This window comes from Ptychodera flava, chromosome 14, assembly GCF_041260155.1.
Source record: "Ptychodera flava strain L36383 chromosome 14, AS_Pfla_20210202, whole genome shotgun sequence".
Lineage (NCBI taxonomy): Eukaryota > Metazoa > Hemichordata > Enteropneusta > Ptychoderidae > Ptychodera > Ptychodera flava.
In genome coordinates this window covers 12,266,846-12,406,671 of record NC_091941.1, presented here as the reverse complement: position 1 = coordinate 12,406,671, position 139,826 = coordinate 12,266,846, and the positions used below count along the sequence as shown (strand labels likewise).

The 139,826-nt window shown below is 38.5% G+C and overlaps 10 protein-coding genes across 16 annotated transcripts; 7 read left to right on the top strand and 3 right to left on the bottom strand.

The window, feature by feature from the left end:
* The first annotated feature begins 2,250 nt into the window (after positions 1-2,250).
* Positions 2,251-7,136, top strand: LOC139149388 (acetylcholinesterase-like). 2 transcript variants are annotated; one of them, XM_070721120.1, is made up of 3 exons: positions 2,251-3,841; positions 5,780-5,985; positions 6,588-7,136. In XM_070721120.1, exons 1-3 carry the CDS (start codon positions 2,355-2,357, stop codon positions 6,707-6,709), a joined length of 1,815 nt encoding a protein of 604 aa, XP_070577221.1. In that variant the 5' UTR covers positions 2,251-2,354; the 3' UTR covers positions 6,710-7,136. The 2 variants fall into 2 exon arrangements, 1 of the variants encoding a protein (XP_070577221.1); XR_011556109.1 differs by having other exon boundaries at positions 2,278-4,050.
* A 15,710-nt stretch (positions 7,137-22,846) lies between these two features.
* Positions 22,847-28,401, top strand: LOC139149387 (acetylcholinesterase-like). Of its 2 annotated transcripts, none has more exons than XM_070721119.1 (3): positions 22,847-26,044; positions 26,345-26,553; positions 27,881-28,401. In XM_070721119.1, exons 1-2 carry the CDS (start codon positions 24,495-24,497, stop codon positions 26,538-26,540), a joined length of 1,746 nt encoding a protein of 581 aa, XP_070577220.1. In that variant the 5' UTR covers positions 22,847-24,494; the 3' UTR covers positions 26,541-26,553; positions 27,881-28,401. The 2 variants fall into 2 exon arrangements, with proteins under 2 accessions (XP_070577220.1, XP_070577219.1); XM_070721118.1 differs by lacking the exon at positions 27,881-28,401 and adding an exon at positions 27,073-27,783 and having other exon boundaries at positions 22,849-26,044.
* A 7,330-nt stretch (positions 28,402-35,731) lies between these two features.
* LOC139149386 (cholinesterase-like) lies at positions 35,732-50,035 on the top strand. 2 transcript variants are annotated; one of them, XM_070721115.1, is made up of 3 exons: positions 35,732-38,083; positions 40,512-40,699; positions 46,977-50,035. In XM_070721115.1, exons 1-3 carry the CDS (start codon positions 36,549-36,551, stop codon positions 47,078-47,080), a joined length of 1,827 nt encoding a protein of 608 aa, XP_070577216.1. In that variant the 5' UTR covers positions 35,732-36,548; the 3' UTR covers positions 47,081-50,035. The 2 variants fall into 2 exon arrangements, with proteins under 2 accessions (XP_070577216.1, XP_070577218.1); XM_070721117.1 differs by lacking the exon at positions 46,977-50,035 and adding an exon at positions 40,783-40,953.
* Positions 50,036-51,241: 1,206 nt separating this feature from the next.
* Positions 51,242-63,866, bottom strand: LOC139149385 (uncharacterized). 2 transcript variants are annotated; one of them, XM_070721113.1, is made up of 9 exons: positions 63,827-63,866; positions 59,278-61,163; positions 58,025-58,140; positions 57,512-57,570; positions 55,441-55,726; positions 54,559-54,733; positions 53,193-53,497; positions 52,812-53,054; positions 51,242-52,171 (listed from the first exon to the last, which is right to left on the bottom strand). In XM_070721113.1, the coding sequence occupies exons 2-9, from the start codon at positions 61,124-61,126 to the stop codon at positions 52,064-52,066; spliced, it is 3,141 nt and encodes a 1,046-aa protein (XP_070577214.1). In that variant the 5' UTR covers positions 61,127-61,163; positions 63,827-63,866; the 3' UTR covers positions 51,242-52,063. The 2 variants fall into 2 exon arrangements, with proteins under 2 accessions (XP_070577214.1, XP_070577215.1); XM_070721114.1 differs by lacking the exon at positions 63,827-63,866 and adding an exon at positions 62,325-62,389 and having other exon boundaries at positions 51,940-52,171.
* Positions 63,867-69,607: 5,741 nt separating this feature from the next.
* On the top strand, positions 69,608-77,279 carry LOC139149384 (centrosomal protein kizuna-like). The gene is made up of 5 exons (XM_070721112.1): positions 69,608-69,692; positions 71,602-71,664; positions 72,520-72,679; positions 73,160-73,237; positions 77,095-77,279. Exons 1-5 carry the CDS (start codon positions 69,625-69,627, stop codon positions 77,227-77,229), a joined length of 504 nt encoding a protein of 167 aa, XP_070577213.1. The 5' UTR covers positions 69,608-69,624; the 3' UTR covers positions 77,230-77,279.
* Positions 77,280-77,605: 326 nt separating this feature from the next.
* Positions 77,606-88,024, top strand: LOC139149380 (uncharacterized). Its single transcript, XM_070721110.1, has 9 exons — positions 77,606-77,786; positions 78,170-78,425; positions 78,818-78,973; positions 80,466-80,627; positions 84,036-84,186; positions 84,911-85,066; positions 85,363-85,428; positions 85,903-86,068; positions 87,901-88,024. The coding sequence occupies exons 1-6, from the start codon at positions 77,606-77,608 to the stop codon at positions 85,004-85,006; spliced, it is 1,002 nt and encodes a 333-aa protein (XP_070577211.1). The 3' UTR covers positions 85,007-85,066; positions 85,363-85,428; positions 85,903-86,068; positions 87,901-88,024.
* Positions 88,025-90,820: 2,796 nt separating this feature from the next.
* LOC139149381 (MAP3K12-binding inhibitory protein 1-like) lies at positions 90,821-97,015 on the bottom strand. Its single transcript, XM_070721111.1, has 7 exons — positions 96,901-97,015; positions 95,228-95,350; positions 94,266-94,403; positions 93,604-93,769; positions 92,949-93,125; positions 92,008-92,105; positions 90,821-91,555 (listed from the first exon to the last, which is right to left on the bottom strand). The coding sequence occupies exons 1-7, from the start codon at positions 96,958-96,960 to the stop codon at positions 91,403-91,405; spliced, it is 915 nt and encodes a 304-aa protein (XP_070577212.1). The 5' UTR covers positions 96,961-97,015; the 3' UTR covers positions 90,821-91,402.
* Positions 97,016-97,470: 455 nt separating this feature from the next.
* On the top strand, positions 97,471-100,012 carry LOC139149379 (protein starmaker-like). Its single transcript, XM_070721109.1, has 2 exons — positions 97,471-97,741; positions 98,405-100,012. Exons 1-2 carry the CDS (start codon positions 97,682-97,684, stop codon positions 99,512-99,514), a joined length of 1,170 nt encoding a protein of 389 aa, XP_070577210.1. The 5' UTR covers positions 97,471-97,681; the 3' UTR covers positions 99,515-100,012.
* Positions 100,013-101,220: 1,208 nt separating this feature from the next.
* Positions 101,221-119,308, bottom strand: LOC139149377 (uncharacterized). Of its 2 annotated transcripts, XR_011556108.1 has the most exons (30): positions 118,989-119,308; positions 118,223-118,327; positions 117,484-117,548; positions 116,899-117,020; positions 115,922-116,079; positions 115,361-115,450; positions 115,114-115,177; positions 114,788-114,854; positions 114,527-114,593; positions 114,126-114,153; positions 113,683-113,809; positions 113,049-113,204; positions 112,497-112,611; positions 111,932-111,988; positions 111,364-111,388; positions 111,050-111,146; positions 109,214-109,283; positions 108,761-108,948; positions 108,528-108,579; positions 108,124-108,171; positions 107,592-107,653; positions 107,149-107,235; positions 105,449-105,734; positions 104,880-104,987; positions 104,552-104,627; positions 104,311-104,427; positions 103,744-103,971; positions 103,301-103,470; positions 102,471-102,739; positions 101,221-101,939 (listed from the first exon to the last, which is right to left on the bottom strand). XR_011556108.1 is itself a non-coding variant. In XM_070721106.1 (29 exons), the coding sequence occupies exons 1-29, from the start codon at positions 119,070-119,072 to the stop codon at positions 102,605-102,607; spliced, it is 3,054 nt and encodes a 1,017-aa protein (XP_070577207.1). In that variant the 5' UTR covers positions 119,073-119,308; the 3' UTR covers positions 102,051-102,604. The 2 variants fall into 2 exon arrangements, 1 of the variants encoding a protein (XP_070577207.1); XM_070721106.1 differs by lacking the exon at positions 101,221-101,939 and having other exon boundaries at positions 102,051-102,739.
* Positions 119,309-119,380: 72 nt separating this feature from the next.
* On the top strand, positions 119,381-139,560 carry LOC139149378 (dihydroxyacetone phosphate acyltransferase-like). 2 transcript variants are annotated; one of them, XM_070721107.1, is made up of 15 exons: positions 119,381-120,000; positions 120,920-121,164; positions 121,712-121,888; positions 122,422-122,551; positions 123,299-123,502; positions 124,175-124,326; positions 127,303-127,433; positions 127,920-128,140; positions 133,111-133,386; positions 133,713-133,792; positions 134,110-134,250; positions 135,828-135,945; positions 136,317-136,410; positions 136,852-136,913; positions 138,370-139,560. In XM_070721107.1, exons 2-15 carry the CDS (start codon positions 120,979-120,981, stop codon positions 138,453-138,455), a joined length of 2,058 nt encoding a protein of 685 aa, XP_070577208.1. In that variant the 5' UTR covers positions 119,381-120,000; positions 120,920-120,978; the 3' UTR covers positions 138,456-139,560. The 2 variants fall into 2 exon arrangements, with proteins under 2 accessions (XP_070577208.1, XP_070577209.1); XM_070721108.1 differs by having other exon boundaries at positions 119,545-119,683.
* Positions 139,561-139,826: the final 266 nt, after the last annotated feature.

Genomic DNA, 139,826 nt, shown 5'->3' with positions numbered 1-139,826 from the left:
ATTGATTTGTTACCTCGATTGGAATTTCCCAACTCGTACCCTGTCATATCATAGAAATTATATGAATCAATAAGTGGCCTTGTTTTCATCAGATTTGGGACAAAACCAGCCTAGACTTTGTAATAACCTAATAACCATTCCTCCATCTGTTTTGCGCTATTGTACACCATTGCCATTCTATCCCATCAACGCTTTCCGGAGAGTTCATTCTCAACATGCAAATGTAACTGTGTGACCAAAATCTTCCCAGTTGACAGAAAGAATTTCATGAAACCCGTATATTCACTAGGAGAGGGTATTGCACCGAAATTTGCAAGTTGTGGCGCGAAAAATTCTTCTATATTTTGTATGACGAGTAACTCAGAAAATGTAAAGGTCAACTACTATACCGATCATCCTCATTCCGGGGACAATGTCCCTATCACATTTTTATATATTGAGAATGGAAGACGGTACAGGCTTAACTTGGAACATTTGGTTCCAATACTGAGTTCGTATTGCTCGGGGTCTGAACATTTCTCTGAGCTTTGTTCTTGTATTTCACGCCTGTATCCTTTCTGAAATGCCAATCTGTTGAACTAGAAACTTTGGCCGACATCGTGGCCAAAGTTTCAAACTAATATGATATCCGTGTAAATCTTATTGATACAATAAGATTTACACGGATATCATATTAGTTTCTAACTTCACAGCACCAATGATTGACCATGTATGGCGAGAACACGTTGTCCAAACCCTGCAAACGACATGAAACCTAGTGTAAAGAGGTCAAAGCGTGGTACAATAGAGATATCCATTTTACGAAAGTTGAAGTATATGCACAGTTTGGGGTTATTTTACATAAACTTGAGTACTTTTTTGTGAGCAGCAGCAACATGAGATCCACATAAAAAGCGAGAGAGTGACAAAGGTCGCAGCTTTCAATATTGCCTTCTTTCGGAAAACCACGATCAGCGTTTTATCTTTTTATCCATTGTTCTTTTCGGTCCATAGCAAATGGGTGAGTTATTAAAGCTGTGACTATATACTGCTATGAGCACAATGCATCGTGGCTTTTCGTGAACAAAAAACAGGTTAGTTTGCATATGAAAAAGAGAATGAGTTGCCAGGGATCACAAGACTTGGCCAGTTGTGCCCACACTGCACGCCTCATACAATATGACCCCCCCCCCCTTCGTTCGAAACACACGGACTTCGAAATCTCGTTATAGCGCCATCTTGCCTTGATAGTATTGTCACGTGCAATGGCTCTAAAATTGGAAATGCTTCCATGCTGTGAAAATTTTTAGAAAAAAGTGTGAACGAGACCTGAGAAGAGTGCATCGAAACCCAATTAGTATAGACGAGTGAGTTTAAATATGGAACATAGGCATCACTATTCGAAACCCTGTGTCAATAACGGCCCCACTACGTTCCTAATTTGTTTCGATGGAAATTTCCTCTTACTTGTGTACAGCGATGGTTGTTACTGATATAAAAGTGAGGTATAACTTTTGAGATAAAAAGAATTGGTAAAATTTTGTGATCAATCTTGTATATTCGTCTCCTCACAGTATCGTGAAGCTTTTGCCTCTGAGGTAAGAGATTCCAGGGGGCTATAGAGTCCTAACATGACATGTTTGGCAACTGGTACTCTTTGAATTAAATCTTGTACATAAATTTCAAACTTTTGGAGCTTTCTAAACCTTCGTTTGGTGACAGGTACGTGTCTCGCCGACTCACGTACGAAGAGTAGAAAGCGAAGAATTTATACAGACTTAGTTCATTTAAGGTTACCCGTGAAATAATATGGCGGCCAGTGTTTACGTAGAAAGAAACGTAATACGTATGCGAGATGGGATTGATCGCAGTTGTATAAGATGTATAGCTAAGGCAAGGCATTACCCGGTGTCAATGTCGTGTTGGCCGTTATTTATTACTGTTATAATTTTCCATTTAATTAAGCGGTAATCATTCATTCAATGTGGGTATTCCTAACACGGGGTTTTGCCTAGGGCGGCGGTTTTTCCACCAAATGTGCAGCAATATCAATTTTAGTGGGTAGTCGCTGAAAGTAAAGTTGGTGTCGGAACGGCAAGTGCTTGGTCTGTCTGTTTCGTTGGTACCATCGACCAAAATGATAAAACAGTTCTGATTGCTTGACCGCTCGTTGTAAGGAAAGATCCATGACCACTGCCAATGGTGCGATCCAAGGATTCGAGTACTAACAGTGCGTCAATAGATTCGGCATATATTAAGCATATTCTTTTCAGCATTGGTCATTTCGTCACAGGGTTAACAACCAATTGTTATAAGTGGTTGGAAAACACTGGACGGGTCGGATTCTAGGCGTGTCTGGCTAACCACCCACAGTAATGGAGTTTACTTCGTTATTCCTTGCGTTATGGGGTTTCCTTGGCTTGAGTATTGGCCACGAGTGGCCAATCATACAGAGAACGAAATTTGGTGATATTCGTGGAAAGAGGAAAGTTTTACGGGCGATTGGTCATCAGGTTGACGCTTTCCTAGGTATCCCCTATGCCGAGAGACCTGTGAGGTTCAAACGTGCGCAGCTGTGGAGAGAATCATGGGATGGCGTTAGAGATGCAACGGAGTTCAGTAACAACTGCTGGCAACCGCCTTTAAGTGATGACTTCCCCGGTCTGATCTGGCAGTTTGCCACGGAAAATCTAAGCGAAGACTGCCTCTATCTGAATATCTGGACGCCGTATCCTCGACAGAACGATTCCGCGGCGGTCATGGTATGGATACACGGGGGCACCTTCGTCTGGGGGAGCGCCAACGTGCACGAGTATGAGGGTCAGATTTTGGCTGCGACCCAGCAAGTTGTCGTGGTCACCATTAACTATCGACTTGGTCCTTTCGGCTTTTTGTCCCTAGGTATCCCCGAAGTTCCCGGTAATCTTGGGTTACTCGACCAAGTCATAGCCTTGCAGTGGATAAGGGAGAACATCGAGTATTTCGGTGGAAATCCCGAACTGGTCACCATCTTCGGATCTAGTGCTGGGGGCGCTGCCGTTGGCTATCATTTATTGTCACCTCAGAGCCGTAGCCTTTTCCGAAGGGCTATTTTGCAAAGTGGCTCTCCCAATACATCAGCGCTAAGGCCTCTTAGCAATGAACTTCGTGACGAATTAACTACACCATATCTTAAGAGTATAGGGTGCTTACCTGACGAGGATGCTAAAGATAGCGTTGTACGTTGTTTGAGGGAGATGCCGGCTTACAACCTCACATTTGACCCCAACTTCTTTGCAGTTCACTTCCCGGTAGTCGATGGAACTTTCTTACAGAGTGACGTCGATACGATGTTAGCGAAAAGCGATTTCAAGGACACCGAAATCATGTTAGGAAATGTCGCAAATGAATGGTTTATTAATCTTGTCTTAAGCCGGGTCACCGGTTTTTCGACCTTGACGGAAAGTCTAATCGACAATGTAGAGTACTATGAGGCCATACGGGTGTCTCTGGGTGGACTATTGTCCCCGGGAGAATCGCTGACCGACACAGTAAGTTTCCTCTACCGGGATTGGAAGGACCCTGGCAACCGAGTGAAGATGAGAGACGCGGCCGAGGACGCCTTGGGTGATCTCCGTATGAAATGTCCAGTAATAGAATTTGCCAATGTATACTTGTCGGCAAACAAATCGGTCTACTACTACAGCCTGAACCGGCGATCTTCCCTGAATCCTTGGCCACAATGGATGGGCACCGTACATGGCGAGGAGATCATATACATCTTCGGCCACCAGTTTACCGTGGGAAATTCCGAGTACGATGAGGAAGAGGCCGCCTTCAGTGTGAGGATGATGGAGCACTGGGCAAATTTCGCAAAATATGGGTAAGATCCCACCGTACTGTACGTTTCAGGTTTGATCTCTTATCGATACGATTGTAAGTACTTTTCGTTTGACATCCCATAGACTTCACACCCGACTGTGCCTCGACTCGACATGTCTGGAAGAAACTGCGGTGTTTATGATAATTGACGGTGAAGTTAATATCGTTGTTGACGATGACGATGAGTCGAAACGACGATTACGATGAAAGGTAGGTGATGACGATGACGACAACAACGACGACGACGACGATGATGATGATATTGCTTGATGGTGATGTCGACGATGTACTGGTTGTTGTTGTTGTTGTTGTTGTTGTTGTTGTTGTTGTTGCGGAAATGATGATGATTACGATAACGACGGCGACGACAACTACGATGGTGGTGGTGATGATGATGATGGTGGTGGTGGTGGTGGTGAAGATAATGATATTTATGTTGACGATGTAACAGTTGTTGTTGTTGTTGTTGTTGTTGTTGCTGCTGCTGCTGCTGTTGTGGCTGTGTTGATAGCACTCGTGGTGATGACGGTGACGATGAAAATGATAATAGGCCGAACAAAAAAAAATTGTACTGTTCCGATAACCCCGCGACCTACCCTATTTTTTACGTGCCGACCCTAAACTTTTTAGAGCTACGAGACACGGAAGTAAAAAAAAAGAAAGGAAAACCCCGTAAAATCTTGGCATTTGATTTTTGCTTGAACGAGGATATCTTTTGTGTTTTGATATTCCTTTTATATGTATGATACATTTTTCTGGAAATGTTGTGGCCAGTGTTTGACCGCTCTGAACCGCTGAAAAATGTATAATAAAAAATAAAAATATTTTGGAAAAAAAATCTTTGCCGACCTACCTACCCTAGTTTTGAAAACCATGTTATCGGAACAGCACAATTTATTTTTTTGGCCTGATATTGAACACAACAACGGTGAGGACGACAATTGCGATTGTTGTAATGATGATAAGGGTGACGGCATGTGTTTCGTTACCTTACGTGCCATTGGAGTAATTGGAATCATATAAACAACCATTTCTGCCTTTTTTTCAACATAGCGAGCAAGACCATTGTCATTATTCGGTGGCGTTTACTATGGTAACAATTTCTTGAATTTACTTTTCAATAAAGACAGTCCAATAATAGCTATTAAAGATAAGATGACATCTTATATACTCACAATGAAATTTACTAAATCTAAAATTTTAAATTTTGCTGCGGTTATTTGGAGTTGAGAAACCTTATACTGGCAAATGTACGAACGTAAATACACTAAACGAAATTCAATACGGTATTCTTAATGTGTTTATATCAGAGGTTGAAAGGTGGCGCTCGTGACAGTGTCAGGGATTTCAGAACTAACGTTCATGCACCACATACACGGTAGTACGAAACTCGGCCACACAGAGTTTACAAACTTTCGACCAAACTGCGCTCAATAAAACTTGAAATCACTCTCTTTCATCACCAAGAACCTAGCTCAGGCTTCAGTTCCCTTCATTAAAAAGACATGGGGTACTTCAATTTTACTGCTACTGAAATTTAGAACGGCAGTCAATCTACGTGTTAACTGTACGGAAAAATAAGATATACGATTTTCATGAAGATGTGTCCGTCCTTGTGAAAACAAAGTTTCTCAACTAAAGTCTAAATAACTCTATGCACTCAGTAAATCAGCAAAGATTTTTAAGGTTGAGAGATTTTGAGGATCTGGCGTATTCTGACTTATTTGATAGGTCACAGTAATGTTTAAACCATTGCTAAGATATTATACAGGATTGCTTCACATGACTGTTTCCCAGGACAGAGTGACTAGTATAGAAAGCGCTGGCCGTAAAGGACTTGTCCTGTACGGATTATGTTGATTAAGCCCAGGAACATATTTGAAGTTTTCCCAAACCGGTAGAAGATCTTGCTCCAATGTGACTTTATTTCGTTCATTAGCAATCCGAACGAGGTTACAGCCGATGGGAACCCCGTCGACTCTTGGCCGAAATATGAGGCCCATGAAAAAAAGTACATCATATTTGACAACACTACTGGCAGCAAACCCACCATTGGAAGTCATCCACGAACCCCGTACTGCGAGTTTTGGCGAGACTTGGTGCCGAAGTTACAGAGGTCAATGTGTGTCGAGAACGATACGAAAGGTAAAGCCGAATCAGCAAGATGATGCTTGATATAACTAGGGATGGAAACTAAATCTTTTGCAGTGGGTGGAGTTAACATAACGGCAGGGGGTAGCCGAAAGTTTGTGAAAACCTCAAAATAAAAAGTTTGATGACCTCTTAAGTTTCCTCGTTATATTGAGGGAAAACTTAAAACATTTCACGCTAAAAGTATTTTTCATCTACTCATAATACGATTGAACCACTTCAGAACTTGTTTTCAACCAATGACCACCGTACTGATAATGACGCTGGGTATTGTGGTCGTGTCCGTAAACACGTCGATACCTCCAACTCGTTCCATATTATTATAATTTTCCGAAATTCTATTCTGATGATTAAGAGTTTCGGAAAGATTACGTTGTCAAATCTAGACGAAAATCTACTCTTTGGTTGTATTTTAAGAATCCGTTTCAATCGTCTGTACTTCCATGTCTCATGGGCAACGCTAGAACACAAAGTCAAATTCAAACCGAGAAGTGATTGAGTAAGACATGTTCGACCTTTGAAATCTTAGAGTCAGAATGACACTCGCCATAAGTGCAAAAACTGATTGCGTAAATTATCGTTTTTATTCTTTTCAGTTCGTGATTGCATGACTGAAACTACAACACGTACAACAAGCAGTTCCAGCATGGTGGTTGCATCGTCTGTACTGGTGACCAGCTTGCTATTCGCATTCCGCTGCCTGGAGTGTTTAGTCTGATTAATTTACCGGGGGCATATGTTAGACTGCTCTGTTTCCCAGCTTTACTCAAAACCAAACCGATATTCTTGTGTCCCAGACGTACCGGTCAAAGATTATCCCCGCTCGATTTCAAAGCATTATTTAAGCCACAACCTACATTACTTGCTTCTTCAGAATAGCAACTTTTGAGATGAATAAGATCTCAGAGTCAGTTTTGTGATATTGCAAAGCAAGGCTTTAAAACAATGAAATAAACGATATAAATTCACCGGCGATTTTATTGTTGGGGAAGGAGGAAAGTTTCAAATTGGAAGCTCGTACTTGTACATGCTAATGAACAAACTTTGATATGTTACTTCAAGTGTAATCAGACGATAAATCATGGATGTGGAAATCCCTCCCACCCAGTTTTTGTGATTATAAATAAAGCATGAGTAAATGTTTACTACCCCTTGTCTGAAGTGACTATGTATATGCGAAGAGTGACTTAACACGGGGATGTACACCGAAATCCGTCAGGGCTATTTGCCTATGAGCGCAGATCTGTACGGTGGAAATGTAGTGATGTCATGTTGTAGCGTAGACCTGCAATCGTGCTTAAATATTGCGAATGCCGAGGCTATGATGCGAAAAAAGCACGTGCACCACAGTAGGTGTACAAGCATAGAGCTTACACCTAGCAGTGTCATAATTTCAAATGTATATCAATCGGAAGGAATTGTTAGTTGGACTCTTCAGACTTTACCAGATCAAACGCAAAAACAAACACCCCCTCCCTCCCTCCCTCCCCCCCTCCCTCTCTCTCTCTCTCTCTCTCTCTCTCTCTCTCTCTCTCTCTCTCTCTCTCTCTCTCTCTCTCTCTCTCTCTCTCTCAGAGCACCTCTTTCGCTCGCTCGCTATCTTTTACAGTTTGTTGAAAGATATCGCCCTCATTCGGACCAGAGATGGAAGTAAGTCTGACCAAACCGTCCGCTCGCACGGCTCGTTAGCCAGACAGAAGCATCCTACTGTCCGGAGCGGAGACCTGGGTAAGCAAGGATGGTCTGACCCCAAACCTTCAAAAATTGAAGAGCATTGCAACTGTGAATAATGCCTGCGCCTCGAGGGAACTTGCCCGGGTCAGCAAGAAAGTTCACAGAACTCTTGAAAGACCTACATACGTGACATAACTCTGAAACAGGAATGATCACTTTAATGATGGTGTGCTGGTCGACTGCTCCCATCTTATACACAATGAGAAGTGACAATTGCTTCACACCCACAGTGAGACAGAACTATTTTCTACTTTTCATTCGACTGTTCTGGTGCACGGAATGCATTCTTTCACTGTTGAATTGCTTTTGTCATCAACGTGGCAACGACTATGCATTTTTGAGATACTAGCAAGGGAGTCTCGATGATTTTACCTATAAATGTCAGAATATCACATGACTTTGCTACGACTGTAAGGGCCGCTTTTGTCGTAATGTTGACATGCACTGTCATGGCCGTGTTATGGTGTAAGTGCAGAGCACACCCATGGGGACTACAAAAATTTGCTTTCAATGGAGAAGACTAGCTCGTTTCATTTGGAAGTATATATGTACCCCCTGAGGGCGCATCAACTTACAATGATGAATCTAATGGTATTGTCCGTTTGGAAAATTATATTACAGAGCTTAAAGCAAGGTATCTCAATCCCGATTTCATACTAGTGGGTGACTTTAACGCTAGAACGGGTAACTTATGTGATTACTCTGTAGATTCATCAGAAGAGAATGAAATACATCATCTTGATTATGAGATTGACGATTTTTGTATGAGCAGAAAGTCTCGAGATAGTATTGTAAATAATTTTGGTCGAACTTTAATTGATTTTTGTTGCCATTCGTACTTACATCTTCTAAATGGACGTTTCCAAAGTGACAGTGATGGTAATTTCACCTGTTGCACAAATAACGGGGCAAGTGTAGTCGATTATATAATAGTTAGCACTTCATTATTTGAATACATAAGTGATTTTACTGTGGGCTCCAATGATTTGTCAGATCATTTTCCGATTTACTGTACATTGTGTGTAAAAGGAGATATTGTAAATGGTAATATGGAAAGTGTTGACTCAATTGATCTAAACACATGGGAAAAGTATAGATGGAAGCAGAATCTTTTGCCTGAATTTACTTGCTATTTATGTGATGATGTCTCACAGAAAGGAGTTGATGATTTTTTGTGTTCAGTTCAACACAATGATATCAACAATGCGGTAGAAATATTGAGTAATGTCCTTCGTAGAGCAGCTAAAAAAATGAAAATTTGCGCAAAATCAGACAGAAAGTCCTATAGAGAAACTACTAAACCCTGGTGGGACGATGAATGTTTTAACTGTAGAAAAAGAAAATTTGAGTATCTCAATAAATTCCGAGCTTCAAACAGTGTGGATGATCTGCAAAATTATATACATTGTAGAAATCAATTTAAGAAAATATGTGATATTAAATGTAAAGAATATAAGATAAAACAGCGTAATATCTTACTAGAGAGTGTGAATGATCCCTGTAACTTTTGGAGTATTGTAAAACGGATTAAGACGGGGAAGGCAATTACTTACAATAACAACATTCCGTCTATGGAATGGTATCTTTATTTTAAAGAATTACTAAATGTTCAGTGTATTTCTGTTGATAGCGACTTTGATTGTAAAATTTTAAGATATTTGGAAAATCACGATTTAAATTGTGAACAGTGTCAAGATGGTACGCCAATCTCTGTAAATGAGGAGATAACTCTTCAAGAAGTTGTTGATTGTATCAGACATCTTAAAAAGAACAAGTCGCCTGGTCCAGATGGACTTGTCCATAAATGTTTGTGCGATTTATTCAACCTCGTTCTGAGAAATGGAGTCTTTCCACAGAGCTGGTGTAAAGGAATAATATATCCGTTACATAAAAAAGGGTCAGTTTCTGAGGTAAATAACTTTAGGGGGATTTCTTTGCTCTCAACAATGAGTAAAGTATTCACCAAAATTATAAATAATAGGCTTGTGAGATGGGCAGATAACTCTGGTATCATTGTCGAAGCGCAAGCTGGTTTTCGCAAACACTATAGTACTATTGACAACATTTTTTCCCTTCAGTCGCTTGTTCAGAAATATCTTTCACAAAAGAAAGGCAGGTTGTACTGTGTATTCATTGACTTTTCAAAAGCTTTCGACAGAGTAAACCATAGTTATCTGTGGCATAGACTTATTTCGTATGGGTTACACGGTAGAGTTTTAACAGTACTACGTTCAATGTACAATAACTTACAATCATGTGTTTTATGTAATGGTGGCTTAACAGACTATTTTGATTGTACTGTAGGCACAAGGCAGGGATGCATGTTGAGCCCCTTTTTATTTTCCTTATTTGTTAATGAATTAGCTTCATATATGGATAGAGATTGTAACAGTGGTATTTTTGTAAATAACGACATTCCTAATATAGGAATGTTGATGTATGCTGATGATGTGACCGATGTGGCCGATTTACCCATAAAATTGCAAAGAAAGCTAAACCATCTTGAACGTTTCTGTAAGCATTGGTGCATGTCCGTCAATCTCGAGAAAACCAAAGTCATCGTTTTTAGAAATGGTGGTATTCTGAAGAGTTATGAACGGTGGAGCTTTAATGGTGCGGAGGTTAAAACAGTAAAACATTACAATTATCTAGGGATTTTATTGTCATCAAGGCTGTCTTGGTCACCTGCCAAACATCAACTAGTCACGAAAGGAAAAAAAGCATTGCATCAAATAAAAGTAGTTATAAAGAAATTGGGTGGTCTCCCTTTACGGGAAGCGTTTAAGCTGTTTGACACTTCAGTTGTACCTGTAATTTGTTATGGGGCTGAAATCTGGGGAAATGAATACTCTCCCCATATAGAAAGGGTTCAGCTTGAATTTTGTCGTTTTTTGATGGGAGTTAATACAAATGTAAACGCTGAAGCACTTTTGGGGGATTGTGGTAGATTCCCCCTGTCATGTATTTATATGAGACGCTGTATTTCTTATTGGTTGAAACTTTCAGAAATGGATAATGCACGTTACCCGAAAGCTTGTTATCTTATGTTAAAAAGATTAGATGAAGTAGGAAGGATAACATGGGTAACAAAGGTAAAAAATCTACTTTACAAATATGGCTTTGGTTCTGTGTGGATTGAACAGCAGGTTGGTGATAAAAAGGCGTTTTTACTTTTGTTTCAAACAAGACTTCAAGACTGCTACAGACAAGAATGGTCAACTGCTGTACATCAATCTCGTAGACTTTGTTCTTATGTGAAATTTAAATCTTTACTAGAACCTGAAATGTATTTATCTTCAATTACTATTATGAAATTTAAATCCGACTTGGCAAAACTTCGTACATCAAACCATAATTTAGCAATTGAAACAGGTCGTCACAGTAAACAAGTCGTTCCAGTTGTGCAAAGACTATGTACTTTCTGTAAGAGTAAATGTATTGAAATTTTGGAGGATGAGTGTCATTTTGTATTGTTCTGCTGCCCTTTGTATCAGCAACACAGAATAGAATTGATACCAGAAAAATTTCGACTGTATCCCACTCACGATAAATTTATTGCTTTGTTATCTTCAAAAAATCATTCTGTTCAGTACAAATTGTCTCTGTATGTGCATAGATCTTTTAAAGTGCGAGAAGAGTTTCTTCTTAAGACTGATACAAATTAGGAATTGTTCACTTGTGATAAATTTTTTTTTCCCCATCTCTCTGTTCAGATGTATACATATTTTGCGACGGGCTGAGGCCCAAGCATTTGAAATAAAATACCAATTAAGACTAGCTCGTTTCATTTGATTTGATGATTTACTATCCTTAGCATTCCATCGATATCTGTAGAGTTACTGCTACACAATTGTCCAGATTCCAGAAAGCACATCAGGCGTGTATAATTTGATGCCTCTGAGCTCCCCTGGACCCTCTTCGTCTCGGTTACCTGATAAACAAAATCCAGTATATACATATGCTACGAAAATGTCGGATTTTCGCAAATCAAATCTTGCTGAGACCGTTGGGGATAAATGTACGAGCAACTTGGTGTCTATTCTCTACCTTTATTAAAAGCTTACAGAAAGTAACTTTTGGCAGTCGCTTATTTTTGAAAACTCTCTTTCTCACCATTCTAACTTACTGATTCGGTGCGGAATTCAATTTCAGCGTTCCACTCCCGTATGTCTATAGTGTATAGTTTTATATTTTGTAGCACGCCCTCTTGAGGCTATGAAATGGCACATACCATCCGTTTAATAGTATACAATGACACCAATATTTTATATTTTATATTACTATCCGCACGTTTTGTCATGGCAACTCATTTTTCTAGAATCTACGGCTTAATGTTAAAAGCTTTAAGTGCCTCGTTATCTCCAGGGGCAACATGGATAAAGAGGTACACCCAGAGCGTCAGTAGTGGTTCGGTATTGAAAGCTGACTGCACGTCGGTCACTTGGTGCAAAAAACTCCCATGAATCCTCAATTTTTACACTTAAAATGGAATCACAACACAGAATCTTTAGTAAAAAGCGTTAGAAACAGCTAAAGAGCATAAAGTTATAATTGTTACTTTTTTAATTTTGCAAAATATAATTTATAGCGATATACGATGAAAAATCTGGTTTGTCCTGACCTGCAGTAGGTGAATTTAAAATGAAGTCAAACGTTAATATCTGTCTATGTAAACTGAAACACGAAGACGATACATATTTTATGACATTTCAATACATTTTCGATATTGAGACAGAAGTAAGTCAATATGCTTGTTGATTGAGATTTTCTGTCGAAGCAAATGCTGATTGTTAATTTTTATTATATTTCCTACGTCGAGAGAGACATTGAAACCCAACCAAACAAACCAACCTACAACGCAAATATTATAATACAGATGTATATTGTAAACGATATCGAGTGTAACCTGCCTGTGAAAAGTTTGCCGCCAGTTAGAGCGACCGCTTATCGGCGTATGCAGTATTTCAGCCGTGTTCAAGAAACCACTGACTTCACCTTGACCTTCATTGACTCTGAAGGTCAGGGGAGTAACGGTGAGTTTTGTCAAAGGTACTCCTTTGAAAAACAGATATGAACTGAAAATGCTCACGTGTTTAATTATATATTGCAGTTATGTGTAAATTTGAACCTTTGCCACATGTTTGCAACTTCATTGAAAGTGTTATGATCAACATAATGAATAATATTCACCACAGATTAATTCTAAATCCAAGTATATATCCCCAATCAGGAAAGTTCATTAAAATATGCAAATTAGGAATTGACTGAAATATTCTCATTAAATATGCAAATTATGAATAGGCTGAAGTAAAAATGTTAAATGACTTTCAATAATGTCGTATCATAGTATCTTTAATGTACAAAGCAGTTCCTCAACTTTGGTCTAGTCAAGACAGATAAATATCCTTAATTAGGAAAAATCATTAAATTTGAAAATACGGAATCGGCTAAAATAAAAAAGTTTCATGACTTTTAATAATGTTGTTTTATAGTATCTTCAATATATGTTGCAAGATTCATCAACTTCGGTCGAATCAATTCAGATATATATCCCTAATTAGTGAAGTTCATTAAATATGGAAATATGGAATTGGCTGAAGTAAAACTGCTTAATAACTTTCAACAATGTTATATCATAGTATCTTCAATGTACATCGCAAGTTTCATCAATTTTGGTAAAGTCCATTCAGATTTATATATCTAATTAGGAAAGTTTATTAAATATGCAAATAAGTATTTGGCTGAAGTAAAACTGCTTAATGACTTTCAACAATGTTATATCATAGTATCTTCAATGTACATAGCAAGTTTCATCAATTTTGGTAAAGTCCATTCAGATTTATATATCTAATTAGGAAAGTTTATTAAATATGCAAATAAGTATTTGGCTGAAGTGAAAATGCTTAATAACTTTCAACAATGTTATATCATAGTATCTTCAATGTACATAGCAAGTTTCATCAATTTTGGTCAAGTCAATTCAAATAAATATCCCTAATTTCAAAAGTTCATTAAATATGCAAATTAAGAGTTTGATGAAATAAAAATGCTTAATGACTTTCAATAATGTTAAATCATAGTATTTTCAATATACAATACCAAGTTTGGTCGATTTTGATCAAGTCAAATCAGATATATATCCCTAATTAGGAAAGTTCATTAAATATGCAAATTAGCCATTATCTTTTATGTCACCCCTTAATATCTTTCACAGCTGATATATCTTGGTAAGATCAACATTTGTAGCAAATCTCATCAAATTGTGTGCAGTCGTTGTCAATATATATCCGTTTTTTCGAAAATCATTAATTATGCAAATGAGCAAAAAGTAAGCAAGCCACACTTAGGGAGCGTTCAGTTATTATGGCCGGGGGTGGGCCGGCAAACTCTTCCTGCGCATCAGTCAAAAAAGTGAACCCCCCTACCCATTGTACCAAAACATTGATGACCCCCCTTTCAAGATGACAAAAATTTCATGACCCCCCCCCCCCCCCCCATATTGCTTGAGTAAATTAGCTGCACACACAAACATCTCAAGGGTATGGAGCGATAGAATCCCCCAAAAAAGAGCTTAGATTTTTCAAATGACCTTCCTTACAAACTCAAAAGGTGTTAATGCTCAGATTTCCCATTCTGACTCGCTATAATTTTGAAATTACCCCTCAAAGGGGTTGGACAGAAATTACTGGTGGATCGCAATATTTTTGCGCAAGCGTGTGTGTACATATTTTGATATTTGGATTTAATTAAAAATCAGCTGTTGATAATGTTGATTCACTATACATGGTATACATATATTTTCTCATACATCTATGAAGAATCTATGTAATACTTTCTCAATGCTGCCGATCTTTTGATCGAGGCAGTTGCGTTCAATGGATTTTCGGATATCACTATTTAACTGCAATAAAGGTCGTCAAGAGGAGTGACTCTCCTTTTCTTGAATGGTTTTGCCATTTCAAAATAATCATATGTTGGCGCCAATCACAACAGCGAAGGATACACTTACAACCCGACTGTAACCTATTTCAATGGTCGAAATTTTGATATCGATAAAAATAGCGAGATTGACAGAAGAGAAATAAACACCGTACATTTCGCTTTTTTATATCCAAAATGATCTATTCAAGTAGAAGTGTTCATTTTATTTCATTCCTTTTATCATTATTTATACATGGAGAGGGTCGGCCGCGGAATGTATTTGAGTAGTGTCAAGTTATTTTCCGAAGCGATCTGCAGTTCGGATTATAATTCACTTGACAACAATAACATTGCAGATTGTGTTGTGTTGCCGAGGTTGATATTTCGTATTTCAACAGACTGCAGGGAGGAGACAACAGAAACGCATCCTTATCTTGAACACAAAATAATGACGATATCATCAAAAGTTACAGCTGTCGGTTCTTTCTTTATTCCTGCTCTTAATCTGTATGGCATTCCTAATACTTGTCACATGACATTCACTAAAACTTCAGGTCTCACATACCAACTTCCGCGGTACATATGTTTCCCTATTAGTCTATATCTATTCCTGGAAACCTGTTGGCAGAAACAATACACCGCAATATTATATTCATTGTTCTGCGGTCGCTACAACTCTCACACATGTGTTTGAATTCAAAGGTGATGAAATTCTTCAACCAAGACCCTTGATTGTATAAGACTTTCATGGGGCAGTTCGTTGTACCCTGAACCACAGAGAAATGGTACAGAGTCAATTAAGACGGTTTCTATACGTGTATCAGTTGAAAATGTTCCCCAGACCATAAAGAACAAGATCTCACTGACGAGATACTGTTTGAGTTTGTCTTCCAGTCGTATATAGCTTCCGCTATCGCATAAGATGACGTAAATGGAACTCTTTTTCCTGGATTACTTTACACCTGCATTGGTCGACAGCTGCTCACTGAGCAATACTCAGGACTCATTCTGCTTTATTTCTCTCTGAGTATAGAATTTGCTCTTCGGATACGTAGTAAGGGGTCATTTCCTTGGAGCGCCCTCTTTCTTTTGTGCTCTGTTTTAGAGTGGTGGGCAGCGTTCGAAATTCACGCTAACCCGCTAGCCCCAGACCAGCTGTTTTCATGCCGGGCCAGTAAGTTGTGAAAGAAGCAGACCCGAGTGTCCTGCTCTAAATAAAGAAGGGGTCAGCAATTTTTAATACTCTTACCCTATTCTGTTAAATTCTCAAGTAATCAAACCGCAAAATTTAGGAAAAAATTGGCAGGTAAAATCTCAAAAGATCGAACGGTGAAATTACTTAGCGAAAGCCTTTACAGCTACGCATTTCTCGCGACTTGCGAGATTGATGGCGCTACTCAACATCTTCCATTGGTTACGCGTTGGGGTCACGTTGGGGTAGGTTCGAGATTTCGTTTAGTCAAAATGGCAGCATTGTTTTGATGAACCTCGCCTCGCGGGTGAATATCAGTAGCGAGAAAGATGTACAGGTATTTGAATATTGAGCCACCTACAGCAGGGCCCCTGTATTTCCCTTCAAGTAAAAATTCCGTATTATGCCCAGGACCAGTTGATTTCCTTTCGGGCCAGTGAATTTTATAAGTTACTGGCCCGCTTGGCCAGTAGCGATTTTGCATGAGTTTCAAACACTGGTGCACAGTCGCGAGTGGAGTGATACGTACCGGCCGCCGCGTACTATGCATACAATAATTGGAAGTTGGGAAACGGAATGGCCGTTTTACGCACCCCTCGCCGAGTTTGGAGGCCGATTTCCCTCACAATAAGCCTCAACTATATACTAAACCAGCATCGATGGCCTCCAATACATCTTAGAATTCATACCTACAAGCCTCTTTGCGTCAAAAACGACCTTCTGTCCGTTTTTGGGTGCGATTTCCGTGTTTTTTGACGTGATGGAACACTTTCATTCTACAGCTGTGGGCGGGGTCAGACCAGCCGCGCTGTGATTGGCTAATTTTTTTCCGATCGACCCCATGATGACCTCTCTTGTTTAGATCGCTCACGGCCCGGTGGTTTCAATCGGGTTCGAACTCACAACGTATGGTATCTTGTCACCTAGCGGAGACATTAAAATTAGGCTATAGAAAGGATTGCTGATAGGCATATTCGAGAAGACTGTTACACCGTTACTCAAAAGCTACAACCACTGCGGGGCGAAACTATGCCCGAGTGTCTCATATTCTGCGAAGCATATTTTTACCTCGGAGCACTTTTGGCCGGTTGCTAGTGACGACAGCGAACACATTGTATCAATTTATTTTCGATAGAATATCGATCGAAATCGTTAATCTGCTGGCGTATCGGCTAATGCGTTCAGGTCACGTCATGAATATGTCCACAATAACCCGTATATATTGACTTACATACCATAGTACCAACGTATCCGTTGGTTTCTTGAACTTAAATTGAATCGTCGACACTCTTTACAGTTTTTGTGATGTGTTTATGTTTCAGCACATTTTGGCGCACATTGGCCAAGTTTTGCGCCATTTTTGGCTGGGAAGGTCATGCGAGTGAGCAACACAACATAGTATCAATTTCCAATAAACAATATCGATCGATAACGTACACCGCTCGATGACAGTGGACACTGCGCCCGTTCGCCTCCGTTCTGTTTTATTTTTTCAAATTTACTGGAATTTTTATTGTTGATATTCGCCCAAATTTGGTCTATATTACAACAAAATGACAGATATTTGGGCTGTACAACTTATGAGACGCATACTGGTTAAAATGCGTCAATTTAAGACCCTTGTTCTGCATATGTACACGCCGTAAGATCGCCAAATTATGGACGGCAACAGTCCGTATATTTCAGTGATCGGAATAAAAAAATGCAAATAAAACATTTTCATGGAGAAATTCATCATTATTCATTCAATTTCATCATTATTCGTTCAAAATTGAGGAATTTGTGTGCAGTCTGTTCGGTGTATTATACGTCATTGTTTTCTATGGGAAATCAAGCCTATTTGCCGCGTTGTAAAATGAAAAATATATCTGAAAAAAAACCCAAAAAACATTAATCTAATTTTTTCATTTCGCTTTAATTCTTAAAGTGTTTGAGATAACACAGCTGATGAAACTTTCGTTTTATTTTTTTGAGTTTCCCTCTTATTTTTATGAAATGACAAGTTAACGATCGTTTGGCTGTTGACTGTGTTTTTCACCTATTGTGTATATGAATAATTAATTATCGCATAGCTATTTTCAGATGCCAAAATGTCATAATTGAAAGGTCAACATATAAGGAATTGAATCTGCAACGCTTTCATCAATATTAAACTGTGCAGGGAAGAAATTTGGCGAAATTTTAAACATAGAGTTGAAGGCGGATTTGACTCTCTGTGCCCGTTATGATGTGTGGTGAAGACACTGAATCATGTACGGTGCTCACTGCGAATGTACTGTGATGTCGAGTTCTGAGACGTGAAGGTACATTTCACCAACTGTTTTTTACTTGAGACTTCCAACTGTGTGGTTAAGTTGCCGCTCATCTGTGTTGATGTATCAACTTCGTTCGGTGTCTCTCGGCTGTCTGTTCTGTACAAGCATTCTAGTGAGTCTGCAGTGTTTTGTTGGTGTTTTTTTCCTACACAGGATGTGTGTGTTTCGCAGTGGGACAAGCGTTGTGACAGGGAGGACGGCGCGCTTGGAATTAAAATCCTGAAATCGGTTCTACATACAAGACAGTGAAACAAAAATTACACATTACTATACATTAAACGCAAACCACCAATCTATTGGCGCGTCGCGGACGATGTGTACGTGTGGAATTGCTTTCCCTTTACTATATTTATACAGGGTCATAGCACTATCGATTCGCCAGTGTCTCGCCATTTATTCCAAACAAAATAACTACAATGATCCTGTTATTCACCATATCGTAATATAAAACAACTTTGGTAGAGCAGGTGTGAAGTAGCCTTCATTTCCTATATGAGTTCGAACCCGATTGAAACCACCGGGCCGTATTTATGCCTCAAACGAGCGATCAAAACAAGAGAGGTCATCATGGGGTCGATCGGAAAAAAATTAGCCAATCACAGCGCGGCTGGTCTGACCCCGCCCACAGCTGTAGAATGAAAGTGTTCGATCACGTCAAAAAACACGGAAATCGCACCCAAAAACGGACAGAAGGTCGTTTTTGACGCAAAGAGGCTTGTAGGTATGAATTCTAAGATGTATTGGAGGCCATCGATGCGGTTTAGTATATAGTTGAGGCTTATTGTGAGGGAAATCGGCCTCCAAACTCGGCGAGGGGTGCGTAAAACGGCCATTCCGTTTCCCAACTTCCAATTATTATATGCATAGTACGCGGCGGCCGGTACGTATCACTCCACTCGCGACTGTGCACTGGTGGTGGTGAAATAATGTAGAACAGTAGGACATCATAAAGTATAAGGTCGTGGGCGATATGGATCAGTAGGGTTGATTGTTACAAATAGGGTTGACACATCACCCCTATTTGTAACAATCAACCCAGTCAGAAAAAATGAGTTTCGACAAGGAAAATAAGAAAATTGCCCCCAAACATACAAATATGCATATTTCATCAAGATTTCAACAAATACGGCAATTTTTTTTAAAAATTAGGTTTTGTTACAAATAGGGTTGATTTTTACAAATAGAGGTGATACAGTCTCTATCGTTCCTCCTAACTTGATCAAACACTCGGGGTCAGATCCCTGTGGTAATCATGAAATGATTTTCCCGTCACGTGACGTATTCTCGCGTATTCTCGCGAATCGTGACAATAGTCTACCCTGGGCAATAATGTCGGAGAAAAGCGTCACTTTTACAGACAACATACAGAAACACGGGAGCATTTTCAGTTCATATCTGTGCTATGAGCTCATAATCCATCTCCCATGAATTTTTAGATCGAGATCGAGAATGCATATTTCTAGGTTAAATTCCAATATCATATTTGTTATACACGTACTCATTTCTAACCACCCTATTCTAGTTAAAGGGATACAGTCGTCGGAACTGCGCCTGTGCGAGTTTCTTGTTTACAAACAATGTATTTCGTGCACGATATCTAGAGGCACCTCATTATCATAGCTGCAACATTTAAATTATACGATGTAGATTATGACAGAAATGTTTTAACTTACATCAATGACCATCGTACCTTGATTACAATATTTACATTGGTCATATGGGTCCCATACGACCTTGAGCGCATTTCCGACGACTGTATCCCTTTCAGTACGTTTCTATAATCATTGCAAACGTATAAAAATATACAGACGAAGCTGGTTTAGCATGGAAAGAAAGTGTTAATAGTTTGTATCATAGACGTCCATGTATATAGAAAATTATATTTTGGGGTGAAAGTTTCACACGAAATTTACTGAATTATTGGTTTGGACATAGACACAACCCTCCATGGGTTGGAGCTCCTGTAATGAAGTAGGCATTATAACTGACATTGCGTAATAAACACCTGTTACCTGGCCATGAGGGCAGTAGCACCCGTTTATTACCCCGACGGGCCGTGCGTTTACCAGAAACACATCGCTGTTCCCTTTGGCCTACGGCCGCATCGAGGAATTGCGATGTGTTTCTGGTAAAGGCATGGCCCCTCGGGGTAATAAACGGGCGATATAGCCCGAATAAAGACCGGGTTATAGGTGTTTTATAACACGTCACACGCTCATGTTGTATCATGTTATGGTTTTAATGTGTTTTTGATATTATGCACCGCAACAATCCATTGTTACAGTAACAAGTTTACCTGGCGATTTCTCCACAGCGGTAACAGTAGTACCACTTTCTTCCAAAAAGTATTCTGAGCATAAACATTCTTTGTTGCACTTGAATCTTTTTTGTCGATGAGCCGTCCAAGTTCCTACGCTGTTGGAATGGAAAACCTTGCTGTTTTAGGGAGAGGCTCGTGGCTCATACCAGGCGCTCATCATCCGCGATTCTTTCAAAGCTGCAGACGACACTACGGTCACGTGACCGGCCACTTTTCCAAATTTGGTCAAAAACTGTTTCCATACGGAAACAGTTTTTCAAAAATCAAAATTTGGTCAACAACTATTTGCCCAAAGGGAAATGCTTTTTCAAAATATCCTCTGACGTTACTTTTGTCTATTCTGTGGGGACTAGACGTATCTATTTTCCCGTCACGTGACGTATTCTCGCGAATCGCAACACGGAATGAGCATGTGGTGTGTTATGAATTGAACTATTGCGCTTTTGCTGTAACTATAGAGGTACCATTTATCGATTGTCTGGTCTTTATGAACATGCTCAGGTGCTACATAAAATATTTTCGCCCCATCTTGCTCAGGCTGTCACGGTTCAACCGTGTACTCAATTACTTAATAATGTGCATATTTCAGGGCGGCTTGATGTGCAAAAAACAATCATTTCGGTCGCCGGAGGTCAAGTGTATCGCATATCCTGAACAGACAAAACTTTAAAGTGATGAAAACTGGCCGTTCCCTTTCAAATTTAATCATCTTCGTAAGAGTTTTGTGGTAAAAAGTAGTAAACTGACTTTATACGAATGTGTTGTCTCGCTGTCTGAATATTGGCTTTCGCGGATGCGGGTCATGGCAGTCGCACAGTTGACCCTCGTTTGCGATTTGCACTCTTTATAGTCTGAGGCGTGTGCTAACTGCCGTGAGTGACAATTCAGCCGCAGTGAAGGTCGTCAGGGGTAGTGACTTGACTCTGAATTGCTTTTTCTTTTCAAAATACTCATCTGTTGGCGCCAAATCTTTTTGAAATCTGCATCATCAGTAAATTTTGACGTGTTTTCTTTTATTTTTCTCTTTGTAAAATTACAGCTTCTCGTACTGCCATCGAAATCATGTTAGAATATCTAGTGTTCAACTGGGGAAAGAGTACATATTTGTGCGATGTCAAATTATTGTCCAAAGTGAATTGGAGTCCGGACTAAAATCAATTTGTCAACAATAATATCGCATATTTTGTTGTGTTGGAAAGGCTAATATTTCGTATTTCAATAGACTAAAGGGAGAAGACGACAGAAAATATCGTTATCTGGATCACAAAATAACGACTCGGACGATATCATCTAATGTTACCGCCGTTGCTCCTTGAACTTTTTCTGCTTTGATCTTTCGTGACGGCATTCTTAATACTTGTCTCATGACTTTCACGTAAACTCCACGTATCAAATACCAACTTCCGCTGTACATGTGTGAGACGAAGTTTTCTCGATTTCTATTCCAAACCCGACGGCAGAAACAATACGCAGTAATACTATGTGCACTAATGCGGTCACTACAACACTAACACATCTGTACTCGCTTACTTGAATCTCATTTGACGCTCGGATGCAACTTTTCCCTTGAAACGTGGCGAAATTATTAAACTAGCTCTGATTGTCGTAGACATTCGTGAGGCCAACGGGTTTTTTGTATAATATTGCGTGTCTGGGCGGTTTCGATTCCCTCTCACATTATTCGGAGTCGCTGACTACAGAGAAATAGAGAATAGAGATGGTATAGAGAATCAGATAAGATGGTCTCTATGCAGTATATTCGTTGAAAATGTTCTCTAGACCACAACAATATCTTTCGCTTTGATATTCGTTAAATCTTTTTCATTTGTTGCTTAATTTTTACACCTGCGTTGGTCTGGTTCCTCGTTGAGTAGGGGACATGCTTTACTTTGTTTCTCTCGAAGTGTTTTGGATGTACAATGTGATCTTGGGATTGTGAACCAAAATGTCGTAGGCATGTATGTAATGCTATACATTAAGAGGTTACTTTCTTGGAGTGTCCTCTTTTGCATGTACTTTATACTGCTAAGTTTTGAGATGTTCGGCATGAGACGTTTGCAAATAGATATAATCCCTCATGTTACATAGAAAGTCTCCTTGAATTAGAATAGAACAATGAACACAATGAACTTTATGGCCGTGGGCTCACAGCCTGGTCTCCACCGTTATGTCAATGAACTTAGGCCTACGACGGTGACCTCGTCGTTTTTGTACTGCAGCCACTCAACCATGATGTCGAACTTTATCCTATCCTTTGCATGCCATGTTATCCTTTACAACATCGCCTAGCATTCAGGGTCAGATTTCTGTGTTGTGACATTGACGTCATACCAGGGACTTCCTACATTTGTGATGAAAATGAAAGATAGAGAGATTACCGACGTCTAATCTGTCTTGTCTGATAATCAGAGACGCAAGTAAAGTGATCGTATTTCAAGAATACAGAGCAATGTGTAATACTGTAACGGTTTATTGTTTATCTAGGCCACCAGAATATCCAACAAATGGTGAACTATAGATCACAGGTGATACAAGGATAAGCATACATAACATAACGGTTTAAATCACAAATATAGTAAGTAAAGATTTCAGCTCCATGGTTGGTACACATATTTACAAAGACTGATGTTTCCTAACATCTGGCACTAACAGATATTCAAACAGTCAGTATGCACCGCGAAAGTGAATCACTTAATCTTTTGCTCAGCCTTTCCTGAAGGAAACTTTCAAGTATTCTCATTTCCAAATCAATAATAAATATCAGAGGTCACCGTGAAAATTTTGGTACGAATGAAATAAATTACCCAACAACTTTTGCAATTCAAAATGGCCGCCATCCCCATGTTAATTACATGGGGAAATTGTCATTATTAATTTTTTTGCGAAATTAAGACGAAAAAACTTTACTTACTCAAAACAAACCCCTACGAGCAATATATGATACAAGTACTTTTGTGTCAGCGTGTCGGGCACAGGAGAAATTAGATATAGAAAAAGCCGTGAGTGGATCAAGCACAGTGACGACCTGAATATGAATAGGAAACGACCAATAGTAATTGCTTTTTAAGTTTATTGTATGATTTAGGACCTGTAGTTTGGTCCTGATAGTAACCTATAGCCTCCTTGATATTGCATGACTCCCAACTTACATGGATTCTTTTTCATGCATCAACCTGTAGTCTGCAGGTCGACTGCGGGAACAGCATATCGAAAATCCAACTTTTGGTCTATTGTCAGTACTTTAAATGAGTATGCAGACTTAATTGTTACTGCTGAGAATCGAATTAAACGTAGGATCCAGCCATTAATTCAATTTCCATAAATAATAACTAATTGCTAATTATCACAGTTTTACAGTATGTATCAAAGACTCCAGGTTATTCTACATGTAAAATTCCCTAGCGAGAAAGACTCAGAAAGACTAAGTGTGGTCCATGGGAGAGGTATACTAAAAAGACACACTCTACGTTTACTTTTGATGATGCAGAATTCAGACACTGTGAATCGAACGTGACCAATATGTGAAACTGGGTGCGGCCCTAACATGCTTCAATCAGGTGATGACGTCCCTTCTAAACTCTCATATACTCTGCACTATTGTACTCATCTGTCCTTAAGGTCACCCTGCAAGTTAAAGACCGCTTGGTGTGCAATTCACACACTCTGAACAATATGTCATACAGCGAAAGTGACAATCCTTTCCAGGGCTCAAGGAAAGATCTTGGCCTCGATATCGAGACGCCTCCACCTCTGCGTAACGTCAAATTACTTAACTTGCCTTCAACTGCCGCTTATTACTGATTTGTGTTTTCTTTTATGATGGAGATTCACCCATTGTCACTGCACTGACCAGACTACATAAAAGGAGGGAGACAGTCGGAAGATTCGTCAATTTGATTTCATCACAACTTTTGACCGCAAATCTTAAGTATCCTTCCGTTTCATCGCGAGTCAGCGTCAGGGAACTGTGTCACTCGCAAAGCTCCCACCTGTTTCTTGAACAACTCCGATAGCTGTGAGCATGGCTTTTTCACCGTGCACGGGAGCTGACCCGATCGTAAGACTCACCAACAATGTTACTTGGGTCTATTTCGCGATGCTTTTATTGGCCTTTATGGACATCATCACCATCACAGCGAACGGTCAGGGTTCGAATTCCGCACCCGTCGTCAGCATCCAGCTTGGCGACATAATGGGGGTTCGCAGAAACATTTCAGGCAAGGGTGTCAACAGGTTCCTGGGTATACCGTACGCCAGAAAACCTGTCAGACACTTGCGATTTAGGCCTCCACGGCCGTTGACACGGGGTTGGAACGGCGTGCGCAAGACGACAAGTTTCGGTCCCAACTGTATGCAAGTTTTTGAAAACTTCACGGACTTCCCGGAGTGGAACCTGAAAGGACCCATGAACGAAGACTGTCTGTATTTAAATGTGTGGATGCCGTCTCCGGCGCCGACAAGAGCACCTGTTATGGTTTGGATTCATGGTGGCGGTTTGTACAGTGGAGCGACTTCTTTGGACGCGTACAACGGCGATGTATTGGCGGCGATGGAAGGTGTCATAGTCGTGTCTATGAACTATCGACTCGGAGCGTTCGGCTTCCTGTCATTGTACGATGCAGAAATTCCAGGCAACATGGGGATGATGGACCAGGTGATGGCGCTGCAGTGGGTGAGAGATAATATAGGAGCCTTCGGCGGCGATCCATCCCAAGTTACAATATTTGGCGAAAGTGCCGGCTCAGTATCTGTGGGGTTTCACTTGCTGTCGCCGTTGAGTCGAGACCTGTTCAACAGAGCTATAATGCAAAGCGGCGGTCCCACCGCTTATTGGGCGTTTCGCCCCGAAGATGAAGTGCTTGACATGGCCAACAGTCTCGCAAAGAACTTGGGATGTGATGGATTCGACAGTGATGTCGTCAAACCTGTGTCGATTGCGAAGTGTTTACGCCAAAGAAGTGCAGCTGATATAGTCACTGCGCAGACACTCGACAGCAGATTCTTCACCGTTGTTGAGGATAATAAGTTTCTGAGTTTGTCACCACAAACACTGCTTCAACACCAACGCTTCAAGCCAACGCCTGTCTTGATTGGAATTAACAAAAACGAAGGTACGTGGTTTCTACCCCTTTGGCTCCCGGACGATTTTACGCTGCAGGAACCAATTAATATCACACAAGATGTAACCGCAAAAGCTGTCGCTACGGTTCTCCCATGCGCACCGTCCTTGACGAAAAATATCGTGGCTTTCCAATACACGAATTGGCACCAACCGGACAGCCAAAGGTCGTTGCTTGAAGCGGCCGAAGGGATTGTTGGTGATACAGTAATCTCATGTCCTACTCTGGATTTTGCCAGCGTTTACGCTGAAGCCGGCTATCCCGTTTTCCTCTATCATTTCGAGCACCGCTCTGAACGTAGCCCATGGCCGGAATGGTATGGCGTACTCCATGGCGACGAAATACAGTATGTCTTCGGCCTTACCAGCATTCCAGGGGGCAATTACGGTCAGACAGATGATACCGTAAGTCGGCGTATCAGGAAATACTGGACGAATTTCGCAAAAACTGGGTAGGTTTAATCGTTTCCCTCTAAAATATTATTTCATAATCTCGATGTTCTGTGTCCATCTTAAGTAGTCTGATCAAATTTTACGTGTAATTTGCAACACTGTCGCCTATCCTGCTTACTGAAGATCAATGCTGCATATATTGATGAATTTGATGATATTATTAATCTACATCCTTTTTCCCTTTTGTAAATAAAACAGGCATCTCAAATAAGATCGTTGTATGTTAAAAAATGTTGATGGTACGGAGAACACAGAAATCAGTTATGATAAAGGTTTGGTGCTTTATTTTGCCAATACAGAGATCCTAACACAGAAAAGGATGGTGATGAAGAACATTTAGAATGGCCAAGATACACAATCGAGCAACAAAAATACCTCATTTTGGATAATGACTCAAATGTCACTAAAACCGGAGAAAGACTACGAGCTTCGTACTGCAAGTTCTGGTCAGACATTGTGCCTCAATTGCCAACATCAGGTAATTGTGCGTTGTAGACAACCTAAGGAGGTACGACTTTGTTTTTCTTCATTTAAATTGTGACCTGCAGATCATACTTCTAGTCTTTATGTGCAGTCCCGTATCTTGTTAAAATTCAAAGAACCTTTCGCAAACTGGACATGTACCTTAATATTTGCAGGTATTGCTCAGTTTATCACGAGTTATCCGATTTCAACACATCAACTGATGATTGCAAATGTATCAGTCGGTATTTTCTCCGTGAGCAACATCAGTTTGAATCTTATCGCTTACATATTGCCCTGGATACGGTTTAGCACGTGTGTAATTGGGACGGTAAGACCCATGCTACGTGTTGCCAAGGTACCGGCACGGTGTGATATTTTGTCTACGAGCGCTCGATACCTGGAGAAGACATGAGGCGCTCATCGAATTATCTGACAGCGAAAGAGTATAATTTGTTACAATGGCAGTAGAATGAAATAAAATATTATCTATCGCTCCTTGGTAATCACTATCAAAACTCTATATTGGCGTCCGACCTCTCTATGTCTACCATTTTTCTCTCAGCAAACACAGATAGATCCAAGTGACAAGACAGCTGATGCAGTGGGGAAATCTCACCAAGTTCAATCGATTGGATAGTTGTCCCGGATATGCTTCGTCGTGACGCTTCTGATATAATGTAGTGCATTTCACTTGTAACCGATCCCTAAGTGTACAGGTGTCAAAACGACCGTTTCAGCCTGGCATTTGCCAAGTGTCGGATTTATGTAGGGAACTAAAAGCATAGTGAATACTTAGTTTATGAGAAGTGTCATGTTTTAGGGTGAGAGATTCAGAATTTATTAAAATCTCGAGCCATTTCTGCGGTTGAATCGTGGCGAGAATGGTGTTCTTGTGGCAGGGACCGAGAAAAGGCAACCGAAGACAATTTCCAACTCTTGACTCTTTTTCACGCCTTGTATATTCCTTCATTTGTGTTACTCAGTCGAATCTACACCTTAACAGAATCCGGGATGTACTCCGAAGCTATTTGAATTGAGGTGACGTCATTAATCCGACAAACATTTTTCTTACACTACTCAAGCATCATTGTGATCGCTGCTTCTTCAATTCAAGGATGGGCCTGAAGGGTGTCTTAGAAAGACTTTGCATCCCAATGGGCTAATGATATCTGTTAACTTTTATTTCCCCTGTAGGCCAGAGCGGAAGTAGAAGTACATGTACATCATTTACTTATGGTCATTTTATTCGTGTTCATAAAACAAATAATCAGAATCATGTTCAGGTGTGAATACTTTGTGTGCCCATTCTGTAATATGAGATGCTGTGCAGCAAGATATGTGATATAATTTCAACTTGTTTCATCTTTCAGCTGAAATTGTAAAACAGCTATATACGTTGTAGCTCAAGTGAAATCAACTGATCAGCTATCGGTCCAGACAAAGTTGCCCCGTGCTGGTTTACTGTAGAGTCGGTGACTTTAAACGTGTTATCCAAGCTAATCGTCTATAATGCACATCAATATTTCACAAAATATACATATAAATGCACAGATATGCGTAGTTTTGTAGTGGGAAATATTGTTAATACTTTACCTCTAGACTACCATGTGAAGTGAATCAATAGTTCGGATGAAATTCGAATATCATGATATTTGTTGTTCAAATCTGCACTTTCAACTCCCTATTCCAACCATGTACATTTATATCAATCGTTACCATAGATATAACTAGTTTTGTATTGTTAAAAGAAATATGCTTTTCTCATAGACTGCCATGATGTATAGTGAATCAACATTTTAGGTGAAACTCAAAAATAAAAGTTCTTCCAAAGTTGTACAAACAGGCACTCATTACCCCTGCTTCCTGATAAGAGCATTTATATTAATTATAAAACACATAAATATACAGATCTAGCTTGTCTTGCCTGTTTATAGTTATATATATATATATATATATATATATATATATATATATGTGTGTGTGTGTGTGTGTGTGTGTGTGTGCGCGTGTGTGCGTGTGTGCGTGCGTATATATATATATATATATATATATATATATATATATATATATATATATATATATATATATATATATATATATATATATATATGACTCAAGCCGTCACTTTGACTAAATCGGTGACAAATTGCCTTCATACAGTTCCACGAAAAATGGTGACTCCCCCAAAGGTATGCATGAAATTCCATGGCCCTTTTAGAGTGCTTGAGCTGAAAATAGTACCCCCCCCCCCCGTAATTTCTGTTCAGTCCTTAACGTAACCTTGAAATTTAAAAACTATTTTTGAGTTTCAATTGCTGTGAGAATAGTTTTATCATGGCACGGACCTGGTAAAAGAGCAACCGAAAAAAATCCAATTCTCGCATCGACTATTTTTCACGCCTAATATATAACGTGTAATTTGTGTAACACAACCGAATCCACACCAGAACACAATCCTGGGTGTAACTTAATAGCTGTTTGAATTAAGGCACGTGACGTCATTACGCCTTCAATCCTTTTTTCTTATTCAAGCATTTCATTGTGATCGCTTCAACTTTAGTTCAAGGATGGGATGGTTTTTAAAAAGACCCAGTACACCCATATCATTAAATTTAATCTTTCGTGAGACTACCAAAAGTTGCGACAGTGATGTTCACTATCAACGGAACTGAAAATAACACTATGCTGTTGTCGTCGTCATCATTATCATCAACATGGTCATGATCATCATCATTGCCGTATTTATCATCATCATCGTTATCATCATCATCATTATCATTATCACCGTCAACATCATCAATATCATCATCGTCGTCGCCGCCGCCGTCGCCATCAGCAGCAGTAGCAACAACACCAGCATCGTCATCCTCGCAATTATCACCACTATACTATTTCATCACATGCCTTGTATTAGCTAAGGTCGATGCAAATAAGTCACTTGTATGCATGAATCCCAGCATTGTAGCATCTACAGTGATAAGCGAATGTAATGTCTTCCGTATTAGCGGTCATGATAACTTTGGGACATGTTATCAGGTGAGCGTTTCCTTTGACACACAGATTCACGGTTGGATTTAATCTGGCAGAGTTAGGAGACGGCGATATGAAAAGCTGTCGACCTCGTTTGTGTGACCTGACCTCATTTCCAAGGCGCTTCTGCCAGAGGTTGCGGACTACACGCTCAGAGTCTGTTGCCAAATTTCCCTTCTTTTGTCGTATCAAGGTACCTTCAAACTGCAAAGAAGTTGACTTCAAAGGGACAAAGAAGGCCATTTTTCATGAATTTTGTTTGATAGAGATACTACTTATATTGTTTGACATGTTGAAAGATACTTAATAAATGGGTGACCATGCATACATTCTATCCCGGTTTTAGACACGATACACGAAACCATCGCGAAAATGAATTAATGGTCATGACCATTAATTCAATTTTCGCGCCGGTTTCATTTGTTTAAAACCGGGGTCGAGTATATGCATGGTCACCCATTTATTGTCTTTCAACATTTCAAACAATATAAGTAGTATCTTACATCAAACAAAATTCATGAAAAATGGCCGACTTTGTCCCTTTAATTCTTTCACCATTTCGGTTTAGCTTAAACTTATTGCTATCAATGGTGATTGTGGGCCTGTTTACGGGGGGATTTGACGGTGAACTGAGCGGCGTCTCTGGTCGCATAATTTGGGTTGGTCATTGGTATTCCTTAAATATTGATTTGGAAAAGTTCGATGTTTGCATGTTATTTTACAAACAAAATTATGGCAAAATACAAGGTCATATGGTTCTCCTTAAGACCAGAACAGTCAAGACCCATGATTCTGACGAACGCCGACAGGCCAGAGCTCCGCAGATTTACATGTGGGGACTCATAACTACATTACCCAGAATTCACTCAGGGACACTCTAGGAATGCTGCCTTGGTAAGGAATTCACAAGGCAGAAAAAAGAATTCCAGCTTCGTCAATAAATTCTGACGCGAATTCAGACATCATTGTAATATGCAGGTCACACACAGATGAAACATTGGAATCTGACCTTTGTTACACTGCCAAGACGCATATTTGGAAAAAAAACACACGCCAGACTTACATCAAATTGCATACAGGGCATTTTAGTTTCAACCTGAAGATTTTTAAACTTATTTTCAGATGACATCACTTTTTGAAGTGACTGGAAGAAATGCACCCAGCCACGTTGGCGGCTACTGACAACGGGCGATCTTACACAAATGAGAACCTTTCACAATGTTGTTCTAAACGTAATTCATGGTCAGAGTCGTGTTAAAGAGTACAAGTTCAATTTACAATAATTTGTGTGTGGCGATCAATTCCTTTCATTTAGAGGACACAAAAAATGCATTGAAATTTTAAGATTTCAAATCAACATTCTTATTTCAGTATCGAATTTAACCATCAGCCTGAGTTGACCTGGTGTCAGCTGTCCCAGGAAATGCCGACCGACCTTTTCATGCGCTTTATTAGCTTTCATAATTTCGATGTTATCTATATTGATCGCATATTTCCTAAAAGTGCGTCAACGAAAAGGCTGGCGGGCAGTCAGTCTGTATTTGTATATATGCTTGTGACGTGGCAGTCTTCAATTGGATGAGAGGTGGTCCAGGCGCGACTATGACGTCAAATTGTAACTCGCTTAGCATGTAGTCTGTTTGTATATTTGACGTTCTAAAAGGTCGTCGTCTGAATTTCGTTATCGTTGTTAAATATTACGCAAACTTCAAATGTCTTGAGTTTATACAGATAAGTATCCTGCTAGGAATCATAGCAAACTGAACAAATATTCGTCCACGCTTTATTAACTTTACTTGCGAAATCGAAAGAGTGAAATTGAAAAATCGATTATAATCTTTGCAGTTCAGTGACGTATGAGGTTTAACACATTTTCAATATGCTTGCAAGAGCGTTTTCAAGATGTTCCCACAGGCTCATACAACTTGCCGGCTGATGATAATTTCCAATAGTTTCACTGGATGGTTCTCCGCATGGCAACACGTTTATCTCACAGTAAATAGCCCCAGGCTATGGCTTCTTACGTTACCAGCAAATCGATCGGATGCTCGGCCAGCTGACGCCAGGTAAAATAAAGCACAGAAGTGATGGAATAGTGACAGCGCAATGGTACATTGGTCTGGTCGATGCATTTGTTTACGTTCAATCTCTGTGAAAACTATTTTAATTTGTCTGGGTAGTTGCGAGAATCAAGAGCCCCCAGTTCTGCGGCGAGTGTCAAGTTAATTGTTCAAGAGTATTATGATATTAACGCAGAATGCGCCTTGGGCAAAGATATTATAATTCTGACTCTCTAACCTTTTGGCCTACCATCTGTTTGAGCTCAATTTGAAGCCCTTGAAGTGAAGTTTTCAACGGCCAATTTTTGTGAAAATCGAAAATTGTATTCCCCTCATACAGTTAACACACAATTGACAGCCATTTCAGCTCAAATTCTTGCTCCTCTGGTGAAACATTTTGCACGGGGACCCCTGATTTTTTTATTCTTGACTTCAAAGGGGATGTCTTAATTTTCCGTATGGAAAGTTTAGGGAAATTGTTTCAATTTCAAGGCGCACACACTTGATAGCGATAAAAACTACAGGTCTCTAAAATATGGGTCTGTCAAATGTTTAGTTCAGAAAGACAAGTCGCCTCATTTGTGAACATATACACCTTTTTGTTTTGTACAATTGCTTTAAACTCTCATCCGCACAAGTTCTTTTGGTAACATTGAAATAGTTTTCACGCTCTGAGGACTCACTGCAAATAAAGTAATCTCATTTAAATACCGTATGAGTTAACTCGATCAGTTAACCACTGAGGCCAGCTGACACTACAGTATAACGACAGCTACCTTCTGTTGTAAAAAGTACAGTTGCCCTTGTCTGCAATGATGCTGTGTTGAAGATTTCAAGCCCTGTCAACGATGCAGATAACGTCACGTTATCACGAGAAGCGAACGCGAGATCTTCATGCATACGATGAAGTGGTCACTGCGTGTTTCTCACTGTGTACACGGCCCGGAGGGACCGTGCTGTGTAGTAGTAACACGGGCAGTTTTTTGTCGGTGATTTCAAGTGTGCTGTTTATAGGAAGCTAAAACGCTCGCTTTGAGCGAGCAGGTTGTGGTATCCCTGTCAATACAAGTGGCTGCCCTTCCTTCGCGGTGAAATGATTTACGAAGTGGGGTCAATAGCTCAGGGTAAGTGGTAAGCTCGTTGGGATACGTTAAGGACGGCAGGGCTGCGCTCTGCAGACAGGTGCAGCCAACGAAGCTGTTCTTGCAAACGGGTGTTCGTACGCAGGTTTTCAGCGGGCGGGCAAAAACTAATCAGCGGGCGGGAACAAACAAATCAATTTTTACAGTGGGCAGGGAAGAAATTTTCATTTTTACGGTGGGTGGGGAGAGATTTTCTGGTAGTGGGTACCAGAAAATACTAGTAGTTGGAGGAGAATGCCGTGGTTGTGTAAATAGAGGTATTCAGTACCGAGAATCCTTGGGTAAATTTACATGTAATTCAGGTAATTGCACAATAATTTACTACCTTTTACCTCAAGTTTGACTACTCGTCAAGCGGTAGGCCTAGCCCTAATCGAGTAGAATTTCCACATTCACTACGGACAATGATCGCAAAGGGACTTGCTAACACGCAATACCTTGCGATTATCGAGATTATCGATATCAGATAAATTCTGAAACATAATTAATATGCCTCTCCGGCGTCAGGAATAAGCCATCGTGTACAGAACTCGTTCTTGTGAGAGGAGGGGATAACGGTCATATGTGATGATAAACACGCACACTTATGCCACATTGGTGGGTTTCCCAACCCCAAAACACCACAAGAAAACGTCAAAAACACAAGGGAACTGGTTAAGGGCACAGAAACAATCGAGCATGGTGACATAGCCTTAACTTATACACATTGAGTATATAGCCATGGTATTGAATCGTGTTACCATGACACGTCTGTACGTACCATTGTCGACCTTTAAATGGAGGAATCTGTGGGTATTGATCACCTTTATTGTAATTCGGTTTGCTAACATTCATTATACAACAAAACTTCATGTCCTCCTGCAGGAAGCGCCCGCATTAGTTTATCATTTCCTTCGGCGGTCGGTAGCTCAACTGGACTCCACATTTCAGTTTGCAACCTGGCTTTTTGCCCATTCTTTAGAATCACAGTTCCTTTATCACTATCCATAAACTTTACAAGATAGGCCGATACCCTGGTTTCTATAAAAAGTGATTCCACCGGTCATTACGTAATAAACATACTTTACAATCATATAAAATGGGATTGAATTTTACTATTTTTGATGTTTGAGACATATTCAAAATAACTTAAATTCACTGATATGATCTGCAAGTATAGAACTATATAATTATTGTTATTTACTTTCACAGTGATTTGATATAGCGGGTTTCATCTATCAGCGATATCGATGCAATGAAGCCTCTCAGTAACTGATGTTTTTACAGAACACTTCTTAACCTGCCGCTGAGATGTATATCTGGTTTATGAAAGTGTTCGATTTACGGAAATTTGTGTTTCAGCGATGACCTAAGAGGATTGCAGTGGAAGGATCCAATGGAGCCGGGTGTTTCAAATCTTGTAGGACACTGAGGCATATTCCGTACTTTCGTAACTTTTTTACAATGCCTATGTCCTGTACTTTGTACACAACATGATTTGAACTAATTTGGGATCATGATGGTATTTTAAGGTTAAAAATATTTTTACGGTCACCCACCCCTCTTTTTTTACATTTTATTAAGTCTTTGGCATTTGTACGGAAATAATAACTCCTTTTCCGCTGCAGGAATCCTGAACAAACTGAAATGACATATTACGTATTATTATCCGAAAGAACTGTTCAAATGCTGATATAATTATATAACATTTTATGGCCCGTTCGTAAATCGAGAAAAAAATATTGGGGTTTATATCCCAAATAGTATGTTTTCTTCTTGTTGGCTGTACGTATTTACCGGTAGTTTAGGAAATAAGCAACACTTCTACAGATATATGGAAGTATAGATAAACATGCGGTGTTACATACATAAGTATACGTTTGCACACGTGACCGAATACATTGTAGATTTAATATCTATCTTTCCATAGATTTAATATCTATCTTTCCATATATCTTCATGCACAATAAGTTATATATTATAATATATACATATCTTCATGCATAGTAAGTTATATTATATATACAACATCGATGCTCATATATATATATATATATATATATATATATATATTATATATATATATAAACAGATTACTTCAAGTACAAAGTAATGAAATCTATTACTTAAGTTTCATGCATCTTGCAATCCTCAGATAGAGTGAAAGGATTTCTAGCTCGACACTCTTACATATTGATTGGGACGAACCATTCTATTTGTAGGTAGTGTTAAAATTCGATAAATAATATTTGTTTTGGTGGCGACATTTTGAAACCAACTCAGAGCGTTTGTTAACAGTGTAGATTTGTCAGCATTGATAATGTGCACTGTTAAACAAACGCTCTGAGTTGGTTTCAAAATGTCGCCACCAAAACAAATATTATTTATCGAATTTTAACACTACCTACAAATAGAATGGTTCGTCCCAATCATATATGTAAGAGTGTCGAGCTAGAAATCCTTTCACTCTATCTGAGGATTGCAAGATGCATGAAACTTAAGTAATAGATTTCATTACTTTGTACTTGAAGTAATCTGTTTATTTATAACGCCCTGCTTTTGCATTGAGCACTGTATTTCCCTCGAGGACATCTGTATACTTCGATTATATATATATATATATATATATATATATATATATATATATATATATATATATATATATATATATATATATATGCGCGTCGCGATATTTAGGCCAAAAACAGAAAAAGAAATGTTTCTGGTCAGCGCGCGCGTCACTTGAACAACAGCGCGTCACCCTTTTTTTCTGTTTGTGGCCGGCGGCCGTGGCTGACACCAAACCAAAATGGCTGAAGAGAAAGAGAAAATTCTTTTGGGGGCATGATCAGTGACTGCATGAACAGTATATATGTGACTATATTGATAAAACTATACAACTGCCCCTCCTCCCTCCCTTGAGGGAAAAAAAAAAAAAATAAAATTCGCGTCGCCGCACCATTTTTTAAAGAAAGACCTGACAAGAAACATTTTTTTTTTTTTTGGCCTTACCATATTTTTCACCAGTAGTTATCATTTGCCTGACTACATTTCACCACGACTATAATAGCCATGGCGGTAATGTTCCTGTTTGTCCCCAGACCGTCTGTTGCGCTTGTCTGTCAACCAGTCTGTTTCAAATGAGACTCCCATGTAGAATATGAAACTGTGGATGACTCAGTTCTTGTCTATGTAGATTGACATACTGTATATCGAACACAATGATGCTGCACTGAGATTCCACAAGTGCCTATGGCGTATTACTGGTTCAGTCATGACACAACCACACAGACCACGATACTGTGAAGTCTGTCTGTGCTCATTGGTTATTCGTTTGTGCGTCTTTGTTGGAAATACAACTCAACCGTGAAAGGTTCCTGTTTGAACGTTCACCATGTAACATTTCTCTATGCTGACAACTCTTAATACAGACGTCTGGTCCACTATACACTACCTGAGGATCTCTGTGTGGTTGTACGCAAATGGAGGTGGGTTTTGCAGTTTCACGTGTTGTATAACCGCACGCCAGGATAAATGATGTGGCACGTTAAGTGACGTGTTCAGAGTGTATTGACATCACTATACGCTGTTGTCATGTATCGGCCCGCGCTCTTTTTTTGTCCAGTTACCTCCGTACGGTTATCAATTCAATGAGGGTTGGGAGCAAGATAGATTTGCATACCCTATATCGATTGGATGTTTCTCGCGCCTACCGATAATTGGTACTGACTACTAAGGGAAAAACTGTCACTCACGTTCTTTGACGAGAATCTTTACTTAGCGGGCATCTCTGTGGGACCTTCGTGGACAGGTACAAGCGCTGTAGAATGGGGAAATCCAACTTGGTCAACGGTTTGTTCTACGTCGCTTGTGCTATGGCCTTGGGCAAGCTCAATGTCTTTTGTCAGGAGACAGATGTTATTGCGAGGACACGGAACGGTAAGATACGCGGCAAAAGTCTCGACGTCCTTGGAAAGCGAGTGGACGCGTTTCTCGGTATTCCGTACGCACAACCCCCTGTTGGAGAGCTCCGATTCAAACCACCGGTCCCGACATTCACAATCTGGGAAGAAGTGCGTAGTGCAACTGAGTTCAGTGCCGCTTGCTGGCAGTTGAACGATACCTCCTTTGGCAATTTCTCAGGTAGCACTATGTGGAACCCAAATGTCCCCGTGAGTGAAGACTGTCTATACCTGAATGTGTGGACGCCTCATCCTAGGCCGAGAAAAGCGGCCGTAATGGTATGGATACACGGTGGTTCACTTATTAGCGGTACAACGTCACTCGAAATATACAATGGAGCAACTTTGTCTGCTATTGAGAAAGTGGTTGTTGTATCCATGAACTATCGACTTGGTGCCCTTGGATTTTTAGCCATGCAGGTTGACGGAGCTCCCGGTAATATGGGTTTCATAGATCAATTAACTGCCTTACAGTGGGTGAAGGACAATATCCAATATTTCGGAGGCGACCCGGACGAGGTAACTTTATTCGGCGAGAGTGCAGGGGCTGCCAGCGTAGGATTTCATCTGCTCTCGCCGGTTGGGGGAAACACGTTTAAGAGAGCTATACTGCAAAGTGGCAGTGCCAAGGTACCCTGGGCGATAACCAGCGATGATGAAGCGATGAGAAGGGCTCTCCTTCTCGCCAAGAACGTAGGCTGTGGTAGTGATCACGGCGCGCGGAACTTCACGACTGATGAAGTGGAGAAACTGTTAGCCTGCCTCCAGTCAAAATCAGTCGAAGAGATCGTTGCCTCACAGTACATCATTGACGGGCTTGACGCAATAGGCACGTTTGCCGGTGTTGTTGACGGCAAATACGTGAAGCAGTATCCAAGTGTGTCGATGTCCAAGCATTCCTTTAAGCAAGCATCTGTCCTCATCGGAACGAACAGAGACGAGGGTACCTGGTTCCTTCCTTACTATGTGTCTAAATATTTTTCATTGGCGGCTCCAACGATGAACAGAAGTGCTTTTACAGGCTCCATCGAGTATTTTCTCAATCGAGAAAACAGTCTTGTCCACGACGCTGTCGCATTTCAATATACTGATTGGTCTGACCCGGACGACCCTGCGCTTTTGTTGGAGGGTATCAGCGGCGTTGTTGGCGATGCAGCAATTGTCTGCCCGACCATAGAGTTTGCAAAGTCCTACGCCGAGGCCGGCAACGACGTGTACTTGTATTCTTTTGAACAGCTTGCCGCGAACAGTCCGTGGCCAGAATGGTTCGGGGTCATCCATGGAGACGAGATTGCGTATGTGGTGGGTCAACCTCTCCACCAGGGTCACGGGTTTAGCGATACGGACAGGCTTCTAAGCCACAGAATCATGAAATACTGGGCAAACTTTGCCAGGACAGGGTAAGTTACCATGGTTACAGGGCTTGCACACGTTTTGCGAATGTTCACGCTTTCGATTATAAAGTAGCACTAAACAGAAATATGAACATTCAATCATTTGAGAATTTAAAAATCTGCATGCGTTTTATATATTACTCTTATTTTATAAAGGGCCAGTAGCTGTAATATTTTACGATTTTTCACAATTTCTGTTTTGTATGTCAATTACAAATTCTTGTTCTGCTCCCCACAGCCTGTCGACACACGCACTACCTAGTTAGCCTATCAATGGCGTCTGGGGATATGTTCCGCTCCACTGTCTATGGTAAAATGCACTGTTATTGTTTACATCATTTGCATACCAATCAGGACAAGAACTGACTGGTCAAGGACAACACATGTTGAGACTTGGCCAACAAGCTAAATACGGTGTATCCAAACACATGCTTCGGGGATTGGAACGAGAAATTGCAGTTGACATTAAAAAAAAATTGATATAAAAATCACCCAAAGTTACAGCTGCCGACAAATACAGGAAAGGAACGAAATAGCGTAGAATAATTACACGCAAGAGTTCGTTCTGAAGTGGGCTTCTAACCAAACTGCGATCACAGTTAACTTAGATTGAACGAACTCTGAAAGATTTTCTCTGGTGTCCATAACTAGCATTTACCACATTGAACGGAACGACAATCAAAATAGCTATTCAGCTGGAAGGCAAATCGATCTTTGGGGTCTGTCACACGTGTTGAACAATGAGCATTACTCAACGTAATTTATGGTAACACATTTTACACTCCATCACCCCGTCGGCGGAATGCCACAACAAGTCAAAAGGTTGTCGCCGCCATTCTTGATGGGTCCTTGAATTCTCCACTGGACACATTTCTCCGTTTTACTCCCTTCATCAGACCTATTTCTCCGTTTGATATCTGTTGACGCATTTTTACATCGATTTCAATTTCGTTGGAAATTACTTGTATTATGGGGTAGGGCATACCGTGTCTACTGCCTTAGTCCAACGTATTTGAGCAGTTGACATACAAACTTCAGCATGACATAACTTAATGCAACGGAATGAAAGTACGTTCCCCAATGAACTGTTACCAATGTTTTTAATAAGATCTTTTAGTTTTAAAGCAAGGGCAACGTTACAGGGCAGCCCCATCAATTTACTCTTCGTATCTTTAGATGAGGTGATTGATTGATACCGAGGGAAAAATCGTGGAGAAAAAGTTGACTATCAGCTCATACCAAGTTATATTGGCAAGCATCAAGTTTCCTGACTGTAAATAGCTACGAGTGTAAACTTGTGTGTGCAAATATACAAAATCCGATAGCCAATTTTCAAATATGACCCTAGCTGCGCCCATACAATAAACTTTGCAATCTGTGCTTGCATTCTGAACGGTTAATACTAGCGTCACTATACTGCGCATGCGTGGGTTAAACTGAGCAATGGTGCTCCGTCCGCTCTTTAACCTTGCAGGGTCGAAGACGTACACGTAACGAGCTGAGATATAAAAAAATTCTGGTCACTAATTAGGGCCACCAATTGTACAATTTATTGATCTTCATTAAATTTAGTATGTTTTGTCAGCATGTGTCGACGCATGCTGGATATGACGTAAACGAGCGCCCATTAAAATGAAATAACACGACTGACCGTAATGTTGCCGAGCTATCAAAACAAACAACTGAGATTAGGCAATCAGCAAGTTATTGTGAAAGCACGCCAGTTGTCCGCGATCCGCGAGAAAATTTTAGCAAAGTCACGGAAGAAACATTAGATTTCTTTTGTAAGTACCTTAGTGACCACGGTACATTTGTCGGTCACTTTCTCATTAAAACTGAACGTCGCTAGAGTCTGATATTTTGGTAAAAGTCATACATGGCGTGGGTAAATCTGCATCATATATTACATCATATATTACGTAGCATGTGACGGTGTCAACTGCAAACTTCATAAACTTTAAGAGAACTCCTCCAAGCAACTCGCTGTATTCCCAAATGAAAACAGTGGGAAAGGTGTTGTATCAAATTTCAAAGAAAGAGCGGACCCTGAAGCACAAACACCTTTTAATAGAGACCTGCTAAGCCAGAGCAGCACAAATGTCTCGATATATTGGACGCAAGACTTCAAGCTTTCTTTCATGGATACCGTGAAACATCGAGACACATACATCATATATTTTTCCTCCTGGCAAATTTGATCATGAAGCCCAAATTTACGTTCACAGCTAGCCAACTCGACGTCGGATTTGACAGGAAACATTCCTCGCAGGCGTGTTGGATATTCTCAAACAAACTGCTCTGTAACATTATAATAATGTGCACTTACGGCCGAAGGGTTTGAATTTACGGAGGAAATGTGTTAAAGTCTTGGAATTTGAAAGCACAGGCTGTCTCACATACATGGGCTTGCTGACACAACTGTTGTCAATTTCAGCAATCCAAACAAGGCGGAGGTTGATGACATCAGCAACGACGTCGACGAGTGGCCCAAATTTGACCTGGAGAAGCAAGAGTATTGTATTTTGAAAGGCGACGAAACCCAGCCCTCAGTGGGTCGAACACCTAGGCCTGAACAATGCGCCTTCTGGAGAGAGCTATACCCCAAGTTATCGCCGCTTGCAGGTAAGAACTCGCAGTTGAATGAACTCATAAGCATCATGGAGTTTTTATGTTTTTTTCACGTTTCTTCGTTTTGTCTTTTCCAGGAGGCACGTGTCTAGAGCATTTAGAAAATCCTCGCCACTAGAGCATAAGTAGGCCGCCGCCGCCGCAAACGTTCCCCATCACAGAGAAAGCCGCCGGGAACTACAACTCACATGTTCGTTGCGTAGGGTTGTGAAATCTTGGCGCTAGTTGTAGGGGGATCGCGATGGAAAGAGGGGGTGCGTTTACAGCACAGTCCACAAAATTGAGAAAGTTTTGATGTTAATTTCACTGTCGTCACAAGCATAAAAGTCACGTGACTCAACTTAGGGACGGACCATTAGATCTTGGGAGGGGGTGGTCAAAAACAGAAAAAAAAAAATTTTCAGAGCAGAAAGTTAGGAAAAAAAAAATCTTCAAACTAGTTTGCAAAATAAAAAAAAAATAAATAAGAAGACAAAGGCGTAAAAAAAAAATCTGCAAAAGTCTTTAAAATTTTGAATTTTTTTTAGATTTTACCGACAGTAAGCAACTTTCTGTATTTTTAATACATCCTCCCGGCACATTTTTAATTTTGATTTATACATTTAGAGTGACTGTATCCCTTATACTGGAAGTTGTGATTATCTTATCTTTCAGGACTTTTGTATTCTGATCACTTGAAAATTATGAAATTATAGAGCCTGTTTTCTACTTGTTTCCTGCGTACAAACCAAGCAGGTACACTAGGTAAAACATTGAAACTATGGTATGGTTGTCAAGACAGAAAGTTGTATTTGCCTTTTAAGATCAAGGTTAACAGATGCAGGCCACATCAGTTTCATTTTTTTCACAGCATTTTATTACAATGATGAATGCAAGAATGGGTGAACAAGTAGAAACACGTCAATATGATAAAACAACATATCAAGTCATTATGTATTATTTTGCTTTTAAAAAGGCATTTTCAATTCTTTTTCTCAAAAACAGCCTCAAACAAGTCATTGACAATGACATAGTCCCCACTTGTAAAAGAGTATAAGTCTTGATGGGGAAGGGAAATGTGGTCATTAAGAAGTATACATGGAGTGTATAAGTTCACGTCTATGGGCACATAGGTTTATGACATTTTTCCCAATTTATAACAAGAGGCATGTCTAAGTTATGGTTCTAAATCGGGAAAAAGATCAGACCTCTAGCTGTGTTGGCTAGCCAAGAAATACATATGTGCATAATAAATGAGGTACGAGATGTGAAATCTTAAGGTCTGATATCCTATCAAAATTGAAGCGTATAGAACTTGTGGATTACTGAGTTATGCATATATATGTATATTCAAGGTCTAAGGTCATCAAGGTCACGTGACATTTTGAAAAAAAAATGTATTGCTAAGTTATCCCTATATACCAAAAATCAGACCTCCAGCTCTATTGGCTCGCTCAAAATTAGATATGTGCATAATTAATGAGGTACAATATGTGGCGTCATAAGGTGTCCCATCATACCATATATGAAAGGTTTGGCACTTGTGGTTACTGAGTTGTGGACAAATATGTATATTTGAGGTCAAAGGTCACCAAGGTCACATGACATTTTGTCAAAAAAATTGTATTGCTAAGTTATCCCTATATACCCAAAATCAGACCTTTAGCTCTATTGGTTCGCTCAAAATTAGATATGCACATAATTAATAAGGTACAATATGTGGCGTCATAAAGTGTCCCATCATACCATACATGAAGGGTGTAGCACTTGTGTTTACTGAGTTATGGACAAATATGTATATTTGAAGTCAAAGGTCACCGAGGTCACGTGACATTTTGTCAAAAAAGTTGTATTGCTAAGTTATCCCTATATACCAAAAATCAGACCTCTAGCTCGATCGGCTTGCTCAAAATTAGATATGTGCATAATTATTGAGGTACAATATGTGGCGTCATAAGCTGTCCCATCATACCATACATGAATGGTGTAGAACTTGTGTTTACTGAGTTATGGACAAATATGTATATTTGAGGTCAAAGGTCATCAAGGTCACGTGACATTTTGTCAAAAAAATTGTATTGCTAAGTTATCCCTATATACCAAAAATCAGACCTCTAGCTCGATTGGCTTGCTCAAAATTAGATATGTGCATAATTACTGAGATACAATATGTGGCGTCATAAGGTGTCCCATCATTCATTACATGAAGGGTGTAGAACTTGTGGTTACTGAGTTATGGACAAATATATATATTTGAGGTCAAAGGTCACCAAGGTCACGTGACATTTTGTCAAAATATGTGAGATATCTGCGTGAACGGATGGACTCACGGATGGACTCACGGACGGACATGACCCAATCTATAAGCCCCCTAGATTTCATCCATGGGGACTAAAAACTGTGTCACTGCATCCTTTTTGCAATATGAATACGATGAGAAACTAAATTTTTATTTTTCTTGGCCTTATACATGGAGTCTATGGATTGCCTTATACATGGGAGTCTATGGACTGCCTTATACATGGGAGTCTATGGAGACTGCCTTATACATGGGAGTCTATGGAGGTGAAAACTAAAAAGTCCTCTAACACGGCCAAATTTGATCGCATTCTGAAACAAATCGACGTGCATCTGTATGGGGTAGGGTACTATCCTTGTGCAAAGTTTGAAAGAAATTGACCTGGGCATGTCTGAGATATCTGCGTGAACGGACGGACGCACAGACGGACGCACGCACGCACACACGGACGGACATGACCAAACCTATAAGTCCCCCCGGACGGTGTCCGTGGGGACTAAAAACAACAGCAACACATTTTTTAACATTCAACAATACACTACATAGAATGTCATCTACCCAACAAATCCCAACACAAAAACACATAAAAGGGTTGAACTTTGAAAGTTTCTCGATAGCAAATACTGAATAAATCTGCATGGTTAATCGTTTTTGTGTAGCAAATTTCAAAGAAATTGGACAAGCCCTTTCAGAGAATACAGATTTTTTGACCATGAATGGCATAAATTGCCCAAAAAGACAAATATTGAAATTTCAACACATCTATACACATCCAATCAATTTGGACATGCTGCTGCTACAGAGAAATAGATGTTTTGATCAAAAAAGGGCAACAATTGCTCTAAAAACACAAATATGCAAATTTCACTATATTATTTAGCTTATTTTAGCTTCTCAGCTTGTCAAAATCAATTGTAAGTCATGAGATATGCATGATGTTTGGTGGGGTGAATGTAGGCATTTCACCACGCAGTAGAAAGGGAAGCCAGGAAACCAAAATAGTCAATTTTCAAAACTATACGAAGCTACTGAGGAGCAAGAAGACCATGTTTCAGAGGAAGATGTGTAATTCGAAAAAAATGCTCCCAAAGTGCCACCAAATAACACCATTTTTATCTCTATTTTTCAAAAGCTCCAACAGCAGGAGGGGGGACACCCCCTCCTGACCTCCCCCCGCAAAAATACTCCCCAAGTGCCACCAAATAACACCATTTTAATCTCTATTTTTAAAAGCTCCAACGGCAGGAGGGGGACACCCCCTCCTGACCACCCCCCACAAAAATACTCCCCAAGTGCCACCAAATAACACCATTTTAATCTCTATTTTTCAAAAGCTCCAACGGCAGGAGGGGGACACCCCTTCCTGACCACCCCTTGCAAAAATACTCCCCAAGTGCCACCAAATAACACCATTTTAATCTCTATTTTTCAAAAGCTCCAACAGCAGGAGGGGGACACCCCTCTCCTGACCTCTTCCCAGTGACCGCTTGCGTGGCCGCTTGTGGTGCTTGGCACCACATGTTTGCCCTCTTATCTTCAGACAGCAGCGAACTGAAAAAACATTATAAATCTGAAAATTTACTCTGAAAAAAAAAATTTGCACAGCTAATCTCAATTGGAAAAAAAAATTCAGAAATTTACAATAGTAAAAAAAAAATTTTCACAATTTCATTGTGACCACCCCCCTTCCCAAGGTCTACTGGTCCCATCCCTTAAGGAGCCAGTAAACTTTTGATGATTTTTTAAACCTATTTTTGTTTTCGAAACGTCGGGCAACTGTTGCACCACTTCTTTACTGCGACTTGAAGTGGAATGATGCTTTGTCATCACCCGTTTGCTAAAGTCTATCAAGCGTATTTAAATGAAGAACCACAAATATACAATACAGTTTTTCACAAATGCAAGAAATGACAATCAGGGGTACAAAAACAGTTTCAAATTATCGTTTTGTAGATTTTAATAAAACCGTACGTTAATAGTTCAGCTCTTCCCTCATCGAAACTTTTAAAGAATGTTTCTGATTTAGTACAGTGATTGCAGTACACGTTTTCAGCGATGAATTGTTTGCCCTCGGACGTCGTCTTTCCGTTTTGAAAAAAACGTCGTAAGGCTAGAATGCATAGTTGAATTGTTTCCTTGGAATCACTGCTTCTACATTAGCCAATTTGGACTTTTTTGAAGTTGCGACAAAATATACCTCCGTATTGAAACATTTAGGGCATTTTTCTTGTGCTAGATTTTACAGTTTTGTTTTCCTACTTGGAGCAAGTGGAAATGCTCAGATGATTTTCTGTCAACACTGCCTATATGTGTAATGCTTCTACTATTGTGGACAGTTTGTGATATCTAGAGTTTAGCATTGGTCATCAGTAACAACGTAACTTGTGGCAGATTTTGCTGGTTCGCAAAAATAAAAAATTAAAAAACTCGCTCGTCGACTCTGTAGCTTTGCAAAAAAAATATCCGATGAACAATAATTTTCTTCTCTGGCCTAACCCGCCTCGTTTTAGATGGATGAGAGACGCTACTTATTGAAATATCTGATACGAGAAATATAAGCGACTCCTGGAACTGAAATGGTAATTGCTATCTCTTTACGATACTGACAGCCTGAGGATGGAAACGCACCGCAATGCAACTCTGTGAAAGATGTTAACGAGGACCAGTAGACTGAAAAATCTGGTCGTGTATTGGTGCTCAGCAAGCTCTGACCCTGTGGTCGGAGTTGACCGGGTGCCCATACACGACAGAATCTTTCAAACCTTTTGCAAATGTATACTCCTTCAAGACACCTACGTTCTTCATCTGACACACGTCTTTTTAGAATGCCGCATGTTGCCACAAAATCCTTTGGTGAAAGGTCTTTTTCCCACACAGGACCGAAAACTTGGAACAGTCTGCCTGTCAACCTACGCCATATGGATTCATATATTTCATTCCGCCATGCCCTTAAGACACCTTTTTTTAGGGAATAGTGTATTTTGTCCTGCGCCTAGAGCTCCCTTTGAGATTAGGCGCATTATAAATAATAATCTTTACGGCCCTGATACGGCTTTTGCGGCCCGAGGTCGTACGGCGGAAGGGCCCGAGCGTGCGAGGGCCCGTACGCCGTACGACCAAGGGCCGCAAAAGCCGTATCAGGGCCGTAAAGGTTTTATCATATACCTTATGGAATGATAAATATGTAGTTTACATAATATTCAACATAGTTTAGGAGATAAAAATGCGTGCGATATCAAAAATTCATCGCCATTTGTGTCAATTTTCATAAATACGATGGCCGCTTCCCGTCGCGGATTGACATACATAATGACGTCATTTGTTTACCTGCAGAATTCTAGAACGCGCAAAGCAATATACGTACTATTACATGACCACAGAGATCAAGGCTGAAATTGAGGTGTAAGAAGGACAAAAGCGTGATGTCGTTTCTGGTAATTTATACTGAACAGGCACGCACTTAGTATACACAGGATTTCACTAGAATTTAGAAATAAAAGCCGATGTTACCGGCGCGGCTCCACTGTTGCCACGCGCAACTACGATCTGAGCGAGCAGACGTTTTCCAAATCTCGCGCTGGCTTTGTGTACGAATGGAACGTTTGCGGATAGCAACGCGCGTAGTAACCAGAATCGAGATAGTTCAGAAATGCACGCGATTGCCCATATTTGGGCACCGGGCCGGGGCGTGATACGTAAAAAAATGCACGGATCTGAGGGCGCTTTCTCCCATAGCTTTACACAGGCACGTGAATGTAGGTATATGATAATCGTTATTATTATTATTATTATTATTATTAACCAGGTCCCGGCAACGATAGACTGTTAGAGTCACGTGATCAAATGTTATCTCCAGAAGCAGAATAACTACAGGAGAAAGATGCAAGCCTGCAAAATACGAACACAGATATCCCCCATTGCCGACAAAATCTGCGTGAATGTGATAAAAAATATACGCACAGCTTAGTTTTCTTTTCTTTTCTTTTCTTTCAGATGAAAAGGGTTTAAATACGGTGATATGTTCCAGCGTTCGCGTGGAATATGCTATATGTCCTTTGATTCTTTCAATTGTAACTGTGTTTTGGACTGTGATTTGACACGGGTCGCTCAAACTCGCAGAACTGTTCGAGTTGACTCGTCCATCGATCAGAAGAATTCAGCCTTTATTATATACAATTCAGGACAAGCTTGGTTACAGACCACACCTTCAGGACCACTCGACGCTCGTTTCAGGAACTCATATGTGTCAACAGGAAAGAAAGAGAAGCCAGAAAAGGAACAAAATTGACGTTAGATAGGAATTCAACAATGTTTTCAAAGACGCGAGTTATTTAATCCACGTAGAATTTTAAAGTTTTGGATTGCAAGTTCTTTTGTATATGACGTGAATACAATGTTGCACCATGCGCAGAATGAAAATCCAAGTCACGTGAGGGCGCTTTTGAGCTCTGATCGCTCCAAACACGGGAAGTGCATGCGAAATAAGAAAACACGTGAAAAAATTACATTCGTGAAAGAAATACGTATAGGAATACTTTGGTGTGTTCATCACCTGATTCTGTGGTGTGAACGAAATTCGTAGCGATAAGTATTAAAGGCACCCGGGGTACCCGCCTTCACTTATTAGAATTTGGTAGTTTTCTCTCTCTCTCTCTCTCAAATCTACAGATTTTGATTAAAGTGTTACCGTCTTTTGGTCGGAGAGGCGTGCTGGTCAATTGAACTATACTGAGGCAACATGCATTTCGCCTTATGATAGCAGTGATTACCCAATCAAATTGCCATTTCTCAAAACGAAGTTATTTTATCAGTATTTACAGACACAACAAAACCTTATGTTTGCCTAGTGAAGTTATTGTTGCCCGTATTGGCAGCTAAGTACCGTTGGGCCAACATGTCCGTTTTGTCGCACCAACTTTGTTTTGACCCCTACCCTGCGACCTAAAAGTAGTTTCGCATAAGATAAGGCCTGACGGTGTCAATAATGACATGCGTTTTCAACAAAATTATGAAATTCCAGCATGTCAAATTAGCCCGGAACGTGTTCGATGCAAAATTGAAGACTAGTGTCATATTGACCTCTCTCAAATAGAGACCACGACAATTAATTACTTATTTTTTTCACGCCGATTTCATGACCACGGCGAATAGTTCAGTTAATTTATCAGATTCGATAGTAAAAGGTATCTCACATGGTGTTGGACTTTTAGTAGAGGGAGATCCAGTAAGTGAATATTAGATGGAAAAGCATTTTGTAACCAATGCCGACAAATCTGTGCTCGTCATTAGTCTCAGAGTACCGCCTTGAAGATGAATAAGCAGGTATCGTATTACCCATGCCAGGCCTTCGTCCCACAGGAAAGATATGAAATGCGCCACCACGCGTCAATATCCACCCAGGACTTTTGTTTTTACAGGTTTTCTTAAAACCTACATGAACACGAACAAGCCTTGTTTTTAGATCGTTGGACCCTGGACTTTAAGAAACACTTAACAAATTTGCAGAACGTTCAATAACATGCAAAAAAATGATGGCCATAACATTTTTACGAACTAATAAAGCAAAGAAACAAAATGTAAAAAAAAAAACAAGTTTGTAACTTCATCTTTGAAAAAGCTTGGCAGATTTTTCTGCACAGGTAAATACTCTTGAGGTCAACTTATAGATATGCACACATAGGTTGACATGTTCACCACGTGTACCTTTCCCTGGGGATAATGCACATTATCTGTAATTCACAGTCAAACTCTATTCCACTGAATATTTTCTCTTGAAAACTTTTATTTCTCAAGAACAGAACAACACAAAACGCTTGTGTAAAACTATGAATCATGCTTTTAAAAGATATGCAGATGTGAAAAACTGTGTGAAAACTGTTTCTTGTTAAAGGCGTAGTATGTTTTGGATATCAACATATCCTGTAAAATGTCACACACATGAAAAAAATCATTCTTCATTTGCCAAACATGTAAGATTTCTGCCAAAAGATACATGAAAAGAACATATCTGGTGTGAATCAACAAAATATATTTCAAAATGGGACGCTCCTATACCATCCTTTCTGCCAAGTGATAATTTGTCTTTATGGAGTTCACATTTATTTTTGGCATTGGTAGTTCTTCCCAGATGAGACCTATATTGTTTAACGCATAAGAACATTTTTAGTAATGAAAAACTTGAAAATTTGTCTATGTGCACCAAATCCTCACTTGTCAAAAAGAAATGAGCTATTTGGAGGCTGTCTAAATCAGTTTTGGCTCATACAACCACTCCTCTGATTCAATGGGTCAGACTAGCATTACAAACTTGCCAGACGCTGTCCACAACAGATTCAGTCTTTTAACACCGCAACATAGTTTCTGCTGGAGAAGCATTTGTGTTAAAGATTTAAAGACATGATTGAAGGAGCTGAACAAATTTGATAAATTTTGAACATCATAAAACTGACTTCTGGATTGCCATTTGGTTTATGCACCTTTAGCATAGCCGAGGGAAACTTGCAGTATACTTTATGATTGAAACAACTTTTGATGTATACTAATAGACTTTTTTGTAAATACATCTGACTATCAACATTGCTTCTGTAGAAAGTAAAAATGTAGTCCCTGTACAAAGAATAATGTTAGATCAGTGCTAATGCTCATAAGGCCAAAGCAAGTGAATTCTTTGTTTTACATCTGCATACACATAAGTTTTCAATTTCTTATTTGGGGAGGGGATCACATGATTGCAGAATTTTACCTGGGGTGGTTACTCCCAATATTTTCATACAGTAGTATGGTGCGCCCAGTATTAACACATCTACCTTTGAATTAATGAATACTCTAAAAATTGACCCACTAATAGGGATTTCTAAGTAGTCAAATGTTGGGGAACACCTTTAGTTGATTTACCAGTATTCTATTGCAAGTGAAGGCTTTCCTGAAGCATTTCAAATGTCATTGACTTATGTTTAGGATTTTTTCGTGAAAAAATGACAGATCTGAGTGACACATACAAGGACACCTATTGAGGTCACCACCCTCCCCCTTGAATTTTCAATTGTTGGCGATATTCTGTTACAAAACCAAGCACTGACTTTTACACTGCAACAAAATCTGCCTTACAGCAGTCATACAACCATTGAACCATGTTGTGATGTCAAACAGAACTCCTAGAAGCATACAGTTATGGCAATGTGCATGTTGTATAAGAAACTTGTCATGTAAAAGGCAAATTAATTTTGTGCTGAAATTTTGGGTGTGTTTTTCAGACCCTTACCTTCCTACTTTGTGGAATTTTAAGTGAACAAACAACAAAGGATTTACTTACTTCGGCCTTGGTAAATGCCCCCTTGGTGCTAGAATTAACCTCAATAGTCTGGGCACACTGAACTTGAAATCTCATTGCAATATAAATCCCAGTTTTGTATAATAAAATGACCAATCCTAACAGATTTAGGTAACATTTTAACATCAACCAATTTAACCCTTTGCACCCTGACCCCCTGGCACTCTATGACATCATCGGACATTTCTGTCCAAGCCGGGTTCAAAGGGTTAACTTTAACATCCCTTAACCCCTGGACCACCTTGAGCATAGTGAGATCCTTGACTTCTTCACATCATCACCTAATTCTTCAGTCCAAATGAAGTTCAATGCAGAGCTGGAAGATTCAAGGCTTTTTTTCATAAGTTTGTACTGACCTTGACATTACGTCAATTGTTAAGGAAGAGGACTGGAATTCAGTCGTGTGAAACAAACGAGGTACAACAGGGAGCAACTCCACCAACACCTTACTTGTACATAGAACGCATCACTATGATAACATCAGTGCTGCCCTTGTATCACATGTCAACATGGCAGAATCACTGCCATGGACCCAGCTCACTGAGAGTGATTCTGTTCAAGCTGTTAAAACTGCTAACAAAGGTCAGATACACAGCTGCAGAAACCTCATGCTCACAGAGAAGTTATGGTGGGGCAGCTTGGGATTTGGACAAATGAACAAATATTATGTAAATATACATATATGTAATAGAATAAATTTGTAGATAATATGTATATAATGGAATATATATTACACAAAAATAAGCATTCCAACATTGCAACATACTTATTTAGGTATTTTGGCTTTCACCTCTTCATCTAAGTTCCCTGTTAAAAGGGGTCAAAAATCACCACTGCTAACGATGCCATGCAATTTGGGCAAAACCACTGTGGTGAAAGGGTTAAATCGTATGTTTTTTCCGGTTTTTTTTTTGTTTTGTTTTTTTTTGGTGGTTTTCTATCTTTTTTGTGCATAGTAAACATTACATCAATCTGAAACTTGAGTCTTCAATAGTAACAATTATGGAAAGAACTATAAAAAATATACTAAAACTTGTAAGTGTACGCATGAACATTATGCTGTACTATCAAATTGCACACTGTTGTAATGATTTGATATTTTGATGTCGTAAATCTGGTGAACCCATCTCCTCAATAGAACCAATTTGAATAAGCTGTAAGCAGAACTGGAAGTTATTACCATTTTGTTTCTGTTTTATGTAATCATAAATGTACTTGTCCAGGTGTTACAGTCATCACTGTTGTATTGTTATCTGTTTTCAAGATGTCTATGCTGTGTTTGAACTGCCAGCTTTCTAACAAATACACAGTTAGGGTTCACAACTTATTTCAGCTTTCTATCTGGGAAAAAAAGAAAAATGGCTACACTGTGGCAATCAATCTACTGCTATTGTTAGAACAGTTTCAATGTGAAATGCAATACTTTTCCGTAATCCATTCAGTGATATTGTTACACTGTTGCATTTGTGGATGCTAACACTTCTGTTGTTCTACAATCAACTGCAAAAGGAACTTTCCTGTGCAACACTGTAACTATATTAGCACTATTTTCTGTAACTTTATATTATTCACCTGCAGCTACAAATATGATGTGCAACCATCAGAGTAGATCATCTGAGTAAACTTCTACTGAACAAAACAAAACCAAAACACTATGATATCACAACCAACTCACAGATATAACATTTTTTATGATATAAAAGACTGTACTAGTTCTTGTTACACTTGACACAACAAACAACTATTGCTTTCACTGTTTTTTGGCATGCCTTTTCTCCCGGGTTTTCTGCTGGCAATCACTACAAATCTGCTTCTCTCCAGTCACAGTCGGGCCAGTTACCCGGCAGGTCCCACAGGTCTGAAATCAACACAACGGTAAAATGAAAATAACATGCTATCAATCTGTTTATGTGGGAGGCAATATTTATTTAGAAAGAAAATGTTTAAAAAATTGTCATTTTCATGATACAGTATATAATTCCTCTTTTCCAAAGAGGTTTTGGATCTCAAAAGCAAGATTGAATTTCAATAAAGATATTCCAAAATTCCCATTGACTGGCAGATCAAACTATTTACATTCTTTTAAAGGTAAACAATGGTGTACAGGAACACGACGACCACTGGCATGCACTGTTTTGCTAAGCAAATTTTAAATCACTTTAATAAATTCTGTTTTGATGTGTCACCTGTTCAATGTTCATCCATGGTCTGAATGTGGGTTTCTATGTTCCAAATATCAAATTTACTCACTGTTGGTAGCTTTTCAGAAATTGAATTTCTCGCAGTGTCAGAGCAATGAATTAACATCAAATGAAATTCACTTGGTAAATATCATACAGTGACAATGATGTTCAATATGAAGTACTCTTCCTTCTTAAAACATTTCAACACAAGCTATACTGACAGAGCAAATTATGGGGGATTTTGTGAAAGGAATTTGTGGGCCATAACTCACAAATTCAGGTGGTTTGAAATTTACAGGTTTTTACGGGACATACCTTGCAGTGCATTGTATCATCTTCAGTCACACACTTGTTACATCGTCTGCAGTGCATTGGGTATGATGTGTTAGAGACACACAGCCGTCTATGACACCAGGAGTACTCATACTGTGTGGAAGATTTCTCACAATACTTGCACTTGATGGATCCTGGGAAGACCTCTTTCAGCTTGATGGTCTGTTTACAGCATGGCATTTCAACATCAATTGCAAGCTTTATTTCCCATGAGCCTTCAGGTCTCTGGGAAGGGAACGGTTATAAAAAACATATTCAAATTGATGATCATGCAAGGAATGCATCTGCATGGGCCCCTGTGTCACAGGTATAGTCAGGTTCCTTCACAAGAGACCCTCATGCAACAATGGAATGTGTACTCACCTTATCAAGGTACCACATTAAACAAGCATCTCTTCTTACATCCTGGAGATCATACCCCAGCCGGTTGAGCACAGTGAATGAGTTGTTACACTTGACAACACCACACGTGCACTTTGGTGTGCATGGTATGCCCAACTTAACACAGCTGCACTTCTTGCTAACACACAGGATTCTACACATGCAACCTGGGAAGACATTGGTGCTATCTTTTACTGTTGAGGCTACTGTTGCACTGCTTTGTCTAGACTCCATGGCAAGAACTGGTGACTGGTTGGATGAAGGGGTTGATGCACTTGCTGAAGCCCCTACAAATACAAACCACACATATTATTATTACTGGGTTGACTTTATCCCGACATGACCACATTACTGAATTTCTGCCCCATACGTATTTAGGGGCCCAAGCTGTATTGGTTTTTGCAAAAACCTTTGATGACCAGGCAATTATGTTCAAAAATCTTCTCAAAAACAATGCACCATTTCAACTGAAAATTTAATCATATCATCATTAGTGTGAGTACTACTTTCAAGTTTGTAAAATACACTGGATTGGACATATGTTTTGGCCGCAATATTGCATTTTGCCATAAACCTATGATAACTAGGGAATACTGTCCAAAAATCTTATTCTCGAAACAAATGCATCATTTGAACTTAAATTTTACTCATAAAACCATTGATGTGTTTGCAAAATGCATTACAATCAGTTAGATGGGCACACAGACATTTGGGAAAAACCTACTACAAACATGAAATAATATGAAGACTCATCTTCATCAGAACCAACAGACCATTTACAAGTACAGTACTCACACTCTTTTCCACATTTTGTAGGTGACCTTGAATGACCTTTGACCTACTTTCACATATTGCGGAAATGAAAAATAGCTAGAGGCTTCACTTTTCTAGGATATTGACCAGTAGACCAAAATTCATACTGAAAAATTTAGGATTACCTTAAATGACATTTGACCAACTTTCCTGTACTTCAGCAACTACAATAGCTAGGAAGTTGGGTGTCTTTTGTGACTAGTATACAACAAAATATTTTTCCAAGGACTTGAGGATGACCTTGACCTACTTTCACATATCTCAACAACAAGGGCTACAGGTTTGATTAAAATTTCATCCTGTCTTCCCTGGCTATTCCTAGCGTTTGATAGCAACTGCCTGGGCCCCATTAATGCTGCTTGCAGCTTTAAACTTTTCCTTCCTATTCAAAAGGTGATAAATTCTGACTTGATACATAACTGCAGAGTATATATATATATCACACTCATGGCTTATGAACATGGATCAGTAAATGGTATGTTTAATATTCGACTTCTTGGAATTTTTCTAAAAGAAACTATAGAAATTTACTGACCACCATGCTTGTCTCCTTTAGACACCTTGTATTTCTTGCTGTGACGTTTTGGCTCTGGTTCAAGTATCTTCCCAGGAACTTCTACAAACACTGAACTGATTAGCGTCTCAAACTTGCTGTCATAGCTAATAAGGCTCTCCTTCATTCGTGAACACACTGGCTGTCTGAAAACTATCTGAATTTAAAAAGAGCAAGTACAAATGAAGAAAACAACTTGTGCTTATCCTTATTTAATGCTAGGAGAAAACGTTTTGAAAATAGGTGATCTGAATTACTTGTCAATGACTTGCTCAAAGATGATTTGCAGCCCGACACTTGGCAAGAAAGACAAGTCACATAAAAATGTTGACTGACTGAATATAACGGGACAACTGTGTCAATATCCATACAGTGTTTCAATTTTGTCAATATCACTGTTATGCAAATGTATTCTGGCAATCATTTTCTGAAAGATCAGTCACACTGCCAATGCTTCTTGTAGGAGGATGTAGTTAACTACATTCAGATGGTTTAAAATGAAAAATTACTTGTGTTCCAAATCTTGTGATTCGACATACTGTTCTGCTTGCCAAAATACGACCTATGCTAGCCTCAGATAAATCATTTTGCGGTATTGTAAACCACTGCTCCACTCTCAGGATCCTAAATGATCCTGGACTCATCAACATCAAATCCTAAAACCAACCACACTGAATAAGAATAATGGTAAAAAATGTATTTAAATCCATTTCTTGGTAAGGAAACATTGTCTGTTGAGAAGATCTACCATATCTGACACTTTTAATGAACATTTTCACAGTGACTCAATTTTGCACCATTTAATGACACTGTGATTAGTTACTTGTCCATTTGCTCAGAGATCAAACACTGACTTCCAATTACCTTATGGTAGGGTGAGGTTGTGAGTTCACCATCTGTGAGATCTACTCCTTTGCTTCTGTCATACTTGGCAGTCATTGAATTGTAGCTATGGTGTGAAGGAAATTCTGAAAGATCTTTGACTCCTAGATACATGCGAGGTGGATGTAAAACTTCCATGGACATCTCGGATTCTTTGAAGGTGATGTTGACCACATTGCGGAATAGCACTTCAATAGTGGCCAGCTGTTTCTTGTTCTCTATGTTGGCAGCCATCACATCGTTAATTTGAAGTTCATACACAAACTTCCTATGAATGATAACAAATGATACACTCTCAGGATCCACTTTCATAGGTCTACTACAAAAGTATAAATTTCCCACAAATATCATGATTTGCTGCAACTGATATTTATTTTTTTGCAGTGACAATTCTTTAGTCCATGTTTTATGCTTATGACATGAATTTCTTGTGTAGCACTGTTGTCCAAAAACTCTTAGTGAAAAATGGTTGGAAAAGATGCAGTTCGTTTTTTCTTCCTGTCCAGAAGCCAGTGCTGTATGTTAACAAGGCATCTCTCACCCTGGTTATCTATATTTCAACCAGGACACACAACTTACCTTTCACAAAAATGTTAAATACTGCATTTAGTTATATGTAGAAGCAAAAAAACTAAACACAGTTACTTTTTCCTGCCCTTTGTCTTGTATACAACAGAAGCCATATAAAAGTGCATTTGAAAATACAGTTGAAAGATTTTTCTTTGTGTAGATTTCACAGAGATACCTGAAAAGATTGGCAATGACAAATTTTGGATCAAACTGCTCCAAAGATTGGTGTGCTAAATATTTATTTTCATTATTTCTGTACATTCTCTGAGAATCAAACTTCCCACAATGCCTTGCAGAATATGTCAGGTGTCAAGTGGTGTCTACTCTTTCTAGATACACCAACATCATTACCTTGTTTTTAATCCAAGGATCAATATTCTTTTTGGGATTTTAATTGATCTTGCTGCATTTGTAAATTTTGTACAGAGCCTGTGTTGTGCAATTACTGCCCGCCAAAATTTAACACATTACCCTAACAACTATTATATTTTTAATGTGTTTGATAGCTCCTCTATATTTTCATCAGTACCATCTCTTACTAGAGCTTTCATTTTCTTATTTTCCAAATACGAAATGAAATGTTTTCTGATTAAACTGTGTGTTTCAAACATTAGTCTCTTTACTAGTTCACAGCATATATCAAATGTTTTTAATTCTTGTGTTCAGGATTGTAATTAATGTATTTTTTACCAAAAAACTGAACAGTTATCTATGGCTATGCTAATATCTACAATAGAATGTATAGGATGTCACAGTATGACATCAAATTTACAGATTGCATACCATTTTGCTTCTTGGCTGAAATGTTCAAGTTGTCATTGATTACATGAATAAAATATTCAGATGGTACAATTTTAAATGAAATCTTTATTGAATATTGCTAGCCATTGTACCACTTGAAATATTTACAAATTCTGAATAAACAGTATTACTGGCAAAAGTATTTGCCTTTCTTGATTATCTAGTTGACAATGCAAATGAGAGGATGTTCTTTTCATAAGAATGTCGCAACACTCCAACTGTCCTAAAAGCAATTATTTTCTTCACAAGTAAAAATTAAAAGCACAAATAAATTTAGAAGACAAAATCACCAAACTGCTGTTTGGTTGTCGAAGATATTACTTTACATTAGCATCTAAGGAGACCTTGAACATTATAATGGTAAATTCAAAGCACCTTCTTAGCTTCTCAACATTACTGAAAGCTTTTGTTTCCAACACCTTGTGAATACATTTATTCAAATGGGAACAACCACCCAAAGTTCATCAGGAATCGCAGTATTCTTTTACAGAATTCTATTTTAAAGGATGTTGTATTTTTCTTCAAGTCTTGGACTGTTGGATATTATTTTCTCAAGAATTTTTATGTCAATTGAACAATTTGCCTGTTATTTTTGTTCACTTTTAATTGCCAGTAGTTCTATAGTAATCCTGAGAACAGTTTCTGCAGAAAGATACACGCCAAAAATATCATATACACTTACTTTTGTGCAAACAATGTCTTCATCCTTGCAGTGAGTGAATGTTTAAAATCTGCCTCGTACTGAAATTCAAATATTTGGTAATCAACATGTATACAGGAAAAGCAGTATAACAGTAGAAATGGTAGTAGTAGTAGTAGGGTTTATTATTGTGATATGAGGGCTGATGCTCTCCCTGCCCAATGGACTTTTGTCGCCTCAAAAGTTTTCAAATATATATTACAACAGAGGATGTGCATAAAATAATACTCAGAGATCAATAAAGTACTGAACTTATAAATGATAATTATCACCACAAACAAAACAAGTTACATTGTAAAGAAAATCACTTGGAAAAACTGGCAAATTTTTCCATCTCTTTCAAAACCTTTTTTAATACGTTTGGCTTTAGTTCATTAACCATTTTAAATATGCCACCGATTCAAAACATTTCATTTAAAAATGTGACACAGGACAAAGTTTTGGGGTTTTTTTCTTATGGAATGAAAAAATATACCCATCAAGACATAAGATTACCTTCCACTTTCCAATCTGTAAACTTTGAATCAAGAGGTGCTTTGCAGTATGTTTCTTTCTTTTCTTCTGAACAGCACCTTGCCAGCCTTTAGAAGCCGTGCTTTCACATTTGCCATCTATGAGAAAAGGAATGACAAATTATGGCATAGCACAAACATGATCAATCTATTTGCAATCACTGTACGTAAGCAAAATATCTACAATGTGCTTTAGCCTGTATACAAAGGTTCATTGAGGCAAAAAGGTGGTACTCTATCTGTTCAGGGTGGCAAAAGGTAATAAATGTAAAATTCATACTCTGCCACAATGCATAGATTTTCAATGTTTTAATGCATTCAGCTTCTCTCAAAATGTTGGAAATCCTTATATATTGAAATGTGGATCAAGCAGAGAGATTGAAAATGCTATGGGGTGCTACAAAGCAACTTTGCAATAAATTGTCCGACAGACCAGGTAATGTTTTTACAATACATTTGATTAATGGACAGTTTTGATGTCATATTGATAACTTTTTAACTTGATTAATTCAACGCCTCGACTTATTTGGAAGGTTTGTTACTATTACCAATAAAATTTTTGTTTGGATATTATTTTTGTTTCTATTCCTTCTACCCCTCGCATTTCAAGCCAGAGGATAGTTACCCATCCATTGCATTGCCACATACTGTAACAGAAATGCATTTTCATGTCAAACTTTCGATGTGGAACTATGATTTGGCATAAGAAAATTTTTCCACAAAAAGGGACTATATGTTTAGGTGTCTGTAACAATAACAGGGCCTGAAAATTTCTATACTTTTCTACTGGTCCCAGGACCAATGACCTGTATTTTTTCACTGGTCCCAAGGTAAAATCCACTGGTCCATAAAAATTTGCACAACTATACGAGAATGACTCACTTCTGTAACTCATGTTATAGTTGCATTTTATTTCTATCAGATTCACTTGCATTGCACATACAGCTAAGACTTTGTCAATTTTTGTAATACAGACACACTGCATATACTTATATAGATATACTTGGCAGATTTTTAAGCTCTTGTACTGTAATTTCATTGGTCCATTTGTACTGGTCCACTGACTTTTAGGGATAATTTTATACTGGTCCTTGATAAAAAAAATCACTGGTCCTGGACCTCAGACCAGTGTTATTTTCAGGTCCTGATAATAAAGGGACCTAATGTCCCATTAATTAACTCCTTTATTCTCTTTTCCCACATTCAAATAGTGATGATACATATGTATATACTTACAAGGAGGTTGCAATTTTTGTCCAGGTTTTGCTGGTTGTGGCGTTATCAATGGGAAACTACTCAGTTGTTTCACAAGCTGCATTCTCATTGGACCAAGGTGGCCCGTCAGTTGCAATGGCGTGTTTGGCCGAGGTGGCAATACTGATGGTATCTGATAAAGAGTAGGCGGCACAACTGACTGGAATATGATCTGTGGAACACTGGACTGGACACTGCTGACTGGGGGTTGGCTGGTCTTCAGTTCAATTTGATGGAAACCCTGCTGTTGACTGGGTGCAAAATTTTGTGTGATGCCTGAACAAGATGGTTGCATCACGTTTTTTCCTGTATGATGAGAGCTTTCTACATACTCCTGGTGGAACTGGGGCAGCAGTTGGCCTCCCTCTCCTGGATATCCCTGGCCTGTAGTACTGAGACACTGATAATTTTGGCTGAGAACGGCAGGTGGTAAAAAACCTTGAGGTGATGTCACCATGGTTCTGCCATCTGCCACCTGTTGGCTGTACTGGAAAGAGGTGAGATTGTTAAGATGCTGGTCCTGAGGACTACCACGTAAAGGTTCTTCTGGAGAAGTAAATCGGCACTGACCAGTTGTGAATCTAGCAGGTTGGTCAGTTTGACCTAGGCCCTGAGGATACACTGATGTAGTTGGCTGCTGTTGGTATCTCATCAGATATGAACCTGTAGGCTGCACAGCAGGGAACGGAGGTAATGTCATCCCCAACCCTTGACATGGTTGACTGTTAGACTCAAAGCTGCCTTGGATGTTCACTGGTTGTTGCATTTGTTGTGGTTGCTGGAAAGTTTGATGGCCCTGAAAGAAGACAGGCTGCTGGGAACAACCAAACGCACTTGCACTGCCTGGATTTCCTGACATTTCCTCATAAGTTCTCATCTGTGGCACATTTGTTGGCTGTAAAGTGACGGAACACTGCCCAGATGAATTGTTGACAGGCCCTCCGCAACCCTCTCTCTTTTGTAATATGTGGTCTATGTAGTGAGAAACACTGAAGTCCCTGCTGAGCTCTTGACCTTGTGTCTTCAGAATCTCCTCAAGTCTAGCCAGGGGCGACACCATATCTGGTACGTTGGCGTTGAAATCCCTTACTGGGCTGTACGAATCCAGTGGCAGTGAAGCTGGCGGCCACTGGGAAGCACCTTCTGCAAAGTTGGTGTCACACGCTTTATTGGTAAAGTTCACCTGGGAATAATTTGATTGACAAGTTGTTGGCACGCTTAGTCTATCCAGGGATTCTGCACATTCACGTTCTTTCTGGTTGGCAGGTTCATAGAAGGTATCAACACTGCTTGTACAACTGCCAGCTGCCGCACTCTTAAGCCTGTTATGGTTTTCATCCATGAACTGCTCCTGACTGTGGTGGCCAGTTGAACTAGCCTGTCTCTGATCATCCTCCCTTTCCAGTTTCCCACACACAGTTCTGTCCTTCAAAGGGTTGCAAATTCCTTCACTGTCTGGCCTAGGACAGCCAATCTCACGAATAACAGTGGCCTGGGAGGTGTTCAGAAAATTCCCATTGTCACTGCTGACTGATTCTGGCTGTCGAAGATTTCCTGGAAATACAGGTCGGAAGGCAGACTCATGCTCACCAGAGAATGTCAAAGCTGGGTCATGATTTGGATTTCCAATGTCTTGACTTGACCCAGTAACATGAAGATCTTCACTGGTTCCATGTGTCTCCTGTGTCATACCTGCAACATACACAACTCCGTCTTGAGAGTTATCACAAGGACCACCCTTTACTTTGGGTTGCGGTGGACCACAGTAAGACAGTTTTGCACCTTCGCCTTCATTGTCTACCACAATATATGAACCTACGTTGTTATCCATACTATTATAATCTGTTCCTGCTCTGATTAAGGTTTCCCTGCAAAACAATGAAAAGAAACAATCTTCACAGGTTCTTACTGCAAAGTACTTGAAAACTTTGAAAAGAGCACCTCCAAAGCAGCATTACTGTAGAAACTGTGTAGTAGTTATGGCATGCTGTAATTCATTTGTAAAATAGTTTTATGCATTTAGCTGGGAGAAGAAAGCACTGAGCAGAGACTGAACAGGCAATTAGAAAAAAATGTTTTCGTGGGATAGCAGAATCAAAGATTTCATGGACGGCACTTGTAGTCGTAATTGTAGAAGAACCATTGTTATGATGCAACAGGCCTGGTACATTGAAATGAACGTGCTAACCAAAATCACCTTTTCAAATTAATGCAAGAAACACAGACATTTTGCTATCCAGTGGTGAAATTCGAAAATACCGTAAAAATGATGTGACCGGTGCATGCACAACATAATCATGCTGTCTAATTTTGCAGAATAGTTCTGATGTAAAATAATTCTTTTTCTTAAAGGCACCCTTCTCAATCCTTGGTTCTTGCATTTTAATATATTTGAAGTGCTTGTTATTACTTTATCATGCTTTTGTTCTTTATTGCAATATTCATCATCTCAATAAATTTCCTGTTAAATAAATTTGATAATAAAGTGGGGCCTTTAAATTTATTTGCTGCATCAAAGACTTGTTTCTGCTCGTTGCACTAAAATTTTCTGACCCAATAGAATATGATTGGCCCTTGGTGAAACTCATTGATTTCAAAGTGAAAGATTAAAGTATGTTGCATGTTCATCTGTAATTTCTCACTCTTTCTTGAGGCAGATCTTGAAGGGATAAAAAACTACAAGTATAAAACCTCATAATTGATTAATTTGGTAACGCAAGATGACTAGATGCAACTCAATTTTAAGGCATTCCTCTGTTCAAAGCCCCTGTGAGTTTACAGAATTCAAACCAGAATTGAAGGAATTGAAGGAAGGATGCACAGACTCACAGAGCAAGTGACCTCATTCGTGACAAGGTTAGTTTTATTTTGTGAAAAGCCCATTTGGCAGCAAACCAAACAAAAGTAAAACTTAAAGTCAAGGTAAAACTGTTGTTGAGACACAACATTCATTTACTGATAATGACTCTAATAAAAACAGCCACGGAAAACAAAGATTCCAAGGGACCAGACTGCATAGTTACACTTACGATTGTCAGAACTGATCAGAGTTGCTAAGTATTGACACTCACTCACACAGGGGAGCATTCCGTTCGGTAACATACAAGTTGTGTACATGAGAGATCTTCTAAATGCAATCCGACACTTATCACAATATTTGTCTTTCGCTGATTTTATTGGAGTTCTTTAATCAGCAATGTATGGCGTTTGTGTGGGTGGAACCACCCAGTGCTAAAACACATTAAAACGACCTATTTATAACAAGAAATTAGTTTATTGGTAAAGTGTCCTCTTAGTTTCCTAGGAGAGAACATAAAATCATGGGGGATCTTCAACTCCATGATTTCAGCAAACAGAAATCTCCACCATCATACCGTGGGGAGTCCAGTTACAGAGTAGCCTGGAATCAGATCATGAAAAAGAGGGGCAGTACAATTTAATTCATAATCTTTGCATGGAAAGGCCTGTGAGAAATTGAATCTTGAAGCTACGTCCACATAGTCTGTTGCCATGAAAGATCTAAAGACAATATCTGTCGGTTTAGAGCAAAAAAGAATGGTGTTTGATATGAGCATTTTAAAATGGAAAGGCAACCAATATTCAAGAAGCGGTATCGCCACAAACTGATGATGTCATACCTGTCACAGACAAAGTGGCGCTCACTGCAACGCATTGCGAGTACCACTTCTTGAATGAAGATGTGTAAATAAACACACGTTTACATCTACAAAAAAAAAAATCATTGGAATACGGCACGATTCTGCGCCAAGGGTTTAAAGTGTAATGAATTACCTGAAGACTTTCTGCTGTTACACTAAGAATATTACAATTGTTCGGTAACAATTTTTGTCAAATATAGCCTTACAATAACGTTGCATAATAGGCAAGGCATAGATCTAAACTGAGCATGGCTGGGAAAGATTGTACCACAAATTGAAGTGAAAAAACTTGAGCAACGTTGAAGGTAATTTTTAAGGGAACAGGTAGGATGGTTTAGAGCTCTGCTCAATTGTTGTCAATTTTTTAGTCTGTTTATCGAGACTTTCTAAGTGTGCTCTATTCCATACACTTACTACCACGGCGGGCACTAGTGCTCACTGTTGGTTTCGTCCGTCGAATGTGCATAACAGAAAAGGTTAAAAGTTCATGACTTGTCCAGAATATGCAGCCTGCAGTCTGCCTTCATTGTAGGAACAATTTTTAACTTTCAACAGACGTGACGCTCCGTAAAATCGTGTCACTGTGCGATAGAGATAGTAAGTACCGAAGCTTCTTGCATCATAGTCATACGGTGCTGTGTTTCAGGTTGAAAGGTGTTTGGGCTCTTGAAAAGCAAAAAGACAGCAATATCATCACGCTGATTTGCGTTTTTGAATCGTGCCAGCTTATATAAACCACCGAAAATATTCAAACTTTAGGAAACATATGTTTTCACTTTTGCAGAAATATCCCCAAAGTGTAAACTGCATCATTGATATGCAAAGGTCCTCGCATGGCGGGTTTTCATTTTTTGAACTGGAGAACTTCCTACCTTCACAACCTTCGAGCACGCTGTCGTTAGCGATTTTTCTCATCCGCACAGAGTCACGTGCTCTATCGATGGAACGGAAGTCCGCCCACCTGCAAACAACCAATCGCCGGAGCTGCATACTTGTTATTAGCCAGACACTTGACCAATCACAAAATGTTTTCATTCGATCGAATGGTATTTCTGCGAAACTTTTCTATAACTTAACCACGTTATGACTAAAAAGGAAATGAAAATGAGACCAAAAGATCGACACAATTTCAAGTATTTCAGATTTAAAAAAAGCTTTTGTGCTCGTTTACATACCAGTATCCGCCAACTTGTTATATTCACTTCGTTAACATGGTTTTGGTTTTAATTTAGTTTTGATTGGTTTCTCGTTGAACACAATTAAACTTTCGGCTAATTTCTGTGAAAATGCACATAATATTGATGTGGAGGTTCAAAGTATCAGTTTAGAAGAATTTCTTCAGCAATGTCATTCCTTGTCGGGTCCACTGCTGGAAACATTTAATACTGCATCAACGAACCATGTCCTGCCTTTGTGCAAAACTAAATTTCGATGGCACAGCTTTAATTTTCAAAAGGCGCACCTTGTATATGATTCTAGTAGGCATTGCTCAAATGTAGTGGTTTTCATTTTCGAATCAAAATTCTTATTTGGGGACAGGACGTCAACTCTAATTCTTCATAATTTTCCAAATTTTAAACAGACAAAAACTACAATGTAACTTGCATAATCTGATTTTTGGTAGAATGTGTCCCGGGGACAGATTTTCGGACGCTAAAATTGTTATAATAGTTTCTGATCTCCCACTTTCGGGGCTCTTGGAGGAAGAAAACTTTTCAACGTATTAGTTTTTCGAAAATCGAAAGTTTTAATTTTTTGCCATAGAGTTAACGAAGGTTCATTTGTTAATGTATTTCCATAGTACCAAACTTTCCACAGTGACCCCTTATTTTTGTTCTCGATTTGGTAAGAGGGTGGTTGAAAGTTTCATTGAGGAAAGTTTTAGTAAAGTTTGAGTCTTTCTCTTTCGAGGCGAGTACTAACTTAAACCCATTTGTAGATGTGACCTTTCGACCCATTACTGTTCTCTTTAATTGTAAGTTACCTCTTATTTGAGTCACACCGATTTTCAAAGATTAAAGTTTAACCATAAGTTGCAGTTCATCGTTTAACGTCGTGATCTTTAATTAGATTTAAAATGCCAATATTCGACTTTTTTAATATGAAATTATGACTGGATGTGGCGAAATAGCTTTAAAAAAACTATGGTGATTTTGGAGAAGCTTGTCACTAGCCCCCCTCCCCAAGCTGAATCAGGTAATGCAGATCCTGGGGTCTATGAGATTTTCTCTTGGGGAGGGTTTTTTAAAAAATCAAGACAATTTGAAAAATGGTAGGAAAACTTTAAAAAAGATTAAGCAGACATGAAGTAAAATGATAAAGCAGTGACAGCTTCATTTTTTCTTTAGGGTCCCCATTTTCATAACGTCTTTAAGACGTTATATACGCAATGAAATACTAGTAAGCTGCACCATATCTTAAAGCCCTGTTACGTGTACGATTAATATTTTAACTCGTACTTTTCCCGTTTTCTACATATATCCAGTTTTTCAACTTGACATTTTAAATAGTTTTATTTATCTGTTGTGCTTCTGATACAGGTTCTCTTCCTTACTTCCTAAAACATGCTTGAATACTCAATTCAGCTTGTCCACACATCCTGCACCGGATATACCGCTATGACTATTGTTGTTCTTTACAATTATTGGCTAGGCTTATCACTTGTCATCGTTTTTGTCATACATGGGGGATTCCACAAAAGTATTGAATATTTCCGAAATTCTTCTTTCTCAATTTTTCATTTATGATTGAAAATTTTGCCGATTGACATATTCACCTGTTTCTGTTGACAAGGTAATAGTTGAAATCATTTGGTGTCTAATACATTTTTGAGTCTTCATGAAAACTTCGTCATTGAAAACACTCCAAATGGCCACAAATTTACTCAATTTTAATTTTTATATTCAAAGTTTTTCTGTGTCAAGAGGAGGACACCCCGCCTAACCTCCCTCGAGTATTTGGATTAAATGTGTCACTTCGGTGTATATATGATTCCTCTTCCTCTATGCATTGCAGGGTCTTTCAAAACTTTAACCTTTGAGTGCTGTATTTTTCCCACCAAAATTTTAGTGCAACATTTTACCAATTTTTATGAACTTTTCTGTATTTTTTTTGATAATTTTGGACCAAATGGACACAACATTTCATTTGCCATAGTTTTTTATCAAAATTTTGGCAAAAATCTGACAAAAAATTGACTGAGGTATATTTTTATAAGGGCGACAAAAATGACTTTGGCGCTCAAAGGTTTAAGTAGGTTTGTTCCGAATACTTTTAGCCTACTACCTGAAACAAACTAAGTCACTGAACAGCGGCAGTTTTTAGCAGACTTCGTCTACAATGACTTCCTTGGCAATCACCTTGTCCCCCATCAATAATCTTGCTGCATTACAGATTGTTTCTATTCTCTATCCAACTTTCCCGCTTCCTGAAGCACATATTGTATGCCTAAACAGTTACATGTCAACTTTGTGCTGCTGTACAATTCTCTCCCATAAATCGCGACAAAGGGAAACAGGGAATCTTGGCATTTAGACACGTGCGCGCGCGTGACAAATCTAAAATATTTCTGTCAAGAGAGGGAAAGTAAGAAAAGTTGCCAGAATTGGCCAAGTTGAAAAAATAATTCCAAGTGGTGCTGGGAGAAACAAAAAGGATTGCTCCATACAAACATCCAATGCAAATTAGGGACTGGTCAGTTTCTTCGGCCTGGGGGCGGTGGATTCATAGGGGGTCACCCTGTTTTTGACTTTAGTGATAGGGGGTAACCATGTTTTTGAAATGCCCAATAGGGGCGGTCAGTGTGTTTTTGAATTTTGATACGGGCTCATACTTGCCTAAAATGCATCGTGCCAGCCACAAATTTCATCATTCAGTTGTATTTTTCCGCGTGCGTGTACCGTAAATAATATAGAGAGTCTGACATATTTTTTCAGAGCCCCCTCCAAGCACAAAACTTCAATATATCAGAGATATCTGTATGTTTAAAAATTTTCGGAGTGCCCTTCATTATGAAATCTGCAGTTCATATAAAAAGCATGACAAGTTCCTAGTACTTTTCTGTTTTCTCTATGAGAATTCAGTATTAGAAAGCAACATGCACTAATATTTCACAATCACATTTTTCTAGAAACAGTTCTGGACATCTGGTTATGCACTAGTGTGTAATACATTCACAGCTCATTCAAAATTCTATATCCAAACTTTAAGAATTGACACTTTAGAGCTCCATCTTACAACTGATTTGAAACTGATTCTTAAAACAGAGAATGATTGAATGTTTAAAATATATCTTCTAAATTATATATATATATATATATATATATATATATATATATATATATATATATATATATATACTCAATATATACTCAAAATATATACTCAATATATATATATATATATATATATATATATATATATATATATATCTATATATATTATATATATATATATATACTCAATTACTGAATTTATATTCCACCTTATGTTTTTCTTTTGTCGCGCAGGGGTCACCCTTTCTCGAAAGTTGGAGTAGGTGGGGTCAGCCACTATTTGACGTCGGCAAAAAATAATCCACCCCCAGGCCGAAGAAACTGACCAGTCCCTTAGTCTGATCATCAGTCTTGTTACCGTATCAACATGTTGAAATAGGTGCGAATTTCAAGTGTTGCGATTTTCACGCGCTACCTCGTGGGTAGTGCTTGAGCACACGCAAACACACGCTGCTTGTCTGAACTGCGCGCGCTTTCCTCAAGAAAAGGACGAAAAGCGCAGCCATCGGCAGAAATGAGGCAGGGCCTCACTCAGACGGGCCAGGTGCGCTATGTCATGTCAGCCTTTGGCGACACATCGTATTCAACTGCATACTGGGTATAGCTTAGCCCTGCGTACGATGCTGTGTATTACCGGCGTTACACGGCCTTCTATCACAGCCCTGCTGATTGCCCCAACCACAGGTGCCTGGAGTTGCCGTGTAGTATGCATTCTCTCTGTGTAAGCTTACACTCCACAGCAACTCCACGCACCTGTAGGCTGTGGACAAAATCGGCGACACGCTGTCCTAATTTGGACCGCGAACGAAAAAGTAGTTTTCTAACTAGTTTCGGCCGAAATTTGCCCCACGAGTATGGCGAGAGTGTCCTGCTGTGGCTACGCCGACTCCCAACTCGGCGTAGCCAAAGCCGAACACTCTCTCCATACTCGTGGGGCTAGGCCAAATCAAGTCGATTCCACTCTATGCCTACCCGAATAAGACCAAAGTAATTAAATTCTTTGTTTTGCGTCCCCCACCCCCTAGGTTTTTTAAGGTTTTCATGAAAAACACACACAGTGTATTTGAATAGGAAATTTTAGGACATTACCGCTTAGCTTTTCGGAACTAAAATTTTGTTACAATTTGTTATTTGCTGCAATCAAATTACATTGTGTTAATTTTCTTTTGTGTGTTTTTCAGCCGCTTAGATGCGTACCTTTTCCAATTTTGAGTGGACGCAAAACAAAGAATTTAATTACTTTGGCCTAAGGGACTGGTCAGTTTCTTCATCCGCGGGGCGGTGGATTCATGGGGGGGGGTCACCCTGTTTTTGACTTTAGTGATAGGGGGTCACCATGTTTTTGAAATGCCCAATAGGGGGGGGGGTCAGTGTGTTTTTGAATTTTGAAACAGGCTCATCATTATTGCCTAAAATGCTAGTGTCAGCCACAAATTTCATCATTCAGTTGTATTTTTTTGGCGCGCCCTTTGGGCGCATAACTTTAATAATCAGTCATATTTTTCAGCACGCCCAACTTTAACATATCAAGCATACATACATCAGAGATATCTGTTTGTTCAATATTTTTCAGCGTGCTCTTCAAGCTCATTACTTTAATATAATCAGACATTTTTCAGCATGCCCTTCAGGTGCATGACTTTAATATACAAGGCATATATATCAGAGATATCAGGATTGTATCATATTTTTCAGCGCGCCCTTCGGGCGCCATACTTTAATAAATCAGAGATATCTCGATGTTTGCTAAGTGAAAGTGTACCATTATAAGATCTGCATTTCATATTAAAAGGATGACAAATTCCTGATACTTTTCTGTTCTCTCTATGAGAATTCAGTATGAGAAAGCAACATGCACAAATATTTCACAATATATATTTGATACAGTGACTTATTTTAGAGATAAAAAAAATGACAAGATATCTTTCCTTCTCATTGATGCAATTATTTTCCTTTGTGTCACAGGTTTTCTGTAGCAAGATGCTTTTTTATGAACAAAATAACAGTTACAAAAATAATCCACCGCCCCCCCCGGCCGAAGAAACTGACCAGTCCCTAATTCAATCGCTCACAGACTGCAAAAAAATTAAACACATGCTGACATAACCATTCCCCCCCCCCAAGAAAATGGTTCTCCCCTCGTCTATTCCTAGTGTTTGATGGAAATTCGTGGAGAAAGAAAAAGTCTGTCAACGCATTTCATTTCTCTTCGAACTCACGTATCTAAGTTTGCTAACACACATCCCAAATCTCGGGCGTCTAGGTTCCCGCCCGGGCCTTGGCCAGCCTTCGACGTGACATCCCTTAGTCCGGTCCGCCCCCTTCCCCCCCTCCCCCCTTTCCATCTTCCCGGAAGTAAATGCAGAGATCCAAAAGAATTGTGGGTAAATAGTATCATGGCGTTCACTACGAGTGTCGACCACTATGAACGAATGCAAAAATTGCAGGAGATTCAACACGAAAGGTAAGATTTAACATGAATTCGACCGTAGCCTACGATTCATTGTGAAGATATCATTCGTCAAGAATTTGTGTTTTGATTTGAAGACCCACTTCTATCGTAACACCAAAAGAAAACCTGTGTTTACTGCTGTACACTGTCTACAGTGGCACTGGCAAGCGCGATTTTCAAATCACTAATGTACTGTACCAGCATAGCTGCAAAATTGTAGCTCTACGGTGAGGCGGTCGGTGAGTTTTCGTTTTTGGGACCTCTAGTCTACTGGTGAGCGAGGTCGCAAAAACCAAAACTCACCGACCGCCTCACCGTAGAGCTACAATTTTGCAGCTAGTACCAGCACAGGTATGTAGACTTAGTGGGCTTTGTTCAACAAAGTTGGCAGACGACCAAGTAACGATATTCGTCAACCGTTGGTTTGTAATTACACTATGGCAAGAATAAAGATTTGTGGACACAAAGAAATTTTGTTTGAATTGTTTGTATGAACCTATATCACGGGGTTAGAGTTGGTTAAGCCCCGTACCGTGCTGTGTGTTTCGGGCGTTACACGGCCTGGCCATGGGGGCCGTGTAACGCCCGAAACACACAGCACGGTACGCAGGGTTAGAGTTGGTTAAGCCCCGTAAGAAAACCCCTTGTTTTAGATCGTAACCGAAGGTGTCTACTAATCGTCAGTCGTCCTGCAAGAGTTACCACAGCGTCTCTACGAGTAGTATCAGTCAGCATACACTTGTAAATGGAGTACATTTACAACACTTGTGTCATTCCAGTACTGGCAGTAGAAATTAGCAAAGAAATGACTTTGTCAACTACATTTACACGATCATCATACACCGAATGACCAACTCCAGTCCCATTCCACACCTCATGGTCACATTAGAGTACATTTAGAATTCAACCTTGCGAAATTTGCCAAGTGCCCCACCCCAAGAGCAAGACAATCAAGAATATCCGCACCCAAAAACAAGCATATCTCCACATTCCCCACCCCAACACCATGGGTCTGTAAAACTATGACACAGACTAGGGCTAGTACTAATTGAGGTAACTGCCTCTCCCCCTCAGCCTCAGTTTCATGGTAAATCCAGTCTAATCCCCCATATTTGTTCCATATTGTCCGTGGTGCCCCCATGGGTTTACATTGACAGCACTACTGCTATCAATTCAGCCTCAATGAAAAGAGAAGTTTTCAGTGGCAAGGCTATCTGTTGGTGACCCAATGCATTCTATTCGGATGAATCTACCACAGTACTGCAGTACACCTTACTCTCACCTTACTCTTTAGGGCAGTCAAAGACAACAGCCAAATGCAAAACACACATGTACGCCAGTGCTGCTAGTCCCAATCAGCCATCGTGAGCTCTGCACTTGCCCCACTGTCAACTCATTGAAGACAACTTTGATGACCCCAGCAGCATTTCAGGCCAACAAAAATTACCCTTGGCCAAGAGTACTCTGACATTTACACAGCAAAGCAGATTACAGGATGTGCCTTTAACGGACCCTGTTAGAGGATCTCTAATAAGCCCAGTCAAAGGGCCTGTAATTTTCAGTAAGATTTCAGAGCTGTATTCAGAAGTCTGTATCTGGTCTGTTGGTACATGACTGCATACATGCGACAGTCATGTTATTACCTACCTTATCCATTCCTGGTGCTACAGGAGACTTTAAAGTCAGAGCTGTATCCAGGATTGAATCAATCTCTGTTGTCTAACAATACACTGGGTATATGAACGAAAGGCACACAAAAGTTTCAGACCCTGACATGTACACAACTGTATCTAGCTAAGTAGTACAGGTAAAAATGCCAGAAAGGCTGTCAGCCAGAGATCAAACTGCCAAATATTATTCCAATGCAGTATGTCTCGATAATAGGGTTTTGTTTCCATGATTGCATTATTGTACTTTGCAGAGAGCGACAGAGACAGCTCCTTGAACAACAGCTGAACTCATATCTTCAGTCAGGAGGCAGACTGTGAGTATTGTAAATTAATTAAAATATTCTTACTGGCTGTAATTTGATAATATTATCTCACAAATATTTCAAGCTAATCAGTCTCAGTTCATGTTTTGAAATGCCAGTATTCTGGATGAGTTGCATATACTACAGGAAACTATCTTCTGGGTTTCAGCAATTTTGAAACTCTGTTCTTCTTTTGTGGAATTTACTGAAAAAGGTAATATTTTCATCCATAAAAGATTAATACTGGTATTACTGTAAATTTCCCACACCATCATGTAAAAGTTATCCACAAGTATCCATCTGAAACCAGGAGTCAGGACTTCAGATTTGAAGACAGACATACATGTAATGATGAAAAACTGATGAATATCAATAAAATATCACTGATGTCTATTGTAGCTGATTTATTTAGAGCTCAACAGCAAATTTAAAATGATAACCATATTAAATTTTTAAACACCTTTTCAACTTCGTATGAAGTCAGCTAACAAATTTGACACAAGTTTGCCTAAAATGATCATGCCAAGAATTCGACATTACAAATAACTATGCATGTTGACCATCCACGATGAAACTGATGTGTTGGCCTAAATCCATACTGCAAAAATCTCCTGTTTGTCACAGAGTCAAGTGTGAAAGCCCAAATCTCCACTTCTAGCAGAAGATGGTTTCTTTCCGAAAATTTCAAAGAGGATTAATCAAATATTCTTGTAAAAAAATTGGCATTACATGATAAATAAAATTCATGTAAACATTCGAAAAAAATGAGACGTTTTACTAGTAAAGCACTCAGCTTGTCTCACTTCAGCCAGCCCAGTGTAAATACATGTATATGGAGTGAATTTTTCTCATCTTTCTGTGCAATAGAGAAAAGTTGAAGGCAGCTAAACTTCAGAGCTACTGGAAGAAGGTGTGTGCAGAAAGGAAAGCTAGAGTGAGAAATGAAAACTTACTGAGGGATTTCAGCAGACTAGAATCCTATGTGAGTGCAATGTCCAGTAAAACTGAGAGGCTTAAAACACTCAAGGTGAGTCCAGGTCCAAGATGATTTTATGCATACAGTGTACACCCCCTAGGGCCCCTGATGCAGAAGAATTTCAATGTTGACATCATCATGAAACAGTTTAACATCATACAAATAAGATGATAGACCTATCCAAGGCACAAGTGAACATGAATGATGGTTACAGGAGAGATCATGCTTTTGTTTCTTTGAATGATATCTCCACTTTACAGTAGTAGTAGTAGTTTGATAATGTTCAATATAGCAGATAATCTCCGAGGTCATTGAGTGACAGAAACCCCCGACTCTGACTTTCTTTCCAAAGGTAAACCTTTTTGAAGGTCTCCGTGACATATATCACAGTTCAGTATTTATACAAGTATTTCCCTTGCTGAGAGTGATAAAACATTCTGGTTGTACTACATTTATGGAGTGAAAAACAAAAGTGAGACCTCATCAGTATGCTGAAGCTACATCAATAATAATGTGTCATTCTTTCATTAGAATCAATATGAAGAGCAAGTTGAAAGAATGTATCCCAAATGGAGAGAAAAGCTGGAAGAGCAATACCTTTTTGAACAGGTACATGAAAAATATTCACTTGACGATGTGAAAGTTTTTAAATATATTACCTTACAAAATCTGCAAAGGGTCATTAAAAATGACAGTAAGTACATGTAGGGGCTCTGAAAGATAAGTATTGCTGATACTTTGACCAAGTAAACTTTACATCCTTGTATTCTCTAAAATCACAAACAAAACTCATAAAGGTTTCTCTGTACATGTGTTTGTAATACAGGACCAAGGTGCCTGTGATCTAAAATAGCTGCAACTCGATTTGTAATAAATTGTTCGTTATCATAAAATCATAATGAAATCACTGTAAATCAGTTTAGTGTTTAACATTTAACATTCTTACTGGTACCATACATGCATTTTCATCCAAAAGGGTGAAATTGGATAAGGAATCACTTAGGTGCATTGAACCTCAGTAAAGGTCATCCACATTGCTTTTGGCTTATACAGCTGCTTATACATGTATAAGTGTTTGAAACCAGATCAAAGTAATGCACGTGAAGAGAACTGCTTTATAGTGGTACAGTACCTGTATACACCATACTGTCTACAAGTGTATTGGACATTCTGTTAGGACTATTCTTCAGTAAGGCCAAAGTAAGTAAATTCTTTGTTTTGCGTCCGCGCGCGCCTAGGTTTTTGGAGATTTTTCGGAAAAAAAACACAAATTTTCCTTTCAAAATTTCGCCGTTGGTAGCGCTATTTTGCCGCAAAAACAAGTCATTGCTTTAACTTCACGACGAAACACTCCTTTACGGTAGTCAGATTTCACTAAAGAACCATGCGGTGACGTAAAACAGTACTCTCTACACATTTACCCCTGTCGATACTCGCCGCCTCACGTTCTCGCTGTCTGTTGTGGCTTTGCCTATTGTGGCTTTGCCGTCACGATAAGAAATGGATGAAAGCAGGGAAATAATCGAAGTTACAAAACAGGAAACCTTTGCAAGGCAACTTGAAGGCATAGCGAGCATGGTCATTGCTAGCCGCAGTACAGTAGCTCGAGGTTTTGCCTTGGTATTTGGGTCAGACGGCAAAACCATATAGCAAAATCTCGAGCTACTGTACTGCAGCTAGGCCATTGCGAGCAATCGGGACTTGAACAGAGAGAGATTCAGTCCAATCGGACTTGGGTACCACGACTCAGAGAGTAAACTTATAGCAGACGGAAAAATCGGAAAGTGTTGAAGCTTATCGGTCTTTCAGGTTTGCCAAAAATTTGGTTCATTCGTCCGTTTTAACTTGAAACAAAAACAAACCAATAATCAGTCCTGTAAACGAAATGCCTTTACGTGTTTTTTTGTTCAGTTTGGGTAAGGGAAAGTAAATTAGAATCCCTCTTGTTAAAGCTAAAACTTGTAATAGGTAGCTGCTCTTGAAGGAGGTCACACTTTCTGCATTAATGACATCGGCTTGTAATCTTTTCCAGGTGTCCACAACTCTTGCTGAAAAAGTACTTCCTTGTGTTATAAGTCAAACGGTTAGTTTATGAAGTTTGATATAGTGTCCGCGAGTTCTCGAGTTGGCTGCTAACTCAAATGAAAGGTTAATCTTACAGTGGTCATGGCCTTTGATAATTTTGTAGAGTTGAATCATGTTGCCGCGAATTCTTCTTTGTTCAAGTGTTGTTAAACCAAGCTGTTTATTCTATTTTGATAATTGTAGTGTTTGAGTTCAGGTATTATTTTTGTTGCCCTGTGTTGCACTTTTTCTAAGATGTTTATGTCCCTTTGTAGTCATGGTGACCAAGCTTGTACCGCATATTCGAGCTGTGGTCTCATAAGTTGCTCGTAAAGATGAAGAATGACATTTTTGATTTGATCGACAATGATCGTTTGATGAGATCAAGCATTCTGTTTGCCTTTTTTGCAAACTTATCACATTTGCTTGAAGGTTTTAAGGTAGGATGAAGTAGAACACCCAAGTCATTTCTTCAGTTGTACGTCCCAGTGAAATATTGTTCATTGAGTATTTATGGAAGGGATTGTTGTAGCCAATATGCATCCACCAGACTGTTCACTCATTTTTTGTAGCTTGTCCAAATCAGCTTGTAGAATTCCAGGATCACTACTAACAATTTCCCAAGGGGTGATATGTCTTGGTATTGTCAGTAAATTTCTCGGGTTCAGAACTAATTTCACTGCCAGTGTGATTGATGTAGATTAGAAAGAGTACTGGTCCAAGAACTGAACCCTGTGGGACACCACTTGTGATGTATTCTCCATTCAGATGATCATCCATTTATGACTACTCGCTGTTTTGTATTTGTCAATCAAGCTTTGACCCACTGTAGAATATTTCCATTTATGCCATGATACTTCATCTTTTCAATCAGTCTGGGTGTGTTACTTTGAAAGTGCAAGGAATATAGATGTGAAGCGTCCACCTGAATTTGGGTCTGATGTGTCTGTGCGTGGAGACTGGCGATTACGAAATGATTTCATTGATTTGATGGAAAGGAAAGGTGCTGGTTTTACGGATTGTCACGAGGAAGCTACAGGGAAGACTTTTGTTAATAATATCGCCAGTGTCTTGTTCTTTCTGATGCCCCATCTTTGTAAAATTGAATGCAGAGGCTACAACTTACCTGTTTCAAAACAGAGGCACCTTTCAGCAAAACTATGACATTCCATCAGAGCATAAACATTACCCAAGAAACTTGAAAGAAACGTGCAAGAACTTGAAGCAAGAACTTGAAGACAAAGATGCTTCTGTATACCGTTATAGTGTACCCATTCCTCAAATTGTCCAAGTAATTTGATGAGGCTGTAAAGGTGCTGCGCAATTTTATTGACATGTTGACACTTTGAATGCACAAGAATGAAATCTAGAACTAAAAGAAAAAAAAGCAAACGTCGAAGAATGACTTTATTTGATCCATTTGTCATGAAAATGCATACAGCGATCATACAGTGTGTCATACTATAACAGGAGTATTCATGTTGTTTGAGAAAAATTGTCCAAAAAAGGCAAACTGATTTTGTGTTATATTTTCTGTGTGTGTTTTTAACCGCTTACCCGCGTACCTTTTGGGATTTTGAGTTGACGCAAAACAAAGAATTTACTTACTTTGGCAATATGCTATGTAGACAAACCTTATACAGTCAAACCTGTGTATGGTGGTCGCTCAATGGACCAAGAAAAGTGACCACTATATGGAGGTGGCCTTTCTATAGAGGGTGGGTGTGGCATTACTTTCTGTGCAGGTGGTGCGCTAAGTGGTTAATTTAGGGAAAGATAAAAGCAATTATAAAATTCCATAACATAAATCTGTTAAAAAACATAGAACAGCTATTTAGTTTCTGAAAGCTTGTAATGCAGAATGTAAAATCAGTAAAAGTAGACTTATTTCCTGCTTGCCAGTCTGAGCATTTTTTGATAGAGGTCATTGAGAGTCAGATATATTGACCATTATATACAGGTTTTGTACCAAAATGGAGCAATTCCATGTGACCACTGACACACATAAGACAGGTGGCTGTTCTGTAGAGGGCCTTTAACATGTAAAATGCCACGGGACTGCCACAAAGTGACCACTATAGAGAGGTGACCGCTCTGTAAGGGTGACCACTATGACAGGTTTGACTGTAATAGGAAAGTTACCTTGTTCGGAAATTGACTTTGTAAAAGAATTTATATGCAATGCAGCTCAACACACAGAGTCAGAGTAACATTATATAAACACATTCAACTTGATATCTTTCTAGTGCATGACCTGAGGTACATGTACATTTGTATGCATTTCCTTGATCATAAGATTTGCATACGTAAAAACTGTCATATATTGCTTTTTCGAGTATAAGGCACAGATGCTTTTCAGTGCAGATATGCCATTTGAGTGAACTAATCTTAATTTATGACAGGTTCAAAAAGGACAAACTCCTGACATATTTCCTGCTCAAGGCTATACCCAGACTCCACCGGACCCTTCACCATTCCATTACCTCAGTCTGGGACTACAGGGTACCAGGGCCAGCAGCCAGGAGTCTCTCCATTAACTCCACACTTGCATGTGGGTCAACCTGGAACAGGGGCAGCATTGTCCCAAAGGTATGGTCAATCCATACAGCCAGACAAGCTACAACCAATAACGGAGGCAAGTGCTGATAACTCCCTGGCAGACATTTCTCAGAAGACCGACGAGAGAGTACCAACAGGGCTTGCATCAGGGTCTGGAATCTATGGAGGCGGTGGATTTTACTCAGACCACAGACCAGCCAGAGAAAGCGAGTTCGTAAAAAGTAGCCCAGAGCAGAAAACGCCGCCTAAAACAACCCAAGGGAGCATGTATGGGCAAGCAGACAGGTTGACTCCCACGCCGGCCAAGCGCAGTCCAAGGTTTTCTGACACTGACAGCTCACCTCCAATCCAGCAATGAGGAGAATGGTGATGTCAGAAAGTGATGAAGAAGACGATACAAAACCTTCTGCCAAGGAGATCAGAGAGGCAGAAATTGCAGCAGTACTACAGAGACAACCACCTTCACCTAGAAAAGATGAAGAGTATGGAATTCAGGAGGAAAGCATTCTCAGTGCTGTCTCTGATGAAATATCAGGTCAGATATTCCATGAAAACCTGCAAAGTTCCTCATCTGGTGCAGATAAGAATTTCTGCAGAGATTGTAATTTTACAGGGATTAATTCCAGTATGAAAGTTGATGTGGTTCTATCAATATAAGCCTTGTGGTAAAGTGTACAGGCACATGATGAATTTAACTTGGAAAGTAAATTTCAAATCCAGCAGGTTATATTCCAACGTGAAAATTAAATAATTGGTATGGTGGTAGTTACTCTTCAGCATGCTTTTAAAAATACATGTTTTATTATCCGTTTTTCCAAAGGGATATTTGCATAATTCAGTGTGTTCTGACAGCAACACAACAAAAAAGACAGTTCAGTCAGCTGACGTCTATATCTCACTCATTTTCCAACTTTTCAGATTTTGATATTAGTTCCCAGCTGCAGGGAACTGATAAAAAAGAAGCCATGCAGGTACACATAGAAGAAAAGAAGAAGCCAGCGACATCGCCACGGAGAGTGAGAGTAGACAGTGGTAGTGACATCAGTGATATCAGTTTACCATTGGATGATGATAGATCAGGGCAACGGGTACAATCACCACGGCAACCGCCTCCTAAACAACCATCCCCTAGAGTGGAGTCCAGGGTTCCTCTCACAAGAGAAGCTTCTAAAAGGTATTGATCAAAGAGGCAAAACACTATTGAAGCTCAGGCTTTTATTAACTGTTACATTACACTTCATAAGTACACTCAACAGTTCTTTTCAATGGAAAACATCTTTCTTTTCTTTCTGCAATTTTTGGTCCTGGAACAATGAAATGGGGAAATTGACATTCTTTATCCAATAAAGTTACAAATTAAGGATATACAATGTATGTCAGCTTACTCAAGAGAAACTGTAGACTCCTTGCATGAAGTTTGTCAAATTTACAACAAAATGAGTTGATGCAATTCAAGTTATCCTACATGTATGTAAAATGGAATGAATAGATTTGATCATTTTTAACCATTCTCCCTACACAGTGTTAAGTTGCTAAACTGTTCTGTATTTTGTCTCGTCTCATCAGTAGTCTAGCTAGTGAGACTTCCGGACCGTCAGTGACCACTACTGGCTTCTGGACGATGGTGAAAGCCATTGATGATGATCTCCCTCACTCACTTGGCCCTGAGAGGATGTATAGATCTAGGGAGTGTTCTCCGTCTATCAAGGCTGAAATTATCAGGTAAAATTAACCCTTGCTCAGCAGTTTTCTGGTGTAAAAGTCCAGTAGTACTGTTAGCCTGTTCACCCCTAAATCTTTGTAAATAGGTCCATAATCGCCATTGATAACCATTTGATTGGGCCAAACCATGGTAGAGAAAGGGATAAAGAGGTTAGGGTAGAACCATACTCATCTGAATATGAGGGAGGGGCTTATACTCTAGCAACCCATGTTATCTGCCATAAATCTTTAATTTATGCACAACTTTTAAACACCACTAGAACTTTCAAACACATTCAAAAATTGACTTACATCCAAAGAAATTGTAAAGGACACAAAAATTACTGACAAGGTTTATATTCTCACGATCTCATTAACAAGCATGCCATAATCACATTGATACCATAGCCAAAAGACAGCAAATCTCATTGACGATTTCTGAGCTTAACTGACACAGTATTTTATAACAGTATTTCAAACCAAACTGATTATACAATCCCTGGATACAGATTTGGTGAAATTTCCACTTGAATCATGTCTTGAAATAAAAATTAAATGTGGAACAAAGACATCATGTATGCTGCCCATCAACAGCATAGTGTGAACTGTGAAGGGGCATACATTAGCTGCTCGTAAAAGCAACTCAACTTTCCAATATCAAATGGTTAGCTTCTTGTGAAAACAACAACATAGCAGTGAAACTTGTAATAGTCACCGGTATAAACTTCACAGATGAAAGGATAATAGCTTCAAACAAATGAAATTGCCTGTTTAGAGGATGAAAACCAACATTGTTGATATAATTGTAAATAAACAATGGTGGATGTGACTTCAAGGTGGGACTATTCTATTTAGGTAACGGGGGGATGGGGTCACAGAATTATCAACGTACTGGAAAAATGTGCCATTTTTTCTTACGATGATGTCACAGGAACTTCTATGTCCCGTTGTGTTAACATCCTTTATTAGTATCTTTGATCTGAAGAGTGATTTTACTATTACTTGGAGGACCCTTATACTCTCCTAACCTTTCCGTAGTTGAGTTAAACTATGGTAGGGGCTTATACATGGATGTACAGCATTTTCAAATATCCTCTGAAATCAGTGGAGGGACTTATCAGGAACAGGGGCGTATACCCAGATGAGTATGGTAGCAGGTCTTTGTGTTAAAAGGTGTATGGTGATGGAAAACAGTGTGCTGTCTACCTTAGAAGATGTCTGAACTCTTGGAGTCAGAGAGGATATTTATAAATCCATGGTACCTTATGATGGCAGGGAGGCTACACTCACAGATGGGTATAACTTAGCCTGTTGATTTAACCACAAAAGCTATAAAAGCTCAAACAATGCTTCATTTTTCACTTTTACCACATGGTATGGCAACATGTGACTTAGAGGGCAAAATTGGGTAAAACTTTACATGAAAGTCATGTTTAACTTGGCCTTATCCACTGAAGTGGACCGCTCCTATTCCAGCTTCTAATTTCCGACCATTCATCTTCACTGTTGTCAGGTCTGCAAATGAAGGTTCAAGCCTCGATCACCTTGATCCTGTTGCCATCAGTATGATAGTGTTACATGAACTACCGTTACTGATCAGGGATATGCCCAGTGGTTGTCTCATTCCGGATAATATGCTGATCAAAGTGTCTTCAATCACAAATGATAATGCAAAGTAAGTATGGTGCATTTTCTTGTTAGTAACAGAGTTTAAGAGGATGTCTTCTTGCACATTGTAATATCAGTAATAAACTTCAAAATACATCAGTACTTAAAAAGAATAGAGTCGATCTGAACTGATTCCTCTATCAAGCAACTTCTGTAAACTTTTTAGGTGACATTTGTCATCTGTCAATCTGCTTCAATCCACAGTTCAAAGGTCACATAGCATAGTATGGCCTTTCTTCTAGTCACTGCATACTTCTGAGCTGTTAATGGTAAACTTACAATATAGGCATACACCACAGCATACATCCTTTTGATTTTTGGGGGTGGGGTTTTGCTAGAGGATATTGGTCCAAATGAAATCTTTTTTAGCATTACCGTAAAATTCCCAATTGAGGCCGCACTTCTTATTGAGCCGCAACCTGACTTTGAAACACTGTCTTGGCTTATTGTTTGCCACTTTTGGGTTTTTGAATTGTACCATAATAGAAGCCGCTCCCTTCTTTGAGCCCATCATGAAACAATGCGCACTGAAGTTCACACCATCTGGCGTGCGTCGTTGACTTGTGCTTAAGATTGACAGGTGTCTTTCTTACAGGAAAAATAACAATAAAAAGTTCCTTTTTAGCACTACTACCATTGTGCCTTATGTCATTGATAGAAACAAAAGTACAAATAATGCGGCATGTATTGGTACGTTTGTGTGTAGTTTGTATGTTTGAACACGGCCGAAGTTTTTGTCAGTGTGGTAACACCGCCATAGTCAATTACCTGATGCAACAATTTTTTAAGCAACGGTGTTTGTCTACAAATTAAAATAGTTGAGAGATTGAGATACAATGTTTCAAATACGTAGTTTTCATTCGATACCCACGTACCCTTTCCGAGGCCTGATGTAGAACAACACCACCTGCATCACGGATATTGACATGAATGAACGGCCTGTACTGTGGCCACTGCACTGAATGACCATGGTGGGTGAGTATAAGCTTGTACACAGTCCGTTTTTGATCATGAGAAAATAAAGTTTGACCGCAAAACAGTTCACAAAAATATGCCAGTGAAGTTACCAAAGGTCATTCATTGCCTTTATTGCACAAAATTCTGTACCGTACTCATCCGAGTATGAGCGAGCGGTTTGGCAACACATTAATCTGCCAAGGAAGCTTAATTTAGCTAATTTTATGCACGATTTTTTTTAACACCATTCGATCTTCTATCGCTTTCAAAATCAACTTACACATCCAAAGAAATCAATTGTACAATTTCTGAATACAGAAGTGCATTTTTGTGAAATTCCAGCGTCAAAAAAACCCTAAACTTGAAACAAAGACGTCATGCATGCTGCTGATCAACAGTAAGCTTAGTGTGAACTGGCATGCACTGCCTACACGGAAAGGCAATTCAACATTCCAGTATTAAACTGTCTACATCTTGTGAAAACACCAATAAAGCAGTGAAAATTGCAATAGTCACCAGGAAAGTCTTCACAAATGAAAGGATAATTGCTTCAAACAAAAGCATTGCATGTTTACAGAATGAGAACATCGTGGTCGATTGTGAATAAAAATAAACAATGGCCGACGTATGTGAGACTATTCTATTTAAGGGGACGGGGTGAGCAGGGTCAGAGAATCAAGAAAGTACTGGAAAAACGTGTCATTTTTCTTACGATGCTGTAAAGGGAACTCCAGTTTCCCGTTGTTTTAACATCTTTTAATAGTTTCTTTATTATCTATAAGTAATTTTACCAAGTTACCGACCAAATACACTCTCCTAACGTTTCTATATTGGAGTTACACAAGGGTAGGGGCTTTTTTATGCCGGTAAATTGTTCTCACGTCAGACTTTCATTGGTGCTTCATTTGCATAACAATAGCGATTGCACGGAAATGCTTGGTGAGCATGGAGAAAAATATCGAAACACAGGAATGTACGTAATTAAAGCCACACTGGACTTCAGTGCGTGATCCCAGGGGTCCCTCAAAAATGTTTCTAATACAAGCCGTGGCTTCAATTGGGAATTTTACGGTACTTCTGACACGGACGGTAAAGTTTTTTGTCTGGCAAATTTTCTTTAGCAAATAGTGAAAACAAACAATTCAAGCAAACACAATAATGGTACAGTAGAGCTTTAACACAGTGGTACAGTGGAGCTTTAACACAATAATGGTACAGTGGAACTTTAACACAACAAGGGTACAGTTGAAATTTAATACAGTGGTACATTGGAGCTTTAACACAATGATACAGTGGAGCTTTAACACAATAATGGTACAATGGAGCTTATCACATGCATGTAACTGAATATGTCTTCAAATATATTGTCAACATGTCAACTATTTTCAAGTTTTGGTCATTGTCATTTTTTTTGTACTTTTAGCTCATATTTGGTTTTGTATATAAATACCAAAAGAGCTTATATGATGAGTCGGTGGCATCTGTATGTCTGTATATTTGTGGTATGTATGTGCGGATGTATGTCCGTCACATACAAAGTCTGCCATACCGCCAGAGCTACCACCTCAGTATTTGTGTACAGGTAGATGCAGGGGTTGAGATATGAATTTGTTCAAATGAACACATCAGTGTCAAAAATGTGCAAATGAGGTAAGAAAAAGTTAAATCCTGCAAATGTGCAGGAGTGATGGCATGCCAGTAAGAAACAGGCCAACTCCACTGATCTTGAGTCATTTCCTGTCATTGTTTATGAACTGTTACATATTAATAGACCTGCTGAAACCATAGACAGTAGAGGGGGGTGGGGGGGAGACCGTCTATACTCAAACTAAGAGGGGCTTGTTTCTGCTATGCATGTTGCTAAAGTTGACCTCCAGTACCTAAAGTTTCAGACCTTAATTACTTTTGTCATTCTTGTTTTTCTGGTTTAAATATTCTTGTTGTTTTTCTGGTTGTACTGTGCAGAAATCATTGTCATAACATCAACGTAGAATTTCCATCCACTGAACAGATAGAAACAACATTTATTGTTGCTCATTGGTAACCCATACTGGTATATACCAATTCTGATCAAATTTGAGCGACACCCCTATAATTGCGGTATTTTTTATCATTTTGAGTGGATGAGTTTTAATCAGATCTGTTGAAAGAAGATTTCTGAGTGTTATGCTGTGTTTGAATTCATCCTCTTTGTCAACAAGATAAATTTTGTGGATAGTCTTATTTAAGCTCATTGCATCTCTAAATACATGGCAAAATATCTACAAATTCTTTTGTTTTGTTATTTCAAACTTTTAACATCCATATTCAGACCGTTGCTGTGCATTACATATCTGCAAGTCCAACAATTGTCTATACTTCAGCTAAATTCAGTGAACCTCCTAGGCAAAGGATCCATTTTCCATGCACTTTTCCCAGTCTTTGGTGATATTTCCATGGAATTCTGGTAATGTTACAGGTCCTACATGTTCTCCTCATCTGTAAGTTTCTGGGAAAAGCTGCTCCATCACTTTGCCAATCTGATGAAATACCACGTCATGAAGACTGATGAAATTGCCCAAAAGTTTGCCCCACTACTGATCAGTGAAAATTCAACAATGGAAAACAAGGTAGGTCTAATTGGCTGTGATGCACTTTACCTCATTTCAAGAGAATGCCCTGTGGCTCTCATGCTTGTCACTCATAAGCTCTATCTTGACTTGCCCTTACAATCAAGTGCTGAAGGGAAATACAAAACTACATGTAGATCACATTCTACAAGGTCACCTTGTCTATCACATTTTTAATACTAAAATATTTTGGTAAATTAGAATTGTCTTCGTTTTCATAATTTAACTCGTGCAGCCAACGGTGGCTTCTGATCTTTATGTAGCCGTGATAAAAACAGTGGTGTTATCAGTATTCACCAATTTGTCTTAAAAAAAAGGAAATACGCATGCTTCATGGAAAATGACCACAACCATTCACTAGCAATAATGAATCTTATGTTTGGATTTTCAACCCAGCAATACTCATTGAAATACAAATGGCAAAATTAGTACTCCTATAATAAATTGATATACTCTGCATAAATCAATACTACTATTTGTGTCTTGAGCATGAAATGGGGAAAAGTGGTCAATGTGATCAAACTTCATTTAAATGGAAAAATAACACTTGCATTTGGCTGTTGTACTTTCGCTGGAAGAGTGTCATCTCTGAATAAGTCTAGATTTATTAATGAAGTTGTATTAGAATTTTTGAAAGTGCATTGCACATATGGCATAGAAGGTCTTCAGTAGAGATTGACTCCACATGTGCCAAGCTAAAGCCAAACTCTTTTTATGTTGCTAGGCTATAGATGTAGTACAAGCTACCCTGAATAGCAGAGACGAGCCCAGTGAATCCTCGTCAACATTGTTGTCCTCTCCAATGGTTCACCTGGGGTGAAACCAATCAAAAGTGAGACCAGCGGTTTTGGTGAAAAGGTCTCCAAGCAGACCACAAAAGGTAACTATGTCAAGTCTTTTCTGTTGTTACTTGTACAGACCTTGTATGATGAACTGTATTGTCATTGTTAAAATCAATAAAAAATGGCATAAAGTGATGAGAAATCTTTGAAAATCTGCTGCTTGTAATAGTAGACAGGAGTTCATGGAGGGTGGGGTTCAAAATGTTTACTTCCAGTGCATCAACAGAGCACAGTAAAATATTACAACACCATATCTGAGAAAAACAAGTATTCTCCAACCTGGTTTATCACCAGTTGTACACCTCAAGGAATTTTCTGTTTTGTATATTGACAGTGCCTGACATTGATGTTGATGATGATCTTGATGAAGACAGCTTCTTTGACAATGTTAAACTGACAGGTAAGTGAAAATAAGTTGTCTGTTGACATGGCAGGTCAGCAGTACTGTACTTCATAGTCCTTAATGCCTCAACTAGTTCTTAACTTTTACTGAAGTGTTCTGACTTCACAATGTGCCATTACATATACGCTGTAAGATTTGCTAAGCTGTGGTGCTGTTTTTTATGGTTTTGAATACCCACATGGGAGTGTCATTTGGTTATCATGTTTACAAGTCCAGGAGAAAAATAATTATTGTTGCTTCAGTTCAGTGTTTGGGTTTCTGTTTAGAGTTTCCTCCCATCATATGTATAGTCAGTTGGTGTACGCATTCTGAAATACTGAAATTGATTTAGAATACCCCAAAACTCATAAATTATTTACAAATTTAGGAGTCATGAAAGTAAATATCATCTCTGCATGTTAGATGCATTGCTCACTTCATGTTCATGGAATGGGGAGTGAGTGTGACTGATTTATTCAAATACATCCACAGAAACTCCAGCATATCAGAAGATGATAGGAAGTGCTCAGATGTCTAAAACTGCTGACGACTCTGACGATGATGAGGTGTCTGCCTTAGAGAAGACAGAAAATGATGATGAAGATGACATAGAGAAAGCAGCCAGAATCACTCCGACACTAACCACCTCACAAACAAAGTAAGTTGATTGACTTTCTATGCTGTGATTGTACTGATCATCATGTAGGGTATGTGCTCGTGTGTGTAAATGCATCCTTCAGGTGTTGTGTCTGTAGTGAGATACCGTAATCTGTGGAAGTATGGTTTTTAGTCCCCGCGGACGAAGTCCGGCGGGGACTTATAGATTGGGTCCCGTCTGTGCGTCCGTCCGTCCGTCCGTCCGTCCGTCCGTCCGTCATCAACAGTTTCTCAGACACTGCCAAACCAATTTCGTTCAAACTTGGCACAAAGGCATAGCACTATGACCTACAGATGCACGTCGATTTATTTTGTGATACGATCGAATTTGGCCGCGAGGCGGCCATTTTGTTGCGATTTTTCATGTCTTTGGACCATAACTCAGACATCCTTGAGCAGATTATGTTCAAACTTGGCACAAAGGCATAACACTATGGCTTTCATATCCATGTCAAATAATTTTGCGATATAATCCAATATGGGCGCGAGGCGGCCATTTTGTTGCGATTTTTCATGTCTTTGGACCATAACTCAGACATCCTTGAACAGATTCTGTTCAAACTTGGTACAAAGGTATAACACTATGGCCTACATGTGCATGTCAAATTAGTTTGCGATACGATCCAATATGGCCGCAAGGCGGCCATTTTGTTTGCGATTTTTCGTGTCTTTGAACCATAACTCAAACATCCTCGAACTGATTCTGTTCAAACTTGGCACAAAGGCATAACACTATGGCCTACACATGCATGTCAAATTATATTGCGATACGATCCAATATGGGCGTGAGGCGGCCATTTTGTTGCGATTTTTCATGTCTATGGACCATAACTCAGACATTCTTGAACCGATTCTGTTCAAATTTGGCACAAAAGCAAAACAGTATGCCCTTCATATGAACACCAATTTATTTTGTGAAATGATCCAATATGGCTGACAGGTGGCCATTTTTTTGCGATTTTTTCATGTCTTTGAACCGTAACTCAAACATCCTTCAACCGATTTTGTTCAAACTTGGCACAAAGGTAAAGTACGTACTATGGCATGCATATGCATGTATCAATTAACCTTGCGATAGGATCCAATATGGCTGCAGAACTGCCATTTTGTTGGAATTTTGCATGTCTTTGAAGCATAATTCAAAGGTCATTACACCCATTTTGTCCAAACTTGGCACAAAGATCAAGCACTATGGCATACATGTCAATTTACTTCGTGACATGTTCCAATATGGCTGCCAGATTGTAAATTTTTTTCCAATATCTCTGCCCGATGGTCTTTTTTGGATTTTTTCATGTCGTTGAGGCTTAATCATATGCAAATATTCCTTAACCAATGTTGTTGAGACTTGGTACAAAGATAAAGTACTATGGCATACATATGCATGTCTACTAATTTTGTGCTATGATCCATATGGTCAAGAGACAGCCATTTGATATCAATTTTGGTGTGTTTTTTTATGTCTTTGAAACATAAACATAGGTCACTGTCCCTCGATGGACTGATTTTGTTCAAACGTGATACGAAGATAAAATACTATGGCTGCATTCTTGTGCACATTTAATTGTTTCATTATATGATCCGAAATGGCTGATGGCTGATTACAACAACATACCCAATCCCATAGCATTTCGAAAATTCCACCAAACCATGTGTATAGTATGTGCCGTCATGACACTAGAGGCAGTGAGGGCATCGTTATGTGTGATGTAATCAAAAGTTCCTTCAGTGGTCATTACCGGCAGAGATGAGTCATTTATTGAACGTTCCTCAGATTACTTATTATGCAAGTCACAGGCCTGATGCACCCGTTGCATCAATGTCATTCCACAGGGACCTAGACCACAGCTACCTAGACACCAAAGATTATAACAAAATGGACAAGCGGGGACTGTGTCATCAACGATGATGACTTGTTTGAATGGGATTGGATGGGAAACACAAAGGAAGACAGTAAGTTCCAAACCAAACAGTGAATACTAGACCTGCACTTGCATATTTTTTTGAAGAGAAGTGTTGAACACGTGTTTCTAAAAAAACCAGAATGTGTTAAATAGTGACTCTTGAACAGTATTTTTTGCCCGCTGTCAGCGACGCGGAGCTTATCAAATAGGTTGATTTTCCGTCGTCCGTCAACAATTGCCTTCTGCTCTGAAAACGCAAGTCCAATTGCTTTGAATTTAAATGCAGTTCACTTCGGTGACCTCACGTAAGTTTGTTCAAATCGTGATGAAATTTGCATATTTGTATTTTTGGGGCATTTTTTGGTGTTTTGGTAAAAAAATCATCTTCTCTGAAACCGCTTGTCTGATTGCTTTGAAATTTGATATGCATTTTATTTAGGGTGACTTCAGTTAGATTTGTTGAAATCGTGGTGAAATTTACATAGTTGTATTTTTAGGGCAATTTTTGTCGTTTTTGGTTTCAAAACTACCAGTCAGATAGCTGTGATATTTGGTACATAGGTCCCTAGAGATGATCTATTTAAATTTGTTCAAATTGTACAGAAATATGCAAATTTGCATTTTTAAAGCAATTTTTGCCATTTTTGGTCAAAAAAGTGTATTTGGTATACAGGTTTCTACAGATGATCTTAATGATTTTTATTGACAAAATGATGAAATCTGCAATTTTGTATTTTTGGGGCATTTTTTCCATTTTGGTCAAAAATTGTGTTTCTTAAAATGTACTAGTCTGATAGCTTTGAAATTCGATATGCAGGTTCCTACAGATGAACTAAATGTGATATTTTGAAATTATGATGAAATCTGTAATTTTGTTTTTTTGGGCAATTTTTGCCATTTTTGGTCAAAAAATTTGTTTCTCAAAAACTGCAAGTCGATAGCTTTGATATTTGGTATACAGGTTCCAAGGGATTATTTTAATATATGATATATTGAAATTATGGTGAAATCTGCAATTTTTATTTTTTGGGGCAATTTTTGCCATTTTTGGTCAGAAAATTTCATTCTCAAAAAACTACTCGTCAGATAGCTTTGGTTGACATGTTCTTAGGGATGATCCAATGTGATATATTCAAATTATGATGAAATCTTCAATTGTGTATTTTTGCAGCTATTTTAGCCACTTTTTTCTGGCCACTGAAATGAGCTATCAAAGATTTCCACCTTCCTCTTCAACATGCGTTAAAAATAGTTATTCTCTACATAAACACAGCGGAGCTATATCGACTGTTAGGTCGCTTGTCTTCCCTTAATATGATACAATCACAAGTTTTTGATACACATTGTGATGTGAAGTTGTTCAGAGACATGAAAATTGTTTTCTTTATTTTCAGTGTACATGTCCTTACCTTACCTGTCCTTTATTTATTTGTAAATGTTTTTGATTAAAGGAAGAGAGGTAATCTGTTGTCTTCACTTGGCCTCTCCTACGGCAGTGATGATGATGATGATAATAAGAACATAGATGGTAAGCTGTCACCGTCTTGGAGAGCTGCCAATGTCGCCTCACCCGATGAAAGCTCCTTGATAAGTTCTCCGTCTGCCACACCTAGATCTGCAGCATATATACCTACTGCATTGGACTCTGGGTAAGGCTGTCTGTACTGTGTATTTACACATGAAGCTCTCAAGCACTATGCTTGAACGCTGCCTATTACACATCATGAAATTGACAATTCTACCCATTTCATCCACTAATGTCACCTGATTTCAACACCTTAGAGTCAGTAGATAGTTTCTCTACAATGTTTAGACATGCAGAAAAGGCTGTCACACATTCCTGATTTTTTCTAATTCTTTGCCATTTCTGCTCTTTTTATCTCATGACAGCAACCAATCAAGGAGCGAGTCTGCTGCCAAGAGGTCAGCTGCATTCTGGGATGGCTCTGATTTAGACGAGTCAGACTCAGTGTCGGCACATGTCGGTGGAAGTAGCAGCCTCAAGAAGCCTGATCCAGATGAAGACAAAGACGACTTCGATTTCTATGATTGAAAGCTGAATCTTTGAATGTGGATCAACAATTAACTCCAGTAATGAAATGCTTACGATGACCCATAGAGTCTAATGACTTGAGCAGTTCTGTGTCTGCTGTCTTTTAACAGTGTATTATGTACAAATTTTGTGAATGTCAATAATCAAGTGACATTTGCATACAACTCGTAATGTATTATAAAGTCAACAAGTATGGGAGACCTCTGATGCTAAATATTGTATAAAAGTATTTTGTCTTTCTCCTCAAATCCTCATGTACTTTGAAATGGAACAAAGAGTAAATTATTTCGGTAATCATAGGTGTTAAATTCCAGGGCCGTTCACAGTTTACGTCACTGTTCTCTCATTAATATGCAAAAATAAATATTTGTCCGCATTTTTAGATTACGCTTTTGAAAATACGCATGCAAGAACGACGAAAATACATCTCAGTGGGCGACTGCTAGTGTAACAGTGAATACTAAAAACATATTCACGACTCAGAGTACAAGCTGCAAAAACAGCCACGCATGCAACATTGATAAAATTTGTCCGCATTTCAAGCTGCGTGTCCGATGTCGCGCGCGCGTACAGCTATATTTAGTAACAAACCTGTAACCGTGAACAAGGCTATTCCAGTATGGTACTATTTTTATGTTAACATTGGTAAAGAAAGATTGAAAAATAATATGTATTACTCCATTGAATTTATATTTAAATAATGATCAAATGCTGATCAAATGCATTTTAGTAATTTTATTGTACATGATCTAAATCTCAGTACTTAATCTCTAATAAAAAATCACTTTCAACAGGATTTTCAATTTTGTTTTTATTTTCTTAAACCAAGGAATATACAGATTTTTGAAGCATCACAAATACAAGTCTCGTAAATGAACTCTTATACTACTCAATAATACACCTAGTTTGCGAAAAAAATCATACAGTCCTATAAACAATCACAGTCTATACCTCTGGCAGTCTTTGTTCTTAACAGCTCCTTTAATATATTCCTAAGTAATATATTTAAGAATATGACCAGTTTTACACCCTCCCTCTGCGTCATATACATTTTGTCATGTTCTATCCAACATGTCTGTTTTGGTACCAAGTGGTTGATCTTCACACTACCTGTTTGGAACTTTCCTTAGGGGAAATAGGGAAGAACTCTTGATATCTGCATTCCTCATGTGATTTAGACACTGGCTTTAACATGAGGTAGGTCTTGGAATAGATGTAACAAAATTAAATAGATTCCTATTTTTCGCTTTCAGGCAAGCAAGAATGTCAGTAAGCATTCAAAGAAATGTGACCAAAAATTTGCCTCCAGTGATGTTTAGCAAAACGGCTCAAATGAACTTCAAAAGCTTCAAACTACACTAGCTATATTTTTGCGGCTTCATGTCACATCATTATCTCTTGTCTTGTCATTCTCCAGCCCTTGTTTCTTTTTCAAGAGAGATTCTTTAAGTTCTTTCATTCTCTGGTCGATCTCTGATATGTTCATTTCTCTGCGGTCACTCTCACGTCTCTGTCTCTTGTACACTGAAGGCTGTATATGCACACAAAAAAGCGAGTGTTATATCTACAATTTGATGCTGTTGATTCAAAATCGATATTGCTGGCATTTGCTTCTTCAAATTGCAAATTAAATGCAGCATGGTGACAGTTTTACAAAATTGTTCAGAGAAACTATAGACCAAAATTATCACACAACATGCTCACTGCTAGGATGGCATATCAATAGCAAATTGGGTGACTTCTTGCAAACATTATTCTTAGCACTCACATTTTCATAATCATAAGAGACAGTCTACCAATCACAGCAAAATTTCAACATTGTATTTCACGCAAAATGCAGTCTTGTATCAAATGCAAGTTTAAATCCCCAATACAACCCTACACGTGATGTAAAATCTTGAAAATTGAGGATTTCAGTTTTAGAGAGCTGATAAACCATATGAGTTAGGCTGGGAAAAGGATGTGATTCAAGCATAAACTTACAATGGCATGGAAGTACTCTGGAGATAATCCTTCTAGCTGCAAAACCCTGTCTTCCAATCGTTTGATTCTGGAGTACACATCCTTTGGAACTGCTTGTCCTTTGAGAATCAAAACACATATTATATAGACTTGGTCAGCTCAACAGAGAACTACCAGGAGTGGCTGTATGGAAATGTTTCAATACAAATGCTGCCAAGTATACAGCAGGAATAAGTAACACAATAAGATTTATCCACAATAATAGATAAGTCATTGTCAATGACACAGTCCCCACTTGGTTAATGAATTTGGAAACCATTGACAAAGTGATGGCCATATTGGATTGTATCACAAAACAAATCAATTATAAAGCAAGTTGTGATGAATACTGAAAGGATGGTGATGTCAGAGAATATCAATCAACTGATTTATGTAAAACTGTACCACCTGTGAAGGTATATCAAAAGACTAAGGAATCTGGCACAAGATCACTAATTCACTTCCGGTTCGTTACCCACGAAGATAGTTCTGAAGAAAAATAGTGCAGACCTTGACGTTTTGATATCTGCATGGATGCTTGTTCAGTTTGAACTTTAACGTCAAGAATTTTTGTAAAGATATTTTTCTGCCTGAATCAAAATGCAGACTGTTGTGAATAATGGCTGAAGCATTTGGAGGTAATATGAGGAGTTCTAGGGCTAATAGAAATCATAACAATAAGCCTGAAATTTGTCAAAAACACCACTGAGGGCGCTATTTTCATCGCTATCTCAAAATTTCCGTGGACTGCCCACACGAAAATTAATCAGTAGTCAAGCTGACATTGACCTAACACCTGTTAGAGGATTCGTGCCGCTCAATGTTGTAAAATAGGAAATCAAGCTCAACGCTACTGTGGTGGCCTATGGGAAATGAATTAGTGGTCTTGTGCCATCAATTGTACAAGATGCAACACTACACACCCATTCCAAGTTTGAGATGTTTTTCCATGTTGTTTATTCTCTCATCTACTGCAGCTGGAACTTGGCCTGTCTGGGCACTGCTAGAAGCAGATGCACTTGGACCAGGTCTAGATCTGTCAGCTGATAGTGAAACCGGTTGTCTTGTCTGTGGTCCGTATGGGTTGACAACTTTGGACACTGCGGAAGAGAGAGAGGCATGACTAGCAAAAACACAAGTTGTATAACTCTTTGATACAGTAAAGAAGTGATAATATGCCTAATCTGGAGTAAGATGTCACACTGACTATTGCTATATGTTCTGTGGACAATGGACACTAAAGAAGTCTGCTATAGTAGTACAAATGTGTGTGGATAAACATTGGCATGGGTATAGGAATACTCGAGGTGCTTTACACTAGGTTTCCTTTGTGCTGTGGTCCGTGCAAATTACATGTTTCACCTATTGACATAGCAAAGTTGGCTGAAAATGTTGATAGTGCTTACACCTTGTTGGTCAATCTACAAATGATTGAAGCAATATATCCATGGGTTTTCCTTGAATGAAAGACCCTCGCTTGACCAAAACTTGTACACCATTTGGCATATTTTCCACAAGGGCACATGTTGCACTTAAATAGCCTCCTAACACCATATCCACATTTGGAGAAACACTCACCTTTGACATGACTTTTGCTGCCACTTCTAGCTTTAAAGACAGCGTCAGTTCTAGCGCAGCTGTCTTCTTCTTCGGTCAAATCTATAATGCCACAAAACTCTCTCCTGTTGTTGTCGTTTACTTCAACCTGTTTCCTTTCCATAAATGCAGCAATCCGCCGGTCAATCTAAGAGATGAAGGAGATCAAAGTACATGAAAGCCAAAACAATTGTACGTTCAGATAATTTTCAAATATTTCAGCATGTTTCAAAAACCACGTATCGACACAGCCCGTATATCAGAGATGCATGATCAATGATGACGACTGAATTCAAATCCAGTCACAGATTAATTTTTCAACAATACCAATGGTTATACAGGTAGGTTATGTTGATGAGAAAAATACCACGTATATCCACATGTGATAAGGACTATACCCAAAAACTTCTGGTTGATATAGAGAATGTAATTACTGAAAAAAAAATGTTAACATTTACAATTAAGGCATTGAACATCAAATTCTTTATAGGAAAGCCGTTGATATTGCAAAGTTCAAAAAAGCAACACTGTCTAGACATTCTCACAAAATTCTTCTCTCACCTGATGAATCCATCCATACATTGGTGTCAAACAGAAAGTCAGAAAGAAAACCGGTATTTCCACATCCATGGTTGAAGACTTACCTCACTTTTGCTGGCGTTGATTTGTACGAGGGACAGATTCATTTTATTGACATCAGGCTTCACATCAACACTTTCACCGCTGTCCGTGTGGTTCTCTTCTACCTTGATCTGTCTCTGTCTAGTTTCAATCAATGCATGCTGAAATAAAGTTTAGTGATATTGTTAATTAATTTGGCCGATAAAATGGATAGTTGTACAAAATGATAAAAACTCCCAAGTGTATATGTAACATAATGGTCTCTGATGGTCTGGGTGAACCAAATATTGGGCTTTTAACCTGTTCACCCCCACTTCCCTGTAAACAGGTCCACACTCACCCTTGATTACAATGGGTTTGGGCCCAACCATTCTGGTGAAAGGGTTTAAGTGAAATGAGATAAAATATGGTTGATAATCCTGCTATCTTTAATCTGCTAAGGAGTGGTCAGGTCATCACGTTTTCTAAAGAGACCACTTTTTCAAAATTCAGTCTATGGTCAGATTTCAATGGTGTAAGTAATTGCCTGTAATTAATTTCAACAGATCAACTCAGCACATTTACCTATGGCATGATGAACTTGTATCCAGACATGACAAAACTAATTCAAGAGACACACTGGTACAATGTTAGTTTGTTTTGCCTTGGTCCATTCAACAGATCTTGACTTGTAGTAGTTGATTACAAGTTGACATATAACAGGCTTTTCATAGTGTGCCTCTCCCTACTCAAATTTTTAGTGATTTTCAAGAAAAGAAAACTTAAACACAGCCCCCTGAATCTGTCGATCTTCTCACTTGAAGTTGAGAATGAAAGGACACAGATTTTGCATCTGATCATGTTTGTTCTATAAACTTTCCAAGTGCTGGTTTATTTCTATACAAGACCATCCTTTCAGAGAGCACACTAATCATGTAAAGTGAGGAGTACCAGTTATATGTAAAGATGTTTTTTCTTGCAGTATTATGGATGTGCATATACTCACCTGAAGATTTGTAATCAGATTATCCACCTGTGCGCAAAGACCACTGGATGACGTCAGCATTGGAACAGACGTCTTAAGCTGTTCTTGACTGATTGATAAAGTACTGACTCTGTCTAAATTAGACTGTTTGGATTGAAAATAAGAGATAAGAACATCAATCAGGAGTAACTTTCAGTTGGCTTCTATGATAAAGTGTTGGAAACATGGATCAGTATATTTTGCTTGTAAGGTGTTTTGGTAAACTGTTTCTGGTTCCTCTCCATACTATCTGGCAACACCTACCCTACATGAAGCTGCAGTGACGGTTTTCCCAAGTGTATTGTTTATTTGGCATAAACAGGCCCTTAAAAATGATTGGGGAAACCATGGGCAACATCACTGCAGCTACATGGCATGCTACAACATGTTTCGTTGCTGCTGTTCATTGGCCGAGTCGTTCCATGGGTTGGTTTTATTAAAGAATAGAAAAGAATATATTAAGAAGTGTATCAACTATTGAACTTGACCTGCAACAATATGCATAACAGTTCAGACAAAATTATCAAATTTAATTACTACAGAACACTCAAAAGTGCTGCGAACTTTCTGAAGCAATTCGTGACTTTGGTAGTTCCAGTTCCATTGCCTAGCTCTGCCTCTGTGTGGTAGGGCTGTGTGTTACCGGCTATAAGCATCCTACCAGTGGGAGGCCTATAGCCACAGGGAATTGAGTAATCTTGTTGTTGTTGTTGTTGTTGTTGTTGTTATTGTTATTGTTATTGTTGTTGTTGTTGTTGTTGTTGATGGTGATGATGATGATGATGATGACAATAATAAAAAATATTAAAAAACAATGTGTCATTCCTTGCTGTTGTTTGTCGATGTTGTAGATAATTGTAAAAGAAAACTGTAATCGTGACCAAAAAACGACGTAGGTCGCCCAACGTCACTCCCGTCCTATATTGTTATGTTATTTTTGCTCCCGGGAGGGATTCCTCATGACGTCATGATTGAAGGCCAGCACTATCAAAACTAGCCCTACGAATACAGCTAGCTCTACCACGCAGAGCTATTGGGCGACCTACGTCGTTTTTTGGTCACGATTACAGTTTTCTTTTACAATTATCTACAACATCGACAAACAACAGCAAGGAATGACACATTGCTTTTTAATATTTTTTATTATCGTCATCATCATCATCGCCACCATCAATAACGACAACAACAACAATAACAACGACAACAACAACAACAACAACAACAACAACAACAACAAGATTACTTAATTCCCTGTGCTATAGCCGGACAGCATGAATGTCCAAAATTCCACTGATGCATACAGCTAGCTCTACCACGCAGAGCTATTCCTGCCCGTGAATATGTTTCAAACTACCAATGGCATATACAGAGGTGTATCGTGAACAAAACATGCCTTTCGAAGACTGGATAATATTGTCTACGATTCAGAGACTGCGTTCACAACGCTGCGGATAACATTCGACCATGAAATCTTGGTATGCTTCAATCATGGTGCTGTGACCGCCAGAAGAGTATGAATTAACGTAGAACTCGGAGTCCGCTCCCTGCGCAAATGCGAACTGAAACGTCATGTTCATGGTGCGGTAATGTTAACATGACGTGTTACTCAAATATTTACAATAATTACGATTTCAAATAAATTTCAACACTCTTACCTCTCGGAGGAAACTCTGCACAGAGCTCAGAACTCTGGACGCCAACTGCGCCTCCGCCATGTTCTTTGTTTGGGGAATCCCTTTGACCTCTGACACGGTTAACTTCTGTCACATGGTTGTTATTTTTGCTCCCGGGAGGGATTCCTCATGACGTCATGATTGAAGGCCAGCACTGTCAAAACTAGCCCTACGAATATGGCGAGAGTGTCCGGCTTTGGCTAGAAGCTAGTCCAGAGTTGGGAGACGGCGTAGCCAAAGTCGTACACTCTCGCCATACTCGAAGGGCTTCGAAAAATGTGTAGTACTGACGACCGTATAAAGCGCGCGCGACAACAAGTGATACACAAACCATCTCACCGGAGGGACCTTCGCAAGGTTAGTGCCTCATTTTCGGGGCGGGGATGGAGTTGTTTTGTTTTCTTTTGTTTTGTTGTCGCCGCCTCCTTTTGCGGATCAATTTCAAGAGAGAATCTGCAGTTTAATTATGACATAAATTACTACTCCGCTCATTTATGACGATAATTATATTCATCATTCTTTTATTTAGTTTCGTCAAGTCAACTTGAATACCAAAAGCCTACGCGCTACGAGAACGAGTTGAAAATGTGCGCGCGTGTGCGCACCTCATCCTTGGAAACGCATTCTCTTGATCCCTGTAAAACGAACGTATGGAATTCACGTGCATTTTCAACGGTCTGCAGGACAAAATCGTTCAACATCACCAGGTTGTGCATCGGACCACCAAGTTCAACACTGTGTGTAAACCTGGTAAACGCCGAAAATGGGTGCAGGTCCGTCAGTTTGTGGTAACACTAATACTTGTGCGTGTTACAACGTTAAGGTACGTAAGCATATGTGTTAGAAAAATAAGAACGACATCCATGATTATCATTTATTTACGTAACTGGCAAAGAAAAACTGGAATCAAAACTTTAATTTCTGGTGCAGTTGTAGTCTGAATAATGCACATACACATGTATAGGTATAGACTGTGTCGAGTGAGTGTAACGTTTCGTAGTTGCACAACTATAAATCGTCACTTTTTTATTTTTAATTTTCATTCAAGCGAACAAGAACATAATCCCCTTTCCATAGAGTATGTTGAGATACAAAGTGCAACAAGTTTTTTTTTGCCTTGCAACACAGAGTATTCAATAATAGTTTTCTCTATAATATTATAAAGTTTGTGTAAACAGGGGGGGTCAATGAAAATATATTAAAGTTACACCTAAACGGGTACATGAAGCTTTGACGATGCCGATTGTCCAGAAACGTTGACGGGTTTAACGTTATAATTATAGGCATATTAGTAAGTTTACATTTCAATGGCCACAATCCAGTATGTCAATCCAATATACGTGGAATAAATTATAAATAATAGGCCTATATCAAAATTTATTAATTATAGATTATCATGAGGGCGTTAATAGTTCAAGTATACATAAAAAAATCGTATGGCGACAACATCGGGAAGTATTAAAGATAATCTGTGATCATTTCGCAGGAAGCAACACTCCCTCAGTCATCCCCAAACGAAAATGTAAAATTTCTCTCAATGAGGACAACTCAAGAAGATCTTGCAGAAGAAGAGCTGTTTGCAACGGAAGAAGTTTCGACACGAGATATAAACGGAAAGTTGGAAATTGTTGAGGAGCAAAAACAAGACACTGATGCCATAGAGGAAGTCGGCACGCATACCAGTGCCAAGAAAGAAGATAAACCTGATAAGGAATTAATCGGTTTGCTGAGTCCTGGGGAAGGGTGCGAAGTGACGGCAGCCGACGTCGATACAGCGGAGGCTGAGTCGGACCGTAGCGATGCACAGGAAAGTGATGAGAAAACCGACGATGTGACAACAGTGGATGAGAAATTGAGCGATGGTTCTGAAAAACCTGCCAACGCTGCTGGACAAACAGTGGACAACACGCCGGTAGGCACTCAAGACATCGAGAAATCGGAGGAAACAACCGATGCGATGGATTCTAAAGAAAATTTGGAAAGAGAGAAGCCGTGCGAATCTGAGTCAGACAATGAAACTGATATCTTTGAGCCAGCAGAAACAGAACCACTGAATGAAACAGGAGTCAGAAAGTCGACAGAGATTTCCTCAGCTGCCAAAGACAATTTGACGGAATCACCGAACGCCACTGACGGGAGAAACGAGAACCCCGAAACAAGTCAGCTACCAGTGGTTAACGTGAAAAAATCAAGAAGCACCTCTACCTTTTTTAGTTTTTTCAGGAAGAAAAAGAACAACGCCCATTCAACTGCAGATGATCTCATTGTCATCGGCACCAAGATCGAACCGCCGGCAGATTACGAACCGGACGAAAGTTTCGTGGATGCCGTGCTTTCGGTGGAAGAAGTGAGAGTGGCCGAGATCAAGAGCACTGAGAGAAAGGGCGAGGACGGAGCTGGCGATGATGATACGGTCACAGCACACCAAGCTGACAAGGTGGAAGGAAAAGAGAAAGCGGAGAGCTCGGTGGAAGAAAACCATGACAAGACAAGCGGTGATGGAGCATCAGAAGGAAACAGCGAGAAGGTGTTTGGTGGGCTCAGGGGAGCAGTCAGAAGTCCTACAAAATGGATGGCAAATTGGATGTGGGGATAAGAGAGTTCTGCTATGACTTTTACCCCAGAATACTAAATTCTATATCATACATTTTTCTCTAGTGTGCCACTTAGGAAGTCCTCAAAATCAATACATTTAATTTTCTTGAATGACAATGAAAAAAAAAACTTAGACCTAGGTAGCTGCAATAAGTGTATGTCGACACATGAATGCGGTGTGTTGTTTTTGGGTGGGATATGTGAACCAAGCGCTGATGAACAAAATTTGCAGCAATGAATTTCTTCCATTATATTTGTTCAGAAACAAAAGTCATGATTTGGACATCAGTAACATCCTCCAAACAGTAAGTCAGTAAAATATTATCCTTTTTTATAGGCTTTGAAAGAGGTGATAGAAAAACATTTGATTGGAATTACAGGCACCTCTGCATCCAATGCTGAATTTCTTGAATAAATGTATTCATTTATGCAAATCATATTGGTTGGTATTGTTTCAGTATGCAAATCACCCTATAATGAGCGGTCATAAATTGAGACTATGGGCTAATATTGGGCACTGTGTATCCTCTGCATATTGATATGATACAAATACACAACAAAATATTTCTTTCTTTTTATTTATGAATGAACAAGTCATTGTCAATGACATAGTCTCCACTTGGTTGATGAATTCAGAAACCATTGACGGAAATGATGTTCATATTGGATTGTATCACAAAACAAATAAACGTGCAAATGTGTGACATGGTAGTAATCTTTGTAGCAAGTTTGAAAGAAATCGCTCCAGGCATCACTGAGAAATTTGCATGAATGGACACACAGATGCATGCAAGCACGCAAGAAAGTACATTACCAACTCTATAAGTCCCCCTGCCACCCCACCCCCGGACTTTGTCTGTGGGAACTAAAAAGAAAGAGGAAACCATAAATAATTCAAAGAATATCTCTTTCATTGATACATGGAGTCAGAAACTCAAACTGTTCAAAACTTTTGCTGTTCCTCTATGATAAGTTCCCCTTGCAAAAAGTCTTTGAAAGATTTAATCAAAGAAACATTATACAGGGCAAAATAAATGGTTTTATGTTTGATGATGAAATTGCTTTCATAAGCAAATGATGATATCTTGGTCTTAGATTCTCAACATACTGCAAATCAAGTGGACCAGAACTCAGGATCATTACGGTCCTCAAGTTTTATGAGATATGGGTTCCTGTAGGCATGTTTGGCATATATTGCTTCTTAAAACTCTTTATTACAAAAAATTACATTAATATCATGATTATGAAATATGAATATTATTGATGTAATTATTTTAGTACGTCATCAGGATGGAGTGTCTTTTTCCACACTGCAATAATTACTCAAAGTTACTAGATGGGACAGACTTGACATGGGCATTAATGCAGTAGGTGCCGGCATAAAAAGGGGATGTCATACTGGACAAGTAACAGATGGTTGTATCAAGTCTGCTCCGTAAAATTATTCTCTTTGCAGAAGAGAAGCTTAGCCCTGATGCAATATCAAAGTGATCTAACTAACAATAGTCATATCTATTAATGGTTCTACTCCGGAATAAAAAGGACTCGATGCGTTCTACAGATTCAGTACGCCCAAATAATCATGTGATGCCGGTACAAACAAACCCACATGTGTACTAACGCGTATGGAAATACACGTACGTCTATGCGCGTTTGCGCACACGGCTTTGTTTGTACCGTAGTCGATTCGAATTCCGGATTTGGCCTATTGCAGTATCACATCATTTTTCTTCATTACTTTCCAAAGATGAAATATGCTTATGAGCCTATATTAAAGTTTGTCTGTTGGGACAAGGGAATGTTGCACATAAGTTTTCTTCATTTGCACCTGCAAAACCATGAAACTAAATAACAACATACCGGTGAATGAAAAAATGCTGACATAAATACTAAAACAGCACACTTTTGGATCCCAGTATGTTGAATCACAATACCGAGGCACTGAAGCTGAGGTGTTTTTATGTCATTGAAGTTCCAGGCACCAACTAAGATGGAATTGTCCAACCTAGCGCCTGCAGACATGATCTTCTAAATGTTTCACTATGGTTTGTATTTGTTTTCTGTTCATATACCGATGGTACATATAACAATGATCCTGATTATATTAAAAGGTACAGTTTCAATACTCCATTCACATTTCAAAATGGAAGAGAGTGTCATGTTTTGTTGATCATATCTTGGACCAGGAGGCGGAAAGTTCAATCACTTGTTGATGGACTAAAGGGGTATCTGTATCTTGCCGTAGTACACCTATTGTTCCTCTAATTCACTATGCAAACCTCTGCTCTTGAAGGGATTTCAAATCAGTTGAAACAATTTTGCTTTCTGTTCTATAAATTAGGAACATGACTGTCATTTTTCATTTCCACATATATGTTGTTCAACACTCCTGCTTAATATATTAAATTTTTGAACTACTTTTTTACCTGTCGCGCACTGTAGCTATGGTATTGCCACAGTAACGCGCGGCAGTTCGAATTCGTTCCAGCACGCGCACAGTTATCTACAAATTCAAATAAAAACGCATTTTCTCTTTTCAGTGTTTATTTATTGTTCTATCTTGAGATTCATATATACAGCCATGGTAAATAACTTCGAGTGCAGGAGGGGTCACAATTCAAGAAATTCATCATCAGCAGACGATACAGGGGATTCGCCCAAAGGTCAGAACAGGTCAAAGCCTTGTTTCTTCCCAAATAATTACACTATTTAAAAGTAGTTCCCATGGTAATTATATTTTCCAGTTCGTGTTTTGCTATAAACGTATAGTAATTAGTTTTCCAACCGATGAACACTTTTGCATGGAGAATGGACTGTATTTTCAACTAGTTCGTCACAGTGTCGGTTTTGAGCTGACTTACGGTTTGCGGATCGGTATGTGGTGATTTACCACGTAAACAAGACACCTGTGGCAGAGTCATTATCGGCGACAGCGCAAGGAATTGTGGGAAATACACGCCGAGAAAAACTCTGCGGTGGAGATTGCGTTGAGAGTTGTGATCTCATATCTGTGACAATATTTAGGTTTAAACAGTCTGAGGTAGGGGACTGGATATGACTCTTATAAAACTGATTCAAGACCTGAAATGAATTAGCATGCACACGATGCAGTCTCTCTTCTGTAATCCCATTGATTTCCCCAGAAACCTGTACACAAGTAGCCACCTGGTCCTTTCTTCTTGAAATCTGCTCCAGTGATTATGTAATCTGGGACTAGGTTAGAAAACTGAAACACAAAATAAAAAATACAGAAAGAGAACAATGTTAGCTTCAATCAAAGAGTGCATGCTGATCAATGCTTGGACTGAGATGAAATATTCTGTGTTCTTCTGTCTATCGTTTGGAACACTAAAAGGCATTGAATTTGTAATGTAGAATTTGATATCACAAATCAGGAGAGATGAAGGTGTAAGCAATATCATGCTTTTTTTCATAATCATGGGTATTTAGTCGATGTAAGCGTTGTTGGGGAACCCAAGGAACATTTTGGCAATCTCTTCATGTGTTTGCTTCAGCTGATTATCACATACCATGCCCATTTTGCTCCACCCTGGTGACATTTACCGTAAAATATGATATTTTATGGTAAACGTCGAGAAATGCACAATAAATTTCATCAGTTTCGGAGTGTTCCCAAACTACTTTTACGATAGATAGTAAATAAAGAAAACAAAATGGTTGGGCATTTTAACCCGCGATTAAAGGACAAAGAAGCATAATTGTGGTTTGGGAATACCATTTTTCAGGATTCATAAGTATAGGAAAATAGACTACATTGGATACTCACTGGTGATCTAGTCATCGGTGGTATTGTAGGACTAGCTAATCTTACAACATCTTCAACTCCTTGGATGGAGTTACCAAGCAGTAACAGGGCCAGACCATTGCCTCTGTGAGGTGCCAGCAACAAAGCTCCAGTTGCATGGTGGGAAAAGAGACACTCACCAAGGCCAATACCTATCGCGGTTGAATAGAAATGAAATTTATGTCACAAATTTCAGCTGAGAAGTTAAGGTCTGATTTTCACTTTGCACAGTTCTAGTTTCAAACCTGTAGAGAGTGTAAGGCTCAGCATTGGGAGGTCAAAACCAAGGAGATATGCCACGTTATTAAAGGAAATATGCAGAAATAAGATGACTTTTAACAAAATCAAGGAAGTGCACTGGCTTCAAACTGCGTATAAAACACGTTTCTCTATCTTGAAACTAACAATGAAATCCAAGAACTAACCATTTTCATCAACTGTAAGTGGAATACCATTTTGCAAGATTTTCTTAGTCCAGCTGTTTTCTTGAGGTCCCCCTAAGACAATCAAATTGTACTGACTGGCAGTGTCTTCTGTCAGATCATTGTCTCTGAACACAGGGGCAATGGTATCAGAGGTCAGAAAGAACAAATTTGCGATGTAGACAGCCAGCTGCTGTAGTGTAGCCACGATGTCAGCAGATGCATGTGTACCTGTCGATTGTGAGCCAAAGTGGCATTTTAGAATGTTGTGGCACCTGGATTTGGTGTGTTGTAAAAACATAATAAAATGAAAAATTTCCCCTTTCCATAACTTCTGAAATAGACAAGTCATCATTAGATGTTTCCATCTCCTAAATTTTACACTAATCAGAGTGATAATAGAGATACCAACATAATCTAAACTTTAGAAGAATCCTGATAACATGACAGTCACAGTTACGCTCACTTTCGACCCTCGAGAAATTTATCTTGACGGTCAATGGGCTGACTAGATTTGAAAAGAATGACATTCATGTAAACACAGATAGACTGTCCTAATAATAACAGTACCTGTAACAATTAGAAACTGATTTTCTGCAACCCTCCTTGCAGGACCAAGGTTGGCTGGCCCCCTTTGACGGTGAGTTTCAAAATCTGGACTCTCCATTTGGCAAACTGACCATTTTCCTTAATTGGGAGAAATGAGAAATGGCAGAAAATAGCCATGAGCCAAAAAAGTATGTGAGGATATAACATGTCATGATCATAACAAAATGAAACAATGATGGGAGTAAAATGAGATTGTATTTACCTTGAAGTTTACAAAAGTATGATGATCCAGTAACTATTTGTGTGATGGCTTTCCCTGAAAATTCTGAGCCATCAACCTGTAACACAGAAAACATACCAGCAGTTGATTGAAAGCTATACTGATTACATTTCAAATGTCATTAAATCAAATCTGTTGTATGCAAAAATTATGACAGTCACTAAGTAATACAACTGTTTTAATTATTAACAACAACATCATAAAAGTCAAGAGTAAACTTATTACTGGTCTGACATATACCCGGTAGTTAAAAGGTACAATTTTAACAGGCTTAGAAAATGGCCTTGAGACAATATAAGACAATATTTACCTTCACAATCTTGGTCATCCAATCAACTGGTGAGAGAACAGGTTCATAAAGAGTAAACTTTGCAACATTGGTGGTTACCATGGTGACTTTGTCTGATGAGAAATCCATCTGTGAAAGAAGATACAATCATTGACAATACTTTAAACTAAGTCTCACATGTGCTGTTATGTTAATTGCATTATCCACAGAGTACAGTATGCATACTGGCATAGTATCATGTTCACAGGCATGTCAAAGAAGTTCTGTCACCTATGTATATAATCAAACTGTTTTTGCTATTTTCATTTTCTTTAATAAAGCAGTACAGCAGTTGACCTGGGTTGAAGGAAGAATTATTACCACTAAGAATTGGAAATGAGGAAAACACAAAACAGAAATTGGAAACAAAGTGTGAGATTACTGCACTCAAAACCTTTCAGTTATACCTTACATACTTTTAAATACACATACACTCCAAAATCTTTGACCCAACCCTATCGTTTTGGATGGTGAAGTTGGATATCTAGACTAGAATCGGGTGGTGTGTGAAAGGTTTAAACGACAAGCATTTGAAATCATCATTCACTCACCTCTACCCTGCTTATCCTGAACGGTACAGTCTGTTGAATTACTTTCACTCCATGAAGTCCTTCCATAAATGCCGGGTTTATCAATGTTAACGTATACTGGCCTTTCCTTTCACTGGCTGTCTGTGCACCACTGTATCTGGTATCTGTGCCGACATCATCACAGTCTTCCGTGTCACAATAACTTTCCTCATCTTCATCGTTTTCTCCAATAATGATATTTTTGGAGTGCTTCCCTACAAAGTCTCTCAGCTGTTTATCATTCACTGCTCCTCCATCATTGGTTTCCCTGGTAACCAAAGTGTAGCATCATCATTATAATCTTTAACTTCTAATTGATAGATTTAATTGTACATGCATGTTTTTACGGCTAAAGTTTTGTCAGGCCATGATGAATGGCTCATGAAAGAGATATCCATCAGAGTTGATATACCATTTCTAGAAATTAACTGAGAAAATTGATATGTAGCCGCAAAGTGGCATAGTTTCAGTCACACAATAGTTAACTTAAACCTTAGACATGTGTATATGGCAAGTGATAACATCTGAACATTTGAGCTGCATGTTGCCAACAGTCTTTTTTTCAATGCAGTGTTTCTCATCAAAGATGACAAGGAAACCCCTTCATACCATATATTTTCAAAAAGCAGAGAATCTAAAGTTTAGAATTGTAGCAGTAGTTTCCTTGAAGGATGAAGAGCGTTATATTTGGGGTAAAAAACCTCAATTTTAAAAAAAATAATAAAAATTAATTGAAGTCAAAAACTTGACACTATTTTCTGAAATGTCATATTTCAATTGAAAGAAGAGTATATTTTATTTTTCAATATGTATCCTCATTCTAAAATGGCAAGGGTTGAAAGATTGTCCCTCCAAAAAAATTGATTAAAATCATGATTAGTAAAATTAAAATGCCTCTTATTCAAAATACAAGAATTTTATTACCAAACAAAATAGTTGTTTTGTTATATAGCATTTAATGAACATACAGTGAAAATTTAGAAAATTTGACCCAGCAAGAGTGCAGTTAAATTCTTTGGAAATTTTGATATTGGGAGGAAAAAGAAGCCAGGAAATTGGGTGATTTGCATACATTTGCATAAATAACACTTCTTTATCATGCAACTTGTGACTGCTTTACAAGCTTAAAGGTAACCAACTAATATTTTAATCTTGGATTAAAAAATTAATTAAAATTGAATGAATATTTGCAAAAACATGATTTTTGAGCAAAATACGCTGTGTTGGGTGCAGCGCCCCCTTAAATAAAATGTCATCACCTACAGTACAGTGCAGTGCACTGTAATCCCAGAAGTTATTTTTGTAATGATTGAAGGAATGACAATTTTAAACAAATCTTTTAATTCTCCCAGAGTAAAGCTTCTTTGAAGAGTTAAAATAAAAAAAAATTTAGATGGGAAAACTGAATCTTTCAACCTTGTAACAGACACTTTTCGCAACATTTTCATACAGTACCAGTTTCCAACATTAACCTTTTAAGCAAATGATGGGAAAGTACGACAATATTCACATATTTCAACTACCCTGGTACTGATTTTTATGGGAAGTTAGCTTTTCAAAGCTTCATGAGTAAAATTTGTCAAGGAAAAATACATGAGCTTTTGATTTCTGACGTACAAAGATGTGACACTGCAGGTACGTTGAGTATGGTTTCAGAAGAAATGAATAACTGGAGCACTCACCATGTGTCCCACCACCAATGCTCTTTACCTGGTAATTCATCATAACTTACACTACTGTTCTGTTCCTTCAGCAGACGATACATCCTCCTGAAAAATATAACATTGTTATTGCAGATGAAAAACCAACTTTGTGGACTTTCAAAAAAATTTTTTTTTTCCACAGATGATGGGTACTTTGTATATTTATGAACTATGATTACATGCTGAGATGACAAATCTGGGAAATAATTCTCCAACCCTTTCACCACCATGGTTTGGTCCAGTCCTGTTGTTACACACAGTTCACTTCTACATAATGGGGATGATAGCATTAAGTAAATGATGCAAACCAAGCTAGAAAGAAGAAAAAATCTTTGATTTGGCTCTAAAGTATATGTATTGAATAAAATTGTCCTTTTCTAACAGCCATGAGGCAGTGATAATTTGTTGTCATGGCTACATACCTCACAAAGTAAGGATGTACTGTCCTGTCATTTGCACCAATTCTTGTCAAAATTTCAACATGCTGTTCAAAACAAATGCAAACAACAAACAACTTTACATATCACAAACAAAATCTGGTTTTACTGAAATACAAATTGTCATTGATTATTCTCAATAGTTTTTGCTGATTTTCACATGTTTGAGTCAAATGTATATTCACTGCACAAAATTCCATTTTAGACCCATGGTGCATAAAGTAGACCAAATTCAATATTACATGTACCAGTTCTAAAGATTTTGCACACAGAAAATATTGTTACAGACAGACATAAACACATGACTGTTGTACATGTTACAACCAACCATACCAATAGCATTAATAGAATCAACCCTTTCACCACCATGGTTTGGCCCAAATCCATTGTTATCAAGGGTGAGTGTGGACCTGTTCACAGGGAATTGGGGGTGAACAGGTTAAACTAAAGAGAAAGTTCATCTTACTTCTGTCACTACTCACAATAATCTGAATTCTTAACACCTAAACTGACTCACCTTCAAGTTTGAAATATGAATGTCTGCATTATTTTCAGCAATGCATGCCTGGTTAAATGAGTAAAAAAAATGTCAGATTTTACATTCAGCAAAATCAATTTATCTGAAGTCAGCAGTTGTAGATGTATGTCATGTTTTGATGACATTACAGTACAGCAATCACATAATGGTGATTTCATTGATAAGAAATTAAAATAACAGAATAGATTTGCATATAGAATATATATATTTAATAAACAGATGACTATATATCTTCTACAGATACAACTCTCCCTTTGAGCATTATGGGAGACTTAAATTCACACAGTGTTAAACAGCTTGTATGTAATACAGTATGTGATGCCTGAGAGTTAAACACTGAAATTAAACGGATGTCAAATACTATAAGTCTCAATGTTTTTTACCTCCATGATGGCCTTGACAGCTGGATCTGTGTGACTTGTACTTGTGTCGTGTCTGAAATATTTCACACACACTATAATAAATCTACAGATATCGTTTTCAATATTAACATATTCTCTAATTGTCAATGATCACCTCATTAGTTTTTTTCTTGAGCCACTCACAATTTGATCTAAACATTTGATTTAGTCACTGTATTAAAGAATGTGCAAAACCATTTAGCAGCTACGCTTACCTGAAAAACTCATTGCTATCTCCATACTCCTCTTTCTTTATCCAACCAGCCAATGACATCACAGCAAGTGCTCTGTCTGGATAGTGTGTGGCTAAATGCCATGCTCCATGACCTCCCATGGAGTGACCTGCAAAGATCACATGATGAGCGCTTGCCTTGCTCTGTAACCATGATGCTTCTTGGCTTAGCTGTGTGAAAAAAAAGGGTACAACATGTTTTTTCCTTGAAGATGAATTAGACCTTAGTAACTAGGTCAACAGTCAAATGAGTTCCCCAAGACAGCATACGACTGAGTTTACTCATAGTTCAAAATATCAAACTGTAAACCAGGTAGGCAATTCAACTGATTGCACAGAAAGTTTGAACAAAAGTTTAAACTTTCACTTTCGAGGCACATACTACCTCAAACTTTGATGGGATTTTCCAGCAAAGACCAACCTGTGATTTACATACCTTCTTCAGCATGTCCAGAGCTGTAATTGAAGTCAGTGCACCTGGTCCCTCCCAGTTATGAGCACCATGTCTGTAACATTGAACAAGTCATCGTTGATGACACAGTCCCCACTTGTTAATGGGTACTTTGCTTACAGGTCCTCAGAGAGGATAGAGTCCTCTTCATTAGGTCTGTGATAAAAATACTTTTGAATAAATTCGCTTGATACATGTCTGAGTTGTAGTTCAGAACATGAAAAAATCGTAATAAAATGGCCACATGTCGGCCATATTGGATCGTATCACAAAACAAATCAATGTGCATATGTATGACATAGGTCAATGTCCTTGTACCAAGTTTGAATAAAATCCGTTGTGATATGCCTGAGTTATGGCTCTGTACATGAAAAAATCGTAACAAAATGGCCGCACGGCAGCCATATTAGATCGTATCACATGAAAAATTGACGTGCATATCTATGACATTGGTCAATGTCCTTGTACCAACTTTGAATAAAATCAGTTGAAACATGCCTGAGTAATGGCTCTGTACATGAAAAAATCGTAGTAAAATAGCCGTCTGGCGGCCATTTTGAATCGTATCACAAAACAAATTGACGTGCATATCTATGACATTGGTCAATGTCCTTGTACCAACTTTGAATAAAATCAGTTGAAACATGCCTGAGTAATGGCTCTGTACATGAAAAAATCGTAATAAAATGGCCGCCTGGCGGCCATATTGAATCGTATCACAAAATAAATCGACGTGTATATGTATGACATAGGTCAATGTCCTTGTACAAAGTTTGAATAAAGTCGGTTGAGATATGCCTGAATTATGGCTCTGTACATGAAAAAATCGTAACAAAATGGCCGCCTGGCGGCCATATTGGATCGTATCACAAAACAAATTAATGTGCATATCTATGACATTGGTCAATGTCCTTGTACCAGCTTTGAATACAATCGGTTGAAACATGTCTGAGTTATGGCTCTGTACATGAAAAAATCGTAATAAAATGGCCACCTGGCGGCCATATTGGATCGTATCAAAAAACAAATTGACGTGCATCTGTATGACATATGAAGTAATCCTTGTACCAAGTTTGAATGAAATCGCTCCAGGCATCTCTGAGATATCTGCGTGAACGGACGGACGCACGCACACACGCACGCACGCACGGACGCACGCACGCACGCACGGACATGACCAAACCTATAAGTCCCCCCGGACGGTGTCCGTGGGGACTAAAAAAGGAATATGAATTAATAATAAGAGAAACCGCTTACATGAAACAGAGTCACAAAGAAAGTTGTATCATGGCATAAAGTTGGTTTTCTGAGTGTGAAGTCAGTTTTATATTAAACTGACTACCGGTATATTTGAGTCAGATGAAATTCTGATTGAAACACACAAGAGCAGTTTTCAAACCAAATTTCTCAAAATTGCACAAAATATTGACTCTTCTGCACTACTCCTCAAACCTATTTACCGTCTACTGAAACATTTTGGCAAACATCGTCTAGGGCTTCATTCTGGAGTATTCAAAAAGTTAAATACTGTTTTTGTAGGATAGGAACATTTTGGTTCAAACTTTCCAATGCCCTACCTAAAACTGTATTAGTTTTTATCCTACATTGATCTTTTGATGGTGTTTCTACCATAATATTTGGAGTTGTTCACATACAGAGAAATACGCAGTCAGCATGAAAAATGAAATTATACATTAATAATAATAATAATGGCTAATTATGAATTCTAATGTACCCTACATCAATTTCAACAATGCAGGCCTGGAAAGCTGAATATAATTCAGAGTAATTGCATTCATTGCAGTTGACATTTGTGTTTACCTTGTGCTGGCAAGCACCCAGGCTGTCTCAAGACCGAAGATCCATTTGCCATTTTCCATTCTCTTGTAGCTATCTGCTTGATTTTGTACCGCCACTCCTGAAAGGACAAGTCAAGTTTAAGTTGTATCAACAGTCATTTGATTCTCAAAAAAATTTATCATACAACCTCAAATTTTCAAACAGAACCTCTTCCCAGATGTTCATGACTTTGCAGCAAATCATATGTCTTCTCTGCCCCTAATATTTGATAAACTGTTGTGAGGCAAAATAACAAAATGATCGAATGTATGCAGACTTGTTCTGTAAGATACTACCTGTGCCGTGTAAGGTCAACAAAACCTACAAAAGAAAAAGGAAATAAAATGAATAGTGTTTTTTACAGTTCTCTTTTATTTTTCTGTTGATTCATGGTATAAATACAGTATTCTGTGGAAAAAGATATGACAATAATGTATCGAAATACAGGCTTCTATGTGATATGACACTAATTTTTCACAAAAAATATACTGTAATATTCACTTCAAAATGACACATACAAATGAACTCTGCTCAATGTTGGTGTATTCAACAGGTAATAAACTATGTGATAATTATCTGAGTGGAAAATTACTTACAAGGTAAAGGTAGCTTGCAACTGGTGAATGTAGTCTGGTCATTTTCAAAGACTGTGATCAACACAACACAAGTGCTGTGCTTATGTTTATTTGACAAAAAAGTTCTCACATCATGATTTATGTCAAAAATTTGAAAAAGTTTGTAAATACTGCCTCTCTAAAAACTTAACATTGTATACTGTTGTGATACTTAGAGCAATTTATTTCAAGAATACTGAGACTGTACGGCTCTTTGGATCATCAGGTAATATAATTGTTTCATACTTACAGGACACACGTCATTGGGACAGTCTTCTAGTGGGGCAATCGCTGCTGCTTGCTGGACCTGGTGTGACAATTTGTAAATTACTATTTCATTAAAGTAGGGGAATGCGCTTCAGCAACAGATATTCGGACGCCTATACTTTTACAATATTATTTTGGCATACCACGTTTGGAGGCTCATTGTGAAGCTTATGGATTAAATAAAGTTTTCACCAGCTTAGCTTTGCGAAATTTTGGAATAGAGATAACACAAGGATGGCAGCCATTTTGAATTTCAAATATTGGTAAATGGGTAATTTGTTTCTCTTGTACCAAAATTTGCGCGATGACCCCAAATTTTAATTCTTGATTTCGAAAGAGAATGGTTGAAAGTTTCCTTGAGGAAAGAAAGTTTGAGCAAAAGTTTAAGTCTTTCATTTTCGAGGTGCAGTTCCACAGATTCAGAACACCTAACGAACAAACCCCGGATGTACAAATGCATACGGTGCACATGGTTCTGTTTGTACATTTGAATTCAATTCTGGGTTTAACCTATTAAATCTGTAGATAAAGGGATTTCACATACTTACCGATCCATCATGATCCCTAAATGTGTAAACGAATGATTCGTCAGAATTCCTGCATCTTAATGTGATCGGCAACTGCTGCGAGTGACCATCAGAAGTACTGAATTTCAAAATAAACCTGAAAGTTGGAGAAAGTTCATAAATTTCCACAACCAAAGCTATTCTTTTCAGCATTGGCTGATGATGTAACTGTCCTCTTGGATGACGGAATTCAGGATTGCTTCCTTTTTTGTAGGATTTTCTTCCGAAAGTATGTACTGAATGTCTTTAGTAAATGAACTCAAATCAGGAGAGAGAGAGACAGACAGACAGATGAATGCAAGTTTCTTCTGGATATGTTTAACATGCTGATCGAGCTTCAAAAGAAAAGAAAATTACTCGACGTACACATTGCTTCCGTCTGCATGAAATACTCTATTTGTTAAGTTTATTTTAGAAACTGAGAAGCAAGCAGTGTTAAGCTATGAATATCAAAATGTAGATTTCTGTATTGCAATCATTATAGCTGCTGTGTAGATTTCTGTATTGCGACGGTTACAGCTGCTGCTGACTTACTTGGTGTCCTTACAAGGCATGTTGTCAGTTTCGTCTTTGTGGTGTATCTCTATGGTAACAGGTATAGTCTGACCGGGAGCTATGCCAAATCGCTTGGTGGCTTCTGATTGGTGGATTATGACTGGCGAACCATAGCTGTGACTTGCAATGGTAACTCTATTTTGAATTCATAATGAACAAATCAGTGCAAAGCAAAAAAAATTTCTATATTAATATCAGAGCTACATGTAAGATTTATACAGTTACGGTATTAAGATTTTTAAACTGTATGATAGCGGATAAATCAACACTTTTTGATAATATTAAAAGGCTAAGAACATTATGCTGTTACAAATTGGTGATGATTTTATGTGCAATCTCACACATTTCAAAATTATAAAAGGCAGCCCACTAGCTGATGATTAAAAGTTTTGATTCTTGTACAACTTATCTCCAGAAACAATGGTCTTGCATTCAACTGTTTCAAATGGAAACTCTAAGAAAAGATGAAGTATTAAAATCACAAAGGTTTGACATTCTTTGTTGATAGATATAGATAACGTCATTGAAGTCTGTGTCCAGTATTCAAATATAATTGTGACATTGTCCTAGTTTATAATGTCTTCCCATGTGATAGTGGCAATACAGCACTTACTTGATAGATTTGATCCATTTACTGGAATGCAAATTGCTGACTGGAACTGCAATCATGTGACCAAACAAATGGCCATCCACAAGATCAGGTTTCATGATTGGCTCATGAACTTCAAGAACCTCAGTTCCTATGTACCGAGATATGTGAGGGTAGAGTAAAGATTGGGCCTAAGTATTTACATTATTTATCATATATATTCTGAGTATTTGATATACTTCAAAGCAACATTTCATTAGTAACATTTAAAATACTACCACCGGTATATTAGGTATTCACTTGACTTTATAATGAAACAGTTATATTATCTGTAGTAATTTGTCCACATATGGCTGGATATATCATTGACTCTGCATATTAAAGTTGTAATACTTTGGTAGACAAACTCCAAAGGAAAGTGTGGAAAGACCATGGTTCTTGACACACTTAATTTGTTGGATGCCTACCTGAAATTTTGATATTGCACTGGAATACCTGAAAACATAAAAAAGAATATACAACTCACAGACATGATGAAACCAACAGCAGGTACAACATTTTCTGTTGGCATTCAAAGAACTTTTTCAAATTCATGATGGTGTTTGACAACTGCTGATTGAGAAAATAATGCTCTACTCTAGTCCTACCTGCTGATCAACAGGAAATACATGTAAGTAGTATTGAATAAGTTAAAAAGAAAAAAGAAAAAGAGGAGGCTAGCAACTGAGTATTTTCAGAGCGCAATTACGCTTACTAACAGAAACGAAACAAGTAAACCACTGGTACATGAGAAATATGATGAAACCATTGTGATCTCTGTAAAGTCAGCAAATCTGTTCTTTTATTTTATGTGTTATCTGTACATCACCTGTGTGCCTTTAGTTCTTAGCTTGACATACAGAGTATGTATTCCATGAGTTAAAGGCACAGAATACCTGTAAAAATGAAACACACACACACACTGTAAGAAATATAAAACAGTTATTCAAAACGTGGACAGCTAAGAAATGAAATGCGAAATTACAAACCATTTATCAACACATCCAAGCTCGTAAGAAAATGAGATGACCATTTGATAGTCTAGCTGTAGAACTGCTACTGTGGCTGAGATGTATGCAATAGTACTCACCAATATTGTGATCTTCTGTAGACATCCCCAGCAAGAAAGATACCATCAACAAACATGGTGGTGATACCTGACAAATAGATGCATGTTCAGTTTATTCATCCTATCAAAACCGAGTTGTACCTGTGTGGTCATTCATTCAATTTGTCACAGTGTTCAAATTATTGTGTCTGTAGTATAGTAAAACAATTTTGCCAATTCCTCTAGCACTCTGTAGTACAAATATCAGACTATGACAAACTATAATGTTCACTACAACAGGAGTTTGAAAAACATACAATGACATAACTTTGAATCATGTAATCTCAAAATTGAAATTGGTTTCTCACCTAAACACTGGATTAGTACATTTTCGTTTTGCTGGTTCACAGCAAACTCTCCAACAGCCCAGCCCTGTCCATGCAGTGAGCAGAAAAAAGCTGTTTACTTATATGCAATTAAACTTTGCATTTTATGTACTGGGTACAGGTAATGTATCTTGTGTAGTTAAGTGATCAAAGTGAGTGTTCTTTCTACATTTCAAAGACCATCTTTTATTAATGAAAATCATGTTTGATATGGTATTTCTGTTCTCACCTGCCATTCTGTAATTGCCAACGATCCCAAGCCAGACACAAGCTCATTCCAGTTGATTTGAGGATTGACCTGAACACTGTCAGCTGCAGTCTGTAAATGAATAGAAAAGATCAAATATGGTAGCTTGACACATGCAAATTATACAATGAGAGCCAAAAGGTATTTTGGCAGAAGAAAAGGAAAACATGACAGTTATCGTACTTTTGTAAATGTGTCACATTCTGATGGGATTGGTGCTTTGAAATAACTTGATGAATTTTCAAAAACACTGTAATTCCATCTAATATACCAAACATAGCATTTTACTCTACATTTATACTGTAATGAAGTTTGGTTATTGTGGTACAATGAGCAAGGTGCTATAAGGCAACTCTCCAGAGTGTCAACTTTGTACCTTCTGAGCAAAGGAAGGAAGACATAAGCTTGAAACTTTTCTATAATTATTTATGAATGACTGCTCAACCTATGTGGTAGTTTACATGACAAAGGCTGACTGAAAATAAGTTTTTACAAATATCCGAATCATTAAACTTTTGAAAGTACATGATCCAGCACTCAGACCTTTTGTGTAATTTTCTTCCACTGTATTTCGCATCCATTGACAAGCTCTGAGTAGTACTTGACTTTTTTGTCGTAACGCTGTCTAGATGCATTGTAAACGCTGCCATAGAACTCCAAGGGATCTCCGTCCACCTCTGGCTTACCGACCACAAATGGACCTGTACAGAAAACATAGTAGTGATTGCGGATTATATTCACTGCATACGCACAGCATTGTGTACTTATGTTGTACACTTTCTGTCCTGAACACCTATACCTAATACAAACTCTCCATGTTCACCAAGGCCATTCATAATTATTATTTGTTTACCAGTAACTTCACAGTTTTAGTTCATCCATCCAAAATTTTAAAAGTGAAGGTAATCAGACAATATACAGCTTCACCTCACCATAAGTTTCAATCATGAATTGTTGTGCAAATTCTACAATGCTACATAAGCAATGAATGAGTGTCAGTTTATTTAGCTTGCTTGATTGAACGGTATTAACAAAATTTCAATTAAGGATAGAAAGATTCACAACATTCTACTCTGTTCAGTAACATGGTGTACTGTACACTAATCTAACTTGAACAGTGGACTGCATAATGAGGGTTTTACTTCCCTTCCAGTTTCAGAGAGATTGCAAGGTCAAGTAGGAAAAATTTTACACTGATGAAAAAGGTTTGCATAAAATATCTCCTCACAAAAAGCCTAAAATACACCTGCTTTTATACATGTCTTATTGTTTTAACTGTAAATGAAGAATCGTTAAACCATTATCCTTCTGGTTATCTGTGATGTTATGATTCTCTATTCAGCTTTTGTTGGAAGATGTGCAAAAGAACAGGATCTTTGATGAATACTAAGTTTATACTGAAGTGTGCTTACCAGTCATCATTTATTGACTGAAATGCTTATAATTCTGACAAATTATAAATGATGCTAAAACATTGAGAATGCTTCCATAATTTGAGCGTATGTTTTAAAGTTACCCACCAATATAATGCCACTTTTGGATATGGGAGGATATTTTTCCAGAGAGTTTGGCAGCTTGCTTTAGACAAGTCGTTGCTTTTGAAGTCTCTCCTTGCCTATCATACATTGTCCCAAGCTCTGACCTGTCAAGCATGAAAAGTAAAATCAAGTGAGGGGAATGGATGCAATTCTTTAAGTGGTCATGCACACAGATTTCTCATGTATTGACATGCACAGATGGATTGCATTGGAAAAACGGAAACATTGCTGTTGTCCTCTGAAGTTTCATCAGTATACCAAAAACAACACTAATATTGATTTTAGGAGATAATTTTATATTCCTAGCTGAATTTCCTTGCTGAAACTTGCTCCCTTTCAAAACACAGATATGCATTCATAATTCTCAAGTGAAAGGTGGATTGTTGACAACATGTGCAGGTACATCAGCTGTTTAAGAATTCCTAGCTAACATATTTCCCAGTTTGTTCACTAAAGCCTTTAATCCCTCTGAACTATTTCTCATTTTGCTCTTGTTCGAAAAGTCAACATTACTGAATTCAAACACAACTGCAATGTGATGCATATATTACTATAATGTTCAAGTACCATGTCCAGCCGTCTTCGACATTTAACTCTAGATTTTTCAGGAGGCATGCCAATAACTCTTTACCCTGTCAGAAGGAATCAGATCAAATGACATGTATGCAGCACACAACAAGATTATCAACAGAAATATTGCAAAACATGCAATGAAGGAAAGGTCCATGATTTAAAGTTTTCCATAATTTTGTAAACTCAATTTGGCACCCGAGCAAACAGAACGATTTTGAGAGACAGCCATATACTTGTCAAAACATTAATCATACGCTCATCACCAAGTATGCTGCTATGTGTTGTGATAGCAACTCAAACAAGTTCCTTACTTGGAGAATTCTGAGAACGTTCTTCTGCATGTGCAGTACAAGTACAGACCTTCTCAACCGTTTTAAAGGTCTCCCTCCTTGCTCTTTAAAGAATGGTTTTGTCCTAAAAGCAATGCTTGTTCAACATCTGTTTCAAGTTTAAAAACTGGTCACTGCTGTACAAGTTTACATTTCTGCATATGGAAAGGTGTACCTTTCCCAAGTCATAATATTCTACTAAATTGAAAAATTTGTGAGAGAGGCTTGCTTGAGCAGATTACCAATAAAAATTAGAGTATGTGCAGAACACATGCCCAGATGTATTTAAATGTACCAACTACACTACTGTCTCTTTCACATTACACTATTTTTGCTAATCAGTCAAATCACAAAAAAAAAAGATTTAAATTAAAAAAAAAAGATATAGCAGCTAATATTCTTACCTTGTCTTTCAATCTTAGTTTCACAATGTGATCTGCATTTGACGACTTACAGGAACTGGTGTCAACTTTTTTGGATTCCTTCTCTATCAATTGAGAAGCCGCTTTCTAGGGAAAGAATGAGGATATTGCTTATCAAGGGTGGATGGAACACTCACACTCAAACATGGCTGGTCTTGGTATTCTGTTGCTAGATACAGAATGATGCTAAGTGGAAACAGGTGATGATCATGACGACGATGATGATGATGATGATAACATTGATTGCATATGCCCCCCCCCCAAAAAAACAAACAAACAAACCAAAAAACCAAAAAAAAAAAAGTTTTTGGTTGGTTGAAGCATGAATAATTCACTCTTTCTTTTTCAGGGCATTACTATATCATCCTCTATAGGGCATGTTGTTTATCTGGTGAGAGTAATAGTAATATGGCCAAAAATGTGTTACAACTGCAAATTCCGAATGTCCATATTTTATTTTGTGATCGTTACCTAGCACGTGGAGGTAGTATCCATGCCCTGGATTTTATGGATTTTATGACTATACTGCCGCTGAATTAGAGACTTGCACCTCAATACGTACGATGCTGTGAGTTCCCGGCGTATACACAGGTGCCTGAAGTTGCCAGCGTAGTATAGCCGGAGAACGTATACTATTACTACACTGGCAACTCCATGCACCTGTGGGCATATATACGCCGGGAACACACAGCATCGTACGCAGGCAAGCACCTCGCATGATACGTAGACTATTATCAAATGCGTGTACCTGTATTTCTCGTTTTTTACTGAAACAGCTGGTGACCAAAGTCAGTAAAACGAAAAGGCATAGCAAACAGCCAACGACCCTCATGTCGTCTGCTTGACCACCCAGCGTGCAGCTCTTGCACTTGCAGCCACGTTGCGCGGATTGCGCTACCAGTAGTTCAGTGTCGCAAGCTACGGTTCCTCTCAATCGATGCTACATCACGATAAGTATAGTTTGGCGCGGTGCTTTTTTATCATGTGTATCGGAGCAAAGAGCCACTCCGCGCTCAGTAAGTATACCATACACCTACCTCCGACACGCGACACGACCTGACACGACCTGACCTGGTGGGGTCAACTGCTACTATTGTTGGGATACCTAGGGATTCGAAAAGCAATTTTCAGTTACATCCCGATCCTAAAGTACACTTGTCCCTTAAAATGCAAAGCATAGCCATCGGACAAGCTTTGACTCATGTTATTTGTACCATTAATAGCGGTTTCGTTGGCATGATTGGACAACACTCGTGAAAAACATTGCGCCCTACAATAGAATTAAGCTGCAGTTAGGGAGTCTTAAAATAGTGAACTTGTCTGTGCGAGAAGAATGACGACAACGTCCAGGCTTTGTAATATTCGGATTATTTCTCTCCATGGTGTATCTTAAAACGATATTTGTGTTGTTCTACAGGATGTATACGAGATACAAATCGAACGGTAAGTCCTTGGCTTCGAATGTTGGCGGTGTTTACATCGAAAACCATTGGTTACAGAGATGTACATACAGCATCATCTGATGTGTCATTATCCAATCATACGCAAGGACCGTCCTACATGCAAATACAACCACGTTGAATCACACCACACCATATGCCCCGTGTAGCTACACACGCCCTATCCTGATGCACTCTCCAGACATTTTACGTGCACGTAGTTACGTTGATGTTGCTGACCTTTGAATTGAGTGGAAGGTGTCAAGGGTAAAGCTGATCGTGCACAGGGCCGGCGTAAAGCGCCTCAGTTCATCAGGAAAGGTAAATACCCTCCCAATTTGTGTGAACAACGTCGTAGATTATTGCATGTAACACATCTTAGTCTGAGAGAGTGTACACCTACTACCTGTAGTCTTGCTGTACTCGGCATTCCCAATGAATCTTCGTGTTGCATAATACCGTACTAGAAGCGTGGGATGATGTTCTTGCAACGAGTAAGCACCTGATATCTCTCTGATCCATTTGGGACAGACCACATTTTTAACGTGCAGAAATAATCAGTATTATACGACACCACGCCTATATTCTCTCTTTGATCTGCATAGACCCGGAGTGCTCCGGGATCTATGTATGGAGTATGTTTGCATAACTAATCATATGTTTCTTGCTCCATCTCCGAGCTTTTAGAAATCTTTGATGATAATATCAATAATACAAGTGTAGTAACAGTCAGAACAGGTACATATATTACACATGCTAATATACTACGTTGAATGCCTCCTGTATAGATTCAGAGGAAAACACACTCTAATATGTAAAATTCCTGTTCCAGAGAACTTTAAGTGGTGGCATCAAATTTTTTCATATAGAACTTGGAAAAGTCCCTATCACAAATGCTTGTTAATAGCTCAGATTTCCAATTTGATTTGGCAATGTAACAGAGTGGTACACAGAAAATTTTATGCATGGAAAGTACAGTAATGATTTATTTATCTCAAACTTTAGGTGTACAAGTTGTATGAGTGGCACTGTACATGTGGTGACACCCTGATGGGGTGAATGTACCCATGGAGCTAAAATTAGCTCCATGATGTACGCACTGCAGACCTCTCACTAATCTACCATTGTTCTGCAAAGTTTTTTGACCCCAGCAAAGGTGAAAGATTACATCAGAGTAGGATAATAAATAAGTCCCATGAATATTTAAAAAAGGATATGAAATATTATTTTATGTCTCTAGGTAAGAATTTGTGAACTCTTGTGCAGACGGACAAGTTGGTGACATATCCAGGTCTTCCAATGGCAAATCACCCGGATGATCTCCATGATTTCTTGGGGGAGAGACGGAAAGCTGGGGAGTTTTGGTGGGCTGTCATGAGAAATCGTGAAGACGTTCCCGAATATAGATTTGCTGCTGGTCAGACGGCAGAGGGAATCAAACAGCAAGTACTGCAATCACCAAGGCTGATAAATTGTGTCAAAGAGGTAAGGTGATTTCAATCACCAAGGTGATGAACAATTGTGTAGTGTTTGTTTTATTACTTTTCATAGAATGTTATAGGTAAATACGTCCTAATTCTGCTGAAGTTCAATTAATATAATAGCTTTTGGATGTTTGGAGAAATAAAAATTGCATTCAAATATCTTATGTCTCTGAAATGGAGAATAATATTTCTTTTCAGTCCTCTAAAGGTTTACTTTTCTATTCAAAAATTATCAGGAGATTGTAGGATTTTTAAAGAAATGTTTAAATTCCATGAAGAATCAATGACATTCATCATATGACAAACATTTTAGAAATAAAGTCAACAGAAATATTAAATTGTACAACTATTTCTATCAGAAGTAGTGCAAACAACACCCAAGATAATTTCTTTGCATGAAAGTTGACACTGTACTGTCTTTGACATGATAGAAAACAACAGATTATGAGTAAAAAGAGGTTTTTCAATACTGAGTATGCATGATTTTAAAGAGTTAATACCATAGTATCGATGATTGATGAATTACTCTTTTATTCTCGTCTTTGTAGATCTCAGCTGATACTGGCCAAAATGAGGGGGAACTACTACAGGAGGCCAAAGCCATTGTCAATGAGATGGGACATAACTTCAATATGGGTGCAATCAGATTCCTAGCTCTTGCATTACCAAAGGCTTTCAAACTCTTATTTCGAGGTATCTATGCAAATAAAGATGGTGTAGAAAAGGTTGGTTGAAATTTTGCTGTTTATTTGAAAAAACTACACCCATGCCTTCTCTTCCTACTTCCTAAATATTTGTATTATAGTATATCACATGTAATATTGTTTTCGTTAACATAGCCCATGTACAATTTTTTGTTTTTCACAGAGTACTGGCACTTCTCTGTGTATGCTTCATATTGTGCTGTATTGGATGAAATATTGCAAGCTATTGATAGTTCTCTCATATAACCTATAACAAAACTTATGACAGATAAAGCATTCACTTAAATGGGAAATGGTAGTACAGTTACTTCTGTTGTTCACAAAAGACATCTACTGAAGATCAGAAAGTGGTTGATTGAGGAATCTTTTCTCAACAATAGAAAGGAAGTAAAATCTCTTGTTCAAAAGTCAGAATCCTTTGAAGTTGTTTTCTTTCACAGCTGTTATTGAACTGATAATTTTGTTCAACATGATACAATTTATTAATGAGGCTTTGTCTTCATGCATTTCAGCAAATCACTTCTACTCTATGCCATTACTGTTGTCTTTTGCAGACGCGGAAAGTTTTCAAGGAGTCGCCAATTGTATTTTTACCAACTCATCGTAGTTACATCGATTTCTTAATATTATCATATGTATGTTACCAGTATGATCTGCCCATGCCGTGTATTGCGGCGGGACAAGGTAAGGCTAGAAAATCATTCTGAATTTCATTGTCTGGATATCAGAGCAGCTAGGTGTTTTCAGGTCAACTTGTGTAGGAAAAAATTGCACTAATGATGAGAATACACTGGTGTCATTTAATTTCTGTGTCTATTGATATGTATGATATCCATCTTAGCTACCAACATACCAGAGTAAGTATTGATCTTAAAAATAATTCAAAAAATTTATTGTGAAATTTATTGTGAAAGTTAATTATTTTCTATTTTTCCAACTGCATGATTGCAGCTATATTTGTATGGATGAGCGTGAAGACTTTGAAAGCTTCCTTTACCCAGCATGCATGTGTTGCACTTCTTGAGTTCATAATCCTGATAAGCTGATAACAACACAAAAAAATTGGAATACAACCCATTCGAATATAAAAAATATTCTCTTTGATTAATCTTAAATACTTTTTTCAAAAGGTTTTTACCATACTTGACGACCTGCAGCACTTAGGCTCTCAGTATATGCAACATAGTTGAATTAAGTACTTCTCAGGACATGCCACTTTCAATGTTCGTACATGTATAGCCAAGTAAATTTTTGTCTTGATCATAAAAAAAAAAATTTTCTAAAAATGTAGACCAGAGAATATACTCAGGTTTCACATGTAAGTACTCTGATGTTCAAGAGTCTTATCATCAAGTTGCCTGCATGTGTACTTCAAAGATCAGTACTAGTATCTTTTATCATGATTGAATTGTCAGATAATTTGTTTTACAGATTTCATGCACATGGCATTTGTTGGTAAGTTGTTGAGGAACTCTGGGGCCTTCTACATGAGACGTTCCTTTGGCAGTGATAAGCTGTACTGGGCTGTTTTCACGGAGTACGTACAGAAACTGGTGATCAACGGTGATGCACCGGTCGAGTTCTTTGTCGAAGGTACCAGAAGTAGGACTGCTAAATCTCTGCCTCCAAAACAAGGTATAGAAAATTGTATTTATGGTTAGTTTTATTCAATCCTGTGGGTAGGTTTGGGACACAAAATTGATAAAGACCACTAAGCCATCTGCCTCAGTGATTAGCTGAAAAAAAGGAAGCAAACCAAAACAGGCTGAACAACAAAGAGGATGATGGCTGTAGGGACTTCAACTTAATCAACAGTCAAGTGAGCTAACAGCACAGTATCATTGTCCCCAGCCAATACATGATAGCCACAGGTCTCCAAGCCCTAGTATACTGTCATCACCATACACCTATAGCCTTGTTTTTTCTGTATATCCTATCTACCAACACTGAAAAGTCCAGTGCGTGGGAGAAGGTCCTTTCTGCTTCATTCTCCTACTTTCCTGTCACTGTTAACCTTTGTGTTATCTCATTTACTGCCTTCAACAACAAGGAAAACATTCGCATAACATGTGTTCTCATCCAGGGCACTTTGATTCCTCTTGTAAGAGAATGGGAGGAGGATCTGAAGAACACCCATGATGCAATTCATCCTCAAGTCAATTGTGTGTCACACTGCATGATAGCTACAGATCAGTCGTCTTTTCAGTGACAGTCACCATATGAAAGCTCTGTTGCCATTGGTACCAATGCAAATTCACAGCATGTAAAGCGTGAATATTTACCTTGCAAATTGCTCTTCCCTTGCAGGGTTAATGGGAACTATCGTCGAGCCATATTTCAATGGTAAACTGACAGACATCACATTTATACCAGTCAGCATAAGCTACGACAGAGTTCTGGAGGAAGTCTTGTACGGCAGAGAAATGCTTGGAGTTCCAAAACCTAAAGAGTCAACCTCAGTAAGTCATCTTAATAGACCAACTGCAGGATAAAAATGTCACACTCTGACCACAGTATTGTTCTGTGGAAAATAGACACTGAAAAAGTCCTGTTGTGGTGGTGTGAATAAACAAGAACGCAGGAAAACACAATTTCAACCTTTTTACACTTCCTTATGTCTATACCTTGGTCTATTTGAGTATTCTGGATGTCATCTATTACACCAAGATAGGGGCAAATATTGACACTTTAATCCACCCCTAGTAAAATAATGGAATATGCCATAGTCCGGTAAAGAAAGTGCTAATCAGTATTACATCAATTGTCATAACTGTTATCTTTACATTTCAAGAGTGAAGACTGAAAATTTTGTCAGTTTTTACCTCCCATTTGCCATACATATATGGCAATTGGGAGGTTATATGGTTGAAAAAAGTCTGTATGTGAGATGTCTGTCTGTATGTATGTATGGATGGATGGATGGATGTCTGTCCTTCCAACGCAAAAACTCACGAACCTCTGTGTAGTGATGCCATATATGGTGTAGATGTGCCGTTGTTAAAATGAACTTTTTAGTCTCATAGATATGCAAATGAGGTAAAAAAACGGCGAAAATGGTCAAAAATCAATAACTCAGGAACTACTCATCTGATCATTGTCATATTTAGGTTTTAGGTACCTTAGGCCCAACTCATTTAAACATATAGATTTGATGTCAATATTTGATGCTTTCTATTTTTAATGAATTTTTTTCTTTCTTTTTTGCCATTTTAGTAAAAAAATCTTTTTCTCTTAAACCAATGGTTGGATCGCTTTAAAATTTGGCGTGCAGGTGCCTTGTGATAACTCAAAATAGAATTCATCAAAATTATGGCAAAATTTGCATATTTGTATTTTTGGGCAATTTTTGCCATTTTTGGTTTTAAAAATCTTCTTTGAAACTGTGTATGCCATTACTTTCTAATTGGGTGTGCAAGTTCCTAGGAGTGACCTGAAGATGACTCTGTGAACTCAAGCTGAAATTTGCAAATTTTGTGGTACTTTTTGCCATGCTTTCAAATTTGGTACACAGGTGAAATGTAGTAGGTCATTCATTCAACGTCAAGTGCTGCCTGTGTGAATGAGCAGATAATGATTGTGCTGTTCCAGGCTGAGGTGCTATTTATAGGAATGATGCAATGTTAGACGGTAATTGATGTTTTAACTGAATTTGGTACATTGTATGTAACTCTTGTACTGTATAAACCCTATCAATTCACCCAGAAAAAAATATTAATATGATTTTAAATAATTGAATTAATTAGGAAATCAACAAAGCCAAAATAATTTTAGTGTAGAATTATTAGAAAGTTCAACTTTTTTGACAGTTCATAGTGAAATGCTTACCATCTTGGAGGATTAAAACATGTAAAGGCAACTTTCCTGAATCCCAACTTTGACATATTCTGAACCATCACATATTGTGCTCTATATGTTATCTAAAAGAAATTGCTTATAATAGTTTGTCATGATAGGTTGGTCAAATAAATAGAGATAGAGAAAGTTCCAATTTCCATTCATGGTTGACTTGGTACGGATAAAATAAAATTACTTTTTGAGGAAAAAAATAGAGTGGTCAATTAAAGAGTGGTAATGTGATAGGGTTTTTATGGTAAAGCTGGGCTGTAAGAGTCCTCATGTGCTATTTATAGCAATTATGCAATCTGTGTAAACAGTGCAATGAAAGTGTTACATGATTCCTTATAATGCTTTTGATGACCTTGAACTTCTTAAGTTGCAAGCATTTGTCTCTTCTGTGTGCTTTCTCTGAGTACCTACAGGCTCAACTTATTCAACAGAACATACTTGCAATGTTAATTTGAAAGTTAAAATGTGCTTGGTTAATAGAATGAAAATACTGATAAAGATATCCAGCTGAAGATTCTTTATAACCTGACAGATATGCTGTTTTTTTATGACGTAAATCTTGATAAGCAAGTCTTGTTTACTTTAATTAGAATGTAATTAACTCTCATTTATATTATTATAAGCAGTAGTATCAAGTTGAACCAGCTGATATTGACAAGTTGGTCGGCTGTTGGAGGTTAAAAGCTGTAAAATAAATGTATGCTTGTATGCATGTCTATCTGTTTGTCTGTCTGTCTGTATGTATGTATGTATGTATGTATGTATGTATGTTAGTTAGTATGTGCGGATTATGTCCGTCCACATTAAAAACTCCTAAATCGCAGCACCTACCATCTTAGTATTTGGTGGACAGGTGCACCCAGGGGTGGAGATGTGAATTTGTTGAAATAAACATGTCAAAGTCAAAAATATGCAAATGAAGGGGAAGAAAGGAAAAATCCTGCAAATTGCTAAAACTTTGTAACCACTGGCCAGATTTGGTTGAAACTTGGTATGCAGGCTCTTTATAGTGACTTAAGTTACATTTCTTCAAATTGTGGTGAAATTTTGAAAGTTGTATTTTTGGGGCGATTTTCCCGGGTTTTTTTGTCAAAAATCTTCTTTTCTGAAAGCACTCATCCCATTGCCTTGAAAACTTGTATGTATGATCCTAGGGTTGGCCTTTGTCAGATTTGTTCAAATTGTGGTGAAATTTTCATATTTGTATTTTTGGGGCAATTTTTCCCATTTTTGTCAAAAAATAATTTTCTCCCAAAGTATTTGTTGGATTGCTGTAAAACATGATAGTCTTGATCCTAGGGTGGTTTTCTGTCAGATGTGTAAAAGTCATTATGAGATGGAGCATTTCATATTGCTGGGTATAAGATTAATTTGGACTTGCAATGGAATTTTCTTAGTCAACCTGTAAGAATGCAATGTCATGTGTGTACTAGTAGTTAGTATCTCTGTAAAATGGGAGGACAGTGTCATTGACACTATTTTAATTTCTTGAACACAATAAAATGTCACATGGCTGCCTGCATCATATAACTGCATTGCATAAACAGATATTGCGATTCAATTTATTTTATTATTTCTATGCCATTCAGGGCCTCTTCAAAGCTAGAAGTATACTGAGCGATGACTTTGGTCCATTTTATGTCCATTTTGGAGAACCTATTTCACTGAGAACACACAGTGAAGGAAGAGTGGACAGGAGCCTTCATAATTTAGCCCCCAGGTGAGTATGTCGATAATACAGTTTGCGGATATTTAATACTTTGGAGATCTTAAAAACCCGTTTTAAGTCTAGCATATTTATTCACTTATATTGATCAATGAAATTTTTTCATCATATTGTGCAGAAGTAGGTAAGTAAGTGGTCATCTAAGTGTGTTGCTTATATGGTAACAGTTTAGAACCAGTAATATCAAGTAGTCTTGGCACAGAAGAATTCTCATACTTAAGATATCATCATACATAATGGCTGATTGTCAACATATTGACCCTTACTGTTTACCCAAAGGAATATCAAACGCTCCCTCATAGAAAAAGGAAGTTTTTGAACTGTCTAAATCAGTGAATTTTTTGTTTTATTTACTGAACAAAAATATTTTATGTAAGCTATCATCCAATAAAAAAGTACCATAACAGGTGATCACTGTATGTTACAAACTACCTGACTCATAGTCTAAGATAAAATATTAAAATGGATTTTTCTTTTCAGATTTAAATTTTCCTTGACACCCGAGGAGCAAAAGTTTGTGAATGAGTTTTCATACACAGTCATTTTGCAACAACAGAAAAACTTTGTCATATCGGCATGGAGTCTCATTGCCACGTTGCTTTTACAAAATTTGGGAGAAATGAGCCTTGAAGACCTGTACAGAGACTTGACCTGGTTGGGTAAACAGACAAGCAGTACAGGAGCCTTCTTAGATTGGCCTGGTATGTCCTTAAAGCAAAATCAGAAAGGTTTTTTCTGTGCACGATTGTGCAAATGTTGTCATTGTTTATTATTTTTTATTTGTTTATTGTTTATCACCACGTACATGATCTTGGCAACCCATTAATACTATAATGATCATCAACAGTGAATATTGAGTACAGGGCATTAATTTGCAGATTAGGATAGACCTACATAAAATACCTTGCCCAGTCACGAATTTAGGCTATCTAAACTTGTGTCATTGAGGTTTTGCCACTAACAGGCAATATTTGAAACTACTTTAGTACATCTGACAACAGAGTAGATAAGCTAGACCAGATGTGTTTTAGCTCATATTTGGTTTTATATATAAATACCAAAAGAGCTTATATGATGAGTCTAAGTGGTGTCTGTATGTCTGTATATTTGTGGGTATGTGCGGATGTATGTCCCTCACACACAAGGCTCCCATACCGCCAAAGCTACCATCTCAGTATTTGGTGTACAGGTAGATGTAGGGGTTGAGATGTGAATTTGTTCAAATGAACACATCAGTGTCAAAAATGTGCAAATGAGGTAAGAAAAGCGAAATTCTGAAACAGGCTTGAAACAGGCTTACTCCACTGACTTGAGTCTGGACTTGAGTCATTTCCTGTCATTGTCATTGAACTGTTACATATTAACAGACCTGCTCAAACCATAGACAGTAGAGGGGAGGAAGACTGTCAGTAGAGGGGAGGAAGACCGTCTATGGTCAAACTAACATGTTGCTAAAGTTGACCTCCAGTACCTAAAGTTTCAGACCTTAATTACTTTTGTCATTCTTGTTCTTCTGGTTTAAATATTTCTTGTTGTTTTTCTGGTTGTACTGTGCAGAAATCATTGTCATAACATCAACGTAGAATTTTCCTGCACTGAACAGATAGAAACAACATTTATTGTTGATCTTTGGTACCCATACTGGTATGTACCAATTCTGATCAAATTTGAGCGACACCGTATAATTGCGGTATTTTTTATAGTATTTTTTTTCTCCAAATTTACATTTAAATTGGCTGTAATTTGGTCAATCAAATACTGTCAATTGCAGAGTCTATGTGATCTTTGTCTTTGTTTCAGATCTTGATACTCCAGGATAAGTTATGACACTGACTTGACAATGCAAATGATATAGATATGGGAAGATATGCAGTGATCGAAATAATCGGTGGCAATGGTGGCATTTGCCACCAAAAACTGTCAATCTGCCACCAAAATTTTTTTCTGGTGGTATTTTTCTGCCACTAAATTTTGGGTCATCATGTCATCGATCCTACAGCTTGAATGAAGGAACACTAGTCTGAAGGAACACGCGTTGTCTGACGGCGGAAAAACTCATTAGCCAAAAAAACCCCAAACTAATTGCGACATTTTGGCATGAATGAAAACACAGCGTGAATCCAAACTTGTGATTGGCTAATCTCCATATCGATGACAGCAGCTTTTGTACACTGGACATGTTGTTGCCCTCTGTGATAGCCGCATATGCAGTCATACGGCACAAGATAAAAGCATGTTGTGACATTTTGAAAACAAAGCCAAACTGCAGCCTGCATGAATTAAATAACAATAAATACTTGCAATTCATTAGCCAGTACAGGGCTCAAAAATTCCTATCGCCTGAAGCCCATGGCTAGTGAATTTTGCGTTCGGGCAAGTAAAATCAATATGCTTCCCGTCCGACGGGCAAGTGCACCAGCGGTTGAATTAACTAAGCTCTGGACAATTCAAGCTTGAAAACATATTTCATTAGGTCTGTACACGCCTACAATCATTGTAAGTCCTTCAACTCTCAAAAGTTTTTTCTGAAAACCCTTGAAAATCTGCCCGACATCACAAAATAATCGTTCTTGCTGTTGTAAAACACAAAAAGTCGTAAAAAATACAGTTTTGCGACATGTTCTCTCCGACGACACGGAGTGAACTCAGTGTTTTGTATGTGTGCCGTAAAGTGGTATGCTCTTGACAGTGGTTGCCATTCTCTTTGTGCAAGTGCAGCATGAGTTGTATGACAGTCGACCGGCTTCACGCGATAGTGTAATTGCACCCTGTGCTTGGTAAATGGATGTAAACTTATTCGAAGCCATGGATCTCGGCAATGCTTACTGTCCGACGTAAATCAACACCCAGATGAAAAAGTACAAGTTTACATCGTCGTAGTCGAAACGGGCTCAGTCGACCAAGGAGGCCACATATTGCAGCTACGTAGTGCGTGAGATACAGACAGTTTCAAATTACGTGACCTTGGTTGTTAGGGATTGGCTCTCACTTAGGGACGGACCATTAGATCTTGGGAGGGGGTGGTCAAAACACTAAAAAAATTTTCAGAGCAGAAAGTTAGGAAAAAAAAAATCTTCAAACTAGTTCGCAAAAAATAAATAAGAAGACAAAGGCGTAAAAAAAAAAATCTGCAAAAGTCTTTAAAATTTTGAATTTTTTTTAGATTTTACCGACAGGAAGCAACTTTCTGTATTTTTTAGTACATCCTCCCGGCACATTTTTAATTTTAATTTATACATTTAGAGTAACTGTATCCCTTATACTGGAAGTTGTGATTATCTTATCTTTTCAGGACTTTTGTATTCTGATCACTTGAAAATTATGAAATTATAGAGCCTGTTTTCTACTTGTTTCCTGCGTACAAACCAAGCAGGTACACTAGGTAAAACATTGAAACTATGGTATGGTTGTCAAGACAGAAAGTTGTATTTGCCTTTTAAGATCAAGGTAAACAGATGCAGGCCACATCAGTTTCATTTTTTTCACAGCATTTATTGCAATGATGAATGCAAGAATGGGTGAACAAGTAGAAACACGTCAATAATGATAAAACAACATATCAAGTCATTATGTATTATTTGCTTTTAAAAAGGCATTTTCAATTCTTTTTTGTCAAAAAAACGCCTCAAAAAACAATAGCAACACATGTTTTAACATTCAACAAAACACTACGAAGAATGCCATCTATTCAACAAATCCCAACACAAAAAAACACACAAAAGGGTTGAACTTTGAAAGTTTCTCGATAGCAAATACTGAATAAATCTGCATGAATAATCGTTTTTGTGTAGCAAATTTCAAAGAAATTGGACAAGCCCTTTCAGAGAATACAGATTTTTTGACCATGAATGGCATAAATTGCCCTAAAAAGACAAATACTGAAATTTCAACACATCTATACACATCCAATCAATTTGGACATGCTGCTACAGAGAAATAGATGTTTTGATCAAAAAGGGCAACAATTGCTCTAAAAACACAAATATGCAAATTAACTATATTATTTAGCTTATTTTAGCTTCTCAGCTTGTCAAAATCAATTGTAAATCATGAAATATGCATGATGTTTGGTGGGGTGAATGTAGGCATTTCACCACGCAGTAGAAAGGGAAGCCAGGAAACCAAAATAGTCAATTTTCAAAACTATAGGAAGCTACTGAGGAGCAAGAAGACCATGCTTCAGAGGAAGATGTGTAATCCGAAAAAAATACTCCCCAAGTGCCACCAAATAACGCCATTTTAATCTCCATTTTCAAAAGCTCCAACGGCAGGAGGGGGACACCCCCTCCTGACCACCCCCCACAAAAATACTCCCCAAGTGCCACCAAATAACACCATTTTAATCTCCATTTTCAAAAGCTCCAACGGCAGGAGGGGGACACCCCCTCCTGACCACCCCCCACAAAAATACTCCCCAAGTGCCACCAAATAACACCATTTTAATCTCCATTTTCAAAAGCTCCAACGGCAGGAGGGGGACACCCCCTCCTGACCTCCCCCCGCAAAAAGTGCCACCAAATAACACCATTTTAATCTCTATTTTTCAAAAGCTCCAACAGCAGCAGGGGGACACCCCTCTCCTGACACCCCCCCCCACCCCCCCCGTGACCGCTTGCGTGGCCGCTTGTGGTGCTTGGCACCACATCTTTACCCTCTTTATCTTCAGACAGCGACGAACTAAAAAAAATTATAAATCTGAAAATTTACTCTGAAAAAAAAAATTGCACAGCTAATCTCAATTGGAAAAAAAAATTTCAGAAATTTACAATAGTAAAAAAATAATTTTCACAATTTCATTGTGACCACCCCCCCCCCTCAAGGTCTAATGGTCATCCCTTACAGAAAACAAATCTGCACTGAAGAGTAGCGAAAACGAAACTTGAATCTGCTCTCTTGACGAATACATTTATCAAATAAAACTTTGAAAGACGGCTGTGCTCAGTGAGTAAACACGTAAACAGGTAAAGATGTACATTTGCGTATGCATTGGCAGATAAACACTAGCAGAGCAGTTGTTTGTGATCTCAGCTTGATAATAAAGAGCAGCAGCCAGCTATGCACATTGTAAATCACACAATCTTATTACTCTTATGCAAAGATTTTAATTTGGATTAGGTTGTGGAAAAATTCCAAATTCAAAGATGTTTTCTAGATGGCCAAATCTACAGAAAATAAATAAAGTATTCTCACATTTTTTCTGCGACATTTCAGATTTAGTAATAGTCCTTCATTTTAACAAGAATGTAGTTCATGTTTGAATCGTTTTTTTCCCTCTTTGAATTCACTTCATATGGCCAAACTCTTGCTTTCTGTTACAAATTACTGGTACAGTTATTAGAAATATAGGGCAAGTAATTTTTCCTGTCGGGCAAGTAAAAATGAAATTCACGTGTCCCACGGTTGGTGAGTTTGAAAATTTTTTTCGAGGCCTGCAGTATGGGTTGATTTTTTGTGACGTGTACTCACCATATTTTCAAGAATTTATAAATTAGAGTGAGTATGTGGCAATGACAAAATGTTGTATTATACCGATCACAAACTGCCACCAGATTTTTCATAATTGCCACCTGATTTTATATCCGGTGGCAAACTTTTGCCACAAGAAATAAAAAAGTATTTCTATCCCTGATATGGTACATAAAATTAATAATCTTGTGTTGTTTTTTGATAGCAACAAAGACGGTGCAAGAAGTTGTCAAGTCATGTCTAGAAGTCCATCACTCTGTTGCCATGATAACCAAAGATGGCAGACTTATCGCCAAAACCAATCTGGATGATGTCACGCCAAGACCTATTCCAAATCCTGCAGAGATGAGTCCAAATGATGTCATGTCCATGGCAACAGTATATGTAATAATAGGACACTACAGGAATCAACTCACCCATGTCTTCGTCAGAATGGCATTGGTTGCCATAGCGATTGGTGACCAGGCAGAACATCTCAAAGGTACCCAAGCACTGAATGTGATGATCGTCTTAGTTTTTAGAGGGTACAACCAAGACGTTCTGTCCCGCTAGGTGTAGTTTTTGTGCATTGGAAAATTTAGACAACAGAACCCATCTAAATGTAGTAATAAGCAATCGTTTTCTCTAACCATTGTGGAAAGTTGGCATCTGTACAAAGAGTTTTCCTCGCTAAACTAATTTAATGTCACAATTTTTCAACACATTATGTTTACCTTGATGGTGCCGCACTCCATTTAATAGAATATCATTTGATACACATTATTGGCACTGCATTTTCAAATCCATTACTTTTCTACTCTCTTTCAGATGATTTATTTACAGAATATAAATTCTTGGTGAATTTACTATCCCTGGAGTTCATCTTCCACCCAGCTTCTACAGAAGAGGTACAGTGAATTTTTCATTAAAATTCTGAACACTGTAGATTAGGTAGAGTTTTCAGGGCTGTAGTCTTTCAGGGCTGTAGCCATTCAGGGCTGTAGCCTTTCAGGGTTGTAGTTGTAGACAGAACCAGGCAGTGATCTACAGTTGTGGACACTGAGTATGAACATACATGTAGTTCAGACTACTTTAGCAGTCAGTGTACAGTTTCTTGAGCATCATATTGTTAAATTACTTCTGCTCAACTCTTGTAAGATGTACTTGCAATACCATGCTGGAAAATAAAGCTTTGTTCTTGCTTCAAATGTTTCTTTCCTCACAGGACTTCCAGGCAGCACTCAAGAAACTTCAAAGCAATGGCACTATTGTGGTGTCTGAAGACAGAGTGATCCGGCAAGGCTCTGGAGAGAAGTTGCTTTCATTCCTTCAAAACATGTTCAAACCATTCCTTCTTGGTTATTGGGTGAGTGGCCTGCAGGCTTTAAGTAATCATGCCCTTTTGTACTTGCATTGACTCAATCATTGCTTTGTATCCTGCCCGTGTCAGAACTACTGGTTGAGCCAGGGTAGGTGTATTTTAGGATGATATTTTGTCATGTGATACAACCTGTGACTGCTCCTAATAACCCAACAATGGCTTTTTAGTCCCCACGGACACCGTCCGGGGGGACTTATAGGTTTGGTCATGTCCGTGCGTGTGTGCGTCCGTGCGTCCGTGCGTCCGTCCGTTCACGCAGATATCTCAGAGATGCCTGAAGCGATTTCATTCAAACTTGGTACAAGGATTACTTCATATGTCATACAGATGCACGTCGATTTGTTTTGTGATACGATCCAATATGGCTGCCAGGCGGCCATTTTATTACGATTTTTTCATGTACAGAGCCATAATTCAGGCATGTTTCAACTGATTTTATTCAAAGTTGGTACAAGGACATTGACCAATGTCATAGATATACACGTCAATTCTTTTTGTGATACGATCCAATATGGCCGCCGTGCGGCCATTTTGTTACGATTTTTTCATGTACAGAGCCATAACTCAGACATATCTCAACCGATTTTATTCAAACTTGGTACAAGGACATTGACCTATATCAGACATATGCACATAAATTTGTTTTGTGATACGATCCAATATGGCCGCCAGGCAGCCATTTTATTACGATTTTTTTCATGTACAGAGCCATTACTCAGGCATATCTCAACCAATTTTATTCAAACTTGGTACAAGGACATCGACCTATGTCATACACATGCACATTGATTTGTTTTGTGATACGATCCAATATGGCCGCCGTGCGGCCATTTTGTTACAATTTTTCATGTCGAGAACCATAACTCAGACATGTATCAAGCAAATTTATTCAAAGTTGGTACAAGGAGATTGACCAATGTCATACAAATGCATTTTAATTTGTTTTGTGATACGATCCAATATGGCTGCTGTGCGGCCATTTTGTTATGATTTTTTCATGTACAAAGCCATAACTCAGGCATATTTCAACCGATTTTAATCAAAGTTGGTACAAGGACTTTGACCTATGTCATACATATGCACATTGATTTGTTTTGTGATTCGATCCAATATGGCCACCATGTGGCCATTTTATTACGATTTTTTCATTTCCTGAACTACAACTCAGACATGTATCAAGCGAATTTATTCAAAAGTATTTTATCACAGACCTACTGAGAGGACTCTATCCTCTCTGAGGACCTGTAATCAAAGCACCCATTAACAAGTGGGGACTGTGTCATCAACGATGTCTTTTTTGCCTATTATTTATAAATTGCTGAAAACATGGTGAAAAGAAATGTCCTTCCATGACATGGCTTCAAATGTATAATACTCATAATTGATACACACATACATCAAGTTGTCAAACTACATGAACCATGGTTTATCTTTTATACTAAAAATCAGGAGAAAATTGTATATCTCCGTGGATGCCATTATATTTCTTGTTCACTTTTTTAAAAATTATAATCAAGAAACTCCCATCAGCATGTTTATGTTTGTGTTTTTTGACATTCTAGGTGATGTGTCAATACTTAACAAATCTTCAACAACGCCCTGGAGTCAGTGAAGAACTGAAAAAACAATCAGCCCTCGTCAGAGGAGCTCAAAACATGATGGTGGATATGATTATTGCAGGTAATTCATTTACATGTCGTGTTAATGGCAAAACCTCCATTTTCAACAAATGGTGATACAATACCGTCCATTGAAGAGTAATTTTCCCCATCCATGATATATTTCACATATTTTTACATTGGAACTTCACTTCCTTCCAGGAATAATGCAGTTATCTGAACAACTTTGTTTCCATTCCACAACAATCCATATACTTACTGCCTACTACCCAGACTACAACGATGGTGAATTATGTTTGCTGTTTGTGGCTCATTGCATGCCTATTTTCAAGTGCCAGGGTTTGCAATGCACACTTCATTAAAAAAGAAGTTTTGTTAATGTCTGTTTGCATGAGAAATTAACACACAGTTTCTTATTTGTCATCATTTCAGGTGAAATTCGATATTTTGACATCCTGTCGATGAATCTCCTTGGAAACGCACTCAATGCCTTGATAAATTTCACAGCTGTCAGGAAACGAGCAAGGTATGGGACATCTTTCCCGCCATAATATTTCACTCAATTGACATCTGCCATGTTATAATCTTCAACTGTTTCCTGGCCCAGAGTTAATCTCTGAGGGCCAGACAACTTTCCCTATATCTTAAAGTAGGTTCAAATGATGTTTGCAAGTTCTGGTGCTAACAGACAGTTCTCCAGTAAACCCACCTATGTTGCCACAGAGCTGTAACTGGTGGATACTTACATACGTATGAAGTTGATAGGTTACAGAATCCACCAATATTCCTCCATTTGTACTCTGCAAACGGTCACTTGCAAATAAATCTTTATCAAATTTTGCGACCAAATTAAGAGTAATACTAAAGTACTTCAAAGGGAGACATCAAGAGATAGAAAAATAAGTGATACACAAACATGTAGTATTTCATTTTAATCATAGTGTAATGTCAATGATTTTTATCACAGGAATGGTGATGCTGTATGTGATGTTGTTCCTGATAAGCTCAACAAAATTTCTGATGAAATAGGTGAGTTATCAAAACAATAGCGAAATTTTAATGTGTGCCAACTTTCATTGCCGAGAAGAGAATTGACAGTTTGTTCACAGATTTCCAGGTAGAACAGACTCATCTGAAATGCAGCACTGATAATTTTGCAAAGTTTCTTATTTAATGAAAATGGCATAAGTACTGAAGAATTATCCTATCTTTCACTTTTAGTACACAAAATAGTATTGTCATATTAATCAGAGATGTTCACAAGCAGGACTCCCTTGAGCAATGTGAATTGTGAACTACAGACTAATTTGAGATTGTTACTCTAGTTGCTCAATGACTAGACTTGGTTCAAGTCGGTGATTTTAAAAAATAAAATCGTTTATAATAGTTTCTCTTGTGTCTCTCCTATTTCATACAACCCTATCCGGATTTTTGCAGCTCACGCCAGTTTTCCCAGCGATTGAATGCGTCACGTTTGAGTCTGCGCAGTAGTGAGTTAGTTTCTGCCGGATTCACCGACTTGGACTTCTTGCAAAGTACAGGCGGTGAGACGGACTGTGTACACAGTGACGTAGAGCAAATACAAAATGATTGACAGCCCCCCGCCATTATTCTGGCCAATAAGAAGAACGCATGCTAATAAACCTCTGCATGCATTAAAAAGTTTGTTGTCATCTCCGTGCAAAGCTAGACATCGAGTACGTTTTATATCTGGGCGAATAATGGCATCAAGTTTTAACAACTGATCGGTCAACCATCGCTAATCATGCGAGATTACCAAAGAAAGCTTGTTGAGAGTTAGATTGAGGGAAAAGATGTGTTCGTCTGCACACCAACCGGCAGCGGAAAATCACTGACATACGAAGTCACCCCACATTGTTTTGATTTCCATCGCTTTGGGCACGTAAGAGAACAGGCTACAACTGTAAGGACGGTGTCTTTTTCCATCCTTGAATAACCGGCGACGATTTTCGCATTTTGCAACTTGGGCCCCACAAACAACACAGATATTTTCAGGCATTTTCGGTTATACAACACAGGTTGTGCTGTCTTTCGTGGGAGTGATTGCACTCGACATTTTGTCAACAACGCCATGTGAGTTTTATGCACGTTTCGCTTGGGTCAATTGGTAACTCCTCCCAATGTGTAAAATTTAGTGATGTCATCTTATGAATAATATATGAGTAAGAAAACGTCATCTCATGAATAATTTATAGCAACGCAGATCGTGCAAGAAAGCCAAGTCTGTGATTCCGGGTGAAACTCCGGTGTATAGCGTTCACTCCACTCATAGCGTCCACTCCACTCACGCGCGCGTTTCACATGAAAGCAGAATACAAATCATTGCGTTCATCACTCCACTCAAACATTCACAAATCACAGACTTGAACCAAGTCTACTCAATGACTAGCCTGTGATCAAACTGTACTTGAATTTAAACTCAATCAAGACTAACACCAGCCTTTTTTTCTGTTTCATTCTGCAGCTGGACTTATTGAAGTTCCAAAGAAAGGTATTCCCAACAGACAGCGAGCTGTAGTAATCCCTGCTGAAATCAAGGCAAAGTTGTAAAAGTGTAAAACAGAGACTGTCTTGGTTATTGAAGCACAAAAGAATGCTATGTATCCAAGAGACGGCAATCTTCAGTAATCCCTGTGAAAATGACAGCAAAGTTTTGAAACAGAGACTGTCCTGGCACCAGAGTGCATCAAAAACTGTTGTAGCATCAGATGACACCATGGAATGTACTCCAAAGGAAATCTGTGAACCTTTCACCACTTCTTTGGAAACTTTGAGTAGTTTGATGTCGCCCAATCAGTGGCCTGATGAACCTGATTTACTGTGATGAATGTATTGAAAGTGACTGTAGTGGTGGCACTATCATCAGCATTAAGCAACTGTGATGAACATGTACCAGTGATTGTGCTATGAGCATTACAAATTTTATGTTTAGTTACCATGAAAATGCAAGTTTAAATTTTAATGAAATTTTTCTGAGTGGATACTTCAAATGTACCCTCAAAATATGCACAGCCAATGCATTTAGGCAGTACAGAGAAGAAAAAATGTAATTATATTTTGCAGATCTAGGTGAATTATTTTGGTTTTAAGTTTAGAGAAAGTCTTCGAGGCAAAAAATTATGTTTCTCTCGGTAGATATTAAAAGTAATGAATAAAGACTAAAGAGAAAATTCCTGAAATTATAAGTTTGCTAATGAAAGGTACTGTCAATTCGATTTTGGACTCCCAAGAAAAAGGTTTTTAGAGCTACAGTAGCTTAAATCAGACAATCTCTAATTAAGGTTGTTTTACAAAAAAAAATATAACTGAATACACTTGGTGAAAAGTCGAGGAACATAATCTCCATCGTTCTGCTGTTGTAAATAATATATCTTTATCATTGGGATAAATACGAAACAGAAGAATGAAAGAATTTTTTTTGACGTTTTCTAATTTTTTTGTATTCATTCTTTATAAAACATATTTGAAACATGCAAACTAGAATGCAACTTGTGCAATATAAAGAAAATTACTAATGACTTTATTGTAATTTATTTGTGACCTGGACTGAAATTTGGAACTTGCCTTTGTAATAAATCTGTACTTTTTATGATGTAATATCAAGCTTTTCTATGATGGCAGTCATCATGAAAATAAAAGCAAAAGTAACACTTTATTTGTGTGTGGTAGGATGTTCTTTCTTCCTTGGAAACATACTGTCTGTTCTCTGTGGACATACATATGATCTCTTCTCCATGGAAACAAATGATCTTGAGTAAGTCTTGGAGACATAGAAGTAAGCCTTAGAGCAAAAAAATATCTCTTATCCTTGGAAACACAAATGAAATCTCATCCTGGGAAACCTGGATCATCTGTCTTCCTTGGTAACACAGATGATCCATTTTACCATGAAACTAGTTTGTGTTGAGACAATTCAGAATT

Excerpts from the sequence above, each read along its gene's own strand:
- LOC139149388 (XM_070721120.1), top strand. The coding sequence starts at position 2,355 with ATGGAGTTTACTTCGTTATTCCTTGCGTTATGGGGTTTCCTTGGCTTG. Across the intron at positions 3,842-5,779 it reads GCAAATTTCGCAAAATATGG|CAATCCGAACGAGGTTACAG; the intron begins GTAAGATCCCAC and ends TTCGTTCATTAG. Across the intron at positions 5,986-6,587 it reads TGTCGAGAACGATACGAAAG|TTCGTGATTGCATGACTGAA; the intron begins GTAAAGCCGAAT and ends TATTCTTTTCAG.
- LOC139149387 (XM_070721119.1), top strand. The coding sequence starts at position 24,495 with ATGGCTTTTTCACCGTGCACGGGAGCTGACCCGATCGTAAGACTCACC. Across the intron at positions 26,045-26,344 it reads ACGAATTTCGCAAAAACTGG|AGATCCTAACACAGAAAAGG; the intron begins GTAGGTTTAATC and ends TTGCCAATACAG.
- LOC139149386 (XM_070721115.1), top strand. The coding sequence starts at position 36,549 with ATGGGGAAATCCAACTTGGTCAACGGTTTGTTCTACGTCGCTTGTGCT. Across the intron at positions 38,084-40,511 it reads GCAAACTTTGCCAGGACAGG|CAATCCAAACAAGGCGGAGG; the intron begins GTAAGTTACCAT and ends TGTCAATTTCAG. Across the intron at positions 40,700-46,976 it reads CAAGTTATCGCCGCTTGCAG|ATGAAAAGGGTTTAAATACG; the intron begins GTAAGAACTCGC and ends CTTTTCTTTCAG.
- LOC139149385 (XM_070721113.1), bottom strand. The coding sequence starts at position 61,126 with ATGGATAACAACGTAGGTTCATATATTGTGGTAGACAATGAAGGCGAA. Across the intron at positions 55,727-57,511 it reads AAGACATTGTTTGCACAAAA|GAAGTTTGTGTATGAACTTC; the intron begins GTAAGTGTATAT and ends TATCATTCATAG. Across the intron at positions 54,734-55,440 it reads CAACCTCACCCTACCATAAG|ATAGTTTTCAGACAGCCAGT; the intron begins GTAATTGGAAGT and ends TTTTAAATTCAG.
- LOC139149384 (XM_070721112.1), top strand. The coding sequence starts at position 69,625 with ATGGCGTTCACTACGAGTGTCGACCACTATGAACGAATGCAAAAATTG. Across the intron at positions 69,693-71,601 it reads CAGGAGATTCAACACGAAAG|AGAGCGACAGAGACAGCTCC; the intron begins GTAAGATTTAAC and ends TGTACTTTGCAG. Across the intron at positions 72,680-73,159 it reads AGAGGCTTAAAACACTCAAG|AATCAATATGAAGAGCAAGT; the intron begins GTGAGTCCAGGT and ends TTCTTTCATTAG.
- LOC139149380 (XM_070721110.1), top strand. The coding sequence starts at position 77,606 with ATGAGGAGAATGGTGATGTCAGAAAGTGATGAAGAAGACGATACAAAA. Across the intron at positions 78,426-78,817 it reads ACAAGAGAAGCTTCTAAAAG|TAGTCTAGCTAGTGAGACTT; the intron begins GTATTGATCAAA and ends TCGTCTCATCAG. Across the intron at positions 80,628-84,035 it reads ATCACAAATGATAATGCAAA|GTCCTACATGTTCTCCTCAT; the intron begins GTAAGTATGGTG and ends GTAATGTTACAG.
- LOC139149381 (XM_070721111.1), bottom strand. The coding sequence starts at position 96,960 with ATGGCGGAGGCGCAGTTGGCGTCCAGAGTTCTGAGCTCTGTGCAGAGT. Across the intron at positions 94,404-95,227 it reads ATCTGATTACAAATCTTCAG|CATGCATTGATTGAAACTAG; the intron begins GTGAGTATATGC and ends ACTTTATTTCAG. Across the intron at positions 93,770-94,265 it reads TCAACGCCAGCAAAAGTGAG|ATTGACCGGCGGATTGCTGC; the intron begins GTAAGTCTTCAA and ends TTCATCTCTTAG.
- LOC139149379 (XM_070721109.1), top strand. The coding sequence starts at position 97,682 with ATGGGTGCAGGTCCGTCAGTTTGTGGTAACACTAATACTTGTGCGTGT. Across the intron at positions 97,742-98,404 it reads GTGCGTGTTACAACGTTAAG|GAAGCAACACTCCCTCAGTC; the intron begins GTACGTAAGCAT and ends ATCATTTCGCAG.
- LOC139149377 (XM_070721106.1), bottom strand. The coding sequence starts at position 119,072 with ATGAGGGTCGTTGGCTGTTTGCTATGCCTTTTCGTTTTACTGACTTTG. Across the intron at positions 113,205-113,682 it reads AAATGGATCAAATCTATCAA|AGTTACCATTGCAAGTCACA; the intron begins GTAAGTGCTGTA and ends AATTCAAAATAG. Across the intron at positions 103,972-104,310 it reads TCAGTTTCTAATTGTTACAG|GTACACATGCATCTGCTGAC; the intron begins GTACTGTTATTA and ends CACAATCGACAG.
- LOC139149378 (XM_070721107.1), top strand. The coding sequence starts at position 120,979 with ATGGCAAATCACCCGGATGATCTCCATGATTTCTTGGGGGAGAGACGG. Across the intron at positions 133,793-134,109 it reads ACCCAGCTTCTACAGAAGAG|GACTTCCAGGCAGCACTCAA; the intron begins GTACAGTGAATT and ends CTTTCCTCACAG. Across the intron at positions 136,914-138,369 it reads CAAAATTTCTGATGAAATAG|CTGGACTTATTGAAGTTCCA; the intron begins GTGAGTTATCAA and ends TTCATTCTGCAG.